Here is a 144,179-nt window from a genome sequence, read left to right on the forward strand (position 1 = left end):
GGCAAAGAGCAGCTATCAAGTGAAGCAAATAAGTGGGAGACACACAGAGGGAGTCTAGTTAGAAATCTCCTGGGCTAGCCTTTGGTCACCTCCTGCGCATATGCCACAGACCTCTCAACATCAGCAGTGACTTTCCAGCAGGGCCATCCAAACATACCTCTTCTTTATAGTTCCACCCACTCACTCCAACCCCCACCCTGCCTCCTGACACCTCCCCTAGTTCCCCTGGCAGCACTATGTAGTTATCCTGGAAATTTCAACTTGATGCTAAACAATGTTATAGCTGAGAAACACTTTACTTTCTGCCAGAGATGCAGAGTCCTCCAAACACTTAGGGCACTCACACCTCCCTGGTCCATATTGAGGTTTTAACTCTCTGACCGCCAGAAAGCTTGCACACCTGCCATGGTCTCCTAGTCCATTTCATTTAGCTTTAGCAATATCTTTAACTTTTGTGGTACAGATGATGGCACCACACCTCTTAACACTTTTCAGCAGCTCCAGAGGTTTTCCTCGGATTGCACAAAGGGCCTGGTGATTCCTCCTGGCAATTGTGTTCAGAGTCTTAGCTCAGGCTCAGGCCAATGCCTTAGGGTACAGTGTACAGAGACCCAGGCAAGCTCATAAGGACAAAACTGACATGATGGCCACTTTTTAAAACTTCCTCTGAAATTACATCCACCTGGCATTTAAGGCACTTTCCCAGCAGGACTACCCAGACTACAGGGTTTCAAAGACTATGAGTCTCTGTGAAAGCTGTAGCCAGGTTGGAGAGCCAGGAAGGACAGAATGAGCAGCCTCGGAGCTGCAGGATGATCTTTTAGGCTCTGTGTGCTGAGCTAAAAGCCCCTAATTAACAGCCAAACTTTGAACACAATTTTAAGTGAATGTCACATTCTTTTAAAAGAAAGTACAAACTTAAAGATGGTCGTGCTTTCCTCCATAGCACACCTTGTGGTCCCTTCCAAGAGCATGGTGGAACTGATGTCTTTGCTCCTAGCTAGTAGAATCAAACAAGGAAGGCTGTGCATGGCTGTGCTGGGAATTTGGCCAGCTCCAAGGCCTTCTCCCTAGTTAGTTATGAAGAAACAAGCTCTTGTGCTGAGACATGCCTAGTGGAGAGGTCTTGCAGCCAGGAGCAAGGACCTCTGGTCCTCAGCCAGCAAGAAACCCAGAAACCTGTATGTGTGCTCCAAGACTGAGCACTGCAAATGGTCACAGGAGGTCAGATGCACACCTCCCTTACTCACATGATTCTCACATGAGTCTTCTGTCACAGAGATAGATTAATACAGACCTGCAGATGCCCCAGTTACAAATGCTTAGATTCCTGACAGAAAGCAAGCTGATGTTGTATGTTCTTTGGAGCACTGCACAGGGGAGTAGCATGGAGCTGGGCTTGCATGTCAGGTACAGTTCATCATGGAGCCAATGAGGTCTCTGGGACTCTGCATGCCTGCCACAGATGCTCAGAGCCTCCTACTCAGAGGGAGTAGAGGTCAAATGAAATCACCCCCAAACAGCACCACGGAAAAGCCTCAGGCTTCTTTGGGAGTGGCTGGAAACCTACTTAGCATATTGGACATTATGAAGTAAAACCAGCCTGGTGGCTCAAGTGTGGCCAGAGCCACAGCCGTGGGTGGCACACCCAGCACCATGGTTCCCAGCTCTTTCAGAGATGGAATGTCCATGAAAGAAGCCACTACAGACACAATGGATCCAAAGCCTTCCCTATTAAATGTTTGCCCAGCACCACTTGCTGCAAATTGCCTACATTGTCTAAGTTCTGTGGAATCTCCCTTAAGCCAGTTCACAGTTGATAAATGGATTGTTTTTTCCAATAGAAGAAGAATATGAGAGGGCTTTGAAAATGAATCACAGGGCCCTCCGGCAGTTGTCAATAACTCCATCTGTGTTTCTCCTGCATTCTGCCACCTCTTTGGATCTTGGAGCCTGAGCCCTGGCCCAGCTCACCCTGGCCCAGCTCGCCCTGGCATGAGTCCCTGGCTGAATCCTGCTCCCGCTCTCGGTTCCTACTTCACTGTTTTACTGCCTGGCTTCAACTTCAGCTTTGTCTGACCATGCCTTCCCTCTGTGGTGACACTGAAGCACTTGGACCTCCCAGCCCAGCATCAGTTCAGTCCGGTCCGTGCTAGCAACCCTCCAGGTATTTAGCAATTCCAGGAAGGAGATGGATGGCAAGGACAGCATTCACCCAGCCAGGCTGTTTCCTCTGCTCCCTGTGGTGTGAGCTGCACACCAATGAGGGCTTCAGGCACATGGTTCAGTACTCCATTATTTCTCAGTGACGGTTCCACCCCCTGCTTGCTACACTCACTAAAAGGGCTCCAAAATGTTGCTTTGTCGTTTTTCAAATCGCAGCAGCTACTCACTTACCATACAGGGGCTAATCCACTCCCACCACATTTTCCCTTCCTGGAGCATTGCTGAAAGACTGGGAACCAAGGCTCAGGAGGGAACATTTGGTTTTCATTTAAAGTGACATTTAAGGAGCCAGCTGCCTTTCCTTTTCGATAGCAGCTGACACCATCCACGGAGGCACTGAGGTGATGGGGCTCACATGAAGATAGGCCTAAGATGCTCCCCCCAGATGTCCACACTGCTCAGAACACAGGCCTGTGTCTGGTCACATACACTGAGGGGAGCCTCTTCAGCCAGATACGCAGCTCTTTCCCTGTCATCCCCTGCTGTCTCGGACAAGGAGATTAGGGCATAAGGAGTGGAGGCCAGTTACTTTTGTGTGGGATGACACTTTGGATCTTAGATGGTGACCCTGGGACAGATAGCCAGGAAAGATAGGAAGAGGCCTCTCTGTCTCCCTTCTATCAAGAAATAGTCTAGAGCCAAGAGCCAAGCTGCTTAATGTGTGATTGGCCAGTTCATCATAAGTGTGGTGCTTGGGAGATCCAGTTCTACAGGTATGTCGGAATCGTTCTTTTGCAACCTGTCAGGCTCATATTGGAAGAACAACCTCCCACAGGTCCCTCTGATGTTCGCATCACATTGGACCAATTCTCTAGTGTGTTAGGCATCTTCACAATAGTATGGCAAACTTTGGAAATCAGTAAAATCAGTATGGCAGTTTCTCAGTAAAATGAGACTCAGTCTACCTCAAGACCCAGCGATTCCATTCATAGGCATCTACCCAAAGGATGCACATGCATACAACAAGGACATCTGTTCAACTATGTTCTTAGTAGCATTGTTTGTAATAGCCATAACCTGGAAGCAACCTAGATGCCCCTCATCCAAAGAATGGATGAAGAAAATGTGGTACATTTACATAATGGAGCATTACTCAGTGGGAGAAAAAAAAAAACAATGGGATTTTGAAATTTGCAGGTAAATGGATGGAACCGGAAGAAACCATTCTGAGTGAGGTAACCCAGTCACAGAAAGACAAGCATGGTATGTACACATATATGGATATTAGACATAGAGCAAAGGATAACCAGCCTACAATTCATACCTCCAGAGAAGCTAGGAAATAAGGAGGACCGCAAGAAAGAAATATCTGGACTCTGAAAGAAGGGGGAAGGGTCAAGAATTTCTGAGCAAATTGGGAGCATGGGGGGAGAAAAGAGGGAGATAGGAAAAGAGAAAGGGAGAAGAGGAGAGGAGGAGAACAAGAGGGATCAGGAAGACTGACTCAGGGGAGGAGTAGGGGAGAGCAAGAAAAGAGATAACCTTAATAAAGGGAGCCAGTATAGGTTTAAAGAGAAATCAGGCACTGGGGAAATTTCAGAGATCCACAAAGATGACCCCAACTAAGAATCTAGGCAATAGTGGAGAGGTCGCCTTTGATGCCCTTCTCCTACAATGAGATTGATGACCCCCTTAATTGCCATCCTAGAGCCTTCATCCTGTAGTTGATGGAAGCAGAAGCAGACACCCATAGCTAAGCACTGAACCATACTCCTGGAATCTAGTTGTTGGGAGGGAGGGGAGGGGAGTAAAGCAGTCAAGGCCATGCTGGAGAAACCTACAGAAACAGCTGACCTGAACTAGTGAAAGCGCATTTACCCCAGTCATAAAGCAGCTGGGGAACCAGTACTTGACTGAAACAAGCCCTCTGATTGTGAGTGCCAGTCAGGAGGCCTGGGCTGTCCGTGAGACCTCTAACAGTGGAACTAGTATTTATCCCGAGTGCACAAATGGACTTTGGGAGCCCATTCCTTATGAAGGGCTACTATTTCAGCCCAGATACGCAGAGGAGGGCCTAGGCCCTCCCGGAAATGATGTGACAGACTTTGATGATCCCCCATGTAAGGTCTCACTATCCTTGGGGAGGGTGTGGATGGGTTGGGAGGGTCAGTGGGGGCCATGGAAGGATAGAAGGGGGAGGGAACAGGGAGATTAATATGTAAAATAAGATTGCTTCTAAATTTAAAAAAAAATTAAAAAGTAGTGAGAAAATACCTGAGAAAATCAACTTAAAAGAGTAAAATCTCAACCCAGGGTTAGTTGGCTTTGGGAGAAGCATCTATGTCTTTCTGTCATTCTTATCTCTCTCTCTATCTATCTATCTACCTACCTACCTATCTATCTATCCATCCATCCATCCATCCATCCATCCATCCATCCATCCATATAATATATCCTATACCTATCTAAATAAGTATCCTCTAGTTATTTACTTATTTTTTTCAGTTCTAGGGATGGAACCCAGGCCCTCATACACACTCAGTAAGTACTGTGCTGCTGAAACCCTTCCCCAGCCTGTTGCTTTGGGCCTAAGGCAGGCAGCATGACAGGAGTCTTGTTGTAGCAAAATATTTCCTCCCATAGTCAACAACACTCAACAGAGCCACCCTGGGACCAAGCATTTCCATGTGGACTTGGGAGAGGGGCACTGAAGGTCCAAATTCATCACTTGCTAGGGTGAAAAAGAGTAGAACCAGGAAGTTCCACCTAAGCCTTAAGAGGGAGCATTTGGTTAGTTTGGGTCCTTGGTAAAAGGAGTTTGGGGAACTTCAGAATTATCTCACAATTGCTACCATTGTACATTCCAAGATGACCTCTGACTGACTTCTCCAGTGCCTATGAACATTCTATTATAAAAAGTAGCTAGCACATTACAAAACAGTGATTTTAAAAATTACTATGTCAAATCATTTTTGCTCACACTGGCCTACCACTGGTACTCTGTCTGCTATAGTGACCACTGGGCAAGTTTTCTAGTGCTAGGCATGTCTCCATTTGCAGCCAGCATGCTATTTGTGCCTACAGCTCTGGGACTATTCCATCTCCAATTATAGGGTCCACAGGTGTTAGACTTCATGCTACCAGTATTTCCTCTTGGAGCTGATCCTTTAAGAAGGTCCCTGCCCATCCTCAACACATTAATCTGTAAATCATTTTTGTGCCAGCCTTCAGTGTTCCTCCATGACCTGCCCTTTGCTTTGTCAGCCACCACCCAAGGCCATACATCCTGCCCCAGGTTCCTTGCTTAGCTCTCACACATCTTGAGGCAAATCTCTGAGTCTGAGTTCTCCAGTCCACTTTGGTTTCTCAGCTCAGCCCACCTCTCTGAGGCTTTGCTGATCCTGGGGTCCATGATTTCTGGCTACATGGCAGTTACACTATAGTTAGAGTGGGCTCCTAAGAGTCTACATGGCAATTAGACTGTGTTTAGAGTGTGCTCCTAAGGGCTTCTGTGTCAGAGGCTTGCCTCTCAGCAATGGTGGTCCCTTTCAGGGTTGTGAAGACTTCCAGATAAATGAAAATAATTTTGCTGGCACTGAGTTCTCATGAGAGGCAAACAGAAGAAGCCTGGCCCTTCCCTGGCCTCTATCATTTTTGGTCTTATCCACAACCAAGCAAAGGCTGGTGCCATACCTTTTACTAGTCAAGCCTGTCAGTTAAATAAACCCTCTTTTATTTATGAAGTCACTCAGTCTCAGGTATTTCATTATGGTTACAGAAAATGAACCAGTGCTTGGAGTTTCCAGATTTTTCTATTATTATCTACTTAGAAACCTTTTAAAAAATGAAATTGCTCTCCAAAACATGCAACTATAGACAATGCATATCTTTTATGTGCTGAATGTGTCTGTGTTATGAATAAGAACTTCAATCCTCCAAAAGCTGGTGCTTGCCAATCCCTCATCTCCATTAAGATTGAGATCATTAATTGACCAGGACTATACAAAAGAATGGGGACAAAACAAAACTGTGAAAAGCCATAAAGATGGCAGGGGTGTCAGTGTCATATGCGTTTGCAAAACCTGATTGACAGCCCATTGCCTGGATTACTGGCCACTGTGGGAATTGTAGAAAAGCAAGATGGACTAATGACAGTAGGAATGAGTCCCCAGGTCTCATCTTTCTCTATAGTTCCTTTGGGACCTCTCCCTGGATGAACTCAGAGAAAGGCACTTATGTCAGGTGACAATGATCATCTTCCAGGGGTGCAAGGCAAAATGCCACAGCATTCTCCCAGGGCACAGAGCCAGACAGAGAAGGATAGAGACTGGATGACAGTGAGATGCAATGGTTGGTTGGCAGGAGTGGCCAGTGGCTGGGGCATCTTGTTGTCCATCCTGGCCTCTGCTGTTGTCATCATCCTACCAGTATTATCTAGGCAAGTCATGGGAGATTCTCCCTGCCTCCACAGGAAAGTGAGGTTCTTCATCTTCCCAGACAACCCTGGGCCTTTCTGTCCAGTCCCCTCTTGGTCCCTTGAGACCTGAGCCCCTCACTTCATCACAGCCCTGTCTGCAAGGAGATGGAGCTTCCCAGCCTGGTTCTGCTCATCACCCATCTTGAGGAACATAGATCAACTCCTGAAGAGCACAGCACCATCCCCCTCATTCACTTTCAGGTAGCATCAGTGCCACCCCGCTCATGCCTGGGCTTCAGGATCCCTGCCCATGCAAGGATGTGAGATTCTGGGACAGGGAGATGCTTTTCCTCTGTTCACCTATGGTGGGTTGTGTTGGGAAGACATTAGGAGGAGAGGGCTCCTCAGCATGCCCAGAATAAATTGTTTCTCCAGGAACCTGGCCCTAGGACTCACCACACCTCAACATGGCAGAGCATTTTCTGGGGCTCACCAGTAAGGATGGCCTCTCTCCAACCAGGTGAGTGCTAGGTGCTATATTGATCTCTACTTTATGGAAACTATATGGTAGGCTATAATTAGTCATCTGCCTTCCTCTGCCGTGTGCTGTTAGATCACTGGCTGGGTGGGTTAGAAAAGGAAAGAACTCATGTTTCTTTTGTTTCTACCCAAGGTGGAAGAAGAGAAAAATGGAGGATGGAGGCTCAAATACTATCAGTCTTGTGGCAATGAACACACTGGCTAGATAATGACCTTAATCCTTTCCCAAGTGCAGAGCTCTTGTGTACTGTTCCAGTCAGCCATAACTGTCAATTTGTTATAGCTTAGAGTTAATGCAAGAAGGGAGTCTCCATTGCCCAAATTAGACTGGCTTGTGGACATATCTATAGGGGATTGTCTTAATTGTTAACTGGTATAGGAGGGCCTAACCCACTGTGGAGAGTGCCATGCCCTAGGCAACTGGACTATATAAATAATCTACATATGAGCCTGTGACAGGCGGCAGGCCAGCAAGCAGCAGTCATCCATGGCTTCTGATTCAAGTTTTCACATCGATTCCTGCCCTGAGTTCCTTCAATGATAGACTGTAACCTATGCATTAAACCCTTTTGTGTCCTAAATTGTTTTTGGTCGGAGTGTTATAACGGCAGCAGAGATTATAATAAGGCAGCAGCCTCTTACCCAGACTCTACCTTTTCAGACAGTCTGTTTGGAGATGAAGCGTCCCACATGTGAACTTCAGGGACAACTACCTTGGCCAAAATCACACAAAACAACCCAGGAATGCTCTCCTGGGGAGACATGTCCTATAAACTGGTTGAGTTGAGTGTGTTAAAATTGGGAATCTCTGTAGGTAAATAGAGAAAATTGTAGCTGTCAGTGTTTCTCCTTTTTCACTTTAAAGGCAGTAAACTGTTCAGAAAGTGTTCTCAGGGTAACAAGGCAATTACAACCCTGTATCCATCAGGCCTTAAGGTTGAGACCACCCCTACCCACCCAGTGTTACCCACCCTGAGAGACATGCAAGGTCACCCCTACAACATGTTCCTAGGCTGTCTTCTCAGCCAGTGTTGAGAATGAAGTCCTTATGATTTTCCTCACAGGCATCTCCAGCAGCTATTTCTTCTTCCACGGGGCTGACCTGAAAGCCTGAGCTTGGATATCTGGGTCCCACCTATTCAAGGTGTTGTGTCAGAAGCAGACACACACTGTTCATTACAGGGGACCATGCCCCAGAGGAGGAGATTGATTCCACTAAAGACCACCTCCCACTTGCACATCTCCCCCTGTTTTGCCAGATCTGATGAGCTAACTCAGACCAGGGTGAGGAAAAATGCTAAAATTCCTTCACTGTGGTGGTACCCAGAGAGATTTCCTTTGTACATAAAATGTCAAACAGATGCCATCCCAGAGGAAGGGAAGCAGAAAAGGATAGGAAGACCCTCTCCAAAGCAGAAACCTGCTCAGAAGGAGAGGAAGCTTGTGGCTTTACTTGGAACTGTGTTCACCCAACTAACAACACATGAGACCTGGGACTGAATCACAAGTGGAGCCTGGGATACTGAATATCACCAAGAAACTGTATCTCAGGGCCAATGGCAATGTCCAAAGCACCAGGAGTGACTCTGAGTTTGAGACAGAGGAATTTGGAAACAGCAGGTCTCTGGAATCAGACACTCACCAACAATGTTCCCCTATTCTCGTGTGAGGCATTTGCATTCTCTGGGTGCAGACAAAGTTAAAGTGATTTAAATCCTAAAGGAAGATAACCTGAATGAATTTCATGAAGAGAAACATGTACTTTGAGGTCTGTTGAAGGCACAAGTTATAAAATCATGTGTGCTGTGGGAATGGAGCCATTGAAATAAAGGAAATCTAACAGTGGGTAGCAAGGACATCTGAGCAGAGAGAGTGTCCCAGGTCCTTGCCACCTTGTGATCTTCAGAGACCTGAGGATCAGGAATGACAGAGGAGCAAGGCTCTCCTGCTGCTGTAGAGGAGGTGCTTCTTCAAGAGGAGGATTCTGGATTCTGTTTACCTCCTCCTGTTACCCCTTCCTCTACTATCAGTGCCTTTCCTGACCTCTCATTACTGGGCCAACCGTGGTTGTCTTCCAATGACAAAATGTTGCCAAGCTTTTGGAGCTGTTAGGCAGCATTCTGGAGCCTTACTGTCAAAGACAACTGTTCTTCTATCATGGGGTGCTAAGAGATGTTTACATGCATGTGACTAAGCCATTCACCCAAGCATGACCCCTGCAATCTATGTACAAGCACACACAACAATTGGACTCGTTTTCTTTGATGCTTGTTGTAGTTTGTCACATCTAACATCACAATGGAGAAGTAGCAGAAGCACCATTTGCAGAGCCCTCTGAAATGCAGACGAGTGAGGCCTTGAGACCCAAGTGTAATGGGAACCACCTTCACTCTGCAGAAAACTGCAGTTTGGGGGCACAGCAGAGAGCCTTTGGGGTCATTGCCCTCACTGTAGGAATCTAGGTACTTCTCTGAGTTCTTTGAGCTATGGAGAGCCACTCTATCCAGGCCTGTTTTCAAGCCTATGGCTCACACAGTGAGTAACCAAATGGGCCATTTGGGTAGTCCAAAGCAGGTAGACCCAGGATAAAGTTGGGAGGAAAGAAGGGATGACAAAGAAGAGCAGCATGCAGCCCTAACCCCTAGGTCTGACTCATAGCTCAAATCTGTTGAACTCAGCTAAAATGCAAGTGCAGAGTGGCCAGTGGGATATGTTGGATCAGGCTATAATCAGAAAAGGCACCTGGCTGTGGACACATTCCCACACATCAGGTGAGGATGGGTCAGGTGAGTGCCTTTACCCCTTAAACTCCAATTTCCCCCTAATGCCTATACAAATATCTATTAGAAAACTATGAGTCCCCTCCCCTCTCCTTATATTTTTTGAGCCAGTGAGATGTTTCATCAGGTAAAAGAGCTTGCTAGGCAGGGCTGGTAAATTGAGCTTACATAAAGGTAGAAAGAGAGAATCAACACCCTGTGTCCTCTAACCTCCACCTGCATACTGTGGTACACATGTGCCTGAAGTCACACACACACACCTCTCGGACATCCACAATAATAATGAATAGAAAGTTTATATTTTTCAGCAGACAAAAGCATATGCTGTTGTCAAATCCTTCTCCTCTCCTCCATTCACTTACAATTCCTGGGCCTTCTACTTCTACCCTGAGTAGACATCCTAACACAGATGGAGTCCGGGGCAAGGGGCAAGAGTGAGATAAGGTGTGAGAAAACAGGACCTCGGGGACCTGTCCCTGACACTGCTACTGTGCAAGAGCCATTTATTTTATGCTCATCCATTGTCACCAGTACAACCACAATCAAAGAGCCATCCCAGGCCTGACCTCACAGCGACAACTGCTCTCTGTAGGGCAGTGATCCCTCCTCCACGGTGCCCTAGGATGTGGCCACTGACTACTCTCACATTTTCAAGAGAATGTTCTCGTCTCCACGGTAAGCACCTTGTCTGATGAAGTACCTCAGAGGGAGATTCTTCTTCCCTTCCCAATGGCATGGTGACCTTCTAATGACATACATGGTATATCCAGCTTTAGGTTAGTAAGCTGGGTCTGTGGGATGACAGACCCATGCCTGTTGGGACATGGTTTGGTGGTTTCACCTGATCAGTCTTCACTGCAGCCCAAGACCCTGGATCTGCAGAGTGGGCGTCCCATTGCTGCCACCACAGAGGCAGCCTGGCACTGACAAGCTTAGAGAAAAACCATGTGCTTTCCCATGGACCCAGTGTCTGTGCCTTGGTATAGTGACAGCCCAGGCCAAGATGCTGAGTGATCGAAGAAGATGGATAGAGTCTGTCAAAAGATATCACTTGGGAGGCTAAACTAGACAGTAAGGGCTTTGTGTGTGCCAAAAGGCAGCCAGGAGATGTGGGCCAAAACTTCCTAAATCTGCACAACCGCCTGGCCCTATTGGAAGAGGAAGTCAGTCACATGATCCTACTATAGACAGAACCCACACAATCTCACTGATGACTGGGTGTCCTCACATTTTTTTTTTCTGGAAGTACATGCCCCACATTTAGACTTGGTGAGTGTGAATAGTAAGTGATGGCCTCTGCATGCAGGACATAGGATGGGCTAGTGACAGAGAGGGCTGGGTCTGATGGTCCAGTGGGGGTGGAGGGGTAGAGGCAGAGTCTCTAGCACTGATGGCTGAGGAACTTTCCCCACATTACTGATGGCTGAAGAACTTTACCTACATTACCTAGGTGTTTCATACACAGAAAGAAAAATGTGGCGAGGCTGGGCCAGTTTCAAGTGCCTCTATGCTTCTGAAGGAGGCAGTCAGAACAGCAGTGGCAGAGATTCTGTTACTGCACAACAGGTGTCACTCACTAAGAAAGGACACAGACAAGTGGGAGCAGTGATTGTGAATGGCCCAAAAGCCCTGCCCTAAACAACCTACTGAGGAACACACACTCCAAAGGAAGATGGTGCTCATTGCAGAGGCCTGGTTAGATACACTCCCAACAGGAAGAGCCAGTGCCCAAGGGAACCTGTGCTTGTGCCAAGGGACAGCTGAGAGAGTGGAAACAGAATGGGCAGGCGCACTGGGAGGCTGGTCTCCAGGGGATGCTCCCTACTGCTACAATGATGCTCGTGTTTAAAGGTTTATCTTGTTGCTACCCAATATTTTTAAACATAGAGGCACAAAAAGCATCTAATGAAAGCACAGGAACACATTTGGCAGCTTCAACAAAAAAACTCCACTCTGCTACATTCCTTTCCTATCTTCTTTTTTTCTTTAGAAGATATTACCATTATTCCTGATAATTGCCTTCATTATTCTCCAAATCCTAACACATCTTGATGGACACTTTAGGAAAACAACAGGACCTAGAAAGCATAGCGTGAAGCTAAAACTCACCAATTAATTTTCCCATTTTTTCCATTTCTTATTTCTGCGACCATTTCATGAAAGTATGTAATGCATTTTAGTCATTTTCATTCCCCATTCCTGCCTCTTATCCCACTCCTTCTCATAGTGAAATCTGCCTTCCAATCTTAAAGAATCTTTAAAGTCTAGACTGCTGTGCTACAGATGTGGCTCTGGGCTTCTCTGCCTCCCTCCTACCCTTCTGAACATGGCTTCTTGTGTTCTGCATAGCGTGGATGCATGCTGGCTCAGGGCTCTGGAGCTGTGTTCCTAAGGAGGGAACCTAAACCTCCTGAGCAGGGAGCCTACACCAAAGAATGCAGCAGCTAATCCTGTGGGGCCACAGCAGCTGTTGTCAAGGGTATCCCCTCAAGGATTGTCTTATCCTCACAGGGTCATGCCACATGTTGAGAACAATTGTGAGTTACATGAATGTCTATACACAGTTGACATTCATATAAATAAATGTCAGTCTGTATTCTATGACTTGCTATTTTATGGACACTTCCCCATGTTGGCTTTCTGCTACATATCTATGAGTCCTGTAAGTATGGCATGATCTGTTTTCTCACCCACAGGAATTCAAAACCCTGCTTGCCATCATGGATGATGCAACAACACATGTTTGGATCCATGTCTTGACCTACATGTGGAGGTCTCCTTAGAAGTACAAGTTGAGGGCATCTTCACCTTCACTGGCTTATTTATCATGGGGAGTCTCTAACCCACACCACAGGGTCTACATGCCTGCTAGGATAGCTCTGACACATGACAAACCACAATGCTGTGGTGCGATGTCAGACTTTTGGAGGCCCCTGAATACACCAGCTTCTTGTGTCAATGTGGATGCTCTGTTTTCTGACAAGTGTCTGAAAGAAGCACAGAACATACCCCACCCCCAACCCCCCACCCCCCGCACCGATGCATGGCTGTGTGTGGCTTCTCATCTGTTACTACTGTTCACTTTCCTATTGATTGGATGACTGTCACCAACCTCTGGCATTGATTGCACTGCAGTATCCCCATCTGCACCTTCTGTTTTATTTTATTTATTGTATTGTTTATTGCTGGAAACATAAAACTCAATACAACCACATTCTCTGTTTCTTCTGTTTTTTTTTTTTTTTTTTAATTTAAGAAATCTTTCTCTACCCTTCGAGTCAAAGAAATTCTTGTAAAATGTATTTTTAAAACCTTTAGAAGTCTGTCTCTTTTACTCCTTTTTTAAACTGTCTATTTCTCACATACAGCAATATTTTGAGGTTACATTGGAGCCATGCTGTCCTCTTGGCTTCCTGGCTCTGTAGATTATGCCATTGATTTGCATGGAAAGTGAGAGAGTTGGAGGCATTGAATTACACCTAGCAGCCACCCTGATCAGTAGCAGCTCTGATGCTCAGAAACGTGGGGCACATAGGGAAGAGACAGCCACTTTGTATGACCAACATGGAGGCTGAGGACTGCCCTTGGCCTTGGGCAGATAGTCACAAAGATAAAAGTGTACTTCCTGACCTCTGCCCCCATTTCTGGGATCCACAGAGACAGGTGGAGTTGCCGAATAGACCACTTCTCTCCTGTGTTCAAGGGTGCTATCAAGAGACCTTAGCAGTCCCTTTCTGGAGAATAGAAGCTCTGTCAGGAGACAGTGTGCACGAGGATGGTGACTCTCACTTCTCTGCAGTCACTCTTCAAAACAAAGTTCAGAGTTCAAATGCAGGTGGGAGTCATTGTGGGTGGAGGGTAGGGAGATCTCACCCACGATTGTCCATGTGTGTCCTAATGTAACTTTTACAACCTGAAGTCCTTTCTGGTTTTGATTTACTGCCTCAAACACTGGTCCCATCAATTACAGAGAAACACCTAAATATACTACGAAGGCCTCTGTGGGCTCACACCAGCAATGGCCCTGATCTGGCTCTGTGCTGTCTCCAGGGAAAACCCAAGGTCATAATAAGGACAGCTTACAGGGCACCAAAAATGCTTTGCCCAAAATGACACATTTTATCAGAGCTCATCTCCCTCAAATACATCTATCCATAAGCCTTGTTTTTTCTCATGGATAAGCTCAAATAACAATGAGAGCAACAGTTAACTTTAGGCTCCTTTGCAAAATTAGATGCTTCCAAGGCTCCATGCTCTAGACAGCTCTGATCACCATCTAGCATAGGTGGGTGTTCCATCTTCTATTTAGAATACAGAAGCTTCTTACTGTCGTGAGAACACTGCTCTAGTAGCTCTTCCTCCCCTGTAGATACTCCATTCCTCTTCTTCACAGGTATTCTCTGCCTAGTCATGACCCTCCCTCCCATCTTCCAACACTTCGATCCCCATGAAATTCTCTATCTTTTCTCTTCATTTCTTCTTGACAATGATTCCCTGCCATGCATGCATGGTGGTCATCTACCTTCTTGTGAGCTGCCTGCATACAAGAAGGAAAGCTCTGGAATGTTGGCATGGATCCTCACTCCTCCGTTCTGTTCATACTTTATCTCCAGCTTGTGCAACTCCACTTTTGTAGCTACTCACAGGAGACAGGATACTATTATTGTGGAATACATGTCAGAGTGTGTGGTCCAGTGGGCATTGACATGACACTAGCTGCCCCCTTTGGAGTTATTTCTGAAAGATAGAGGGGATAATGCTCAATCTATAAGAATATAGGCATTGACTGCCAACCACTGTCTTCCTATCTGTGCCATGAGAACTCAGGAACAGCCCAGGAAAAGAAGACCAACGACATCATTTGAGTCCCTAGATCATACTGTTTCTAACGCTTCCACAGAGTGACAAGGTCTATGAATCAGTTTGCTTCTTGGCTGAAAATTCCATTGGTTACCAACCTTAGTGTACTCAGTAGTACAGAAATTCTTGCTGTACTCTTGAAGAGCCAGCAGTGCCCAATCCTTAGCCATCATTCAACTGCTTTACATTCAAGAAGCACAGGTCTTTTCATGGCCCCCTCCCCCAGACTGTACAAACCCTTATTAAAGGGGACCTCTATGTTTCTCAAGAAGGGTACCTAGGGTTCCCTAGATGGCTGATCATCAGCTTTCCCTTGAAGTCACTGGTTGTAGATAGGGTATGGCCCTATCATTGATGTATGTTAAGCCTATGGCTTCCTGCCACATCCCTTCTGCAATCTTTTTTTTTTTTTTCTCCTTCTTCTCGTTAACATACCTGCTGGGTTTAAACAGCAATATGAGCAGCCCCAGAGGAAGGATTAGAATCAGCACCAATGACTCACTCTACTTTCACTGCACCCAATAAATGTCTGATATGCATATGGCCCAGTTTTAGCAAATGAGTAGAGATGTCACCTGGGTGCTATTTTTATACTTGGATGGCATATCTTACTATATTATATTATATATTTATATTACATATTAATATGGAAATTTGTGTGCTTGAAAATAGCTTGAGTCACCACCTTATATAGCTCCTGCAATAGTATCTTATATAACTACCAGCCCCTACAATAGTATCTTATATAATGAAACAGCACAGTAAGACAGAGGGAGCATAATAAGGGGATTATCAGGCCAAGCATTAGAGTTGATATCTCTACATCCCTTGTTAAGTAATAACAGATGTCCCCTGTCCTAATAAGCTTTTATGGCCGACTTGGCACAGCCTAAAGTCACCTGATAGAGGAATTGCCTGGATCAGACTAGACTATGGGCTATCTTAGAGGGATTGTTTTGATTGTAGGTAGATCAAGCCCACTGTGGGCAGCACCAATCCCTAGGCATCGGGCCTTGAACTGTATTAAAAAAATAAAAAGGTAGATAAGCATGAGCCTGTGAGTACACCAACAAGCAGCCTTCCTCCATGGTTTCTACTTCAAGTCCTTGCTTGACTTCCTGTTCTGACTTCCCTCAGTGATGAACTATAACATATAAGCTGAAATAGAAATAGAAGCTGCTTTTGGTTAGCAGATCCCCTTTCTGTGGTTGGAGTTAGTGCATGCTGATGGGTGTACATTGTGGTCAATCAATGCTTACTTGGGACATGTCCACATGAGAGTTCACATTTATAAATGCACATTGGCAGGAGTAAAGTACTCATATTTTGTGATACAATTTGTGAAGTGGTAGCCGGTCCCAGCTGCAAGAAAGAAAGGAAATATCTACAGATGCCAATAGCCATACTCCTACATTCAGGATCTCTTCTTTGTTCTAGAATGCGAGCATCCAATGCTTAAGGTTACTGCTCAGGGTAGGGTGTGATCACAGTATAAAAATATCCAGAAGGGCCTACTACTACAGAGCAATGAACTCCCCCAAGATTTTGAAGAATCCAGCATGAGCTTTCCATGCAAATCAGGCCACAAATCCCTGAGATGTAGATCTTGGCTCCCTGTATGGCTAACTACAGCCAACAGAAGAGTGGTGGACAAATGCCAATGCTTATCCAAATAGTAAAGCTGTTGGGGGAATACGCCCAGGAGGACTTCATCTTGCCTGGCAATCATCCAAAAACCATAGGGCCTGTGGTCATGGTGTAGTTGAGACACTCTATAAATCTGAAAGAGATAAATTTCTAATATTAATGCCAATAGTGTCAAAGGATCTCAGTCAGACTTTATGCTCCTAATTTTAGACCCAGTGGTGTGTCTGAGAGAAGCAGCTTGGGAGATTCACACAAACCATCTTGGCAGGATGCTAATGGCTCTGTTATTTATCTCTCTGTCAAGAATGCCTTATTGGACAGAAATGTGATTACCTCAGAGGTATAAGGCACATCTAAATAAATCAAAAAATGTCCAGAGCTTCACAGCAACAAGCCCATGTCCAGTTGTCATGAAGCAGAACTGAAAAAAATAACTGTCCATATCTCATTGGTGCATCACCGGAATCTGTCCACAGATGGACTAAGGCCAGGATCAAGAGACTCTATGCTGAGACTGGCTTCATCATAGAACTCCTCTAAGTAGCTGAGGGATACATAGGCCAACCGTGACTGGGCTTCAGGCATCACACTTGTCTAACCCTGCATGGTTGATGTCTCCTACGGTGAGTCCACCAGACACAGCCAATGCTCTTAGGAGCACAAGTGAAGAAACAAAACTTCTGAGGGTGTGGCTGGCTCTGGACCAGTCCCTCTTCCATAAGCTACCCTAGATAACTCCTCCTTGGCTGATATTTTTTCCTGGCCTACATGTCTTATCTGGTAGGGTCTCCAACTCCATCCATAAGCACTCTCAGACTGGGGTTCCCACATTCTCACCACACAGGCTCTGATTCTGTCTCTGTTGGTGTAATGTGATAGTAGGATTAGCATTGTCCTACGGGTTTATCCTGGTGCCCTGCTTTCTTCTTGGTTCCTCTTCAGGCTCTTGAGATTCACTAGGATACTCAGGACCACTGTCTGCTCAAAGGCTGGGCAGAAGTGCTGTCGTTCCAAGAGCATTCAGGAAGAGGGAGAGGAACTTTGATTTCAGGGTGAAGAATAAGGAGGTTGCATGACAAAGAAATCTAGGTGCTTTTTCCTGACTTTAAATGGAGAGATGAACAGAGATAGAGTTATGTGGTACCTTGGAGGGGCACTGATGGTTCCTAGCACTGAGGACATTGGGTCTGAAGAATCCACCGTCCTCACTCATGCTGGGCAAATCTCTTTCAAGTCAGGAAAGCTTTCAAGGAGGACTCAGTCTCTATTCCTGTCATTCATCTCTGATCTCCATTCATATGTACTGACATGAGCTGCAGAGGGGCAAGGGGAGGTAGGGACAGAAGCAGAAGAAACATGAGCCTCAGATTCAATGACAGTACTTACTTATCCATGTGGGGGTCTGGCAGGAACATGGAAACTGCAAGGCCAGGCACAGGCATAGTCCTAGGCTCAGGTCCTGGTGGGTGGGTCCTTCTACTATGTAATTTTCATACCCTCTCTTTAGAAACTTTATTATCCTGAGGCCAAAGCTTGTTTCCCAGCCACATCCACACTCCAAGGGTTTTCTGGGAAAGCAATGTTGCTGCTCTGTTGGACAGGTGGAGTAGAAGTCATTACCCTGAGCTAATCTGGATTCTGCTACAAAGGGTTGGTTGGTAAAGGAGTAATTGGGATGATCCTGGAGCTGATTGAGTGGGCTGCATAAGGAGGTAGAGTAGAAGTAGTATAGGACCTGAGGGGTTGGTACCTCAGTGGTTCTGATGGCCTATGAGCACAGTAGAGGCAGCAGGGATAAGCCCCGAGGAGAGGATTACATCTCAGGTTCTTGCCTTTTATGGGCACTGTCAGGTGTTTAAATTGCAGTTGTCTGTGCCTCAGGAGCAAAGCACCAAGATGTTGAAGCCAAGTGAGAGTTCTAGGAGACAAAGCAATTAATAAAAAACAGTTCCCCAAATCACTTCTCTCCCCTTCCTTGACAGTTATGTGATACATGGAAGGGGCAATAGGGTGTGGGTATCTCTCCCACTGTGATAGAAATGACTGGTATGGGTCTCCATGGAGTTTGGGCTCCATCATAAATCAGATTGTTACCCAGGATGGAAGGAGCTTTCTCTCCTGTCTTGGCTGAGACTGGTGAAGCTATGTGAGCAGAGGGAATGACCTCATTCTTCTTTGGGAACGGTGATGGATGGGAGGAGTTACCTCAGGCTGCAGTTGGGAGCAAGGTTCACTCCTGCCCCACTTTAGATACTTCAAAAAAAGGACAGAACTGGGGACTCCCTAGTGCTCATGGTTCCTATGGGGCTCTGAGTCACTCCCAGTTGCTAATCGACTTCCATCCCCAAAGCCCAGCTCACCTGCAGCTTATATAGGAAGCATCAGAACATGTCCTCCAGGGCTTTTCCCTGGCTCTGCTGCCTTTCCTCACACACCTGACCTCTGTGGTATTCAGAAAGTTCTGGTGAGGATCCCTGTTGTTTATCTTCTGGAATGGAGGATATCTCAAGTGGCAAGGAGGGAACTCTGGGAGGCAATGACTTAGCCTGCTCTGGACCTCCAACCCCGAAGGCTGCCAAGATTCCCCAAGCCTAGGTGAGAACCCATGTGGTTTTATACCTGCCCCACCTTTGCATACCCATGAGGCACAGACACATGTTTACATGAGACACCAGTAAGACACATGATGATTCTCTCCTTCTGCTCTGGCTCTCGTCGCCATGACAACAGGACATGCCACTCTCCCTCCTCCTTCACTCTGTCAGAGCACCATGTAGTTAAGACTGAACTCTGAGCATCTTCGAGCCAGAGCATTGTATGACTAGAAGCATGGGAGAGAGGTTCAAAGTCAAAGAAGATGCTAGAATCTGTGGGACCCATGGTGAACCAGGTCACTGCCAGGATAATGCAGGAGAGCTCACCCTGGTGGTGAGGACAAGGGAGAACTTGTGGACTGACCAACTTTGTAACCATCTTGGCCCAGAACCAGAGTTATGTGTTAGCCCACTCCAGCACCCACCCCATCTGTGATCTGCTGGAGCACACCAGGGACCAAACCTGCAGACCCAAAGCTTCAAGATTTCTACAACACAGGGAAACAATGGGACACCAGTGAGAGCCCAGCATCAATAGTGTAGCAGAAACCAGAGGTCTCAAACCGGACCAATGATGCTTTGCAATGAACGCTCACACGGAAAGATGTATGAATAAAAGGGTTTACTCTGTGACTCCCTGTGCCACACTACAGCTTCCGTGACAAGATTGAATTTCACCCTTCTCTTTTCCTCTTTTTTCCCTCTTGAACTTTATTTTATCTTGTGGGGGAGGGTGTAAGGATAGTGGGTGGACACAAAGGGACAGAGAAATGGATGATATGGAGATTCATGTTGTAAAAGACACAAAGAATAAATAAAAAGAAGGAAAAAAGAGCAGGAAGGAGGCCAGATGGTGGTGGTGGTGGTTGAGGAATGAATGGAAAGGAGGGGAGGACATACCATATAGAGGAATAAAGGGGGAATTGTTGGAGGGAGGCGAAAGGAAGCAGAGAAAGGAAGAAAGGATGGATGGAGAGAGAAAGAGAGAGAAGGATGGAGACAGGGGAGAGAACAGAGAGGTATCTTGCCAGACTTTACCCTTTGGCTCCCACTTGGGAATTCTGGAGGCATACCTCAGAAATGAAACTTTGCTCTACTAGGAAAATTCTCCAAAGCAATTGGCAAATAAGAGAAACAGGGATAACTCATAATTTCATATGGCCAAGAAATAAAGTAGGCCCCCCCACACACCCCAGGCATCCACTAGGTCTGCTTCACCTGGTATACGATCTGTAGGTCAAGAGCCCCACTGAGTTCCACTCACAGCAGGGATTCATCTACTTTCAAGAGACTAAAGCCAAGCAGAAGAGACAGAACTGAGCCATTAGATAGATACATGGTAAACTGATTAGTAACCTCATGACACTATGCAAATCAAAGTCTCTTTTCTTTCTTTCTTTTCTTTTTTCGTCACTAGATTTTTTTTTTCCTTTTAAGTACCAGAATCAACCATAGATTGCTTCCAAGTTATTAGGAAGCCCAAATAAACCTTTATGGGTTTTCTACCTTATTTAAGGCCCACTTAAGCCTAGTTACACAGCCAAGAAAAGTAAACTTGCCTTCAGAATCCTTCCACTGTAAAATGAATGGTCCTTGATGTCTTTCTTAGAACCTGTGAGACCACCTTCTGTGACACACAAGGAATTTTCCCTGAATTCCCTTTACCATAAACCTGTTGTATTCTCCAAACACAGGCAACTTCCCTGAAGTCCTATTCACAAAGGTATAATGAAGTGATTTTTAAAAATGCCTCTAGATAATGACCCTCTCCCTGGTTTCTGTTTTCATTGCACTAAAGCTGTCTGGCAGCCACAGCAAACATGGAAGGTGGAATAATTCCCTAGAATGACTTAAAGATTCTAGGGAAGTTCCAAGCCCATTGCTGCAGTGTCACTGTCAGGGATATAAATAAAGAACAGATAGGGGCAGGGTGACAGCAAATGAGGTGTGAGAAGGTCCTACATCCTCTCCTCACAGAACCAGACCCCAGACCGGGACACCAGGAAGTGAGCCTGAGATTTTATTAAGGTCTGGCTATATAGGAGTGACCAATCAAGTCATTCATCAATCATCAGCCTTGACTGATTGAACTGAATCACCAGTCTCTTTCTCCTCACCAGTCGGGTTGACAGCATGAAGCACACAGCTTATAACCCCACAGTTGGTCCTTTCTGCACTGCCAGCCCTATCCTGGGGATTACTATAGGCTCCCCAAGAATTGCTCATTAGCATGAACTGATGTAGTAAACCCAAGAACCACCCTCAAGAACAATGGTGTGGATAGATTGACTTGCCATTGAGTTCCCTACTTGCCTCTGTCCCCAGCCACGGAGTGACAGGCACATGCCATCAGGCTCAGTGTGTTTACCTAGGTATTGGAGATGGAACTCAGCTCCTCATTCTTGGGTGTCAGCTTGATGCATTTCTAAGTTCTATATTAAAGGTTTTTTTTTTTTCACCATGACTATTATTAAAAACCAAGTAACACTGGACTTCCTTGGGTCTTCTGCACACTACATGGCACTTGGAGTTTTTAATATAATGTGAGTTCACATGACATCATGAGCCTTGGAATCATTTCTGTGTGTGGGATGCTACTGAGTGAACAGCTTCCTGTACTGTTGTCCTGAGGCCCCTAGAATCCCCCATGACCAACAGTAGCAATGAAAGAAAGAAAACTGTTCTGCCATTGTTGGTGCTTTCATTGACATTTCTTTTATTATAATTGGGGTGAGCAAAGGGAAGCCCTGTTCCCTCTCCCTGAGTATAGTGGGTGGCCATAGGGCAGCCTGCTTTTCTGTGAAGGTTGCTAGTATCTCCCAGGAAGTATAGCAATTTCCTTCTGTACATCCACAAAAGTACACAGGAAAAAAAAAAAAAAGACTCAACTACTTGGCCTCAAGGCAAAAACCTTGTTTTGACAATCCCTGTAAGGCTGTTCATTCCTGTTAGTCAAAGAAGCCACATGAAAGGCAAAGCAGCTGCAAAAAACAGGGGTCCTGGGAGGATGTGGTGGGGGTAGAGTGGAGGAAATTGGGGGGCTGGGGGATGACCTGGAGCAGATAGGGTTAAGAAACAGTCCTGCCAAGTGCTGTAGCCTTTCTCAAAGTCGCTGGCATTTCCAGTGATATTTCCAGGTAGGTTCCCTCAGTCATGTGACAGGTGAGCAAGGTAGTGTCACTCCATGCTGCCAGCACCTGGTGCTCATGATGTCAGTGTCCCAGTGGCAACATCCTGTGCTTTCTGCCTTCCTCCTGCTCCTGTTGCAAGCTTCAAAGGTGGCATGTAGCTTTAATCTGGCAAGTTTCATTTCCAACAGTGTCGGTGACAGTGAGCAAACAAAACTTAGTATTCGCTTCACAAAAAGAAAGACTTTGTCCACAGACCCATCTGCTTGGGTGCTGGGCTATGAAAGGAGTTTGTGAATCCAGCGCCTGGAGGAGCCTTGATCTGGCCCCTGGTTATGCCTGAAGCCTGCCTATAACTTGAACATGCCTTGTCTGTGCCTGTGGATCTCATCAAATTCTCAAGAGACCTTCTTAATTACAGCTTTTCCAAAAGATTTTTGTCAAGAAATGGAAGCAGAATGTTGGGTTTTCTCCTCAGAAATCCTTTTGCTTCCTAGAGAATAAGTTCTTAATCTCTTGCTTGCACTTCAAATGTATACTTAGCCTCGGGGAAGAGGAGGAGAAGCCTCTTGGGAGCAATCTGACAGGGAAGATGTAATTCCTGGCTCTGCTCACCTGTGAACTTTGTTGATGCAGGGCAGAGTGAGGAGATGGGCAGAAGCAGAGGAAGTGAGGACAGGGCCAGAAGCAGAGCTTGCTTGTTGCAGGTGTCAAAGGTGCTCCCTACACAGCAGGGTCTGCCTGCATCCATCATATGACAGAAGCTGCCCAGCGAACATCTTTCTCTATTGTTAAAAAAGGAATCTGGGGTTTGGAGTCTCTGCTTCTTGCAGAAAGACATAACAGGACCATACTTCCCTACATATCACACCTTATATTACAGAAAGCTCAACACAGAAAATAGGTAGATGATAGATAGCTAGATAGATGGATGGATAGATGATAGTCAGATAGATGGATAGATGATAGATAGATGGATGGATGGATAGATGATGGCTAGATGGATGAATAGATAGATAGATAGATAGATAGATAGATAGATAGATAGACAGACAGACAGATAGATAAAAAAGCTAGATGCACTGTGCTGTGCAGAAACCAAGGAAACAACACAACACAAGTGATCCATTGAGGTTAGTTTAAGGCCTCCTATGTCTTAGACTTGGAACTAAAGAAAAATGGCCCCTGAGAAGCAAGAGTTAAAAAAACAAAAACAAACAAACAAACAAAAAAACTAAACCTAACAGGGAAGCCAGTTCCATCTCTTTTACAGACCAAGAAAAAGGCAGCCTTGCCAGGCTCAGACAATGCCCAGACCTACCTGGCTTCTCCTGTGCTTTCTCACTAGCACGTCCTGAATGTCTGCCTTTCTTCACATGAGGCTTGTGTCAATTGTTTTCCATAAACTGGGAGTCACTTGGTACCATGAGAAAATGAGATCTGTGAGCTCTTTTGTATTCCTCACCTGCATTTGCTGAACACATGCATCGCTACTGCAATTACAGCCTTGCTTCTTTAAAAAACCGTATTCATTGCTTGAGAACTCCATGCGTGGATATAATGTGTTTACTCAAACCCTACCCATCCCCTCCACTATTCTTTCTGCACCCATCACATTCCTCTCCAAAGTTTGTTTTAAAAACCATTGGAATCTACTTAGTTCCATTAGTTATATGTGGATTTGGGGGGTGTGTATGAAGAAAAGTGACTCATTTTCCCCAGCATTTACTAATTGTCAATAGATCTCCAGCTTGGGGTGAGACTTCATGAGTCTCTTCCCTGTCCATGCTGTAATGCTGGGTGGTTTGATCTTGTGCAGGTCTTGTACTGTCACAGACACTGTGGGTTCATATGTGCAACTGCCCTGTCATGTCTGGAAAATACAATTTCACAGCAATCTTCATACAACTCTGGCCCTTACAATCTGTCTCTCCTTTCAAAATAATCCTTGAGCCTCAAGGGGCAAATGCTTGCTAGAGCTGTCCTATATAGAACTGAGCACTCTGTAGCCTCTTATCCACTGCACTTGGACCAGTTATGAGTCTCTGCCTAATCACCATCTCCTTTGTAAAGAAGCTTCTCCGATGAAAGAGCTGCCTTAAACTAGAGATGCAAAGACAAGGAAGTTTAATACTATGTATACATGTAACAGAACGGAAGTAATAAGTTATCCCCTAGAGCTTGTGATCCACCCAACTGTAGGTTCTTGGCCCAGTAAACAGTATGAGGCATGAGATCCATCTTGGAGAGCAGGGCTTAAATCTAATCAGAAAACAGTTGGTTCTCTCAAAATCTTCATGCCACTCTTACCAGTAGTCTAAGACTGATGACATTTCTTCCCTGATAGCATGCATAGCCCCTCCCAGCACAATGAAACCTAACAGTAGGGATGAAACTTTCTGACCAGTAGTCATTTGATTTATTCATGTTCTGTGATCGAGTGTATGGAATATTGAGCAATAGAGTCTTGCCTTCACATTCTGATGAGAAACCAAGAGCAATGGCAATAGTCCATAATGTTTTGTGGATCTGTAGGAGCTCACAGACTTACAGCTCAAGGGAAGAAAACCCACATCAGATTATAGGATTCTTGTTCTAGCTGCTATGGCATCTGCAGAGACTCTACCTCTCAGTAGAGGGTAACTTCATTTAAATGTTTTTTTTCTTTTTCTTTAACAACAGTACATTTCTAAATGGCATTCTCAAACATATATAGGGTTAGTTAGTACTCTGGCTTCTAAAATTGTGGTTCAATGACCTCACATGGGATCATATAACTGAATTAGTATTGTGAAGTTTGGCAGTAATAATGAAATACTGAATGAATAATGATCAAAAATGAACTCAGTCAAATAAGGTCATGCCTGTCTGTATTATGTCACACAACCTCTCCACAATCTTGTTTCCACTGAGCACACAATATGTACACTTTGCACCGTGCATGCTGTCACACCACACAGCACCAAGAAAAATTGGCCAAAACATCACATCGTGGCTCTGATTCAGGACCACTCCATGTTATCAGCTGTGGTGCTTTCCTTTTCAGTACATAAAACAATACAACATGTTCTGCTCTTTAAAAAAACATGATTGTTTAATTATGGAAAATAAGACAATGCTTTTCTATTACCCTTCCTCAGCATGCATCAAACTACCCTATCATCTTTAAATTGCATCATGTTAGATTTTTAAAAATACTGCTAGAGCCACTGACTGGAATTTATGAGAAATCACTAAATGAATTTTGGCTTGGGATTCAGACAGAATTTCCAACGGTTTCTGAAATGGCCCTAGACATATTTCTACCATTTGTACTACATATTTATGCTAAGCAGGTTTCTCGGTACTGACAATTATAAAATCAAAATATTGATCAACTCTGAAGAACACTGAAGAAGCTCTGTTTTTTGTAACAGATATTCAGCCAGGATTGAATTTCTATGCCACAATAAACAAACACATTCATCTAGTTAATATACAAGTTTACTTTCCTTTTTAATAAATGGTAAAATTGTATGTATAAAACTGCTTTAAAATAAATTTATTATGATTTATAATTAGTGAATATTTAAAGGATTTATACCCAAGGTCCCATAAAAGTTTCCCAGGTGGGAAGGCTCTATGAATGAGGAAGTTTTAATGAGTGCCTCAGGGAAGCATAGCCTTACATGGATAGTGGAAAATGGCCATGTAGGTGAAGCCTTTCTCAGAACCTCAGAAGACACTTGTCTTAGTTAGGGTTAATATGGCTGTGATGAAACACTATGACAAAAAAACAAGTTGGGGAGGAAAGAGCTTATTTGGCTTACTCTTCCACATCTTCTTTGAAGGAAGCCAGGACAAGAACCCAAGCAGGCAGGAACCTGAAGGCAGGAGTCTGGAGAGGCCATGGCGGGGTGCTGCTTATGGGCTTGCTCCTTACAGATTTCTCAGTCTTCTTTCTTATAAAACCCAGGACCACCAACCCAAGGATGGTGCCACCCACTGTGGTCTGGCCCCTCCTCCCTCCCTCACTAATTAAGAAAGTGCTCTACAGGCTTGCCTACATCCTGATCTTATGGAGGTCTTTCCTCAATTGAACTTCTCTCCCTCGTAAACTGACCAGCACAGAAATGATTAAAGAAAAGGCGGGGGGCCACTGCAGTTCTAAACTTCAGGGTGTTTTTAACTTTTATAGATAAATTTTCCAGAAAGGATTTAGTCAAAGAGCATTTTTATATCATCCAAATATCATGACAAAAAAAAAAAAAAGGCCGCGCCGGGGTGGGGGGGGGGGCCGCGCCCAGGGCGCGGCGGCCCCCCCCCCCCCCCCCCCCCCCCCCCCCCCCCACCACACCCCACCACCACCCCCCCCCCCAAACCAGATCGAATATCTTTACTTCTGAGTGTCGGCCCCCCCGGGGGGGGCCTGGTGGGGGGGTCTGGCACTGAAAACTGTGGCATGAGAACACAAGTCCAGCATGCGAAAGCAGAAATCCCAGTTTCCATGTGCCAATGATGTCACCAGCTTAGCCACTAGTCACGGTACACTTGAATGGTTCTGAGGATGAGCTGCAGGGTTCCCCTACACAGAAGCCCATTCTGACCTCATACCTGTGCTTCCCACCCTCTCAGGGATAAGAAACCCTCATGGCCAGGCCTTGCCTGGAAAAGCTCTCATCTCAGCCCCCGGTCTACAAACTACAAAGGACTTAGACAATACAGGGCTGGGGCATAGAGGCTATATAGCAGTAAAACAAACATTACCAAAGGCAGAAGAGGAGCCAGAATGTGGCATTGAAAGCCACAAAGCTCTCACCCCTGCTCCTCATAGAGCACCTAGAGCACAGGTCTCCTCTCCTCCTCCCATGATCTCTTTCTGACCCCAAGCTAACCTCCTCTGGCTTTACCAGAGCCTATCATTTTGTAGGGACCCAACTAGCTTAGTGGTAAGACCTGAATCTTTCTGGTGCTGGCACCCAGAGTTCCCCCCCCTCATAGGAGCCCTTCTTGAGCTGAAGACCCACTCTCCTCTGAAGGCAGGGCAGGGTTTCAGAACTGTGTACCACTACCCTCCTTGTGTGAGGTGTGAGGTATGAGCTGGGTGGGGTATTTTGGCAGATTCTCTGTGTTAGACACTGTTATCACAAAACCACCTCTGGCATCCCAATGGAAACATCTCCAAGGTTACCAGAGAATAGTCAATATATAAAAGTAATATGTCCATTTTACAGATGTATGAGTTGAGATTGCTGGTCCCAGTGCAACCTCGTTACCCAAGGCCTCCTCCTTCCTTCTGCCAAATTCTGCATGATCAATGCTGTGGACATCCTACAAGAGGAGGTCTGCTCAACATAGTCATGGCCACACTCTTCCTGATGATCCCAGGTACCATCAGGATCTAAAGAACATAACCCAGGCTAGTGGAAGGTCAGGGTAAAAATCCTGGTTTGAACATAGATGCATTCCTTTTCTCTAGAGCCAACTATCAGGGCACTTATGACCATGGTAGTTATACTTCAATTCGAAGAGAAAAAAGAAAATGAAGTTGTGACACAATGAAAGAATAAAACAAGCAAAATAAAATAACCATAAAACAAGAAACAAGAGAAAGAGAGAGAGAGGAGAGAGAGAGAGAAAGAGAAACTTATCTCCAAAATGGCTGCATAATTTTGCACTCCCACCTGATGGGAGATGTTTCTTTTATTGGTTAATTAATAAAGCACTGTTGGCCAATAGGAAAGCAAGATGGGTGGGACTGGGAGACAGGGAGGATTCAGGAAGTAGTAGGGAGGAGTTTCAAGATGAAGGGCCAACAGGGTAGAATGCTGGGCCCTCTCTCTGGTAAGATAAGACCACATGGAAATATTTAGGTTAATAGAAATGGGTTAATATTTAAGGCATAGCTAGTCAATGAGAAATGCTAGTAACAGGCTAACAGCTTTATATCTAATACAGAGTCTCTGTGTGTTATTTGGGGCTGGTGAGGCACTGGGACCAGGCCAGTGGAAAAACCTGCTCATAACACCCACCAGCAGTGTAGGAGTGTTCCCCTTTCTCCACATCCTCTCCAGCATAAGTTGTTATTGTTGTTTCTAATTTTAGCCATTCTGGCAGGAGTAAGATGGTATCTCAGAATGGTTTGATTTGCATTTCCCTGATAGCTAAGGATGTTGAGCACTTTCTTAAGTGTCTTTTAGCCTTTTTTATTTCCTCTATTGAAAATTCTCTCTTCAGTTCTGTACCCCATTTTTTAATAGGGTTATTTGGTGTTCTGGTGACTAGTTTCTTGAGTTCTTTGTATATTTTGGAGATCAGCCCTTTGTCAGATGTAGCATTGGTGAAGATCTTTTCCCAGTCTGTGGGCTGTTGTTTGGTCTTGTCAACTGTGTCATTTGCGATTATTTCCTGGTTTCTATTCCTCTGGGGTGAGTTTGCTTCTTTTGGAAATCAGTATGCCAGTTCCTCAGGAAAATGGGAATCAGTCTACCACAGGACCTAGCAATCCCACTCTTAGGCATATACCTAAATGATCCACATCCATGCAACAGAGACATCTGTTCAACTATGTTCATAGCAGCAAGAACCTGGAAGCAACCTAGATGCCCCTCAACTGAAGAATGGATAAAGAAGATGTGGCACATTTACACAATGGAATACTACTCTGCAGAAAAAAAAATAATGGAATCTTGAAATTCTCAGGCAAATGGATGGAACTTGAAGAAATCATCCTGAATGAGGTAACCCAGTCACAAAAAGAGGAACATGGTATGTGCTCACTTATATATGGATTTTAGACAGAGAGCAAAGGATCACCAGCCTATGATTCACACCACCAGAGAAACTAGGATGAATCTAAGAGATTCATACAAGGTCCCTCACAGAAGGGGCAAGGAACAAGATCTCCTGAGCATATTGGGAGTGGGAGGAGGTAGTGAGTGGAGAGGGAGCTAGGAGAAAGAGAAGAGGAGTAGAGGAAAGCATGTGGGACAAGGAAGATTGAGTCAGGGAGGAATAGGTGAGAGAAAGAGAAAGAGAGATACCATAAAAGAGGAAGCCATTATAGGTTTGAAGAGAAAACTAACTCTATAGAAATGTCAAGAGACCCACAAGACTGACCCCAACTAACAATTTGCGCAACAGTGGAAAGGCTACCATAAATGCCCTTCCCTAGTAATGAGATAGATGACTAACTTATCCACCATCATAGAGCCCTCATCTAGTAGCTAATAGAAACAGAAGCAAATACCCACAGCTAAATACTGAGCTGAACTGGAATCCAGAAACAAAGAGGGAGGACAAGACCAGACTACAGAAACCCACAGAGACAGCTGTCCTGAACAAGGAGGAGATAATGGGCCCCCAGACTGGTAGCTGGGAATCCAGCATTGGACCAACTCAGACCCCCTAAACATGGGTCTCAGGTAGAAGGCCTGGGCAGTCTAAGGGACCTCTGACAGTAGAATCAGGATGTATCCCTGGTGCACAAAATAACTTTGGGAGCACATTCCCCATGGAGGGATACTCCCTTAACCTAGAGGCAGGAGTGAGGGCCTAGTCCCTATTCCAAATGACTTGACAGATTTTGTTGACCCTTCCTGGAAGGCATCACCCTACCTATGGAGTGGGGTGGGGGATGAGATGGGAGGGTAGTTTGGGGCATAAAAATCAAGAGAGAGACAGAGAGACAGAGAGAGAGACTGAAGCATTAAGATCTATAAATGTGATGATGTACAATGGGCAGCTTCTTTCACCAATGGGGTCAGGAATTGAGATATTTGATTTTGTAGACACTGGTGGAGTCTGTGTCTCTGGCAGGCATGGTCCACAGTGTAATGGCAGCATTTGAGAACAGCTCACACGCCAGCTTGCACCTAGCTCCTTCAGCTCTTCATCTTCAAGCACTCCCATTGGTTTTCCTTCTCATTACTACTAGTTTCAGATGTGATACACACTCTTGTGAAAGTATAAAGTCGAGAAATCTTTTAAAGACCATAGTGCCGTAACCCAGGGGTAAGCACTGTGAAATCCATCTGCATTTTCTTCTAGTCTATGCACATATATTTACATAATTGAGATTATACCGCATGTTCAATTTTATAACCTGACTTTTTTCCCCCACTTAATACTGCATTGTGAAACTTTTTACAAGTCACTGACAATTTTAGAGAAACATTTTAATAGCTATGTAATTATCTCTGATGGGATACAACACAATTTAATTAGTCCCCTATTGTTGGACATAAGATTTTTGCATTTCTTGTTTCATTACTATGGATAATATTGTTATGAATAGCTTTGCAATAGAATTCTTTGATTGTCAATATGACTGTGTCTTAAGAAAGATACAAATAAAAGACATTTTAAACAAATTATGAAAGTCAAAAGCATATGAGCAAATTAATTGCCCTTCAGTAGGAGAAACACACTTGCTTCATTGTTCCTTGGTGGAATATGCCTAGTAGTATTTAGAAAACTTTCTAATTAATAAACGAGTATCTAACTTTGCTGTGTATCCTCTTCTTAAATAGCAAATTAGACTCATTTAATACTAAATTACCAATAAAATCTTAGTAAATCATGTGTTCCCTTTCTGTTTAAGAAAACAAAATACTCTTCATTTATCATTTTCTCTTGAGTGTTTTTACCCTTATGAATCACTTCCATTTGTTTCCAATAATGTGTTTCCTTAGGTATATGTCCTCCCTAGTTCCTGAGACCCCCAAGGTCACAATTCAGTTAAAAGCTTCAGAAACTGTGTTAAACGTATGTTTAGTTTTGCCTAGACTGGACTATGCCTGTTGTTGCTATTATTATTATTGTTGTTATTATCTTGCTTTATACTTTGGATAAAGGCACAGCGACCAATGCACTCTTCCTATCTAGTTATCAAGCAGCAGGGCAGGAGCCTGGACTCCTTCATTGTTTTACCTTTTCTCTTCTGTGCTTTGGTAAGTGGCCTCACCAAGCTTCTGGTTTGATTTAATAGTGTGATATGAGGACCCCCAAGTGTCACCACCTTTCAAACTAACCAAGTGTTCTCATTGGTCGTGTTGACTTCTGCACCTTCCTAGCAGACTGATGGAGTAGGGAGCCCCTGCATGGAGTACAATTATTTCTAGACTTTCTTTTCTGCTCCACTGATCTCTCTATTCTTTCAGTAGCATTATTCAGCTCTGAGTATTATAGGATTATAACACCTTAAGACTTTCTTCATACTGCCTTAGCTGTTCTGGCCTGTTCATTATTCAAACGCATATTCTTCAAGTACCCTAGCTCATTCAATCTGCTTGGAGAACCCAAGAATGAACTGAGCATCTCACACACACACACACACACACACACACACACACACACACACACACACACACACACACACACCCTGACTCTTTGCTGCAATTGCTACTTTGCAATGAACATTACAACATGGAAGTGGAGTGCAGGCTACAGATGGACTTTCAAGGTTGTCCAGGCTAACTTTTAAATCTTACCCGATACAGGTCAAATCCCATTGCTAACTGTACCACAGTCCTCTCCCTGCCCTAGGGGTCAACTCTGTCAGAATTCTCCCACCATAATGGATCTTCTCTGCTCCCCACTTCTCCAGCTCCCTACTCTGCGGCTTCTGGAGCTATAGGGAGTAGACATCATCTCCATAGGAAAGTCTGTCCATAGAACCAAATTTGAAAAGCGGCACTTGCAGGACTAGACCCATGTAGATGCAAGAACTATGTGTGCCAGGAACATCCCTTGCTCCCTGGATCACTTTGTAAGTGGGTCAATGGGACTAGAATCATAATGGCAGCATCTTTCTTCACCCAGGTAGTGTATCAGTGTACCAAGAGAAGCAACTAGCATGCCATTCCTGGTATCAGAAAGTATCGAGTAAATACAGTGTAAATTGAGAACAAAAATGTTTGCCACAGAGGAAAAAGAAAGTAATGGTTGTTTAAGAAATAAAGAATTGCAGTTTGGGTCTATAGGAAATCAGGGTAGTCATGAATACTGTCTGTCCAGTGAGACAAATGCAGAACTTTTGGAATCCATTGATTGACTAGAAAGAAATCCAAACTCACAAATATTCTCTAAATGGTTGTTTAATGAATTAGGTTATTCCTACTTGAGGGGTGTTGAAGACCAGAGTGATGGTTAATATTGGCCGTTAAGTGGACAGCACTGAAGGTTTTTAATGATATGCCTGAGAAGATGTGTAGTGAGACATTTACCATGCCCACACCTGTTGCACTGACCACACCACTGGGACTTGGGAACAGGTGTGGATGTGACCTGTGAGGTCTAGGTCTGGGGCCCCAGACCCCAGCTCACTTTCTTACTTCCTGGTTGGGTTGCAGAGAGCACCTTAGGACATCCTTGGAGCAGGAACCCACAGCAGTCATCTGTTTCAGGTGTAAGTGATTTCTCCCCAAATAAACATTAATCAACCTATATTGTGTCCCAGAATCTTATTCCCATGCAATAAAGATGTTTCTCCTTGGTATGTGGGGATGGCTGAGTGTAAAGACCTGACCTCAACATGGGTGGCATCATCCAATAGTCTGGGGTGCAGATGGAATAAGAAGCATAAAAGAATGCTCACATACATGAAAACATGGCCCATCTCAAGTGGCTGTACTCATTATTGCTGCCATCACCCTAGGAATGAGAATCAGCTTCTTTGGCCTTTGAGTATGAATTCTCTAGGGCCTGTACCTGGCAGCTTGAGGCTGGGGTTGAGTCATTGGTCCCTCTTGTTTTGAAAGTCTTGAACTCAGCAGTTACTAGCTTTCCAGGCTTTCTAGCATGCACATGGCCGTAGTGGGCCCATATAGCCTCAAGTCCAGTAAATCCTCATCAAAGTATGTATGTATTACCTTCTGAGTTTGCCCTCTGGAAAATCCTGACTCACATAGTCTGGATGTTGACATCAATTGTCCATCCATCTGAGCCTGTTCCTGGGTTGACCTTCAGCAGGTCCACATGCATCCCGCATCCAACCTCTTTATGCCAGCATCTCCTCCCTAAGGAGGCCTTTGCCTTTATCACTTTGTTTTATTTCACCAACAAGAATTCAAGGAATGAACTGAGAGGCCTCCAATCCCTTCTGTTCTCTGAGAAAGGAGTGTTCCTTTACAAAGCTACAGCAGAACACATAGATAATCTGTGCACTGTCTTCCCAATGTTAACATGATGGAAAATAGTGACTGGTGGAAATGCAAGAGAATGCTTATTTGCAAAGACAAAAGTTGGGAGACTGTGCAATGTGTACAGCTTTAGTTTAATGCAAGCAAGGAAAACCCAGGACTGATGAAACTCCAGGCAGTAAGTTTTGCCAAGCATTTTAAACGTAAACAACCTTAGGAAGGCCCAGAAACAAGGATGTGATTGCTCCACTTCAGATGTAAACTTTATCAGGCCAGAACCATGACTATAATTCAGCCTATACAACCTGAATCCTGAAGTTCGTGCCTGAAAATGCTCTGGGGTTGAATGATAAACAGGATTCTTCCTGTAGTGGAGCTTTGCTTTCCATAAGTGATATAGTCACTGGTGTGAATACACTTGTGAAAGGCCATACTGCCAGTGCACAAATGACATTCTAAGGAAGCCCTGTCACTGGACTCTCATTGGGATATGAGCAGCAGGCAGGTATAGAGAGCACTGGCCTCAAAGAAGTGGGAACTAAATCAGAATTGGTAATGCTTTGGACATGGAAGCACTTCTTAGTTCCAAGTATAACTGTTGATTGTGGAGAAAACAGGTGAGGTGAGGCCACCCACTGTCTCTATAGCTAGGGGCCAGCCACAGAAGTCACCCAGAAAACAACTAAAGAGGGAGGAGAGGGAAGGAAAGTTCCTTTGGCTGCAGAAGGTAAGAGCATCCCATAAAAGCCAGAGGAAAATTAAATGTTAAGCCAAAGCTGCCTGTATTAGTTACTTTTCTGTTGCCGAGCTAAGGCACATGGCCAGAGAGAATGTACATAATGAAGGGTTTATTTTGGCTTATAGTTACGGAGGGATAAGTGTCCATCACAGTGGGGAGGCATGGCAACAAGGAGCAGGCACGGGCCGTGGGGACTGAATCCTGAGAGCTCACATCTTCAAATGTAAGCATGAAACACACAGCAAGAACTGAAAGTGGAGTAAGGTAATAAACCCTTAGATCCTTTAGCCAATGACATACTTCTCCCCACAAGGCTCCACCTTCTAAAAGTTCCACAGCCTCCTCAAACAGCATCACCAGCTAGGGACCACTAAGTGTTTAAATATGTGAGCCTGAGGGGTCGTTTTTATTCAAACTGCCATACACACCCTGAATAAATATGCAAGAGCAAAACAAGGAATCCAGGACAGGAAAAGATGTGAGAGTAGGATGACAATGAATGCCTACAGCCATGCCACCCTGAATGCATTCCATCTCACCTGACATCCGAAGCTAAGCAGGGTCTGGCCAGGCTGGTACTTGACAAAAGAAGATAACAGCTGTCTTCATATGTGCTTAATTGTGAGCAAAGCTTGACACAGCACATAGGAAGACGCCATTGAAATGAAAAATATGGACAAGAAAATTAAAGTACATAAGAAAAACCTGTGCTTCTCTTGGATTGCTTATTTTCTTTTGTTTGTGAAGTGTTGTGGGTGAATTCAGGTCCTAGATTGATCTCAGGGCCTCCCACACCCTAAGCAAGTGCCCTACCCAGCAAAAATGCAAATACTCCTTAAAAACATGGTATTTACCAGGATAGAGTCAGATCCCCTGTTCCTAGACAGGTCTATTTAAAACTATACATTAGGCTAATGTATAAGTTTCATAGAGTATCAATAAAAATGCTAATAAGTTCTTCTTTCTGAATTCAAATAAGTATTTTCTAAATTTTATATTAAAAAAGAGCAGAAAATAATCTTTAAAAAATGTAAAGAGGAAACAATGAATGGAGACTTACTAGATATTAAGGATATCTAGTAAAATATTAAAAATATGATAAAGCCTCTGATTAAAATAATGCTTTGCTGGAACACAATTCAGCAAAACAATAGAAGAAATGGAATTCCACAAATAAGCCCAAACACAGGTGGAAACAGCAGATTTCAAAGACAATGGTACTCAGAGGGAAATAGAGGGAAACACAAAGCAATGGGGGGACCTGAAAGCTCGAGGTTCCCTGAAACTTACAACAGCAACTCACTGTTCACAGATCAGAGTTAAGTGGTATGAGACCAAACTGTAAGAAGAGGACAAGTGCAGACACCAAGGAAAGGGGTGGGTAAATTTCTCCACAACTTGGACACAGTAAGACAAGATGGTGCAGTGGTTCCTCCATCTTGTATTCTTGTTGAAGCTATGTTAGGTTAGGTTTAACTAGATAGAGTCTGATCTTGATGAGAAGCCCCATGGACAATTACTCAACTCTATTCTAAGAACTGAGGTCAAGATAACCCAGCTAACTTAGCTTCTGTACAAAACCTCCCCTTCCAGCTAACTGCTTATCTTAGCTTCTCTAAAACTGCTTGCTTGTGTAAAGTCTCCCCTGCAGCTTCTGCTAAGTGGGATAACAGGATATGGCTTTTGGGCCCACAGTTCATTGGGAGGAGAACAAGGAAGCTTCATGGGCTACATGAGGACAGCATTCCAGTCACATACGCCCTGGTCTGACCATCAAAAAAGTCCTTCCTGCCCCTGACGGTGGCTTGTCCACGACCTTGTTAGAGGTTCTTCAGAATTTTCCCAACCTGAAAAAAAATTCTTCATACTGTGAGCATACTTCATACTGCTCACACTGCTGTAAACTGTTCATGTTACAGAATAATGCTCACTACTCAATAATCACACCACTGAATACCGCTCATACAGTCTCATGGTTCTGCTTATCATAACTTCCCTGAGATTTTAAAATGTGCTCATTTTTTTAAAAAAAAGTTTTTATAATAAAATAAGATTAATATTCTAAAAAGATACTGCACATTCAAGTTTCTGAGACCCTAATTACCAAACAACTGCATTTTCCAAAGTGGGAAAAATTTTAGGAAGTGTGGGGTTAAATGAAAATGTGCCTTCATTCACACTGGGGAGCAGCTGTTACTTGTGAGCCAGTCCTGGACTCAGCTATGGGCAGATCACCTACTCGACAAACTTGCTTCTTCATCCATTCCAGTGCACACACATGTGAATGCACACACATATTGTTTGCTAGTTTATTTGTATGCAATGTGTTAACTCATGTCACTCACATATACAACCCTTCCCTGATGCACCCATGCTTTGAAGTCAGTAGTGCTCCAAGTGCCCTGCCATAGGCCCATGCTTCCACTGGGACAACACCCTATATGCCAAGAGCCACACTTGCCTCTCTGAACCAACTCTCTAATCCTGCCCAATGCCCCATATTACCCAGACTCGGACTGCCCACATGTCCACATGTAACACTTCCAGATTATAATTTAAAGCAGAACTAAGCCCTGGGTTGTGCCCACCCTGCCCCCAGCCAGGAGCAAATGAGAAGAGTCACTGAGGGGGAGAGTCAAGACTATCTGACCCGGTCATTCTGTGGTGTCTCCCATGGGTTGGTGCTGAAGTGGCAACAGGTGTCACAAATCTCCTATGGAAGTCCTAGAATGGCATTTTCAGCCTAGTGATGTCTTCAGAAGACACACTAAATTGTCACCATAAAAGCAGAAGGTGACTTAGAAGGGGCATATTCTAAGGCCTCAAACCCAGAGAAATGATTTGGCTCAGGCTGCCCCAACTGTTGTTGCCTACAAAGAAGTTAGGGCCAAGCATACCAGGAAAAGGGCATCACTTCCCCTCTAGCTCAAGGATGCCCTCCTTGCTCCACAGACCCCCAACCCCCCTGTATGATTCAAGACACTTAAAGGAACTCTCCCTGAACCCAGCCTCCTTACTCAACATGTAACCAAAACGAGCTTTAAATCTTTAGGAGGCTTCCCTGTAAATCTGCCTTTAGACGCATATTAAAAACACAAGCAGGCCTAGAGGTGAACATGGAGCTAAGAGGCTGCTGTTTTTTCAGAAGATATTTTCATTATTTGATAAAGATTTAAATGGATCTTAACTACCTCCCTAGATAGCCCTTTTTAAATGTTTTAATTTTAAGGCCTTGCTGGTTTAATACATTATAGGGTGCATAATCAGGTTATATATTCTACACCCTATCTCAGTGTGAAAAATAAGAAGATGGGATTAAAGTAATACCTCTGCAGGGGCGATTAAACTCAGCAATCACAGAGCAGAGCTGAGATCACCCCAGGTCCCAGCTCATGCTGGCGGATGAAGATCCCTTCCTTGATCCTACCAGTTCCCTATCTGACCTAACCTACCTCTGACTCCACACCCAAGGAAGCTGGAGCAGAGACTCCTTCCCTGGGTGCGGGTAGCAAGGAGGACCTAAGAGGACACTCATTAGATGGGACTGGAGCACATTTCTGGTCTGCAGTCTTCATTCCTGTAGCCTACTCTACCTTGCAGCTTTTACTGCATGAAAATGCCTACCTATTAAGAGAAGAAACCTGTGTCTCCAGGGTTTCAAGAGCTTGTCCACCTTGCCCTGCTCCTTGACCCACAGGACCCTGGAGGACGCACAGGGTGGCCTTTGCAAGCTATTTCTCTTGAGCCCCAGAAGAGCATACAAAAAGACTCCCAGGTGCTGTAGACACTGGAAAGCTGATGTCTGTGAATGGGTGGGTGTCCCTCAGCATAGTCACATAAATGTCCCTGGTGGATCTCCTCTCCCACCAGCAGCCCCAGGATGGTGAAGCTGTGTTGGACCCCCAAGTCTTCAAAGCATCCTGTCCCTGCTGCAGACCAAGTCTGAGGGCTCACTGCCTTCCTGTGACTCGATTGGTGCTTCTATGTCTATGTGAGACTTGTGTGAACAGCCTTCTTAATACAAAGGGCAGGAAGTACCTGGCATGGACAGAGCTGTTCTTTGGGACCAGCTCCCCCTGGTCCACAGCTTTGTTCTCAGATACGACATCTGCTTAGGTTGGTCCATGCCCATTTCTCTTTCCCACTCTGAGCTCTCCAAGGGCAGGGAGAGACTTGGCCACGTTGCTATCTACAAATGGAAACAAAGGGGGAAATGGGGAGTTCATACAGCCAAAATGTCCCTCAAAGACTGATAGTCTTCAGATGTCATCCCTAGATTTGCTGTCCCAACTTTCCAAATAGTTGCCAAATTTCATCCTGGTCAGGAGCACAGACCAAGTGTATCAGCACATGAAACAATTTATTGCTGACTGCCAAAGCTGGTGAGCAAGGGCAAGAGAACTCCATTTGCTTCCACGGGCTCGGTCAAAGAATGCAGAATAGAGAAGCGAGGGTTTGTACAAGCCATTTCCATCTAAAATATGGGGTAGGCTGCAGGGAGGGTGTAAGCTGCAAGAGCTATTTATTATATATAGATTAGCAATAAATATTTCTTTTATATCCTAAATAAAATCTAAAAATTCAGAGTGTTTTGTGGGCCTCTTTTATGTCTTCTTATTACAGTCCTAGGCCCGTGATTTAGCCAAAATTTAGTGTAGTGGAAATGAGCTACAAAGCGCTCTCTCTGACCCCAAGACAAGCCTTTTGGGACAACCATGCCTCCACAGTCCGGAGAACTTGTGCTAAAAGAAGCCACACCTGAGCGGGCAAGAGTGAGATGCCATGGAAGGGAGCATGGCTGGGAGTCCAGTCAGAAGGCCGGTCACACGCTGGGCTTGTTTCTTACCTGGGTGGCGAGCTAGCTACCGAGGTTCTTCCTCTTAATCACAGGCCTGCCGGTGGATAAGAGCAGACAGCATTTTTGCAAGTGTATTTGAATCAAGCAAGCATCTCAGTGTTGTTAGCCCAAGTGGGGAGGGTGGAGGGAAAGCGAAAGAGAAGGGGGAGGGGAGGGCGGCAGAGCCCTGACTTTGTTATTAAGTGTGAGCACTGGAGCGGCAGTAAAAGTGATTCATTCCTCAGCACACTTTGCCAGAGGTGATTTATTGTAAAGAGCATATGAGACGCCCACATTTTGCGACTTCACGACAGAATTAGAGGACTAAAATGGAGAGATTCGTCTCCAATGGACGTGGAGATGAATCAAGGGAAATCCCCACTGGAGCCCACACCGCTTCCTTCAGAAGGTACCAAGGAGTGATCTGTCCTCTCACAGGAGCTATCATCCTATTTGTTTTCATTTGCTTGACTTCTACATACTCAAGTAGACAGTATCTCTCCGAAGGATGATCACAGGGACCAGGCCACTTCCCACAGGAGTCCTGCACTGAGGGGAATTAAAGGACAGAAAAAGTCTGGCCCGTGCCTCTTTATAAGACATTTACACAGCACAACTCTCCCATGCTTATATGTCACAGACTTATTGCTTATTGCTGCCCAGAGAGTGAAGGCTTCCAGTCTTTCTCTGTCCATTGGGTTCTTTAAATGTTAATTTTAACCCCTCTCTTTCTCCCCTATTCTCCTGCCACATTGATTTATTAAAGTGACCAGGGAGCAGGTAGACACATGGATCTCAATTATGGCAAAGAGACAGGTTATGGCAGCCGGAGGAAGGGACTGTTTAGGGTGGCCTTTGAACGTGTGTCCAGTGAACTTCTGAACCTGGGGGGGGGCACACACATGTACATGCATGTATGCCCATCTGGCTCTCATGAAGGTGTCCACAGTTGGTACCAACCTGGCATCCCCGCCCTAGGAGGATCCAGCAGGAGGCTACAATGTTGACAGCTCGAGGATTCCAGGGATTGCAGAATGAGGGTCTGGTCCCATGAGAGCAGATGAAATAGGTGCAAGGTGCTTGGCAAATGCTAGAAAACTCTGCCTGCAGATGTCTGTTTATTTTCCCTTTCCTTCCCATTCCAACTATGCCAAAAGTATAAAAGCAGCAAATGGCAAGGTTCCCTGTCCCAAGGTCATCATCTTGCCACCTGTCCCCAGATGAGCTGGTTTCTGCCAAGTGGCTTGCGAAACCCTGTAATTAAGATTCCCCCCCCCCTAGATGGGTCACCTCTGTGTGTGAGTAATCTATACGAACTATAATTATCCCCAAGGCAGCGTCTTTTGGAGAAACTACTCAGGTGGAATGGGGTAGATGCAGGGCTGACTAACCCTGACGAACTCTTAACTTCCCTGTATGGAAGGCATGTGGGCTTGGAGAGCACAGAAGTGCTGACACAAAGCTTCTGGGCACCAGGCTCCAGGGAAAGAGGCACAGGCTGAAGGGAGGTACTTAGGATATGGGTCGTGAGAACTTGTGGCCGGCCATAGGGTACACAAGGAAAGAGCACTGTGTTCCACTGAAGGGCAGCAGAGAGAGAGCTGGGCACCAAGGGCTAACCTGACTCATTTTGCCATAATTGCAACTAACTGGTTTTCCTAAGTCACATAGACTTTGGAACACAGCAAAGCCTGTAAGAGCTGTGCAGAATGTAGTATTTCTATTGTTTATCCCCAACAGACTGATGTAGAAATTCTGCCCCTCCCCCTTTCTAACTCTCCCAAGCCTCCTTCAAATTCTGGAGATCTGGAAAAGACTCCCAGTGTTTCCTTTGGCCTTCAGAGAGTGGTGGCTGGGAGAGTCAGGATGAAATGCTATGGGTGGCTCGTGGCAGTGTGCCTGAGCAGGTGGCCTGAGGGCTCGGCAGAAGGCAGATGAAGCTGTTATTCGGCTGCTCACTTAGGAGAGCATTCCTTTTCAACACAATCTCTGTCTGTGGGTAATCCCACCAGCATCCAGAGCAAATTGTCTGCTTGAGGCTTTGACAGCAATGAGTTGGCAAAGTCATTCGATTACAAACTTTTATGTATAGAGGACCGAAGCCTCTGGAGCAGGACAGCAGCTGTTTTCATTTGTGGCTTGCAAAGGGAGGTCATAGCTGGGTGAGAGCATTGGGCAAGGTGACCAGGCTGGAAGTAATTCATCATTTTAGGAAAGTATCAACAGCATTGCAAATTCACATGCAGCCTGAACATGGTGTCTCAGAAAACAAGCTCCCAGGTGCCAAATGAACGGTGGAGTTGGTACCCCACAAACATCTCCCATCTTTCACATCTGAGGCATGTCAGAGCAAGAATGAATTTATGTGCATGTTTCTGTGCTTCAGGCTGTCAGAGGATCCACTCATTCAGCATTTATACCTCCACACCTGGAAGGTCAAGTAGGAACCAGATGTGAAGATGCCACAGGACTGCTCCCCTAATTAGATGTGAAATAAACTTACAGGTCGTGGATCAGAGGCTCAGGGTCACTCACTGCTAAGAGTAGCAGTCATCCTGCATGACTAAACTGCAATTGGATAGGTATTCATGTTTCCAAAGAGAGATGATTGTGAGAATGGAAGGTGGTGTTTGGGAAAATGGAGGCAAAATGGATGTATGTTAGCAAAGCAATTCCACTGCTAAGTGGCTCCAGCAGGTCATGGGGTATGCCAGACCTTAGCTTCTGTCAGTACATCTGTAGGATATGTCCCCTGTTCTACTCTATCCTGCCTGAGAGACTCGGCATCACCTTCTCAGGAGGGCCTTTCTCTCCTCTAACAGAGGGGTGTGTACTCATTGCAAGCTTTCTGGCCCTGGGATACTTACTCTTCAGAATGGGAGATGGAAGGAAAGTATAAAGGGAGGAAGAGATGGAAGGAGGGACAGAGGCAGAGGGATGGAAAGAGGAAGGGAGGCTGAGGAGAAAAAAATGGGGCAAGGAGGAAGGGAGTAAGAAACATACACAGTTGTACATCAATTCCAAGAATGTTGAGCTTATAGTGAACACAGCCCCTGAGAACCAGGAGCAGCAGGGAGTTCAGCATGCCTGTCTGGCCAGGGACCAGATCTTTAGCTGAATGCCTGGCAGTACTCTAGTGTATACATAACAGAGGTGACCAGAGGTCTTCCAGGGGCTCCCCTCTGCAGGGCAGTGGGAAAAGCCTCCTTGTAGCTGTCCTCTCTGTGTGCCTGTAGGGTGATTACCACTATAAATGACTGGCATGTCAGCCAAGTAAACATTCAATGTTCACTGTTAGCTCAAGAGACAAGGCCAGAACACCCACAGATGGAGAGACAGAGGCTCGGGCAAGCAGAATCTCTGACCCAGGGGTCCTCATCAGGGATCAGAAATCTTTGGCTTTTTGCTGGAACTGAAAGACACCCTGGCTAGACCAGAGTTGCCTTGGGTGATCTACACTGTCTTGTTTGAGTCCTATGGCCTTGGGGGGTTGGAAAAGTCCATCTATCAGTTTGTCTGAGATGGACTAAGGTTAACACAGAGATTGGCACAGGGCAGCCACATTAGGCAGTTCAGGGTTACTGTCCTCACAAGAAATGCTAGGAAAATACTGGCCTGGAGAAGGGCTATGTTCTCAACTCTCTGGGTCCAGCCTCTCTCCTTGCATGTGATCTTCATGAGCTGAGTCTTTGTCCTTGTGGTTGTATATCCCATGTGTGTCCCAACTCCTATATTCTACCCAGGAAATCTCTGTGACTCCTGTCATACAGTACAACTCTCTGTGCTACACCCCCCTTGGTCTCTCTAAGACATTCATTGTGAATAGATAAAGCCATTTGCTTTGGCCTGAATGTCTGCCTTCCCCCTAGTTAGCATGTGGAATTCAGCTCCAAGGTGACAGGATTGAGGGCCCTTGCTAAGGGAGAGCCTTCAGTAGCAGGTTGATACCCTGTTCAAAGAGCCCCTGAGAGCTCCCTGGTCTCTTCCACCAGATAAGTTTACAACAAGAGGTTTTGCTTACAAAGATGGGCTGTGGTGCCTAATCTCCATTAACAATTGACTGGATGTGAAATCACCATGGAAACACACCTATAGGTATATCTATTAGGGTGCTTCCAGAAACATTTAAACTTTACCTGAGAAACCCACCCTGCATATGGCATTCTCCATAGGCTGGGTTCCTGGACTAAACAAAGAGAAGGTTCATTTCCCTCCCTCTGCTTCCTGACTGCAGATGTAAAGTAAGTGTCTGCCAGCCTCCATGCCTTCCCTGCCCGATAAGCTCTACCTTCCAAGTGTGTGCCCAAGCAATCCCTTCCTCTCTTAGGGAGCTTTCTTTTGGTGTTTGATCACAGCATTGAGAATATGCTCCCAGGAAGCCCTTCACATGCCCTGCAGCAGCTGCTTGCCCCTGGGACCAACCCTCCAGATAGCATAGAGTTACATAGAACTCACATGATCTTTTCCCTTATGTCTGTCCAACTGTTGCGAAGAACACTAACAAGGTAAGTAAAGTAATAGCAGGAAAGAAAGACAGCCAGGAGTTCACAGAAACCCAAGGAAGGCCCTTAGAAATTCTGGCACTTCAGAGACTAGGGGCAAAGAAGGTGACATATGGAGGACTCTGATTCCTAAGCCTTAGAGTACCATGAGGGGAGCATGGCCTGGAACTCGCCATGAGGACTTTGAACAGGACTGAATGAGACAAGGGGCAGGAGATGAGCAAGATACCTACTTGAGGGGCAATATGCCAGTCAACTGTTGATTGCTATGCGGTTCAGTTTTGGATGCAGAATTACAATATCTGAGGCAGGAGTAGCCAGCCACAGGAATGCCAGTCAAGTACCCCGTAGACACAGCAGCTAACAGTAACTGTAGCTTTTGCTCATTTCTGGGGCCTGATCTGGGTAGGCCGAGGTCTACTCACTTGGTGTTATCTGTTTCTCTCACAGGCTGAAGAGCTGAACCATCTGGAGGTTTGCCTGTCTCTCATCTATTGATTTTGCTTATCTGGAACACAATCCATACAAAGTCTTCCTTTAGGCTGGAGCTGACTCTTCACAGACAGTTCTTCAAGTAGCCTAAGAGAGAGGTCCTCAAGCCAAGAGGACCTGGCCTAGTGGATCACTCCCACGTTCTACTGATGGGAGAAGCCAAGACCTGACCCTCAGAGGTCAGAGTGATGAGGAACCGGGGGCATACCTATATTTGCATATATGTATGCTAACCTGGGTAAGAAAAAGGTAGGGGAAGTGGCTGAGTATTCTCCTCTGCAAAGCCCCAGGGCTTCAGGAATACTGCAGCCCCTTATCTTTCCTGTATTGTCAGTGAATTCAGATTGCTCTATGACCACAAAGTTATGCACAAAGTTTGAATACTGTGTCTTGGAAAACAGAGGTGCAGTGGCTCAACAGGTAACAGCCTTTGTCATCAATCCTGAGAACTTAAAATTTCATTCCCTGTACCCACATGGTGGAAGGAGAGAATGGACTCCAAGTTTTCCCTGACAGCCATACATGCACCAGATTAAATAAGCAAATAGATAAATATTAACCAGCAGTTGACCGGCAAACACCCATCACACCGGTGTCATGTTCCATGTTTCTGCCCCTTGCCCCACTCAGTTTGCTCCATAGTCCTCAGTGGTGAGCTCTAGGCCATGTTCTCCTCATAGGACTCAAAGGCTTGGCAACTAGAGCTCCATAGGCACTAATTGCTCATAAATCAATTTGACTGTTACTCTTCAATGAGTTAAAAAAAAAAAAAAAAAAAAAAACGAAAGTGGAAGAGCCAGTGAAGTGTCATACCACGAGACACAAACCTGTAAGACTTCGGCAAAGTATTCACCTCCAATTCTGCTCTCCCAAGCAGCTTGAGCACTCTCATCCTTTGGCCCCCACCCTGACGACTGTCCCCTCCCACAGAACCCAGCTCACCCTCACTAGGACGGCCTGTCCCAGATTACCATTGCAGAGAGGGGCACCAAGGCAGCCCAGCAAGGCATCTGCTCATTTTCCTGGGACATTCTGTGAGCTAACTGTCCCTGACCCAGGTCACAGTTTAAAGCATGGTAGGAAAAAAAAAAAATGGGAACAAAGAAAAGCTTAAAGGTTTTGAAATAACACAAATGAGCAATGTTCTCCTGTTAATGCATTTGTTTATGGCAGAACATTGGAACGAAACAGCAGCACATGCTGAGTGAGGCCAGGGCTCTTGGCAGACCAGATTTAAAGAATGTGTCATTACTGCCCACACAGAGGCTGCTTGGACAATAGTCTGCCCAAGTCAGTCTGTCCTAGTTCTATTTGCTAATGGTTCCTAATCTCCCCTTCTGACCACTGTTACCCAAGGCCAGGGAGTTCCTAGGTTCCTCTTCCTGAGTGGTCACATAGGGCATTCAGAATGAGCAGTGAGTCCAGGGTTGAGTTCCCTGAGGAACACCTGCACTAGACAGGATGTTCTAGTGTGACAGGGATGGGAGGAATCTCTCCACCAATGAGAAGCTGAAAACTGTTGGATGGGGAAACAGAATGGGCACTATGGGTGGGGAATGCATCAGTCTGGGCCAGAGCAATGAGGTTAGGAGTAGGTGCAAATTCCTTGGGAATGCTGCAGGGAGATGGTCAGGGTAGTCAAAGGCACACCCACATGAAGATCAGGGTGGCAGACATGACCCTGACTGTGACCCGACCTCTTTCTGAAGTTGTACCAGCTTCTGCATCAGGAAGAGAAGGTTTATATGCAGTGGTCAGAAACAGGAGACTGCCTGGTTTCCCAGTACACACATCCTCTGGGAACATTCGGTGTCAGTTGGTGGACTGACTCAGGCAGAGAATGTAATATTTATGATTATTTATTATTTAACAGAGAGAGGTGACTGTGACGCTCACCCCTTGTCATGTTAGTGATAATTTAGAATTATCATGACACCTGCGTAAGTTGGTTGTCTTTCTAGAGTGCTTTAAACAGACACAGACTACAATGAGTTAACCACATCTACAGCCAGGAAAGGAGGAAGAGGATTCGCGTATCACTGATGTGCGTACTCTCATAGATTTATGGAGTGCACCCTCCTCTCCCTGGGTGCACTTCTGATTACAGCTGAGCTCACCTCCATCACATACATGCCGAATGATTCACAGATGGGCGTGAATACAGAGAAGATGTTTCTAGGACCTCTCTATGACTTACAGAGTTTCTGAGAAGCACAGTCATGTTTATGTTCACAAAACTGTTAGCTCCCACACGAGTATATAAAGAGCACAGGACCCAGATGCATTCTCAGAGGTCAAGGGTGCCTGCGTGACACCCATTGCTGTATGTGACAATAGCGATAACAGTGCTGGTGCCAGTGGTGATAGTGGTGATGGCACATGTCAGGCCTGATAGCAAGCAGTTTTTAAACAAGCACCATTTAAAAGGCTCAGTGGAGCATTGATTACACCAGAAACAGTACTAGATCTGAAAGCCACGTATGACAAAGTCCTCAGTGGATGAGGTACCGAAGGAGCAGAAATGGTAGCCTTCACCTTGCAGGGTCCCACTGTGTGAGAGTTTTGAAGAGGGAACTGACCCTGGGACCCTCAAAATGACCTGGAGGGAGACCTCACCAACCCCAAAACTTTCTTCTCCTCTCCTTCCACACCCATCCTGCTTCCACTGTTGCTGGACCCCGAAGCATCTAAGAGTAAAGGGACCCATAGCTGACTATATGGAAACTCCTCAACCATGGGCATCAGAGAAGAGGCCAAGAGACTAATTTATATGGCAGATCACATGATATGTCTGGCCTACTCCCTTGGGGATTCTCTGTCATTGATGATCACAAAGCTGTGGCCTCAACTTAGAGGGAAAAATTCAATCAGAGACTGAGTCTCACAGTAAGGCAAGGTCTACTCAGTCACCCACTAAAGTAACATGGGCAGCCTCCATGTAATAACAGGAGAAATGGGGGAGAGGCAGTTAAGGCAAAATCATCTCTCAGGGCCCACTCCTAGACACAGATGTGAGAATTGCAAAGGTAATAAACCTTCTGTCATCTCTGACACCTCCTAGTTCTCTGATCTTTGCCATGACTGAGTTGTCAGTGTTAGTTGACTTCTTGCTAGCCAGTCATTGCTGAACACCAAGAATGGTGCTAATGAATGATTCCCAGAAAACCCCATAGGTCTAGACATGTTTTGTCTTCAGAATGCACTGATTGGGATGCATATGTCCCAGTAATTAATGTGTCATGCTGGCCCACAGAAACCATCTTATCTACATTCTGCCTCAGTGCCAGGAGCTTCTGAGGGGCCAGGAAATCCCAAGAACCATGAGGGCTTCTTCTACTCTGATGTAGTATTCTCTTCAAACCCTCTATGTTTAATAGTGACATTAGAATTCAATAGGCAGGTCAAGAGGTGGTGATGAATGAAGGGCCACTCCCATCCAGTGACTGTATGGAAGGCAACTCTGAGTGTGGGCAGCTAGTATGAGCCATGCACCGTGTCCTGCAGGACAACAATAGCATCAGTGTGACCAGGACTCATGAAGCCCCTTCCAAACACAGAAGAGCTGCACATCTGGTTGACAGGGTGCACTAGAATGTCAGTTGGGGGGCCAAGAGCCACTGGGGCAACTACTTCTCTGTTCAATAAAATCTTCAGGAAAGAGGGCACTGAGTAGGATGGAGATGTCCCTTCTCTGTGGATGGAAGGATAATGGTTATGGTGGAGGTGTTCACAATGTGGAAAAAGTCTGCATTTGGATAAAGTAGAGCTGTGAGGAGAAACTGTCTTCTATATGGAAGGAAAGCCCCACTCACAGACTGCTAAATGTATCACCCAGCAGTGATGGACCATGTGGCATATACATGTGACTCTGTGGTCAAAGCCTGACTGTCACAGGACCCTTCACTGTATGAACCTGGCATTTGGACTACTCAAATTCATAACACAGCATCTCCACATTGTGTCCCATGCCAATTGTGGTTTGGATGAGTGTGAGCATGTCTCCCAGGGTTCATGTGTTGAAGCTTGGCTTCAACATGTGGCAGTGTAGAGGTGCCATGCCTCCTTTAAGAGGAGATGACACCCAGTGGGAAGCCATTAGGTAGTCAGAGCCAGGATTTTGGAATCAATATAGTTAGTTCTTGCTGGAAGACAGCTGTTAAACAGTATGGCTGGCCTTGTTCAATTTTCTGAACTTTTTGTCTTTCAGTTTAATTCTCCCACAACACTGACATTTCAATGTTGTCTACACCGAAGCCTACAAAAAAGAAGCTCGTGTCATTGAACTGTGAGCTAAGTAAACTTTTTTTCTTTACAACTTACTCATCCTTGGGCATTTTTGTGATAGCAATGGAGCTCAGGACTGATATATGAACTTTCCCTAGTTTTCTTCATCCCTGAACTCGAATTGCATGCTCCCCAAATACTTAGCCAGCCGCAATAATCACAGTCCATATGCCAGAGCTTTCTTTCACAGAATAGATGGCACTGCTTGAACAATTGCTACCTTCAGACACCTTAAGGTTCATCCACTCTCCCTTCACCGGGGCCTCCAAGACCGTCCCCTCCCCGGAGCGCTATGGTGAAGCCCAAACGGTAAGAGGGTTTCCCATCAATCTCAGCTAGCCCATCTCCTGCTGTCAGATGATGACAAAGAATCCAACTGAAGTGGATGTGTGGGTGCAGAGAGTGATCCTCCTAAGAAGGGCAAGTCCAGAGGTGGGAGTGGGTGGACTGATGGCTTCCAGAGGCGCTCAGACCCCCAGCCCTGTCAAACTTGTTTTCATTTTATACAGCCTATTCATGAATTAAGAAAATCCCACACTGTGGTGGGTGGATAAGACACATTTAAGAACTCCTTTCTTGCTGTAGATTTGGTGTTCTGTGCTCAGGCTTCTCTAGACCTTGTCCCAAAACCCCAGAAGATAGCACCTCCTGGAGATTACAACATCCCCACCCTGACACCTTGCCTAGTCAGATTGGGATAGCCTACCCAATGAGACAGAGACACATGGATGGCTCCCCCTGGCCCTGTGGTGAAATTCTAGCAAGTTCTTACCAGCATGACCATACATGGTTTATCTGCTTCTCACTAAGCTAGGCTTATAGCCTCTCCATACAGGTAGTACCACAGCCATGGCTGATAGGGAACAGTTGTTCTGGTTACCTGTTAGTCTTAACATTATTCATTATTACCTGAACATAGATCCCATGATGCTATTCACCGGTGCCAGAGCAATTCTTTCTTTCAAAAAATCCTGTTCAAGTCACAGGGTGGTCTCCAGTCCTGGCTGTTAACTGATGTGCTCACTTAGCACCAACACCTCCAAAGCCTGCCGTTGGCTGGAGATCCCCCACTCTCCTGAACCTCGGGAAGGTCCATGAGTCACCCAGCAGGAGGTTTGAATGGTTGAATGGCATTGATATTAAAACTGGAGCTCATCATGTGAGCTCTTCATTCTAACGTTTGTGAAAACTACAAAAGGAGGTGAGGAGGCTGTCAGCATTCAGTAGGCAACAAAAATCTGGCATTCAATAATTGAGAGAACTAGTGTGCTGGAGATTTTATCAGGGCTTATCTCAGTCCATAGCAGTAGGCAGGTGTAGGGGGTCAGTCTGTCCAGGAAGGTGTTGGGATTCAGTCTGTCCAAGCAGTTGTAGTGGGTCAATATGTCCCAGGCAGGTGTGAAGGGTCAGTCTGTCCAACCAGGTATAGGAAGTCAGTCTATCCAGGTAGGTGTAGGGTATCAGACTGTCTCAGAAAGGTGTGAGGGGGACCAGTCTGTCCAGGCAGGTGTGAGGGATCAGTCTGTCCAAGCAGGTGTAGAGAGTCAGTCTGTCCCAGGCAGGTGTAGTGAGTCAGGGTCTGTTCTAGTATCCTGACACAGCCTGACATTCACTCACCTCCCTCTGGAATATTTTGAATTTAGAAATCTGTAGTTGACACATTTTTGCTGTCTAAGATGATAATGGGAGCCTTAGCCAGAAAACTTGCTGGTTTAAAATATTTATTGGTTAAAAAAAATTTTAAATTTTTATACAAAGATGATGAGAAAAATCTCATGCAAACTCTGGGCATACAATAAAAATAACTCAAATAGTAATATGATGATTTTGTACAAAATAATTCTTTTTTAAGAAGGACCTCTGACAGCCAGCATGGTTCCCTCCTCCTGGCCTGAACACATTTTCAGAGAAGCCAGTCATCACTCTTAGCCACCTGCAGATGATCACGATCCACAAGGGTGTCAAATGTCTGGTTGTCACTGTGATGAATAATGGAACCCATTTCTACTACTCAGGAAACAAGGGGCCTTGATCTAGGAACACCACGGGAGGCTTGCACAAAGGGGATGACTCACGGAAACCTCGGGGAAATTCTAGACAGTCCTTCTGAGGGGATGCAACACCTCAAGATGACTACGAACATTTCCTGCTTCTGCTTTGCCACAAACCTGCAGCGGGTTTATAATTTGTGTATATTACAAGTAATTTGCATAATTAAAACACTTAAGGACTCGACATCTCATGGCAATTAGAAATGCATCAAACTGGGAACAATGTACAAAAGAGGGAGCTTCAATATGAAACAGTAATTCTCTGAGACCAGCCAGTCCTGGCCACCTGGGCTGTGCAGAGCAGCTGGCCACCACCATCTCCTGTCCCCTCCTGTGCACACTCAGCTGCCCATTGTCATATTGCGCTGTGCACAGACTCATCTCATTTTCCGGAGCCGGAGTCTGTTTTCCTTGTCCCGTTTCTTTAGGATAAGTATGAACTGGTTGAAAAAGTGCTCCTGATCCTTTCGCTTCTGAACAAGCCGAAACCTCTGATCCCGGCCATGCTTCTCGGCAAACTCTTTAAATGTGGTCCTGAAAGGTAAAGACATTTCTGAGACATCTTCCCAGAGAAGGAGTGCTGTGTTCCCTCAGCAAGAGAAGCAAGCTCCCAGGAACAGGACTCCTGCAGGCCAACAGACTGAGAAGGGCTGGGTCCTGCAGGGCTGTGACATGATTTCTCTCACACATCTCTGGCCTCAGGGGCCATTTCTCTGCTGTCTCTGCTCTCACTTCACACATACTGGTACTATGTAGCAAAGCCTCCCCGCTGTTCTCCTAGTTGGTACCCACTCTTCCCTGGGAGCCTGTGGAATATTCCTTTACACTGTGTGAAGATGTGTCATGGTGATTGGGTTAGTAGAGAAGCTGACTGGCTAATAGCTGAACAGGTAGAGGTTAGGTGGGACTTATGGGAACAAAGAGATTGCAAAGAGGAGGATGCTCTCAAAATTTCAAGGATATGTGGAGAGAAGGAAATGAACTTTGCCACATGGCAAAGCACAGATAAAACATATGGGATAATTTAAAATGTAAGAGTTAGCTAATAATAAGCCTAAACTATTGGCTCAGCATTTACAATTAATAATAAGTCTCTGGATGGTTATTTGGGAGCGGCTTCTGGGGCAAAGAAAAACTCTTCCTACGGGAGCCCTGGTCTTCTTTGGGAAGCTATTGTCTGCTAAAGATCCAGAGAGTGGTAAAGCACTCTTTTGTGTCCCTTAGCACAGAATTTAGTTGGACCTTCCTGTGCTGGGGTACAGATACCGCTGTCTGCTTGGCTCTCCACTCTGTGCTGACACTGAATGTCTAACCACAGCCAGCAGGTAGGGAGTTAATGTTTTCTGTGCAGCAAAAGTTCTGTCTCCAGACCAGGGATCCTCTGAGGAAACCAGAGATGTCAGCACTACTGATCAGTGAAGACAAGCCTACCAACCATGGAAACTTAAGTGCTAGATCTTCGGAGTCACACCAGAACATGGAGAGGCTGTGGCCCCAAACTGCCCAGATCCAACATGGAGCTTCCTGGGGCGACAGCTGCAGAGTGGCCAAGAGCTCAGGATCTGACATTAGCCAACCAGCCCTCCTCCCAGTCATAGTTGTGCTGTGTCTGTCACCCATGGAGGATGGTTGGCTGTGATCACCCAATGTGCATAGAAAATCACTCTTTGTCCAGGAAGCTATCGTTTCTTGCTCAGTTATCTTTATAGAGAAGTTTACATTTTCCTCTACACATGTAAATTTTGTGTCAAATTATTGAGGCTCTTAGCCTTTGACGCACAAATCACCAGAGTATATGGGCATGGATGTTAAAAGGGTAGTCCTAGGGCTTGGTTCCTCCTTGTCCCCTCTCTTTCCTCATCCAGCTGCAGGGAACACTTGCTTAATAGGCTCTCTGAAAGGAAAGGGCCTTTCTCTGGTTTCCCTCTTCTTCACTTCCTTCCTTCCCTCTCTATTTCCTCATTCCTGCTTCTTCCTCTGTCATGTAACAGCTGTGACAGCATTACACTTTTGTTACAGCCTCTTCAAGGTTGACAGCCCTTGCTGCTGCCACCCAGACCACCTTTGGGGCATCTTTGCAGAGAAGCCTCATGGAAGAGGAGGAAAAACGACAGTGAGGTGTGCTTCAGCTATGCTGCGGGGTGGCTCCGGCTCTCTGCTGGCTCTGGGGAGTTCAGAAAGTCATCAGAATGCACCAGCATTCACTGTGAAAATCAAGGAGGAATGTCTACTAAGCTGCCCCAGAGCATGAGATTGACCCCTCACTGTTCTGTTCCACAAAGTTCTCAGAAGGGACTTGAGACAACCACCAGAGTCAGCTTTGACAGTAGGATCCAAGAGTACTAGAGGCCATAGCAGCTACTGTGGAAAACATTCAAATAATCCTGGGTCAAGACCACCCCAAGACTGAGCCACCCAAGTCTTAGGAGGACAAAGTGACAGTGAAGGGAAAAGGGACATCCTGGAGCAGATCTGGCTTCTTTAAAAGTTATAAACAGCTTTCTAATTATGAAAGCAATATATGCCAAGTGTGTATTAAAATATTTTAATATGTTCCACAGTAGCGAGAATTTTAATGTCTCTGTGTTTCCCACAAGTCACTATGTATTCCTTAAACACACAGTAACATTTACCTATGGTGCAGCTGAAGAGGAAATCTAATAATAAATGAGAGTTTAAGTCTATTTGATTTCTCTCACTCATATTCTGTGTGTGTGCCTGTATGATGTATTGGGGATGTATATGTCATGTGTGTGTATAGTCTAATGGTCTGTATGGTGTGTGTGTATGTGTGTGTGTGTGTGTGTGTGTGTGTGTAATGAGAAGTAGGTGACAAAATCTGTGATGTGTGTACATATTTGTTGTGGGCTGTGTGGGTATGTGATATGTGTGGTGGGGTGCATGCAATAGGTATATGTATGTTTGGTGGGTTGTGTGGGTGGTCTGTGTAATATGTAGGGTACATGATGAGTGTAACATGTGTATATATGTATGTTAATACATTGTGGGGTATGGTGTGTATGTGACATATGAGGTGTTATGTGTAATGTGTGTAATGAGGGTGTATGTGTAAGTTGTATGTGAGATCTTTCTCCACTAAACATATCCAATGTCACCTCTACCTTCATGACACATATGAGACTTCGGGCTTGTCTCTAGCATCTTACCAGTGAAGAGCAGGGAATATCAGCTAAAGCCTTCAACAGCAAAGCAAGGGTGACCATATCACCGTTTAATGCCCTATGCTACTCAGGGAGTAAAGGCCACACAGCAAGACTTCATGCTATCCCCTCTGTCACTTTTTGAGGTCAGTGTAGTTACCTCCATTCAGATGAGATCATGAAAACACACAAATACCCACCACCTTATCCCTGGGCCAGGTCAGGTCAGGTCAGAACTTAAACAAGGTTCTAGGACGAGCTTCCAAACCCCTCTTTCTGTGTCTGCCTCCCTCTCATGACATTTGATTTTTCCTTGGCATCCTCTGAGATCCAAGCTGTCCTGAACTTTTTCTCATTCAGAAAGTCCTCTGGGTAGGCAGGATGATTTTGGGAGCAACGTGCAGCCAGTATTAACTATGCACTCAATTATAGACCAGACACATTACAGATCATACTATGGAAGCCCATGTCTTCACAGAAAGGAACAAGTAATGTGCACTCCAAATATAATATTGCTAGTTTCCATTTAAATAAAAATGTATAGGCTGGAGAGATGTTTCCACAGTTAGGAGTGCTTACTAACCAAGTGTAAGGACTAGAGTTTGGGTCCCATGTTGTAAGTCAGGCGTGGCCCTGCTCACTCCTATAACCCCATCACTGAGAAGGCAGAGATGGGAGGAACATTAGATCATGGAGTCAGGGCTGATGACCCTTTGAAGTTTGTAGCAGAAATGCAGTGACAATGGAGTATTTCCTCAAGCAAATCACACTGTCTGCCAGACTGAGAAGCACACAATTCCCAAGGCCTTTCCAGGGAATGTTTCAACATCTTTGAAATGTTCGATATAATGAAATAAGCTCTGCAATAATGACACATTTCTGGCCCCAGAAAACACTTTATGCATCTCTTTCTCCATACCTGGGTGATACTTTAGATTCTTCTAGAAGTTTCTTGAATTCTTCTTTGGCTAACAGCAGTTTACTTTTCCTTTCCTTGTATTCTTCTTTTATTCTTGTCTTGACAAACTGTTCGAATATCTTAAAACACGTGTATGGAAGAAAATCATCATAAACTTGAATTTAAGAAATTAAATCCTGCATCCCAAAGCCAGCACAAAAGCCCAGCACCTGAGGAAAGTGGCTCTTTGTCCCAGCTACAGGATCTGTAAGTAAAGCTTAAGTAGTATTATACTGTCCACAGGACTGAGGCCTCTAAGGAACAAAGCCCCAGTTCCCATGGGGTCCAGTGAGCTCCCTCCACACAGGCAGCACTTCTGGGCCAACTACCAATCAGCAGAGCTCAGGAGTCCTGGAGCAGATTTGGAAAGCTCTGTTGTGCACCAGAAGCTAGGAGCCTTTCCATCTGCACCTCCCTCCTTGTTTTGTACTCCAAGTGATGTTTGCAGTACATATATGTAACCTACTAGCACTCACATCATTGTCAAACTGTCCATAAGATGCTTAATCTACTAAGGCCACCTCCTGTGGGTCTGTAATTGGCCATAGAATCTCTGAATATGACACAAACTTGTATACATAAAGAACTCTGGTGTCTCTGAGTCCCACACTTTAGTTTCCAGGAAACCTTACTTCTACATGTGGGACTCTAAGGCCTGAAGAAGGCTCAGGGTGTACCGGGATCCTCTTTCAGGATGTTGAGAGATATCTAGACTGTACCAACCATCAGGATAGAAATTACCAAGGAGGGAACATGACCAAAAGTGTGTTTTGAATAGAAAGCCCTATTCCCAGTCTAGGACATGAGAGTACTGTCTAATGGGCAAACCCATTTAGCATTCCAGACCAGTGCTATAATAAAGTATTACACTGCTTTCTCTTGGAAATCAGGTGCTTCATAAGACTATGAAACTTCTCTCTGATACTTCCCATAGACTGTCCTTTCATTGTTGTTGCTTGTCTGTTTCCCTTGTTTGAGACAGGATCTTGTGTACTCTCGGCTGGCTTTGAACTTGCTATCAGCTTCTGATCCTGTTGTCTCTACCTCCTGAATACTAGGATTACAGGTGTATGCCACTGCATCTGGCTGATACAATGCTGGGGATGCAACTCAGGACTTCATGCATGCTAGGCAAGCATTCCATCAACTGAGTTACAGGCACAGTCTGCTCCTTTTTGTCAGAGAGAGACTATGCATTGCTTTACCATTAGAAAAACTGTCACTTGCAGACCATAAAGTCAAGGAACGGGAAGGACAAAGCTGTTCTAATTATAATGCTACTCAAGAATCCAGAACACTAAGAAATAAACTGAAGATCATTTAAATATTTATGTAAACACAAATAAAAATACCAATAAAAACCCACATGTAATTTTACCAGTACAGTCCATATCAATCCATGTAAACCTAAGGTATTGACTAGTCCCCAGCCTCCCTGCCAGGTAGTGGAGGGGAAAGGGAAATGATGGCACTCTTAAGCCCATCACTGTCTCTATTCTGATACTATCTTACTGCTTCTTAGCTTTCTGTTTTATTTTTAATATTTTAAGAGGGGGAAACAGGGTCTTACTGTTGTCCAGCATGGCCTGGAACTCTTGATGCCTCTACCTTAGCTTCTTGATTCTGCAATCATGCCCCTGTCTCAGACCTCTTCTCTAGTAGTGAACTTTTACAGTGTGTCATACAGGAAATACTACTTGCCTTCCGAAGACTCAGCGGCGCTGGAGTGAAATACTTGCGAGTGCAACTTAAATTGTGAACGTGTGCATACACATTTAAGTAAGATTGCGATTGGCTTATTTTACCTTCAAGGCAAATAGTGAAGTGTGCTCTCCAGCAGTCCTCTAATTTAAACAGATAGAAGAAGCAAATGAGGGACCGTTATCCAAACAAGAGCGTGTAGCTCCATCATCAGCCAAGTTTTGCTTTATTCATTTTAATGCGGCAGAAAGGCTGGCTGGCTGTGGGGTCAGAGAATATGAGAAATGCCCATATACCTCCCTGCCTAGAACCATTTATTCACCTAATCAAATTATTCCCCTTTCCCTCTCCTTTTCCTCTGCTGCTTTATTTAAGCTGCCATAACTCAACAGAGCAGGTATATTTCCCCTCTAACAAATTACACCAGTTTTACCCAAATTGGAGCACGACTTTTTAAAAGAGAGCACTGGCCGTTATCTCGTTTTCTGTAGGCCCTGGTGTAATAAAATGAAACACTTCTCGTTACCATGGAAACCCAACTGATTAGCGCTCCCTTGGCCTGGTTGTCTGTTTAGGCTCACTCCATCTCCTTTGCAGCCCTGGTAACTTCACACCATGAGCATTAGCTTTCCCCTGTGAAAACACTGCCATGGGAGGGCTATGTGTATTCTATGTGATGTTTGTTCTCCAATCTGTTTGTAATCTGGACTGTACATTCTGAGAGAGGCCCAGACAATGCTCCTTCTCTATATGCAGTGTGCCACTGACCATACAACTTCATCAGGGACATGAGCATTGGACCAGGGTGTTCTCTGGGGAGTCTCATACATGAAGACCATGAGGCTGGCTTCCTTCCTATTGTAGCACATTAAAACAGCACTGACGTCTCCCTTGGCAATTTCGCAGACACTTAAGAAATCTTTGGATAAACAATGGATTCTTGGTACAAGATGATTCAAGATGCAGAAGACATGCCTAAGCAAGGGTTGACTCCCCAAGCAGGGACAAATGAGACAGTCCTTCCAGGTTGGCATCTGCGCCTCTCTCACCAGGGCCATGAAAGCCCAGAATCTCTGGCTTCCTGGGCTGGTTTGATACAGAAGGTTCTGATCTTAGACACAGGAAGTGGATGATGGTATTGATGTTCTTTCCATGAACCAACTCCTTCTTGCCTGGGTTCCTGCTCTCCTAGACCATCCTTAGGATGTCACCTAAGCATCAAACTAAAGTTACTGGAGGGCCTTAAAACTAAACAGGGCTTTTCTTATAGTTTCTTCTAAAATGATGCTAGCCACTAAAAAGTACCAATGATTGGCCACACACCAAAAAGAAAGCAAAGCCTCCCTCTGCCCCAAACAAAAAGGACTATTTGTAAAAGCACAGCCTATGTGTTTATAGGTTGCCTTGACACAGTAGCTGTTTGCCTTAGCTCTTCACATACAAGGTGAGCCTGCCTCGGAAGTTCACAGCTTCTTATAGTGTAGATGAGCTTTCTTTCCTACAAAGAGCAATTGAACTTTTTGCTTTTTAATAATGCAACAAAATGGTGAAATAGTATCAATTATTAAAATCTACAGTTTTCTTTAGCTATAGAAGAAAACACATGTAGCCAAAATTCCGCTCACTGGATTGTGGACTTAGTGTCCTCACATACTTTAAAGTTTTTCTGGAAAAAACAAAACTCTGCGAGAAGAATCCATCCCATATTTATAAGAGGTCAAAAGTGGAGATTCTAGGTGGCCAGCTCAGGGCCCTCCTGTGCTTCCCAGCACCTCCCAGCCTGTTAGAGGAAGAGTTTTCAGTTGTAGGGTAGGAGAGACATAGAGTCCCAGGCTGGCTGAGACCACCTGGGGGTGTCATTTGCATCACCTCCATGTCTGCTTATAGCCAGTGACAGACTTGATATAAATTTTCACTCTCTATGACTTGTCCTGGTCTTGATAGGAATCTTCTAACTCACACATCATTGGGTCCCTGGAAATCCTTAGCAATGACTCCTCCTCTCTGCTAACTGTGGAGCTCCTCCTTTTTCTGCAGTTGCTTTGAGCATGAGAATACACCAGGTAGGGGGACTCAGGAGGAGTCTAGCTGTATCTGTGACTTATAGCTCTTATTTCCATTCTTCCCCACAGCCTCAGCTAAGGTGCATTACCCCCAGCCCCTCCTTGGCTACAGCATATCTTCCTGCCTCCCGTCATCCCTCTGTCTATATAATCTGGAAAGGCAGAGTTGGCTCTGTGAATTTCTTCCCAAACAAGCTTGAGCAGACTTCTGAAGTCATTCTTCTGAACAGCCTGGTAGTGCCACTCCAGGCCAGCCCTGACCCTTTCTGGAACCTGTTCTCTAGAAAAATATCTTTTACTTTCATTTACTCTGTTTCCTGGCCTCTCCTGATTTCCCTATCACAGTGGTACACATGTGGTGGTGCTGTCAACACACTTCGTGCGGTCATTGGGAATGGGGTTAATGCTCCAAGCTTTGCATTAAGCTTTGTGCTTTCATCTTAGACTCTGAGTTATTTCCTGCAGGAGTCACAACCAGACATAGTACAGAATAGTTCCGGGCACTTGCCTCCTCTGTCCCTCCAATGTCACTCCCAAGCTCCCAGACTGGTAAGGGACCTAGTAGCCTTTCAGCCTTGTTTCTAGTTCCTATCTCACCTTACCCCAGAATTACCTGTTTTCGTTCTTCAGAGTTTAGCAGGAGATATCGCGGGTCAAACACAATTTTATGCAATTCTTTCTCCCAAGTAGAAAATGCTGACACCTGGAGAAAGATATTCAATAGATCTGCTGTTAGCATCCAATGCTGAGCCTCGAGTGTGCTGAAATGATCAATGGGGGAAAAAAAGCAGCATTAAAGCACAATGGATTCAGAGAGGGTGCATTGTATAAGAGTGTGGGATACATCAAGCACACCACGAAAATCAATATGAAAAACATTAGAAAATTTAATTTCTAGATGTATGACACAACTACTTCTAGTGTCTTCCAAGACCCTGCCCTGATCCATAAGGTTGGTTTCCTGTACGATGAGCAGGGGGCATTTCAATGTCATATCTTGAATGATGTGAGGAGGTTCCAGGAAGTTCTCAGAACAACTACAGGCCCTGGCACTATAGGAAGGCCTGCAAACAGGCTGGTCTTAGTGGATGCTCATCTGATCTTTTAAAAATTAACACTTAGCAGTTCTCTCTTCTTTAGGTAGGTTAATTTTTTTTTAAACAGTAGTTTTCATATTTACAGAAAATGTGGAAGAATATTACAGGCAGTTCCTCTACCTCCCTCCAGGTGTCATATGATTAAAATCTTATATCAATGGGCTAGGTGTGGCACCATAAAAATTAGACCACCATTTGGAACAAAAGCCCCCAGATCACCTGGACTTCTTCAGTGGCCTTGATTTTTTTTCTGTTCTAAAATTTTATGCTATAATGAGTCTCATGTCTGCTAAGGTCCCTCTACACTGGGTCATTTTCCCAGACTCTCCTGGTTTCTGATGCCCTTGGTCCCCAGCAGATGTGCTGCTCTGCTCTTTTCCAGAACTCCTTCAGTCTGAAGGATAACTGCAGAGCCAACACGCTACTTCAGCACATCCTACCCCGAGTCTACATGGTCCCTGTGACTCACTAGTGATGGGACCCAGGCTCCAGGCTGAGGTGTGTGCTCAGTGTCACCTGGACAGGAAGGTCACTTTTTGGCAGTTTGTGTACTACACTTTGGCAGGGGCAGTATGCAGCTCCCTTGTAGGAGGTCATACTCTGCCTTCTGTGGGTGACTTGTAACCCTTCTGATGGGATATCTCTCTATCTCTTTCTTTATAGCTGTGAGGACACATTGGTGGTGGCTCATCCCCCAGTCACTGCCCTGTGCTGCCTTACTTTTGTTGCAATTCAGCTGCTTCAACACCAGTTGTCTAGAGCTCTGTGGTTGTGCCCCAGTCTCTAGTCTCTGATATACTCATATCCCACCTTGAAGGTATTACTTCATTTGCTGGCTTCCCCCAGGGCTCCAGGCTCCCCTGTGCACTGTGTGTCTTACTGTTCCAATCAGCCAAATTCTCTAAAGCCCTGGTTTTCTTAATCAGAGAACAGAAATAGAAGCCAACACCTGGGCACCCATACATTGCCACTGAGAGGCTCTTGCCTCCAAACTCTCAGCTGATAAACAAGGGAATGTTTAAGTCATTTAAAAATAATTTGTTCATTTAAAAGCATTGACTTAATATTGACTCTGCCTTGGCCCCTCGCTGCATACTGAGGATGTAGAGAAAATAAATCAAGACCCTGGTATCAGAAAGGCCCTGATCTTGGGTAACACAGATGAAGGAACTAAGGGGCTCCCAAAGACCATTCTGAAACACAGATACTCATCCAGGCCTAGAGAAGGATCTAGGCCGATGCTCTATGATGGCCAGTACATGGTTGCAAAGGACAGCATTCATGAGCTATGGAGAAAGTGGGAATTCAAGAGGCTGGACAGGGTTGGGGGTGAAAGAGCCTACTGGAGGCTGAGGACAAGTAGATGCACAGAGACTCATGCAGGGGCTTCCAAGATGGTTACAGCCTCAATGCTATCCTGGGGACAATGTGGTGAGAAAGATAAGGTCTAAACCACATTTTGAAAAGCCATAGTGATCTGGTACAGGGTAGTATCCTGGTTAGGAAAGGGACAAAAACTCACCAAAAGTTAACTAAACGAAATGCATTCATGTTGTTTCAATTTGAGTCTTGTGTTTTGAGTATGTGTTACCCAGTTCACAGAGTCATTTGGGGAGGCTATAGAAGCTTCCAGAGATAGTGGCTAACTGGAGAAAGTAGGTCACGGTGGGAGTCCTGTGAATGGCATACCCTGGTTCCTACTTTGTTTCCTGCTCCACAGTCGTTAGAATAAACACAGAATCCTGTCACCATGGACTGAATTGCTCTGTCATGGACTCCCTAACGGGATTTACTAAAGCTCTCTGAAACCACAAAACAAGGTAAACTGTTCTCCTATAACAACTTCAGTTACAGTGACACAAAAGTGACTGATCCACATCCTTGAACTATTCCTGGGTGAAGACCTGCTTCAACCAACACACATATATATGTACATCACACCAGAGAGGCTTTCTTAATGAACAGTTCTATCTATATCCCACAAAGGTCACTCAAGGCATGAGCATTTGGTATAATGTTGATGTCATGGGGAGTAGGGGCAGAGTGACTTGGGGAGTGACTCCCACAGGAGAATCTGGATCAGTGATAGAGCTGTGGTTGTGGTCAGACTTACCCGGCTTGGCCAGGTGGGCTCATGCTACTGTGATGACCACCTGTGAAGGTTCCTTCAGAGAGGGCTGAGGATGGCTATCAAGTAGGTCATATACCCAACTGTGACAGGGTGTCTAGCTTTTGGGAAATCTAGAGGTATGAGAAGGGAGTATAAAACCATATGTATAAAGCTTTTCATAGGAGCTTGCCATCCATGAGGAAGGCAAAAAAAAAAAATCTCACCTAGGCCATGCTGACAGGTCCTATGAATTCACAAGAAGAGTAGGAGCCAGTGGTTGAATACAGTAGGTGATAGAGAAACATGGAGGAGGACAGAGCCCACAGCTAAAAGGAAAGCTGGACAGCCCTATGTGACTCATTCCTCTACACCATCCAAGTAGACTCAGATCATCCTGCAAGACAGAGCTATCCCCAAGGAGTCCCGGCAAATGTCAATAAGGATGAATCCCATAATCATCTCTAAGAAAGACCCCAAACACTATGGGTCTATGTGCCACAGATACACCATCAGGGCAAATATTACACACACACACACACACACACACACACACACACACACACCATACTTGGAAACATGCACACATATGTTACTCTTCATACACTATAGGCATATGCACAGAAACACTCATATACATGTAACAGAGGCATATGAATCATCACAGATGAACATATGTGGACAGGCACACATGAATTTCATGCATCTACTAGCAAAGCAAATAGACATGTGTACACATGTGTATGGGTCCATACAGGAACACATCACAAACAAAACTAGCAACTCATATGCACAGGCATACAGAAACATGCACTCTCACGCACAGAAGTGTATGTATAACCTTCTCATCATGTCACTGTCCAAAACATAGGTCTACATTCAGAATGATTAGGAGAACGACTATCCCTCAGATGGGTAGCAAGACTGGTGTCTGTCTTTCTTTTTACAAGAAGTAAGGCAGGAGGGCTCTCTAGGAACCTCTGGGGCAGTTCTATTCCTCCATTCTACATTTAAAATAGCTTCATAAGATCAGCAAGTGGGAGTATAGCATGCCAAGATGGAGTGTCCAACACAGCAGGCTCTGTCTTGGTCCTCACCCCATAAGCAGGATACCTTTCAAAGCTTTAGTCCACTATGTTTTAAGCTCAGGACAGAAATCCCAGGATGAATTCCATCCTAGGGTGCCCCAGTCACACTGCAAGGAGGCACATGTGGATTGGTTCCTTTGAGCAGGTTGTGCTGATCTCAGGTTTGCATAACCCTGGCTACCTCTCTGTAATATACTCGTGCCATGGAATGTGTATCATAGGTTCTCTGTCTTCCCAGGCTCAGACAAGCTGGTAACCAGCGTTCAGACACTCACTTTGCAAGGATTAGCTTTCTCTTGCCTTAAAGCTCATAACCTCAGCCAGGAGGTCAAAGTGATAGCTATCTATCATCTCACTGTTGACTAGGATCTTGTGTTTAAGCTCGGGTCTCAGCTCCAGAGCTCAAGGTTGAGAGCATGGATCACCCTCCACACACCCCACCTATACCTAAGAGAGAGGCAGCACAGCTGTAGGGCCTCATGGGCATGCTGCTCACCCCATGGGACCAGAGACCCACACCACTGCTTGTTTGTCCTGACAGTGTCACCGACCTCACCCTCCTACCTTATGCTTCTTTGATTATCTAGCATTTTACTTAATTAGGTCTCAAATAGTTGAATTCTTCAATTACATTTAGGCTACCCCTGTGATGTTTCCCCTGTGTCTGTCTGTGACATGTGTCCTCAGTCATATCTGTAGCCCTTCTCTGCGATCCCTTCTGATATCCAGAGGACCTGAGCATGTCCATCCACTATCTAGATGACCTGCTGCTGCCCATGTCAGTGGGACAGTCTTAGTGCTTCTCACCCTCCTCATTCTTCACTTAATCTAATGTTCAGTGTCATCTGCTGGCATCAGGATCTGAGAATGAACCAAGGTGAGTGGTCCTTTCTCTACTTCCAGCATCCCTCCCTAGAGATGGTAGTTGAGTCCCCTGTGCTTTATCTCTGCTATCTGAGTCACCAGCTGTCTTACCACTTCCATACTGGAGGAAAATAGAGTTGTTTATCATTAATCCAGGCTCTGAGAGGGAGCCATAAGGCTAAAGGTGATTGGGAGGGAGTGTCCATTCCTGACAGATACCAGCATCATGCTAGAGCCTGCACTAATGAGTACTCTCCCTAGCAATGGCTGGTTAGTATGAGAGTCCTGAGGCGGCAGAGACTGTGTGGCACTGTGCCTGGAGGAGCTAGTACTGAATAGGACATGGGATTATAGAAATCCCCCATTCAGAACAGGTGGCCTGTTTGCAGGTCCAGGAACTTGTATTTTCATATTATTGAGGTCTCTGTTTGTTCAACCTGTAAAAACAGCCTAGCAGAAAAATCCAGGAATATTTCCCAGATGAAGGGGCAAAATAGAAATCTCAGGTTGCAGCTTCTGGTGATGGTCACCTGGTGTCTGGATGAAGAATGTCATCTCCAAGTAGTTCCCCTCACACAGCATCAACTGTTCTGCCCATGGCTTAAGCCTTCATTAACAGCTCTCCATCAGAATCCTCAGTTCATCCTCTCTTCATCTGGGTACCCAGAAACCTCCTGGTATGATCCTACACCCTTTTAATGTGGCTGCTTCCTAGATGTCCTGGATGTGACCTTCTTTTGTGAGCCTCATGTACCCCTGAGCATCCACTCTAGGTCAAGAGAGTCTACAGAGGTCAAGACCCTTCAAAGTATGCCTAGTTCTCCATTCTGTAGAAGAGAAGGGAGGCCACATCAGACTGCCAGGGAGTGATCAAGGTCTTGTGCATGGAAAAGAACTACCATCTGGGAGGGGAGCATTTACAAAGTACAGCCATTCCATCTCCATCCCAGCACTAGCCAAGCCTCTCCAGAAACTGAGGAAATCAGATTTTGTGCTACTCCTGGGGATGATTAAGCTCTGAGACAAATGGGTTTCATTTAAACAAAGTGGTCAGGCATGTTCAGAGATGGCCAAGAGTGCAAGGATGCAGGTCCTGTCAGGCACTGACAGCCTCTGGCCATCTGGGGTTGTTATTGTGGGTCAGACTTGAGCAGGCGCATGGGAGTGTCCAGGGCTGTCATTAACCACCCTGTCATAGCAAGTAGACTATTCCCTTCATCTTCCCAGCTAAAAACATCTTGTATTTTCTAGTCCTTGGACCACAAAAAATCTGGGGATCTCAGATGCACATTGAAAAAGATCTGGCATCAATGTAGTAGCTGTATGATAATTCCCTACCCATAGAGTATCTCATCAGGGTAGAGAGTCCAGGCACTACTAGTCATATTGGGGGCCAATTGATACCTGTACTGGGGTGCCAGTCATTCTTGCAGTGTCTATCATGCATCTGCACTGCCCTTCTGCCATAGGCAGGTCTCAATCCTGTGATATTTGGACATCACTGACAGCAACGGACAGCTGTCCTGGCATTCAGGAGCTGGAGCCTCTTCGTACAGTTTATTTCTATCTCAGACACAAACCCAGTTACTTCCAACACTAATGTTCTCCACTAAATTTGATTACCAAGCTGTATTGTCTCTCCTGATTCCGTGGTACATTGAAATGGCTGCCTTAAACCTGGACTTCAACTATTTAGCCAATTAGAAATGACTTCCTTTCATTAGCTACAAACTGCCCTCCAAGGAAGTGTTCTGACTCTAGGACACTCAACTCCTGGTAGCACCATAGACCTCCAAAGCAAGGCATGCCTCTGTCACAGTCTCCCCAAAGAACTCACCCCTTCCTTCAGTCCCAGGCCCACAACCAGAAGTAAAAACAAATCAAGATTGGTGCTTCAAGTCCCTTCCAAGACTCCAATACAATGAATAAATAAAGCTTCTATGCACTCTAACAATATGGTAATTATTTTATGTTTGTTAAAAAAAAACACAGAAAAAACAGACCTTGGATGGCCTGTGGTTATGCCTTATGAGAGATCCCTGGATCTCTTGTTCATGGATGTGTTTCTTCTCAGTGCAAGAGAGCACACTCTACCCTGCCCATCCTCTCTCTTCCACCCCTTCCTGGCTCTCAAGCAAGGATACAGAAGTCCTTCCTCCCTGAGTGCAGGGGTTAGTGGGGCTCTGAAGTAACACAGAGACCATTGGAAACATGGTCATTATAAAGAATACTCACAGATGTTTCTCCCTTTAGATCTGTTGGAATTTGAAAGTGAAATGCACACCACCCCCCTTGCAGGCTCATATGTTTGTGGTCCCCAGCTGATGGTGCTATATTGGAAGGTTGTGAAGCATTAGGAGGTAGAGACTTGCTGGGGGAAGTGAGTCATGGGGCAGGGGAATGAGGTTTTATAACCCAAGCACTACATACTGTCTACTCTCTGCTTCCTGACTAAGAAGACAATGCAACCAGCTGCCTCATGTTCCTACCTCTGTGCCTTTCTGTCATGACAGACTTTCTCCTCAAACTATTTGCTCAATAAACCTTTCCATCCTCAAGTTGCTTTGCTCAATATTTGGTTACAGCAATGAGAACAGGTAATTAATATAAGTTCCAAAGGGACAAATTCCACATGGATGGGCTTCAGTTTTGAGGAACGCTGACTGTGTACTCTGTGCCTTCCCAGTGTCCTCTCCTGAGGCCTCTCAGCCACCATAACTCCCTGCAGGTTCTGTTTAGACAGAGTCTTGCTTCTTTTGAACGTTCTCTCTTTAATGGAGTCCCTAAGCATGTTTCAAGAACTTCTGTTTCTGTTCCTGATGTCCCTGATAAGTACAGGTAGTTGTAGATAGAACCAAAGAATCAGAGCCTGCGGTGGGAGGCTACCTTCTCCATTGCTAAAGGTGAAGTCATGGTCAGTGGTTGAGGTCTCCTAGGCACAGCTCTAGCACAAAGGCTTGGCACAGGTGGTGTATCTGAGGAGTGAGTGCAGAAAGTCCAGGTGAGGAGCTAAACTCAGTGGTACAGTGAGGGAGACCCCTGCAGGACCTGCCCATATTTTCCCAAGACTCCTCTAAGTTTAGGGAAATGGCTTTCTTCTTGGGTCAGGGATGGTTCCTGGAGGCCAGATAAGCCCAGGTGAACTTTAGGTAGAAAAGTAAGTCCTAGAGCAAAGGGCAGAGATGCCACTAGCATGTACACATTGCCTTCACACTGGAAAACACTACTCTGAGCCTTGCCTCTGGTGCTCACAGTATTGTGTATCATTATTTCTACCTTTATAAATAAATCTTTACATGGTCATTCTACACCCAGCTGACTTCATTTGATCTGAGGATTATTTTCACATTAGAGACTGTTATCCTGTTTGAAAATCAGAACAGGTGGCCACAGTTCCCCAGGGTTAGAACTTGATGAAATCTCTTCCAGAGAGAAAGCCCTGGTCACACCTGAGGCACTACATAGCCAAATCCCAGGGCAGCCAACCCAGGGAATAGGAATAAGAACACAAAGGCCAAGAGAAACAAATGAACCAAGAGAGTTTAAACAATGGTAAGAAAAAAATTTAACCTTCTTGCTATTCAGTGGTCGAGTGTACTGCCAAAACAAACTGTAAGGAATTCTCAGACATTGCTGGTTGGAGACTATACTGATCAGAACAGCATCTTCAAAAACAATATGATAACAGAAGACAAATATAAATATTTGGAAGGAAATAAATCACAGACACATGCAGACAGGTACACACATGCATATATACATATTTATATATGTGTGGATCAATGAATATTTAAACAGCAACATTGTAAAATACACCAAATAGATCTAGGCTTTCTAAATTGATAATAAGTGGTATTTCATCAAATATTCCATTATTCATCAAAAGATTTAGGTATGCAGCTCAAAGGTAGAGTGTTTGCTTAGATGTCATGAAATTCTGGGATTGATCTCCAACATTCTCCCGTCGACACACACACACACACAGAGGTTTCATAAGAGTTCATACTAATTTAATTGTGAGGTACTTACAAGTATGTATAATATGTACATACATTTGTAAGTTAAGTTGAATCGTATGGGATTAACTGAGGAAAAAGCAAATTGGTTCAACTGTGTCCAATTGCAGCTCAATATCAGATACACTATAAAAGTCTTTAGTATTGCTTTTTTTAAAAGTCTCTTGAAATTTTATTTTGTATTTTCATGGTGTTGGAAATGAAACCCAGGGTCATGCACATTCCGCACACGTGTCTCATTCCTGAACCTATAAAGACTATTTCTAGGGGGAAAATCTGAAATGACACTACAGGTGAAGAACTGATTTTAGGGCAGGGTTTGTGCTGCTTTCCTTCCTCTTAGTACTCCTTTGAAAATTGATTGACTTACTAACAAACAATTCGGTATATCCACCTCTCATTTTCTTTGATAAGCATGGGTTATGCCATTTCATTTCATTAGCAAAATGTTCTATGCACATGACACTTAAGATCTGCCTCAAGAACACAGAGCAGGTGTTTCCCCCAAACTTCAAGGACCAGCAGCTAGTGCAGGCACCTGCCCTCGGGACTACCTATGCATCATCACTTCTCCTGTGACCATAATAATAAGCAGATCCTTTCAGCATCATCCCGCTACTGCCGAATCTCTAGAGGAATGATAGCCATGAGCTTATGTGCCTTGGAAAGGAAGGGGAACCAGACATGCAACAGGCTGCAGGGGGACACCAATATGCAGACATTTGGGATGGGGGTACCATGTGTTCTCTGCTGTAAGCTGAGGGACCAACTACAGAGCCTCTGTCTGTTCCATACTATTCACACTGGCTTAACAAAGACTCCATAGTGATCTTGACGTTCAGTGTGATCGATGACCACTATGTAGTGAGTATCCTGTTAACTGATTTTTTTTTTTACATAATTGTGAACTCAAATTCAGGGCCTCTCCTGGAGCTGGCTATGGTGTCAGGCAGTGTCCATGAGGCCCCACTTCTTCAGACAGATTCTGGTAACACCCAGAGGCAGCTCTGACCCCTGCATTACTTGGATCCAGCACACTGAAAAGGACTTCCCTTTCTAGCCCTGGATGAGCAACACTGAGCACCAAGAATGCTATAGAAAGACACACTCCCAACACCCAGTCTCCCATGCACTCAGCTAAATAGGAAGGGGAAAGCTGGCAAACGCTACTCAATTAAATAGAGTTTTTAAAAAAAAGTCCCCTTGTGATTTGAGCTTGTACAAGAACTAAATAAATAAAACAGAAACCTTTATTGAGCCATCTCCTGCCAGCTACAAAAGCATAGAACTAGAGCCCCTCCCTAGCCCATAATCCCCTGGGAAAACCCAAGACTGTCTTTTGAAGATATTAGAAATCCTCCATGCCTGGCTTCATCACTCCATATAAGCACACAGGTTTCTGAACTAAGTACTCAGCAAATGCAATATAAAAATCTTGTTAATCACTCAGTCCATAAAGCGTGACCTTTCTATGGCTCATTCTTTAAGCAGCTCAAAATCTCCTGAGCTCAACTATCAAATTCTCATGAGCATGAGTGACTTATGAAATTGGCTGGCATATTTTATAAAGTCTCAGTATTGCAGGGGTAGCATTGCTTTATGACAGGGTAGTAAACTTCAATTGACCTGTTCTACTCCAAAACTGAAGGGACTCTGGGACCTTTTGGAGTCAGCACAGCACTGGTCCATTGCTCCTCATACACTTATTGTTCTAGCTGATTTTCATATAAACATCTCAAAATTGAAGTCCAAACTGAATTGCTCACCTGATGAGTTAAGCATACACTGAAGTATCATTAGTAAAATCCTCCCCCAGCAAAATCCTTTGGAGAACTTTAGGGATCTGTGAGCTTACCCGATCCACTCCTTTGTCCAGAAAGGCAGGGCTAGCTCCCTACTCTATCCCTGAAAGTTGACTGAAGACTAAATTAATACATTGGACTCAATGGTTTCTAAAATTCAAAGTTGAAATTTAGACAAAATGATGGAGGGAAATTTTCCCTTAAATTTCTCAAAAGTTCATTATCAGAGAGATGGCTTAGTAGATATAAGGGTTCTTGCTAAGGTATCACAAGACCCACATGGCAGAAGGAGAGAATAGACATTCTCACATTGTCTTCTAACTTCAACATGTTTACTGTATCCTGTGAGTGTGTGTGTGTGTGTGTGTGTGTGTGTGTGTGTGTTACATATACATACATATATACACTTGCATAATAAGTAAATAAACATAAAAGTTTTAAATAATTCATGGCGACATACTGTACCAGCTGCTTAGAATGCTGCAGAAATGATCCTGCAGCCTTCTTGACTGGAAGCTATTCAGAGTAAGGGAGGGGCCTGAGATGGTCTAATTGCATGAAAGCATATCAAGGAATCTTGAATTCAAACACAGGAACTCAACCCTAGGGGAGATGAATGTGGTGTGCCATTCTCCTGATGGCCCCCATCCCATCCTACTCCTCTTCTGTGTGGGCAAAAGTGCAGAGTCAGAAAATAACCCTCAGCCCTTTCAGAAACACCCCTTCTTCATACACTCTGTGGTCTCCTCTGGCGATTTCATAAGTCAAGTATACATGAGTAAGATGCCAGTCACAACCTAAACAGCAGACACCAACAAAATCCCAAAGAAACAGTTCAAATAATCTTGGGTACCCTAGGATCTAGTAGGCAAGAGCAGTTGCACCATGGCAGGAACAGGAGAAGCTCACATGGAATGTCCCAGGGCAGACTGAGGAAGAAGTTTGAATTAAGGAACCCGACTGAAGACTTGCACATGAAGTTACCACTAGGCTCCACTGTCAGGCTAGACATGAGTGAGTGACCTGAATCCATTCATTTGCCGGCCTTCTGGTTCCTGAGATGGAGAACTGAGTTTGCTTTTGAATGATAGTACATGAATAGGTATAGTACATGCACATTCATACTGCCAAGAAATAGAAAACTGCCAGATAGACAGGCGGGAGTGAATGCTTTTCCTGCTAGAGGCTCAAGGAGCTGTCCCTGCCTCCATTCTTCCTTTCCATGGCCAGCACTCAGAGTCCAGCTGGGCCTGGCTTGCTGTGGAAGGGATGACCCAGCCCTTGCCCTCTCCCCACAGCCCCTGCTCTACAGCCTCCCTGTGTCTGCTGCAGAGAAGGCAAAGGTGTTTCTAGGAAACAGCCTGGCAGGGAGAAACATGCCACTGCAGAGTTTGGGAATTTGCTTCGGATTCACAAGGCCATTTCTGTATTCATTACAATTACCCTCCCAGTCTTCATTACTGCCTCCTGTGTTCTGCTGCACTCTGTGAAGAAATCCAACTGGGCTACAATATTGTACTGGCTCATTTTTGTGCCCAAAAGCCAAAGTAAGAAATAAAAGTCCTTGGAAGGAGGTTCACATACAGTTCTCTCCTCTCAAAACAAGATTCAGGAATCGCTTTATTTAAAAACGGGATATTCCCTGTGGGGCTAAGATACCCATAGGGGGTCATCCCTGAGGTTTGGGACCTGAAGCCAGGCCTGAGGGTAGGAGGAATCTTTCCCACACTGGCTGGTACCTCTTCCCTATCCCAGCAGCTCATGCCTTGCTGACCTCTCTTCTCCTGCTTGCTCAGATCTCATATTCTTGAACTCCTAACATCTTTCAGCCTAAACACAAGTGCAGTGGGGAACACAAGTCCTTCCCCAAGGACCCCATGGACACACCTCCTAATTCCCTCATGGTTGTTCAGGGTTCTTACCCCTCTCTCCAGCAGCATATCTCGGAAATGGGTCACACGCTCCTCCAGGGGCAGGAGAATCTGTGGGGGTGGTGTCTGTGGCCCCTTGTCTACTCCCTGGGCCTCCTCTGGTCCACAGCTCTCACAACTTTCAGTCCTACAGGGAGACAAGATGCAGAGTTAACCATGCTTGAGGAGATCCAACTGGTTCCCACTGAAACCTTAAATCCCCCTGAGAGCACTCTTTACAGACTGAAAAGTCTTGAGTCAAATCTAGTGGCTCATGCCTATAATCTGACTTGTGAAAGCCTGAAGCAGCAGGGCTGCTGTGGGTTGGAAGCCTAGACTATAGAGTGAGACTTTGTCTCAAACCAGTAAACAAACAAAGCAAGAAAAGAGAAAAAAAAATAAAATCAGTCTTGAAAAGCTCTTTGGGCTAAGTTGGCAAAAGAGACTTTTCTTGCCTCAAAAGTCAAGCGGCTTTACTGGCCTATAGCCTCAGTCCCAAGATGATGATGGCTGTTTCAGAATCATAGGACTGTCTCTAAAATGGTCATACCCTGGAGAGTAGAAGAAGAGGGAAAGGTAGACCCACCCTTCCCAAGCACACTTGATGTGTGCTTGTCAAGATGGCAGGTCTTTTCATAGCTCTGCCTTATTCTAGAAGCACCTGGAGGTCCTCTCAAATGTCTAAGTGCCTGTGTCTGGAAGAAAATATTTGATCAACATTGGTATCATTATTCCTCATGCTGGCTTCTCCTCTCTGACAGAGTGCTGTGACATCCCTGTCTTTGAGGATGCAGCTGACCTTTGCCCTGTCCTGTACTCCAGAGTTCATCCTTACCCCAACAACTCTGATTCCTTCTTGGGTCTGTTGCCCAGCCTAACTGTCTATGGTCAGGCCCGTGGCAGTGTCTGTTCAAAATGACAAGCAGAGTTGGTACTGCTGGGATGGACACCCCCAGCACTAGTCACCCCTCTGTAGCACCCTTGTCTTTGCTGTTCCCAGGTCACGTTGGCCAGGGATGGTAATGTCATAGAGACAATACTGTAGACAGACTGCCCAAACCAGCAGAAGTACCCCTGTGGGAGACACACGGAGCTAAGCTTTGTGGAAGTCTAGCCATGTGCTGATAACATTCAGTATTCTGTGCCTAACAAGGGTTTTGGTTCATAGGGCTGTAGCAGAGATTATTCCAGACTAATGGGGACTATGCAAAGGAACAATAAAGTAGTGCTGAAACTATGGGGGGGATTTTATTTATAGACCAGATATTTCAGGAAATGTACCATCATTGCCTCTCCTACAATGAGGCGTTCTGAAAAGGGAAAGCTACCAGTTGATCTGTGATCTATGCACCAGACTGCAAAGTTATAATTAGGATGTCATTGTAGTAAGTTAGCCCAAAATAGAAGCATGGAAACAAGGCTTGTATTGTTGTACCTTGAGCGCATCATGATCTCCTGTTATTGCTTACCCAACAAAATATTTTGTTCAGAGCCACTGGAAGCCTTCCAGAGTATGGGGCTCCTGGCTTGCCTGCATCAGTCAGAGGCAAATGCAAAGGTCTGGTCATATTTCTGGGTTCTTGTGTTGGGGTGGGCTTTGTACCTTTAATAAAAGGTAAAGCTGAGCGCTCCCTGTGGGTGGCAAAGTTTGTTCACTCTGAATTTTGCCTAGAGGGAAGGGCATCTGACACTGGCTTGGTATCATGATGGCATGTCACTCTGATGTCGGTATTTACAGAACCCTCAGTCATCCTCTGAGACTCTTAATCTCAGTCATCCTCCACAAAAACCTCAGTTTTATCCCTGCTTTTGTAAATGTCCTAGCTCAAAGTGAAGTTTGGAGGGGCTGGTTTTGTCCAATCTGTCATCCACAAAGACGTTCCCCAGCTCTAGGCACCAGCACCCCAGAGTCTCCCAACTCTGGTGGAGATCATACTATTTGCCTCCTGTTTCCTCTGTTACTCAGCAAGATGTTGACGTGACCATCTCCAGCCCCACAGAGAGGCTCTGACCTCCTGTGACTGCTCCTCAGCCCAGCCCAGCCCTCAGTGCATATCAAGATCACCCACAAGCTTTCAGATGCCTTTCAGCCAGGTCCTCCCTGTGGAGCCATCCTGAGGCTATACTAGTTGCCCAGGCAACAAAATGGCAAGCCTCAAATAAATAGTTGTCTGTGGTAATCTAGAGGGCTCAGGTCACTCTGCAAGCCCATCTTATCAGTGTCAACTGTCATGCTCCCCATGTGGAAGATGTGCAAACCTGAACTACAGGATCAGTTGGGCAAACCAATATAGGGCCTATGCTCAAATATGGGGCAATAGCAGTACCCTCATGAGCTGCTGGAGGGTTAAGGTCATCCCCTGAAAGATATCTAACTCTGACACCTCTCACACACCCCTATTCACAAAGTATCATACATTGTATCAGACACAGAGAGCTTTGAGCAAGCTAGATACCTCATCCTTGCAGGCCATGTAGTTAGGGGTGGGGGACATGGATTCAAGAGTGGTGCATACACACAACCTACAGGGGTAGTCAGAGCTGAAGTCCCAGCATCATAGGACCTAGTAGATGTGCTCTTGGGCTGAACCTCTGGATGACATTCCTATCATGCCACAGCATCTTCTCAGGAATAGAAGGCCTTTGGATTGAACATGAGAGGAGAAAAATGAAGGTTACCTCAGGCCACTGCACCCAAGAGGCTACCACCTTGTGTAGAGAAAGCTGTTGTCTAAGATTCTCTCGGGGAGAATCCCATGGATGTAATGGGCTCAAGGCAAAAAGCACCAATATGAAGAGGCTATGTGTTCAGTGTGCTCTGTACCTCACGACGAGCCTGCCTTGTGTGCAGAATCAAGCTGTGGAAATCTCTGGATCTTATTTTTAGTGAGGTATGAAGTTTTGACTAGATGCTTTTGACATGGCTGCAGCACAATTCTGTGATATGATGTGTCCTATTGACACCACACCACTGAAACAGCTGGAAGGATCCAGTGTAGAGAGTGGTAGCCAGAGACCCACCCTAAGAACACATCACTGCATCCTGTTACACTGGGGCTTCGTCTCTGACTCCTCACTATGGCTGGGGCTTGTTGTGTCTGTAGCACTCTCTTGCTGCAGCTCCTACAGATCTGGTGAACAGGCCTCTTCTGTTGTCACCCAACTGTTTAACAGTAGGTAATTTCAAAGGCAGATGTCTCCTACCTCCAAAAGATCTGAAGCCAGGGTCCTGCAAATGTCAGTTTGGAAATTGAGGCCAAGGATATAGTCTTAGTGGTAGAGTAGAGGTGTCCCCAGCCTGGCCAGCCTCCCCTCTATCTGCCTCACTTTGCAGGTGCTCACCACCAGCTGGAAGACCCTGCCAGAGCCAGCCTGAAGCTCTCATGGCACATTCACATAGCACATCAGCTCTTGCAGCTGAGCTAATGGTCAGTGACTGTACTGTTTACCCTCCTGGGTCCAGTGTACAGTGTGGTGATAGGCAGAGTAGGTGGCCTGGACCCTTACGACTTGGGCCTGTGATGGCACTTTTAAGGTCTTTGACAGATTGCTGACAGAGAAGAGAATGTCCTGACTGACCAGAGGGTCTGTATTGTCCACAAGGAGAACCTTTCCAGATCCTAGACAGGACCACACTTGAGCAGTCACCAATGAGGTGATCCACTCTGTCCTGCTAGATTCATCAGTCATGTGGTTATTGGTTAAGGACTCAGCCCCTAACACCACCCTAATCAGGATATGGATAGGGATTTTCCATGGAACCAGTCTTCCCACTAGTGAATTGCCCAATCACAACTAATGAAATCCAAATAAAGCTCTTGAATAGTGGCGTTTTAGTCACTTTCTAGATAGGATCACACCAGTCCCCTGTGCAGGCAGTGCACACCTGCTCTTCAGAGACAATGCTCCTATTCTTGAGATCTGTCCCAGTTTTACCAGTCTCTTCCACTGGATGTTGCTGAATTGTCCCCTTTGTGGGAAACAAATCACAAGTATATCATTTTTTGGTGAGTCATGTGAAGTTTTGGCAAATTAGCCAACTGAACCCAAAGGAAGGTCATGGATTCCCCCACATGTGTGGCCATGATATGTGGATATATGAGCAAATATTCAGATAGACTGCCTCATCACATTGCTATGGAAATGTAAACAAACAATAGGACAGGTAGGCCCCTCAGGCTGTGATTAGGGTTAGATGAGGTCAGGACAGTGGTATGAGTGGCTTCATTACAAAGATTCCTGAGGTTGCAAATATATTCTGTGTCCCCCTGTGATGCCCCATGACACCACAGGACTCAGTTTTTAGGTCTTGAACCTCCAGACTGTGACCTAGAATAACATCAATTACTTATAAGTGACCTGGTTTCTGATGCTCTCATTTATAGCAGCAGCAGATGTGGATGAAGACATTAGAGACCACACTTACAATTGGTATCTGCAGTGTGAGCCACCATGCTGGGATAGTTCCTGACCTGGGGGCCTGAGCTGTCTTGTGGAAGTTGGTAGGGATACCGGAAAGACATGTAAGACACTCAGTGGGGGTCAGAAAGGTATGATCATAATTAGGCCCAGTGAGCCCTCTTCTACATGGTAGGCATTTGGGAGGTCCCTCCAGCCCAGGTGGTGTGTGGAGGTTCTCTTTGTGGCAGGATCCAGACACCACCGAGTCTTCTGATGCCACACAACCATCCATCATGAGGCTGAACTAGAAACGCTAACTGAAAGGGCATGGCTGGAGGCTCACTGGTCTCACTTTTAGCAGGGTCTACTTACTGGTGTGTGCAATGACTCCTGCTCCCAGCACCAAGCTAATGGTTCCCTCCACGAAAGCTCCCTTGCCACAGAAAGGGCACAGAACAAGCCACTGAAAAGAAATCAGTGCAAAACAGGGAAGAAACTTGGAGTGAGGGGATGGTCTGGGGCCGTTCCAGAAACTAATGTAGTAAAGAGGAGTCCTGTGGGTGCCTAGGAGAACATTTCAGACTTCTAAGAATGTTCCAAAGAGTAAAAGGAGACACATGGCTTGTGAGGCCCATGAGAGGGCAGAGCCAGAGATCAACATGGACCAATTAGGTCCCTACAGTCTTCTTGTCTACCAGAATTTGACTTTTAATTCTCAGGGATCTGAGGATCACAATGAAGCATGCTGATGTCAGATTCCCTAGTCCTGATACCCTTTCTTCTTTGTTGTCCTTGGTAGCCTTGAGGTGCAGAGTCCAGAGAAAGGCGCCAATACTATCTCTAGAAACCTTAGCTGATCTGCCCTGGGGAATATGCTTTACTTAGTGTCCAGCTTTTGCCAAACCAAGGCCCACCTATGTCTCTTCAAACAAATTTCAAACATGATTTCCTAGATAAGAAGTGATTTCTGAATGACTCTTCCCTTGATGGGAATTTGGAACCATCTACCATCTCAGGTGGGAAATACATTGATAGAGCCATTAAAGAGGTGTAAAGAGGTGTCAACTGATCAAAGGGTACAGACAACCATGGACCATACTAGAAGCCCTTCTGCAGGTTTAGTAACATGGTTCCTTTACTGCAACCATACCCAAAGCTCACAACTTTCTCTGTCCTGTTGACACTACCATGTCCGTGTGAATTTGTCTGGGATGCCTTACCCTCCTGCCAGTGTTTGCACTCTGTTTATGCTTTTATTGACTGTATTTTAGGGCCTACCATCAAATACTGAGCTGTGAAAGGCTACCTAGGATGTACTATTTATTGTATTCATTACCCTTCCTCTTTCTTAACAGAGCAGGGCAACATGGCAGAGTCTCTCTTCAGTGGATGAAACACCAAGGCTTTCATGAGATTAGCTCAGCTCCTTTCTGTGGTCAGCATGAGAGAAGTTGGGTTGGAAATTAGGATTCCAGGGACTTTGGAGTGTGATGTGCAGGACAGATCTTTCTAGACATCACTGCCTTCTTTTCCATGCCCTCAGAAGTGAACACCCAGCTCCCTGGACTTTGATATTACATTTACCCTCAACCGTGCAGATCTCATCTCCCAATGTATCCCTCTTAACTGCAGACTCCTAGGTGTTTCCCTAGACATCTTCTGGCTTATATCACTACAATGTCAGTGTTCTCTGTAGGCCTCATACCCTAATGTCTGTGACTCTCATTTGTGTCTTCTGGGCACAACCTTGTGCCAGCAGCCACACGCCTCTCATGTACTCTCCACTCACAGAACTTCTCCGTGCAGTCTGTACCCTGTCCTCCCACTGCCGTGGAGCATCTTTGTCATGTGCTTTTCCTTTTCAGATGTCATTCTGCTCTCTGTCCACTCAGGGATAACTCAGCTTCTGCATGTCACTTTGTTGTCTTTGTAATACATGGCACCTGCCTTGACTAGCTGAGCTCTTTTGTCCCCAGAGCGAAATCTCTATGCAAGATGGTGACACACCTGGTTTTTCTTAAAGAGCCATTCCAACATCTGTTTTCTACAAATGCAGAGACACTGGGTTCCTGTTGGCAGCAAAGGACTTGTTATACCTCATCACCAACAATTAGTGAGTGAATTCCTATTGGAATTGACTTTGTGATAACCACTTCCTTGAAGACACTGAATGCAGTAGAATTCCGGGTCTGCTTCCTAAAGAGAATGGGGTTTGCTGTCTTCACTTTTCTTTTTTGTGGCACCTGTAAGTCTCAGGTCCCCACATCCCAACCCTATCACAGCTGTTGTCTTAGCACTGTAGACTGGTGGCTGCAGGAACAGTCCAGTATGCGATTACTCCCACATTGTGTAAGTCTTCTGAATTTGTGGCCATGGGCTTCTACTCACTGATGGAAGTAATCAAAGGAATTTATGACAAGAAATTGTCTTTACAAATGTACCCTAGTTCAGATTTTTCATTCTTGCATACAAGTCAGAAGCTGAGAGAGAAACAGAAGGACTCAAATGAGGCTGGATGTCCCAGCCGTCCATGACTCAGCTCTGCCATGTATGCACTAACTTTTCCATTCCCACTGTCTTTATGCCCCCAGCAAAAACATAGGATTCACCCTGTGTGGTGGGGGAAGAATGTTGGGAACTAATCAAGTTTGTTCTCTATGGTCTCACACATCTTAGACATCACCCTAAAATGTAGTGTGACCTGAGGCACACTTAAACTCTGTTTGAATTCTCCTTGAACTCTGTTTCTCCTTCTCTGCACTCTTTCTATCCATAAGTTTCAATACTGATAGTATCTGCCATTTGAGATTTTAGAAAACTAATTGAGATAGAAATGTCTGGTGTTGGTTTACAGTTCTCTGTGTAATATATCTCCTTTCAATTGATATCATGTACTTAAATGTCTTAGTGCAGTCAAAGATATTGATTTAGGATTTGGTAGCAATGGTGATGATGTTAGTAATGAAGGGGATGCTATTGGGATTGTGGAAATGATGGTGATGATGGTAGTAATAATAAACATTGTGATGCTGTTAGTAATGGCAGCAATGATGGCTAAAATGATGGTGGCATGATGTAGATGATGTTGCTAATGATGATAATGATGAGGATGATAACATGAATGATGATGATGATGATAGCTGGGAAGATGGTGATTATGATGATGGTACGGGTGACAATTCTTTACCCTCATTGGCTATGGTGGCTTTGGCCATCCACAATACTCCTCCCTAACCAGGTTGCAGCTTCTGTCTAACTGTAGATATATCCCCTTTTATTTGATTTAACGGATGAGGAGAACCATTCTGTCTTCCAGCAAAAATGGCTGGGAATTTATCATCAAAATATCACCAGCCTGTAACTCTGGTGTTAGACACAATATAAAATTCTGCAGGAATCAAAGTTTCTGTGAATCTTTTTGCCTTATGGGGCCTCCGACATCTTATCGTGCAGTGTTACAAATGATCTTCAGATGTAGCACACTTTGAGCGATCTCTGTGTCTGGCATTTAGCCCCCACACTGTGCCGTGCAGGGGTTTGCTTCTGGCAGCTGTAAAGCAGGTTGGTTCATCAATCTGGGGCTCTGGGGCTCTGGGGCTCTGGAAAAGACCAGAGCAAGGGAGCCTGAGCTCTGCCCACACTGTTCAGGTAGGGACTAAGGCCCATGCTGTCATCAGGACAGATGCCTCTCTAAGTTGAATCATGGCCATAGGCAAAATTTGAGCTGTGGGGCCTGAGCATGGTTCTAAGCCAGAAACATGCAAGGAGCCAAGCAGAGCTATTGTTCCTCTGCTTGTCTCTTGATGATTTACAAAGGCTCCCAGGTTCATCAAGCCCCTTTCTTCTATGCCTCAGGCCAGGAAGGCTTCCAATGGCTGAATAGCTGTCATGTGTGTCCTCGGTGTGGTCACATTTATTTGTCTCTCCCAGCATCTACTGACCTTGTGGTTACGACTTTTGTATATATCAGGAGCCACATTAGGCATAGAGGACAGAATGGAGAGTGATTGGAGTATGAAGACAGAACACAGCTCTTATGGGTCCTACAGCATACTGGTGACCCTGTGGGCAAAGGATTTTGTCATTCATAGGCTACGAGTCCCTTGGTTATGGATTATCTGCTGAAAAGTATTTTGCTTACAATCCTCTGGGTATCAAGCCCTCTAAGTTGAGATAATGTATCCAAGTTGCTGAGCACGATGGCTGATCTGCAAATGATTATGATTTGATCAGCAGTGATGGTGGCATCTTATGACTGGTGGCAGAATCCCAGTGGACCTGGAGTTCCAACTCCTGCAAGACATGTTGTAGCTGCCCAGGCAGCAGACACTGGCTGCTACATCTGTTTCATTAGTGGCTCCGCTGGGTACTATGTCCCTCTTACACTGCTCCAGTGCTTAGATTAGCTAACCCTGGAAGGTTTTCCTGCAGTTATAGGTTCTTAATCACTAGCAGATATGTGTTTCTGCAATGTGACCCTGCACCATGTCATTGGGAGCATATTCTGGCAAGCTGACATTGATTCTAGTCTACATTCAGCAAATGCTTGCTCAGGAAGTTTGTACCCATCTCTAAGGAATCCCCCTCCCCCCGCCAGATTAGGTCTTGGCCAAGGGAGAGCAGTGGGTGCTTAGAGCATGACTGACAATGACTGTTCATCCACTTACAGAGCAGACTATAACAATTAAAATACCACTTCCCTCCCTCTGCCTATTGCCTCCAGGAAGCATAATAGTGATGGTGATGATGGCGATGATGGTGGTGATGGTGATGATAATGATGGCAATGGTCATTTTTGGTGTATACCTTTTGTGGGGACTAATGGATAAAGGAAATAGATCTTGGACACATGCATCTCAGAACACAATGCTCTTTGGAAACCTGACTTAAAATGAAAAGAAGCCTCAAGTGCTCAATACAGGGAAGGCAGGAGCCACTTTTTAAAACTTTCTTACATACATAGCCCAAAGCAGACAGAGTTGCAAGAAAAAACAAAAAGCCACAGACTTCTTGACACACTGAATTATGAATGAGTACCGGCTGGTCACAGCCCCACAGGTCTTCAGTATCAGCAATTGTCTGAGAAGAAGGCAAACAGAGGCCCCACAGCCTGAGGACCTGAGCAGTAGGAAGTCTAAGACCCCACAGTAAGCAAAGTCCTAGGGTTAGAGATAGCCTGAGCTCAGCCTAAGCATCGCTTCCAAATTGTAGCTGATATAACAGTGTCTAAACTGCAGGAAAGTCCATGGGGCTGTGAAAAATCCTTTCCTGAGTAAAACCTCACTGAAGAAAAATTAGGGCAGGCAGAAGCACCAGGGACAACAAAGGGGTGGCTAGGCAAGGGAAGCCTTGGAGAAGAGACAACAGAGCCCAAACACAGGGCCCCTTTGTGCTTTACTTGGGACAGGGTGCTGGGCAGAGCACAGGAGCACAGCCCCAGCCCTACCCCATCACAGCATAATGTCAACATGGACATCTAATTCGAAGCCTAGCCCCACTCACAGCCAGTACACAGATGAGAATATGGACAGAACAGTGTGTCTGTCAGCAATGAAGCAAGGTTAGCCCACCCACCCAAGAGCCTGAGGAGAGCATAACCTCAGAAACTGAGCTAAAATTTTTAGAAAGAGTGTGATAGATGCTACTAAATAACAGCACAAGGAAGGGCAGAAAACATGAAGGAGGAGGTAATTGGAAAAATAAAGACTTGGCAAAGGAATCTAAGAAAATCCAGGAAATGTTTAAAAACAAAAGGAAAACACTAGAGAGGAGAAATACAGTAGCCAGAACACAAGTGTGAGCAGGGTGATGATGTCTTAACAGAAATAGAAATGGAGGGGCCAGAGAGAGAGCCCAGTGAGCAAAGATGCCTCTGAAGCCCCCTAGAGGTTAAGGGAGAGAACCCCCCACAAAGAAAACTTATCCTCTGACCCCCCCCCCCTCTCTCTCTCTCACACACACACACACACCACGGTAATAAATAAATAAACATTTAAAAAGAATTCAAAGTCAAGAGAACCAGGATGCTGAGAAAATGGTATCATAAAGGGTGAAGAAGAGGCACCAGCAGACCTGGGGTGTCCAATAAAATGAACAATGGTGCAGCAGGACACAGCAAAACACATGCAAGAAAGGGTCCAGATGTGGAAAGACACCTCCATATTTCAGTAACATGCACCTCAGGCCTGTGACAATTAACCAATAATGCCAGCTTGGGAGACAGACAAATGTGGGCCTCAGTGACTTTGAGGACAGTCTGATCTATAGAGCAAGTTCCAGGACAGGCTCCAAAGCTACACAGAGAAACTGTCTCGAACCTCCTGCCTTCAAAAGACTAGAAATTGCAAAAGAAAACAAATCAGGGAGACGTGAGCCCTCTAGGCCTGGAGACCACCTAATAACGTCAAAAGATTATTAATGGTTTACTTTTAATGCTTATATTAATTAGGCCATTGTCCTAAAATATTTACAAATATAATGTACCCAGTACTTGGAGTTGTTTCAGGATAACTGAAGAGCCATGAACTAGAGCTCCCACACACCCAGACATGCCTACGGGCCAACCTTGCTGAGATTCCTGGGTGATTGGAGGTTGTGAGCAGGGAAACCAAAATGTGAGGGTGAGGTGTATTTTGTTCATTGTGTTCAACTCTTCTGTAATTAAAGTTAAGGTAACCATTGCTTTGAGATGGGAAGTACTCTTGTCATCCTCACTGTGGGGTCTGCTGCAGCAGTGTTAGCGGGAGAGTGGCTTGCCTTCTCTCTCCCATCAGCGCCAGGCCTGTTTGCTTTGATAGAATGGCTCTGTCTAATCTGGGTATTACAAATGCACCAGCATGCTTCAATCATACCACCCCTCATTGGTGCTATCCTGCCTCTAGGCAAGGCCCTCAGGCACCTTCCCTCTTCAGGAGCACACTCTGCTTTGTCTTGTTGGCCTTTGATCACCCGGAATTATCACCACCTTCCTCCCCAAAACTGAGTAGTCTCTATAATAGAGAACAACCACACAGATCAGAATTAGCCTATTGTTTATCACATTGAAAACACAGTGTCTTTCATGGAAGATGAGAAGAAAGGGGCTAACATAGCTATATAGTGCTTCTGGAGGGTTTGGGATGTTCTAAGCTGTCAACAATCTGTTTTATATATATATAAACAATAAATGTGGAAATCCTTCCCCCCTTGACAGTGTCTTCCTTCTGTATTCCTGTAGTGATGTGTGTGGAACCCCTGGCAGACAAATATAATACAATAAACATTGGTTAGTTGACTTCCACAAGATGGGCAGATGGGCTCCTGGAAAGAAAACCTGCCACAGCTCTCCAGTGAGTACCAACCCCTCACTCAGTTTCACATACCTCACAAGCTACCTGTTCATGTCTAACAACTTCAAAAAGTTGCAGTCATTTCAGAAACCCTAATTGTCCTTTGGGTCCTAGAGTAAGTTGAGAAACAGCTGAAATCTCTGTCTCAGTGTGGACAGCTACATTGGGCCTTGGAGCCTGACAATCAGTGGGAAGGAAGGTGTTCTGAGGGTGGCAAGTGCTCTGGATCCCAGGATAAAAGGAAATTGCAGAAGACAAGAGCAAAGTAGAGCTGAACCTTGAAACTGGCTGCCAAAATGAGATACTCACAGTCTCAGAACCCATGGCCTATCCTCCTCTGTGCCACTGTCTGTGCAGTTCCAAACCTGTACACACTGAGTGGTGACATGTTTTTGTTCAGTGCATGGAAAATGAGGACTAGAGTCACATCATCTGGGAAGGTGTTTAGCCACTTATTCATCCATCTATTTCACCTGCCTTTCTGAGGCTCAACCTTTCATAGCAGAACTGATACTGTGTGGTCACCGGGCAAGACACAAGTCTAGCATTGTCTCAGAAATCTGCATCCTGCTAGCAAGATGGGCATGGGAAGCACCTAGACCCGCCTTAAGCATACTAGAGCCATGCATACAGGTTGACAAGCCAGTCAGATAGAAGCTGGGGGTGGAGAAGAAATGCCTTCCTTCTTTTAGATAAGAGCAGCTTGCTGATGCTCCCCAGCCATGATGAAGGAAGAGCATGTGGACAGGGCTGTGCTACGGATTGGAGGAAGGGCCAAGGTTCTTCATCAACCACAAGACTATAGGGTTCCTGACAGAATGTACGAACAGAGCCTCATTGGAAGAGATTCTGCAAAAGGCTACTATTTATGAGATGGTAGAGCAGAAGTAACACACGTGTTTTATCTCCAAGTTCTCTGCCATCCTGGGCCATCCCAAGGATGCCTGCCAGCCTTACTCACACAGGATGATCATGGGGCCAATGGAAGCCAAGTGCTCACTATGCAATGGGTGTAAGTAAGTAGGGTGTAGATGAGAACCAATGAAGAAAAATCAGAGGCTAACACACTGGACCCCATTTTAGACTGGCTTCTTGCCAGCCAGATTTCAGACTTCTCTCAGTATAAGTGAAAAACCTGATGGGAAATAAGAACTCCACCTGTCTCCACCCACTAGGAAATAGCTCTGTGTCCAGACATAGCAAAAAGGCTGTAATACAGTGGTCTCCTGATCATTGCTCCCTCATCTAAGAAATACATGAATTTCTTTGTCACTTTCAGAAAAAAATGAATAAATTCAGAGGACTGTTCACTTTGTGGCTTAAAAAGACAAATTGAAATCCCATGACAAATTGCTGCTTCTGCACTCAATCTTCTCACAGGCAGATGTCAATGAAGGGTCCTGTGTGGAACACCTTAGTGATACATGACAGAGGTCCAACTCCTTTTATAAAGGCACAGATTTCTATGCAGTGCCAGTTGGTCACCAAAAAGAATGAATTAAGTGCAAGGCATTACTTAAAAGGTAAGTGGAGGTGAATAATTTGTTCATCACCATACATGTCAAGGACTACAAAGACCTCACACTCTCTCTTGTCTCACTAAGTCCCCACAGAATTGGGCAGACCACTAAGGCTGGCATAGAGAGGCAGAAAATTCTATTGTCATCCAGGGACATCTTTAGAAATGTGATTTCAGAACATCGTCTTAGAGCATTTTTAAATGTTTCTCACTCTCGATAGTTGATTTTTCAAAATGGCCCCCATCGGCTCATCTGTTTGAATACATGAGCTGCAGTTGGTGAAACTGTTTAGAAAGAATTAGGAAGTGTGGCCTTGTTGCAGGAGGCATGTTACTCAAGGCTTTCAGGTTTCAAAGATCCACACCATTCCAAGTGTGTTTTCTTTCTCTGCCTCCTACTTCAAGATGTGAGCTCTCAGCTGTTCAGCCACCATCATGGCCTCTAACCATCTGGAACTGTAAGCCAAATTAAATGCTTCCTTTCATAGGTTACTGTGGTCATGGTGTTTTGTCACAGCATTAGCAAAGTAACTAAGACACTAGGGAAGGGAGAAGGGCTCAGCTCACACTGTGAGGACTGGAGCTTTTATGCTGAGCTCCTTCCTGCTGACCAGGTGACAGAAGTTCCCTGATTGAATAGAGGCATCTCATTCACCCTCCCACAGAAAATACTATCCAGGGATAGACTTGACTTAAAGACTATCCAAGGATTAGGAGCTTCTAAACCTCCCATCTTGGCCTTGTTGGCCTGGGATCGAAAGTTACTATTAAATTCGTAGGTTTGGCTTTTGGATAATGACTGTCCTGGAAGAACTTGTCTTGCTATAGGGACCTGTCTGGGGTACATACCTACAAGAAGATGAATCATAGTCATATAATTCCTGGGAGAGAATCTCAAGAACACAAGAGTGGGGAGTCTCTGTGGGACCCAGCTCCTTCTAAATGGTCTGAAATTGCTTTATATCACAGCTCCATCTGCAGACTCTTGGTCTCTGGGAGCATATCAATAGAGGCAGGTTTGGAGAACGCAATGGGAAGACATAAGGTCACTTCTTACTCATTCCAGCATCTTGGATCTTCAGGAAGGACTATGTATGACCTCAAAAAGTACCTATAGTAGTTACTTTCCCATAGCTTTGACAAAACACCCAACAAAAGCAAGTTAAAGAATAGTCTGACCATAGTCTGGGAGTATAGTTTATCATGGCAAGGAAGGCATAGTGGCAGAGGAATACGGCAGCTGGTCATATTGTGTCTATAGTATGGGATCTCAGAGAGTGAATGAACCATATTCAGGGTGGGTGTTACCCCTAAAGCTAAACCTTTCTGGAAACACTGCCATTGATATATACAAAGTTGTGTCTCCCAGGAGAATCTAAATCCTGCCAAGCTGATAAGACTAGCCATAGCAATAATCTACTTGACCTGACAGACAGTTTTTTTTTGTTGTTGTTTGTTTTTGTTTTTATTGTTTGTTTGTTTTTTGGCAGGAGTCAGTCAGATTTATACATCCAAAGCCATCAACTGCATCCCAAAATGTTAGAGGCCACAGCAATAAACATCGTCCCATCTTTTAGTCAACCTAGTATTAGAAATCTGTACTGGCGACATGGAAATGGCAAAGTGTTATCAAAGCCAATGTGCCAGTGCTGAAGAACGACAATTTATTGACTCAACAGGAGCCCCTATTCTTGAGTGGGAAAACCTAGAAAGCTGCCATGCATGCCATGACGACTTCTCTGTAATGTTTAGTGGTTACTTCCACTCTGATTTCTAAACCAGATGACATACTTTTGCTGAGTCCCCCCAAAATAATTCCACTTGAATTTTAAATAAAGTCCCAGCTCTCTAAAACATACAGCACACTCTAAAAGCAGGTTGAAACTATAAAAAGACCCACTCTTCAGTTAGTAGGAACTCCAAGCACGAGAAGAGGCCATGCAGCAATGAGTCAATTTTCTGGTCCCAGGGAAGATGGATGAGTTTGCATCAGGAACACATTCCACTAAATAGTAAATAACAAGCTTTCAGGAAATGGCACTCACCAGGTAGTTTAAAATACTTTTGTGTTTTGAAAGCTTGTCATTGTGACATATTTCTCCTCCAAGGGAATTTTAGGGAAAGTATCATTTGTGCCTACATTATCTGCACAATCAATTTAATTCCATCTGAGTCTGAATTCCCCAAGTGGTATCAGCTGTGCCAGGGCTCATCAGAAATGCAGGGGTAGAGAAGAATCGAGAACCACCATTACAATCATTTATCCTCCTATTTCTATATATGACATATTGGTCCAGCAGTCACCCTTTGCAAGAAAGTTCTCAGTGTTTTTTGAAGAGGAACAATATTGTTATTTATTCTAAAGGGGCAGGTCAAGATGAAGTGACTCCAGAAAGATGTGTGGAGCCATATGCCTTGCTCCTCACACCAAATTCTGTAATATCAAATTCATGCAGTGCCCAGACCTGTGAAATTCCATTTGCCAAATGTAGTGGGGTTCATTAGCAGTGAGCCATGAGGCACTGCAAAAAAAAAAAAAAAAAAAAAAAAAAAAAAGTGGGGCTTCAGACATGATAAGCTTGCCTTCTGCCCGACACCAAGGCAGACCTGTCTTCCACACACAGGGCAGGCCAACTTCTGCACATATAGAGGAAAAGTTGATTTCTGTGAACACAAGGAGGCTTACCGTCTGCCACACAGAGAAGGCTAGCCTTCTGTATATATAGGGCATACTCAACCTCTCTGGTGCATATACTGGATCAGGAATGAATGATTTCCAGAGCTTTTTGGAATATGCCTGGTCCAAAGTTTGACACCTCCCTGGCTACTGAATATTTTCCTTCAGGAAAGACAGTCTCACCAAGGCAGCCCTGGGTGACCTAGTGAGCCTGGAGGTACATCAGCATATGACAGGCACCAGCCCCTCCCTTAGCTGCTGTGGATGTAGACATGCATAACTGCAGAAACTGGAATAGCTCTGCAGGAAACATCTGTGCTTTTTTCAAAGTCAGTTTTTTTTTTTTTAATTCTGGAAATCATTCAGATGATTAGAACCAAAATTAATGTTTTGCTGTTATTTAAATGCCAACTGCTCAGAATCTGAGGCCAGTCCATTTCCCTCGAACCACAGGGGGCTTGTCTCAAGTTTCAAACTCAGTGCACTTGTGCACAGACCAGCTGGGACAGGTTGGCTGACAGTCATGTCATAGACAAGAAAGGCAAAAAAGCTGCACTTCCTCCCATTCCCCGGACCCTTGAACCATCAAGGACTCTGCATAAAAATCTCCTATGGCCACACAGGTATTTCTTTGACCCCTCCTCCCCCACAAAATGACCTTTTAAGGGCAAGAGTTGAGGCAGTCAGAAAGCAGAGGCCTTCAAGACTGGGATGATAGGCTTGGCCCCAGGGTCACACAGAGTTCTGTTTCTGCTTTATGGTAGCCCATCCTTCACACACCCAACATCACCTCCAGAGTGAGGCACAGCAGCAGGAGCCCAGGGATGAGAAAAACCATCCCCTGCTGGCAACAGTGTCTGCACTTTACCCTTCATAGTTCTCCTTCTCCCTCCAATTTAACTGGGGCATTCATTGGAGAGAAGGATTCACCCTATGTTCCAGCTATCAGGGACACGCTGAACCAACATCTAGTTTCCCCATCATCTTTTTGTTTACTGAAATATCTCAGAATGAAGGACCAAGGATGTGAAGATGGATAGCAGTTCTGAAACAGGATTTCATTCTTTGTTATTCCAAATGTCTGCTTCTTCTTCTTCTAAGGGACATTTGTTTTTTTAAAGAAAATGTTGCCAACATGCTTGACCAAAACCTTTGAATTCTGGTCCAGAACTGTGGAGACCCTAAGAGGAGCGCATAGAGAAGCCAGGTGCAATGGGGAAGGTACCTGATGAGCTCAAGCAAGTCTCAGATTCCAGAGAAATAAACATCCAGGTCCTACCTAGGCCAAAGACAACTAAGTTCATGATGTAGCCTGAGAAATACTGCTTGGCATTCAAGACTCGCCCCTACTCTTCTCAGCCCATAAAGGTGCCTAAAGCCACATCCTTCCTTTCCTGTCCTGTTCTGAGGACTTAGACACCATATTGTCCCAGCATATTCCCTGTATGTGATGCTCAGTATACAAAGGACAGACTAATGACCTTGGGAGAGGCACTCAAAAGGAAAGGACAGATGTTCTATCCCACATGTGTAGCCATGCAGTGACAAGCCAGCTTGTCATGTCACTAAGTACTACATGTAGTTCTGCGGACAGCTCCACAGGTTCACTTCCAGATGAACTTATGAGACAGGAACTGGATGCATTGCAAGCAAGACCCAGAGAGGCAATATCCAACCACAACTGCCTGCCTTAACTTAGTATTTTACACAGCACAGGTCAGGTGTGCCATGAGTAGTAGGCCGCCATGGTCACTTCCACAGGGTTCTGGAAACTGAATGTGTACTTCTGAACTTTAATGATGTGCCCAGATCAGGTGCCAAGAGATAACTCATGCCATCTGCTTCATAGTTAAGCTATTTGTTGTTGTTGTTGTTGTTGCCCAAATTCAATGTAGTCAACATGTTTTCTTTGCATACCACCAAAGCAGCATGGGAAGACACAATAGGATAGGACAGTGCCACCTACCTATTCCTCTTAGTTTTCACACTTTGGTCCTCACTGCCATCTTCTGAACTGGATCCGTCACTGCTGTCAGCTGAAAGAAACAGCACATTAGCACAGCTGTAGGGCCAGTCTTAGTGTTCTGGAAACCAGCAGGCAGCTGTGGTACTCAAACAAACCCATCTAAAAATTAGGAAACTGGATTTCTCTTAGACACTGGGATTACTCTTATGAACTTGCTTTCTTTGATACATATGCCTCTGAATTTCAGTAGAAAAGATACCTGACTGTTGATGTCAAAGAGGCCTTGCCCAGCCCCTGTGCCTCCAGAGGTCATCAGGTCTTCAGAGGGACTGGGTGAGTAATTCAGATAAAAACCAACCACCGCTCTACCCTCAGGATCAGCCCTTCCCACACACTTATGAGCACTGCCTCTCTGCCAGTTGGCCACTGACGTGGTAGCTTCTCCACATTGGCCTCTTGGTATCCAGGGCTTCCCTCCATCCACTGCAATAGTTAACAGGCCCTTTCAGCATGCCATATAATCTTCCCCACAGACTACCTGTTTCCAAAGCCCAATCATTTAAAAGATGTGTTACTGTTTTCAAGCTGCATATCACAGCCCTGAAAACACAGAATGGCAAGCATGTATTGGTGCATTGTATGATTGTAAGAGAGCAAGAAAGAGTGAGAGATGGTTCTAGAGCCTTGTCAATTCTGACCCATTGTGTGGACTATGGTCACAGTAAAACAAGAGGTAACCTAGCCTCGCCCCCTCCCCTTTGTGTCTGCATACTCCCAAATTCACCATGTCTAAAAGCCAGTCATAGTATTGACAGCAGAGAAAGGGTGGAGTCCACTTAGCAGAGTGTGCCTCCAGGTCATCGCCACATTTCCACTTGGGTCACATTCACCCCATCAGTTAATGTGTATTGCCTTATCTTTCCTGGAAGACCAAGTGTTCTTGCCCCCCCCCTCTCTCTCCCTTTCTCTCTCTCTCTCTCTCTCTCTCTCTCTCTCTCTCTCAATACATTCTAATATGATTTTTTTTTTTCAAGACATGGTTTCTCTGTATTGCTTTAGAGCCTGTCCTGGCACTCACTCTGTAGATCAGGCTGGCCTCCAACTCACAGAGATCCCCTGTATCTGCCTCCAGAGTGCTGGGATTAAAGGTGTGTGTCTCCAATACCCGGCCATATATGAAATTTTTATCAATCAAAAATAAATAAAAAATCAAATGCTATACTTCTTATGCCCTGCATTTAGTATCCTAGGAGAGCCTGTCTGTCTATTCATACATAATTCTGCTCTCATTGTGGGCTGTGCAGCAGTTAATGGAATGAGAGGGCCAGATTTCAGAGGCTTCCGGCTTATCCATGAGACTACACGTGTCTTCTAAGTACTTCTCCTGTCTGTGTGTACAGAGGTATGATTCTAGTTTGACTGTGACAAGTGACTGACCAGTTTGTATCCACTTGTCTTTCCTATAGCCTCACTTAGGGATGAGGAGACAAGCAGTGTCAGGTCACCCTGGAGCACTGGGCGGCTCTAATCTTTCACCTCAGCATACTCCAGAGAGGCCATGACAAATGACAACCTTAAATGCAAAGGCTATTTAATAATTGCACAGATACTATTCAAGATAAACATGTGTACGTAATGTTGGTTATTGTTTTGGAGGGCTTTTGATTATTTTGAATAAGCTCAACATGAGTAGACATTCTTTGTCCAGATATAAAAATTCGTAAATCACAAAAGAAAATATCTGCAAATTTGACTGACTTTAAAAGTATAATATCAAAATAAATCTGCCAGGTTGGCCTCTGCCATTACCAGTGATTACAATCATCTTCCTCACACCTGGGAGCCTATGAGCACCGCTACTCAGGAGGGCAGTGCTGGGACAGGGAGAGGTTGCCATCCTCCACTCAATTCATGGATGATGGAGCAGAAACAGCTGCGACCATGTACAAAGAAAACAACATACTACCTGAAGTTTGCATGAAAAGTCAGAGATGGTTTGAACCAGCCAGCAGCAAGCCAAGTCAGCAATTCCCCCAAAAGTAGGGAAAAATACTTAAGAGAGTTTCCACCCGAAAGTACCCAGAATGCCTAGTTGAACCAACTGACAAAGCACACAGAGACAGAGAAACAGCAAAGAATTTAAAAGACTAGTCTGAAGAAAGCACATAGGCTGACTTCACTTGGATACATCAGACATGGACTAAGAACTGAGAATGCAGAAAGCCTTAATAGCAAAGCAGAAAGGAAGCTTCAGACACTAGACCTCATAATGATTTCTTCAATGGGACAACAGAAATATAGCCAATGTGGAGGACTGGGGAGATGGCATGGTGGTTACGCATGCGCACCACTCTTACACAGGACAGGAGTTTGGTTCCCAGCATCCATGTAGGGTGGCTCATGACAACCTGTACCCCAGCATCAGAGGATCTGATACTCTCTTCTAGAATTTGTGGAAGGATACCAGGTGCCAAGGGGAAGAGACCATAGGAAGCTACTGCCTGATAGAGCTTCAGTTTAGGGAGATGGAAAAGCTCTAGAAGTAGCTAGTAGTGATGGTATACAACATTATAAATAAACTTAATACCACTAAATGTACATTTTAAGATGGCTAACTGGTAAGCTGCATGCTACATATATTTTTCTCAGAATGAAAAAATCATGAGCAAACTGTTTTATGGAAAAGATCAGAGCTCTGGAAAAATACTGAAAAGATATTATAGTCAAACACATTAATCCCTCAATTTACAGGCGTCCCAATAACTCAACCAGAAAGACAAACATGAATATATTCCCAGGAACACAAAACAAATGGCCAACAAACCCCTGAGAATCACTCAAAATTAAAGAAATGCCAGCTGAAACAAAGAATGGCTTTACATTAAGTTCTGGTGATGTACAATGCTGGTACAGAGTGAATCAGTGGGAGTATGTATTGATTGATTGATCCCTTCAGAGGTAGATGTCACAATATTAGAAATTTAAAATGCACACACCTGATGATGTAGCAATTCCAGTAATATGAAATGACACAATAGATATTCTTGTGAAAATGTGGGTATATATTGACATAAGCAAACACATGTTAAGCTACAGAATTCATAGAATGTTGTTTATTATCCAGCATTAAATCCCATGTATCTCTGAGATGACATTTCTTTCTGGGAGTTGAGGGATTACTCTGACTATGAAAGAGTGCATCAGGTACAATCTGTGGTTGAAACTCATTAGGGGATCATGGAATTAAATAGTGGTAGGTGAGGTAAGTGTGCATTCAAATGAGATCCTTGAGCTGTGATCTGTACTTGAGTTCCAGATAGTCATAGTTTATAGAGGACGGTGCAGCCATTCCTCCCTATCAACTTTCCAGGCAAGATATGCCCATGAGTACAACAGTGGCGTGACTGTTATGGAAACAATCAACTATTTTCTGGTTGAAGTTGAGGCCTGGTCTACAGAAGAATCCGTGTTTGGTACTACAATTCAGGGGGGGAAATGGTTGAGACTGGGGAAATTACAGGCCTCAGAGAAGAGGTTTCTGTTATTATTATGTTAAATAGATGTGATGCGCCTGTCAAACTCCTCCAAATATTTTTTGCTTATGTATGTAGATTACCACTGCTGTCAGCTCACACAGTTCAAGGAGCCTACTAATTTTGACAGTGGGCAACAGTTATTGCAGAGGCTTCATTCATGGTGACAGAAACGATCTATTCTATTTCATCCCTTTCTGAGGTTTCAGAGACATCAGAGAACATGATAGAAGAAGGTGTGGAAAAATTTAAAACTAGAGGAAAGGGAGCAGTTCCCCCATGTTGGACATGCCTATCACTATCTTGAAGCAGAGTAGGTATAGCACGCTCATGAGCCCGGGCCTCCTCAAATTTCCTTGTGGAGGGAGAACCTTATAACGCTCACAGGACCCTCATAAGACCTTTATAAGATCTTCATGAATTCACAGCATATAGTTTATTAGCCAGCATTAAATCCTTCCTTTCTGAGATATATAAGAGATAAGCAATTGACTGGAGTGGGTCTCTTCATTAGTGCTACTGTGCATGTGCTGCCCAGAGGACTGGCTACTGTAAGGCTGCCTTTTGAGTTGCCCATGTAAGCAACCACAGTAAATGCATTGGCTCCCCAAGCTGACTTAGACAGTCCTTTCTCTTTTCTGCTAGTAGCTTCTCTGACACAGATATACTTTCCTTATGTCTCTCCGGAAAAAGTAATGGTTCTCTGGTAACAGAAACTATAATGGAGCAAGACTGCTGCCAGCAGGGTAGGCAGCTAGCTCCAGCAGAGACAAAGGCCAAGGACAAGTTACAGTCAGACTAAGCCCACTTCACAGCAGCTCCCTCTGCAGGTCCATCTAGACACCCACAGGTACTAGCACTGTCTTCTATGTGCTGCAGGGCACATTTGAATTCTGGGACTATGGCAATGACAAAGAAGCTCATGTTAAGAAAGAACATGGATTGAGTGGAAGTTGATGCTGCAGGCTGCCCATCCAGGAGATGGATTCCATGGAATGGTTTGTTTGGTTGACTTAGGTTCCCTGCTGAAATTCCAGAAGGAAGCAATGTTCTTCAAGATCATTGCCAAAGGCTTCAACAAGTATGCTATCGATATCGTATGCTCTAATGTGAGTGTGAACTTTCTAGCCTTCCTCTTTTTAGCCCATAAATGGGTGTCTAGGCCTCTCAAATTGGTCTGCTCCTCTTGCCTCAGGGTCTGCAACATTCCATATGTTTGTACCACATATGTGAGGTTCAGTGTCATCAGCCCTGTCTCAGAGGCAATCAAGATCAGTGGCCTGGATGTTTATTGTTCTTGGTTTGCATACCTTTAGAAGGCACATGGCTTCCTGATCTGCATGTGCTCACTTGGAGGTAATGCTAAGTTTCAAGCCTGGGCTTGAGTAACCTCAATTTAAAAAACTAATTGGTTTAAAGAAAAACTAAGTTCCCTCCTCCTTCTCTTCCTCTCCCCACTCCTTCTTCCCTCCTTTTCTCTTGTGCTAGGTGAGAAATGGGTGAAAGTTTGGTTCTGACAAACCACACTAATTAGGGTTGTGTGGTTCCATGTAACAGGCATAAACTGAAGATATAGAAAGTGGCACAGGTTCTCTCTTGTGGAATGGGGGCTAATGAACACGGCTCTATCCTGAACTGCCCAGTAGCCTTGCCTGATGAATGGAGGCCAAATGCGGCTGTGAAGGAAGTGTTATGACAGCATCCTAACTCCTCCCTGCCCCCTCCAGCATCAGCATCTCTTGACTTGACTTGTTCCTTTCCTAGCTGGAACCCCATATAAAACTCTACCTGCATTCTACCCTCAGCTTCCTCTTTCTGCTTTTCTGGTGTCTCATACAGATTGACCAATATAGACATTGGAATGGATCTTAGAAAATAAGATCCCTGTTGCCTTCACTGTGCAAACATCAGTCAGAGTCCTGGACCATACAAAAGGTGTATCATCCAGAACTGAACTCCACGGTGAGCATCAGCCCCTCACACAGAACTGAGCAGGTGGAGTCTGCAGCCAGACCCTCTCACAGTTGCCCAATTCTTCTTGGGCTAATAAAGTTTGCTCTTATACTTTTGGGAGGGTTCCAGCATTTGCTTTTCTATGGCCACCTGTTCCCTTTGTGATGTAAAGATCTAGTACACATTGTCTTGGCCACACAGTGCCTGGGAAGTGGCCCCTTCACCAGCCACAGCTGTGTTTACCCTCAGGATGATTTTATATCCTACTTAGTAAAATGCATGTCACTGTGAATCCACATTTATCCTGAATATAAATGACTAAAATATTTGCACAGCAATTGAAACCGAATGAGCTCTTGCTTGTCTCTATTACCCACCAGGGAACAAGGGATTGTTAACTAAGGCTACCTGTACCTGATTTCTCCTGTGAGACTTGACCATGCAGCTCTTCTTCAGCCTCAGGTAAGACCCACCAGCCTTCAATTCCTGAAGCCATATTTGAGAGACTCATGATCTCAGGAAATCCCTACTTTGCATTCCTTTTCCTGTAAAGTAGGTACATTGCTCATGGAAAGCAGAGATGCCTCCCAACAATGTCACCAACCTCATCCAAATCCTAGGAATTTCTATGTAGTTTACCTAGTAAACAGCCCTGGATAATGAAGTGCTTAAAGAAGGCCCATGTCAGAAAAGCTGGAGAAGGCTCCCAGTTGCTTTGAAGATGGAGGATAGAGAAATGGACCAAGGAAATCAGAAGGCCACTGAGGTCAGAAAGAAGGAAGAAATAAGTACTCCTCAAAGCCTGAAAAGAACAAGCTTTGCTAGCATCCAAGATACTCTCATTGGACTTCTGTTCTCTGGTTCTGAAATCTGGTATTTTATTTCATTGTAGGGCAACCTTTGGCAGCTTGTTACATCATCAATTCATGCCCAAATCCTGTAGTGCAAGCCTGCAGTGCTGTGAGAATTTTGGGAGCCAGGTATGGAAGCTTGTTACACATTTCACTCCATCCTCTGCCAAGAGGAAGCCTAGTGCTTGTGTCTCATCCCAGGCCCCTGTTCTCTTCAGCCACTGGGAGGAGACAGAATAGGAGGAAGAGTGGAGTTATCACTGCCTGACTTCCTGCTCTTCTGCACTCCAGAGGAATCTCTCAATGGCCATGTATTTAATGCCCTCTGACATTTAACGCAGTGCTCTGCTAGACCTCCCAATGAAAGGACTCCCTCAGTGCAGGAACAGGATGCACTCTGGGGACCCATTGGGTGGGCTGCAAGGACATAAATCTGCCAGTGCATTGGCCAGATGGCGAAGAGATTCCTATCCATTTTCAGTAAGAATGGGCATTGCTGCTGCCGATAAGCACAAACAGAACTGTACCTGCGATAGCCTTGATGGCAGTCTAACAATGTGAGTGCCTCTGATGGGAGGAATTCCTGCAGTCCTAGAGTGTAGCAAGGAGTGAGGCCTCTGCTTCTCATTTCACTTCAGTTGAATAGAAAAACTACAGGGCCATAAAACATCTGGATGCATTACAAGGTAATTAAGGAGTAATTTGGATCTTCTCTGGACTCCCTCAGCAAGGCTAGGAGAATGAAAAGGTGGGTCCCTCCTTCCCTGCTGAATGACAAAGGATAAGCACTTGAGCCCAGTAAGCTGACTGATCCTGAGAGCTCCTATGCCCCTGCCTGGCATCATAAATGTTCACACCACACACATACACACACACGCACACACACACACACGAATTCACTCATACTTATATACACATACATGGGCACATTCATACATACATAAACACATATATACACATGTGCATTCACATGCAGACAGTCAGCCACATATACACATATACATACACATCACACACGTAAACAAACATACATGAATACTCAGACACACGTTCATATAAACACACATACACTCATGCATTCTCATATGTACACACATGTAAACACATATATATGTACAAACTCATATTCACACATATCACACACATATTCATATACAAATATATTCATATGTACACATACATATGCACTCTCATATACATACATATACACTCACATACTTATATATACACTCACATTCACACACGTACACATGTATACTCATATACTCACATACACACACTATACACACATATTTAAACATTTACACACTCAGAAACACATATTCCCATACACACAAACACATACATGTATACTCATACACACATACACTCATATATAGTAACACATATATATACACATACACATAAATATACTCATACACACATACATATACATGCATGCATTTTACACACATTCATTTCCATATTCACAACACACATTCTCTCATACATATTACATATTTGTCTCTCACACACTCATACATGTTCACATGCATAAGTGTTTCCATACTTACATACCAAACACATATTCTCTCTCTTCTCACACACATACTTTCACCTCCACATATACGCACATCCACACGTTCACACATTCTCTCTCTTCCTCTGTCTCTGTTTCTCTCTCTGTGTCTCTTTCACATACTCACATACACTGTCTGATGTCAGTTAATGTGGCTGACATTGTACAAAGTTCATTCACTTTATTCGCCTCTTGGAAACCAGTCGGGATGAACAGATCAACCAGACTGCTAAATTGTTCTGTTTAGAATAACAGATTCTGGAGAGATGGCTCAGCTGTTAAAGGCTAGGCTCACAGTCAAAAATAGAATAGAAAGAAACCTGTGTCAATAGACTCTAATACAGACTGGATCACAACTGAACAAATTACAAAACAAAAGTTGCCCCTGAGAGCCACCTCCCTGGAGCCTGTAATACTAAGAAGGCCACATCCTCCGTGAAGAACCAGCAGCCATGGAAAGGGATATGAGGCTGTTGTGGGCTGGACACCATCAGTTCTTCCCTCTTTCATTAATTAATTCTCCAGAAATATCTTCTCCCTTACATGCTTGCCAGGTATCATGGGTTAGAAGTTCTGGTCTCAAAGTACAAGTAAACCTGGCAATTAGAAATTGTAAATGGATGACATTTGCATGCCTTTTAGAATCATGTGAAAACTGCCCATTGTCTTATGGTCTTCTTTTAAAGGTAAAAATGTCCTTGTGGTTGCACAACTCAAAATTACCTGTCTATCCATCTCAAGTGTGTACTGCCCCCGGGTTAAGCTATTCAGACATTCCTGGGTGTGTCCATTAGACTCGATACTTGACTCTGCATTTGTCCCTAAGAAGTGTGGTCCCTGTTGGTGGGATAAAATGGAGCACTAACCTATTTGACCTGGGTGATTGGGGTTCCTTTCCTCTGCCATGGCCCCCTTCCCAGATGATGCTGTAGAGGCTCTGGAGACACCTCCTTGCTTCTTCAGATCTGGCCTGATTTGCTTCAAACAACAGAAGCAGGACAGAACTGTACATTCAACTCTTAATAACTTCCTTTCTTTCTCATTCCCACCAGTCCTTTGGGCAAAACCAAAAGAGCACACGCAGGTTTTGGGAAGTCACATCTTGTAAAAGGTGCAAAGAGCAGCAGCAGCATCCATGGAGGCAAATGAAATCATTTCCAGGAAAAACCATGCCAACTACTTCTCGAAGGATCTGAAACTCTCCCGCTCTTTCTGACCCATGCACCTTATTTTGTCTGAGAGCCGGAAGCGACTGATCTGTAGGGCTTGTAAAGACACTCTGGTGATGAAAATGTTCCCTCTAATTCAGATGTCATTTCATCAAAAGAGAAAAACACAGTCACAAGTCCAGTCTCATCGTCCCTGAACACGGGGACATTTTAATATTTTTTCTTTTATTTTTTCCCTGGTAAAATATACACCTAAGACATCTTTATTTTTCTTTCATCAGCTGGAAGACTCTCTGGGGAACGTTCCTCTTAAGTGGAATAGACATCCTACATCGTTGTTTCTCATTAATTTAAGAACAAATCCAGTTTCCTAAGAGCAACCACTTCCATGCCCCTCAGACCTGTGAAGAGAGCTAAGAGGAGCTTAATATGCTGGCTTCTAATTGGCTCTGATTTAACTGTCAGTGTAAGCTGCTGTCCTCTTGTTCAGGTACAGATAATGTAAAATAAAAAAAAAAAGAAAACACACACAACCAACCTTATAAAATACCTTCTAAGATTAAGCAACAATTTCCTTTTAAAAAGTCAAGATTTCATGTCCATCATTCTGGCCTTTTAGACTGTATAACCACTCTCAGCATGGAAAATAAGGCCAGCCTGGTGTGGGGCTATAATCTCATCCACTTGGACAACTGAGGCAGAAAGATTGAAAGGTCAAAGCATTTTGGAACTACAGTATGAGTTCAAGGACATCCCAGGCAACTTAGTGAGATCCTGTTTCCAAATAACAAGTGAAAAGAGGCTCGAGGTACAGCTCAGTGGTCAGTAGAACATTTGTCTAACATGTGTGAGACATGCACAGTCTCCAGCACCCCCCTGAAATGATGCTTTGTTAATCCATGTACTTGGAGGATAGGGCTGCTCCATGTACCACTCATAAAATGTGCATCTGCCTGAAAAGATGCTTCTGAGAGGATGCTGGATACTCTTCTCCAACCCTGGTCAGAAGCAGCCACCTCCTCGCCTAGCAATCCCTTCTACTGCACAAAAGGCTCCTTGTCCCACCCCCATCTGTGGGCTTCCTTTAATACATAGCGATGACCTCCATGGTCCAGGGTCTAGAATGATCCATGGGGTGGAAGGAAAACACTCTTATTTGTCTACCTCTGCTCTCCAGTGCAGACAAGAAGGTATATGAAATGAAACCCAAGGACAGCTAGTGACCACCTGCACTGTTCCTGCACTAATGACCTCATGGGATGCAATGAGAAACCTAAGCCCACCACTTGAAAGGGTCATGTCTTCAGTGGGAAGTGTCATGGAAACTTAATTTGTGAGTCTACAGTCCTCAACATGACTCCATTATAACCACTTCCCAATGTAACCAGGAACAGCATCAGTTCCTGCTCCTGCCCCCCCAAAAAAAGAGCACAGCTCTTCCCTAGTGCCACCACAATCCCTGTTAATTACTTGCTGAGGCCTCCAGCTTGCGTTTGTGGGGTGGGTCCTCGATGATCCTCTTGAGGTCCCCACGATTCTTCAGGTCCACTGGCTTCTCCCAGACTGACAGCTGCATGGTCGGGTTGAAGAAGAAAACCCGGTCATCACCTGTCCAGACCACACACCTGTGGAAGTTGAAAACTCACCTCAGTCACTTTTAGAGACACTTGGTGAAGAGCAGTGCCCACACCCTTCTCTTAGAATGTCCTTTAGCACTGAACTCCATGGGTTGTAAAGACATTCTTGGAGACATCGAAGATGATGGCGGAGCCCTTCCTTGGGGACACTGTGTGCTCCTGCTCACACTTCTTCATTTGGTTAAGCGGTTTTATTTTCATCCCCTTTCAGCAGGAAGGATTCCACGTTCAGAGATGCCAAGAAACCTTCCAAGACCACAGAAAGCCACACCCTCCCCAGCTCAGTATACTGCCCAACTCAGTTCAATGATATTTTATCTCAGACCTGGGTGCCTGTGTCCCCAGCTCTAGGTGTCTATTTCACTGCCACCCCATTCCACCCTGCACTTCCATCAAGGAGTACATCCAGCTGAGATGATAAATGGACCACTTGACCCAGCCACTGAGCCCATTCTGCTCACCATGTTCACTTTTACAAAAGCCTCACACTTTCATATATAGACACATAAGATAGAGGGAAGGAATGGTGTGTTGTTATGAAACACCTTGAGAGAATGAGAAACAGAGATAGACACAGAGAAAGAGATCCCTGGCCACTGGCCTTGTATGTCTGCTGTTCTTAGGCAGCTACAGACAGTTAGCCTGACCAAGGCCGATTTCAGATCCAGACATCCCTTCAAACTTACCTTGGGCATGGCACCCCTCCCTGGCCTCAACTTTCCATAGTGGTGTCTGCGAGGCCTCTAGTTATTCCCCATGATTCTCTGTGCTACAGAAAAGGGTAGGACAGGCTGTGCACACAAAAGCCATGTCCAAGAGAGGACCCCCGGGCACCTGGAAAGTACAGTGAGACACTGCTGGGCCTTCAACATCTTGTTCACATACCACCCTAGAAGGCTAGACATGCTTGTTTGCATAGAAGGATCTGCTCCATGTTTAGGCTAGTTATCTTTGTTCCATGAGCTGTGTTGAGTGCCCAAAGCTGGTTCCCATGTGCTAACAACTGGCTGCATTAGGACCCTAATGACTTGAGGCAGCCATCAGATATCTTGATCAGGCCAGGTTCCATAATGGACCAGATTAGAATGAGTCTTCAAAATACCCCCATTCAGATCCTACAAATAGGTTGCCCCACATGACAAAAAGTATTTAGATTAAGATATGAGTCATAGATGGGTCCAAAATGCCTTCATGGGGTCCATGTGAGGGAGTAGGAGACATGTGGATAGAATTAGAGAACACACACAAGCATATGTGCACATACTCATATGTATATGTATATACATGTGCATTCACATACACATGCATACACTTTCACATACATGCACACACTTTCATACTTATACACACACACACACACACACACACACACACACACGCAGAGAATAACAGGGAGGTGCCATATTACTGGCCTTGAAGGTGAAAGAAAAGCCACAAACCCAGAAATTAGGTGTTCCTAAAAACCTGGAATAGACAAGGACATAAATCTGAGATCTGCCCCTCCAGGTATGCCCATTGTCCTTGTTTCCATGATGTTCCAGACTCTGCTCCTATAAAGATCTGTAGTCTGGATGTAGGACAGAGCAGCCTAGAGAGTGGATCCTTGGTGATTCTTGCATGGCTATCCAGGAAAGCCTTTGTGCATAGCTCATTTCTCTCCAGTAGTAAAGGTACCAAAGAGCCACTTTCTCCAGCAATTGCTAGTGACTTGTGAACTCCACAACCCTTAGAAGCTGGTCTTTGTGGACCAACTAATGGGACTTCACCCTTGGGAACCCTAAGTGTGGTGTCACCACCCATTAAGCAGCACCCAATATCATCAGCTATGTGTTCAGAGCTTTGACTACGACGGCTTGGTTTTGATATTTGAAAGAACACTGTGACCTGTCTTCTCGCCTCCTGTCTTACAGCACTGGGCTTGCTCTTGCCCTTCCAGGGAACACAAGATAGCCCTACTTTACCATCATTGTCAATAGGGGAGGGCAGTGGAGGCTGTTTTATTCTGAGTGTCTACCTCTCTAGTGGAAATGGGAGCATAGAGAAGGAGCACTGTGTCCTGTACCCAAGGCCTTGCCTTCATACTACCTTGGTCTGTAGCAAGCTCAGAGATGTAGGTTCTCTGACATCCTCACTGGGCTTGGAGGGAGGCTATGTTGTGTGCAATACAGAAGCTAGGGCATGAGAAGTCTTACTGAGTGTCTAACTTCCAGTTCCCACTCTTACATAAGTTGCTGCCAGGACTCTGATCATGGTCACTGTTGTGACCCCTTCCCACACATCTATTTTATTGGGTAGGGATGCACAGGAATCTGGATTCTCTGGCATGGCTTTCTGAAGTCCTTCATTGTCTGAAGATAGTTAAAAGGGGACAGAACACAGCTGGGCTCCACAGACAGCCCCTGTCCTCTGAATCCTGGTCTTTTTCTTCTCCTTCTCTGGAGACCCATCAGGGGCATGTAGCCCTTACATCTGTCTCCCATTCACTGTGTCTGAGGAGCCCCATGCAAGATAATCCCTATGCTGGGAAAGGGCTAAGCATCCAGGAGAGTTTGGTGTCAGCAGCTGAGGGGACAACAGTGGAGGTAGGCCCTTATCTTCCCAATACCTTCTGCTTGGTTTTCAGGTCCAAGGCCCAGGCTCTCCCAGGAGGCCTGCCATGGAAGTAAATGATGAGAAATGCTTACTGAGAAGTGTCCAGCCAATTACCATCTGCTGGTCTGAGAATGCATTGGCATGTTTAATTAATGCCCAAATGTAGAGGTATTTGAATGAGATTTACTAGGGAAGAGGACTTGGGAGAAGGGGCAGAGGACCCAGGAAGGGGAGGATGTACAAGTGAATGTCAACTTTCAAAGAGACAGAATTTGGGGTGATGCTGAGGCAGGAGGGGGAGGGGGGCACATGCAGCAGCCTCAGCCAATCCTAGCCCCCCACAGGGTTCTAGCAGGCTCTCCTAATGTGGAACAGATGGAGCTCTGCAGGTGGTCTGCAGAAACCCCTAGCTGTCCAGAAGGCTGGGGGTGACACACTGACTTCTGGAAAGGCTCTGGTCAGAGAACGGGATTGGGCATAAGAGGACGAGAGGAGTGAGAAGCTGAAATCAGATAAATGAAGACAATTCCTCTGCCTCTCGGTGGAGGTGAGCAGGAATCCTGCCCCAGAGTGCTGGAGTTTAATCACAACAGGCTGTCAGCTGTGGGCCCTGGGCTACCCCATAGAGATTCCCCATCAACTGGAAAGGTGGGCACCTGTACTTGGACAGTCAGCTTCCATGTTGGGTCTAGACAGACACATCTAGGCAGGTGGATCCATATAGGTGGTCCAGGAAATTACGTAGTAGGAGTCTCTCCTACCGAAGGCTCCCAAGACCTTAGGCTAAACAACAGATGAGAGCTCCTGGGCACATGGTCTCCAGTGGAGGGAGCAAAGGGCAGGGCTGTGCAGGTTAGAGTGGCCTCCAGAAGGGGCCACCTGAATCTCACCACAGACCAAAGCAACGCAAGGGAGCTAGACTCCTTGCCTTCTGCAACAGTGTTCCTTTCCCTCAAGTCAAAGATGCAAGGACTCTTGAGGACACTATCTCAAAAGTCTTTCTTCTTGGAGGCCCAGGTCAGCATCTCTGGGTTCTCAAGTGTCTTCTCCATATCTCCCAAGCTCTCTCATCCACCAAGTAAACAGACTTCATACCTCAAGATTTACATTTATTTGCCCAAATTACCTCAGGCCTCATTTTCACAAAGATGAATCTTGGTTGCACATTCTGAGTTTTGTGGGAGGCGGTGGCTGAGCTCAAGTGCAAAGCCACACCAGTGCATCCCACCTCAAGAAGAGCTGGCTCTCTGTGGTACCTCAAGGAGGAGGGAACATCGCCTGCTTCCCATCTTGCCACCACCAAACTTCTAAAGCCAGGGAGGAATGGAGCTAATTAGAGGCTTAATGGAGCATTAGTGTCTAGGGGGAGGAGTGACAATTAACACAGTACACATTTATATCCAGGCTGCAAAGACCCAGTTCCTGTGCCCGGGGGAAGCATGTGGAATTGAACTGAGGACCAGTGACAGGTAAATAGATGTGGCTCCCAGGAGGAAATCTGCCCAGCCACTTGTTCCAGTTGGTTTCAACTAGACGGAGCTGGCTATGACATGCAAAATTAATTTTATGTTTCATTTTATGCCCATTTTAAATACATGGATAGCTCCTCTTCTCTAATCATACCACATAATTCCTGGATGGCAGCCATATCCCTCTTCTCGAAAAATGTCCCCAGATCCCGGAGGATGTAATTAGTGCACTGGAGTTATTTAAATCTGATACAGGATCCCTACACCGAGAAGCCCCTTGTGTAGAGATCTGGTGGTGGTGTTTTGTTCTAGAAAAGGGTTTTTAGTAATGAAGTCGCCCTTTGAACAGCAAATTCTGACATGTGGGAGAATCACTGTTGCTCAGCCCACTGAAGTGGGAAATCGAGTCTGGCCTGCTGCCTCCATGAACCCTGGACAAACATACTTGTGGCTTCTTGCTCTATGGACTCTGCCCACCATGCTCTGTTCATGACTTCCAGATAAAGCTTAGAACTCAATGGCTCTGGTTTGCCATCAATGGAAAAGCAGCTCCCCTGTCCCCTTTGCTGTTGTCTCTACAGGGGACCAACCCGGACAGGGCTCTGGATCCTCTGTGGCCCAGTTTCAGGAGAAGAAGGGGACCATGAGGCTCGTGGAGGCTGATCAAGGAGATGAGAAAAACATACTTTCCAACCCTACCACTTTGGCCATGCTTCCCCCCACCCCATTTACTTCAGAGTGAATTCACGGGGAATAGGGGCATTGTATGTGATACTCAGGACAGGGATAAAGGGCAGCTGACACATGAGTGTCAGAAGCACTGTGCTTGAGAATGCTTATAGCTTTATGACATGACTGTCACATCCCCCATACTAAGGTTGGTCCAACAGTGATGCTTGCCAGAGGAATGTTTCTCAGGGATCTGGAGAGGTATAACGTGGAATTGAGGCCAGGCTCCTGAAGGCAAAGCCTCAGCACCTTCCATGTACTTCTTTTTCTGCGCCTTACTTTCTGAGGTGGGAGTGGGCAGGGGCGAGGAGAGAGGGCTGTGGGAGAGTTGAGGAAGTCCTGCCTGCTGCTCACATGCCTTCTTACTGTGGTGCCCAGAGCGGCCACAGGAATGATTCCTCACGGTGTGCCAACCTGCACACTCAGGGCTTGTCCTTTGTGGCTTCTTTGTCCTTGACATGTCACAGCTAGCTATCTTTAGCTGCTTCCTTTGCTCAGATTTCATCATTCTATGAGTGATCAATTAGCAGTAACAGACAAGCACTTAGTTTTGGGCCTTTCAGAGCATGGGCACAGACCCTCATCTCTACACATGGCCCAGGTTATCTCCAAGGAACCATGTAGGCCAACCCAGCAGGAGTTCAGAGCTGCCTAAGGATCTTTTTTGTGAGGGCATAAAACCTCCCTCCACCCTCCTTTGCCTTTCTCTACCAGGGTCCCAGCTTTTCACAAGCTACAGCTGTAAACAGCTACCCTGACCTTTGACCTCCCTACTCAGTCTAAAACAATCAAAACCACAGATGAAGTGCCACAGTGGGTCCTACAGGCCTACCACTGTTTCAGGACTCTAGTAAACCTTCATGGAGATTGATGAAACACCTGGAGCTGGGAGCTGCACATTCCCCCCTCCACCCACCCAGGAGGCCACCTCCAGAGGCCACTTAAGACTGGGTCTAAGCGGTGGCTTCCTCCTGCCTCCTCCTCCATCTGCCATAACTAAGCACTTTGACATTTAATTCAGCATTCAGCTCCCCTCCCCAGCAGTAACACCTTACCTGTCCCTTCTCTGACATAATAAAAGGCTCAATTATGCAAAGGGGACAAAGTGACATTTGGTTTCCCTTCAGCAGTATGTACTCAAAGAAGAGTGATGCTTGCTCTCAGCTGAGAGAGCGTGATCACATGCCACATGAAAAATGGGCGCTGCACTGATGTGGCCCAGCCCGATTCTCCCTTAATAACTGTGATTCCTAATCACCTCGCTCTCCAGTCAGTGCCAGCCATGCCTGGGGAACCCCTCCCTTCTCTCTGAAGCCGTTCTGCCAACATCATCCAACAACATGCTTCCATGCAGACCCCTTTAAAGTCAAACAAAGGCAACACTTACTTATACACCCAGTGACTCTACTCTTTAAAAACGTTATAAGCAATTAATTGGTAGCCATGATAGTCTAAAACTGTCAAGTGAAGTCAGAATAAAAGCCATGCTATTAACACGAAACCAGGAACAATGTGCCTAGGATAGCTGACTCCAAGAGCCACACCTGTAATGTTTCTACCCAAACATCTCTAACCCAATGTGGACTACCCACCATTGGCCGTTCAGTGGGACAAGAGGGACCAGGCTGGTGGCAACAAGCCACACTCACCGGCCCAGTTCTCAGCACCTTAACTGTCTGTGCCTCTTAGGACAAGAGCTAAGAATGAGGGATCAGCCTTGGTAGGAGGCGCTGCCTGTGACAGCACCATGTCCCTTGACCCCTTGGCAGCACACTTCTTTCTCTTCCTACATCACTTCATGAAGAACTTTGTTGATAAGTCGCTGGTAAAGATTGAACTACATCAATCTGGACTTTCTTAGAAAAGTGAAATCATGTGAAATGTTCGGTACACATCGCTGAAATTTCATGAAAATAGCTAATTATTTATAAATCCATAATCTCTAAAATGACTCTCAGATGCTAATTAATCATTGATGTTGACATTTATTGCCCTTTGAGCTAAAGCCTCATGGATTTTACACTTTGTTTAGCCATTACCTTTGAAATGTCCCCGTGTCATCAATAATTGCAAGAAAAGTATTTCAGTGTTAAACAGAAGAAAGGTTCAGTTCCCTCGGCAACACCAGGGGTTCACGCTCAGCCTCCTCACAGGTGAGGCCTCACTTTGTGGATGTACACACTTCCCTCCTCAGCATCTTAAAATCTGTGTCTGGATTCTGGGTTCATTCAAAACACCCAAGAGCACTGAGCTCCCTGCCTGCCCTTCTGAAATGGAGATTTGGAGCCAGGAAACATCTTTAATGGTTGAACTGTCACCCACCGTGAGAGGACAATGGGCAGAACTCTGGATCCACTCTTATTCTGGGGTTGACTTTGTGTTTCTAGGATTACACTAATGGGTCTGGGGAGAGTATCTGTCTGGCCATCTCTTGGTAATTACACTGTAGGAGGGTATCCTACATAGTTATGAAGGCCTTGGGATGCTCTGGCTCACTTTTGGCTTACTTAGTTCTTAGCATAGAGTGGCCCCATGAGTAGGGGCCTCTTATACTTTTAAAGCCATTTATTCAACCTGACCAGTTCCTTGGATGTTTTACACAGGGTAGATGCAAACAAGAAACACAATGCAAAGTTTCAACCTTCAGTCTTTGATCAAAAAGTCCCCCACACCTGCACATGAGACTTGAGGTCTTGCTTACTGGAAGTCCTATCAAACATTGTTTCTCAGCTCAGTTTGCTTAAGTGTGCAGACAGAATAGAACAGCAACAGGTTGCCTAGCATTTTCCAATATCCTGTTTGCTCTAGTTACAGCCTCCCAGGCAGTTCTGAGGCTCGGTGTGATGCCTTCTGCATCCATCCATGCCAGCTCTGTCTCTGTGGAAACCTCCCAGCCAGGAATCCTCCTTGTCTTTTGTTCTGAGATTTCTATTCTTCTAACAATGTGTCTCCTTCCAGGATCTAAGTCAGACTGGTTGCTAATATTTTCCCACTAATCCTGCTGGTCCAATCCTATTGGGTAGGAGATGCTCCATTGTGGGGCCAAAATGAACAAGATTCCCCCAGACACCAGAGGAACACTCAGGTCACTGGTTATTAGTAAAGAGACTTGCTCTGGAGGCCTCTGGAGCTTCTTCTGTCACTCTGCTACATGTCATGTCAGCTGACACTCTACTTAATGCCTTGTTACTTACAATGACTGAAGACCCTGGGATTCTGTAGTGTGATCCCCAGAGACTCTGCTGACCCGTTCCTATTTGCAACTTCTATAGGGAATGATGTGCCCTGACCCCGGCTGCAGGACCCTAGCCTTTGTCCTGCTTTACTACCTGCTACAGAAATGTCTGGGTCTCAGAGCAGTGAATAACCAGAGTCCTGGGGGCTAACAGAAAACCGTGGTCTGCCCACAGCCAATGAGTGTACCTCCAGGAGATGTTGTAGGGGTGACTGTGACCTCAGCCTCCCACTGCTGAGACAGAGGTCCCAGAGTTCCCTGGGTGTGGGCAGTGATTGCATCCATATTCATCGATGCTGGTGATGGGGTATCACCACCTCCCATGCTGCACTTTTCTTGAGCCTGCCCATGTCCACCAAAGAGCTTTCTGCACTCTGACTTGAATGGAGTTAGTTCAAGGTGACAGCTCCTTTCTGAGGTGAGGGTGCTGTTATACCACTATTGCAAATGGTATATGTGAACAGAGATAGCTAAAGGAGACATATTGCTGCTCCTGTACCTCTGGGGATTCCCAGAGTACCTGGCTTGCCAGGGACAGCCTGACATTGGTGAACCCAAGAGTGTGATGGCAGCAATGGCTTGAGATAATAGAGATGATTGTCAAGGCTCTCCATGAGGAGGAGCACCACCCCTGGGGCACATGCACACAGCTCCGTACGTGGAGGAACTCTGTTTCGGGGGAAGTCAGCCATGGCTTCCCACATGGAGAGGCACCATCCCTGAGCAGACTGTCGTCAGCAAGATGCCAGGTTTAATGAGGCTGTCCTCCAGGTACCCACAAAATCCCTCTCAGCCATACTAACAGCAGATGTCAGAACTGGAAGCTGCTAGTCTTAATGGCATATCCAGGTTCCTCTACTACTCAGAGCAAGGAAGAATCCCATCTCCAGTCTGGTGTGATCTTCCAGAACACATAGATCCTTAACTAAAGGGCCATGGTATAAGGCAAGATACTCGAGATTAAGCAGAGCTGAAGTTAGGAACGCACCAAGAAAGGGATGCAAGGAAAAGAGCACCACCCTCCTCACCCTCTGTAATACTGCACAGATTCATGAGGAGGCCTAATTCTGATTGGTCTATGGAATAGAGCCCCACCATCCATGTACAGGTGTTTAGTGTTTCTCCTGTAGTATGGTATCCTGTGCACTGCCCAGATGGGCTCTGCTGCAGTCCCACTACTAATACCTTGTCAATCAGAGAGGAGAAGGCCAGGAGGTGCCTTCCACCAGCCTAAGGCAGCAGGGCAGGCAGGGTTTTGTATATCCAGTGGTGCCTCTGTGGCTCTGTCCCTGCTTTTAGGCCTGAACCCTCTCCAACTGCAGCTCAGTATCACAGCCAACCGGATGAAGGGCCTCCTAGTAAATGGCACCACACCCTTGTTCACCCCATCTTCTAGAACAATCCTGAACTTGGGGACTCCACTCTCAGAAACCTACAATAATCTTTTATGGTCCTTTTCCTGGGATATAATGTTGTATTCCAACCCCCATCACTCTGTGCTTCCCAAATGCCTGATGTAGCAAGGATAAATAGAGGTCATTTATTTATATCATAGTCATGTGATAGTCAAGGGACCCCTGCTACACAAGGTAAGAAGGCTCACATTCTGACTTAACTCAGAGGCCAAGAATCCTCACTCAGAGAGCGGGAAACCCATGAGCCTTGCTGAATATCAACCTGGCCCATTTCCCATTCTTCCCTGTATCCACTGTATCAGAGGAAAGCAAGACCTATCCAAATATGTCTTCATAAGGACACTGCCATGGAAATAGAACAACAAGTTGGGCATCTTCTGAGTAGGAAAATATATTCAGTTGCCAGGTTCCAAAAAAGGCATAAGCCCTGTCCCACCCCAGGGCCTTGTGAATCTCTTCCATCTCATAGCTCCTGCGTCATATTCTTTGTAATAAAACTGCAATCATAGCTAATCGCAGTTAAGCACTTTAGCGAGTCCTGTGAGTCATTCTGAAGAATTGTCACTAAAATCGAGGGGAGGCAGTGGGAGGCCCTGGATTTGTAGTCAGCTAGACTAAATGCAAGTAGCTTGCTGAGGCTTCCTGCTGAATAACATCTATGTGAAATAGTCTCTCAGGGCTGAGTCTTTAAGCCCAGAGGTCTGATGTCAACTTGTAATCTAGTATCTAGAGTTAGAATTGAACAATAGACTGAGAGTACTGGGGGCCATGAGCTTGGGAAAGCAGCACCTAATCACTCCCAGAGACAAAGCAGAATGTGGGGAACAGGAGGTCACTAATGCTACAATATGGACACTACCCTGAAATGAGAGAAAGGATACCTTTTCTGGCTACAAAGCTCAAAAAACCCTGCACAATGAGCAAGCCGCTTTTCCTGACACATGCCATTGTTATTCTTAGAGAATAGCTGTAGCCTGATGGCTCCATTGTAGCCCCAGGGGGCACCTTACCCTGAGACCCCACTGCAGCCCCCAGAGGGCACATTACCCCCATACCCCATTGCTGTTCCTGGAGGGCACATTACCCTAATGCCATCATTGCTATTTCTCTTAGTTGGATTTAGCCTTTCCTCCCAGCTGTATATTGCACTCCAATTGTCAGGTTTTAAAACTAATTTTTACTATAATAACCTTTTTATCCCAGTTCCAAATTACTCCATTAGAAAAGGGCACTTCTAAAAACCAAAGACTGTGGCTCCCTCGTGGAAGGTGCTTTGGAGGAAGGCATACTCAGAGATCAGGAATTCTCTCAGGGCACCTGGAGATAGCGAGACAGAGCTTTAATTAACAGTTACTTCCCGATGCTCCTCCTTCAGCAGAGGGTAGAAAATCCTACATTTACGCTACATTTACCTCAAGCCGTTGACTTTCGCTGTATCTATATGCAACAGCATTGATGTTTTAATTCATACAAATACATCAGGACAGAGAAACCCATCACTTAAGCACCATTTCCCTTTCTGCAGATGTGACAACAGTGGAGAATTATTCCTGCCCTGGGGTAGAGATTTTGTTTTATTAAGCATGATACACCTGAGGAGCATGCACTTTCTCTCTGGTGACATTAAGCAGACTCTGGAATGCGGAGCTGTGTTTTATAGCTCTTGGTTTTAGAGGTGTCTTACCAGGGGGATCCGGGCACAGGTGTGGAGGCCACAGGTCTGTTGCCTTTTGCTGCAGTCTCCTCCCCTCTTACCAGCATGGGTGGAGGCTCCTTTGAGTGAAAAGGGAAGGAGAAAGATGATTGTTTTATTTCTCAACACTCTCTCAGTCCCAGTAACAAAATGGAAAGTAACCAAGCCCCCAGACAGACAGCTGAGTCTGTCTCCAGCAATAACTACTGAGTAAAACATCACAGAGAGGAGGCTCTTAGTTTGGGCAGGCACAAGAAGGTTTGAATTGACAATGGACTGCACTGCAGACATATGTAGAACAACCCACAAAAGGCAGCTTCTGGAGTCCCCGTTTGTCTGCTCTTAGATCCAGAGACAAGAAGTCATGAGAGTACTGCACATCCGTGGGCCAGGGGTAGAAAAATATCACTGAGCTCATACCCAGGACTCATAGGCCGGAGTCACTGTGCCATGAAATCCCTATGTACAGTGACAGAGCACCCCCATGCTGCAAGGTATCCTAGACACAGCCAGGGCTGACATTTAGGCCCATTGTAGCAGAGGAAGTGACAAGCCTACTCCACCCTAGGCTGCCCTGGAACTCATTATATAGCCTAGGATGGACTCACATTTGCAGTGATCCTCTTGTCTTAACCTCTCCAGTACTAGCCTTCTCAGTGCCAGCCACCACACCTGGCTCAAACTGCCATCCTTAAGTGAAAAGAGGCCTAACAGGTTCGGCAGCTCTGGGGGGTGGGTGGGGGTACCTCCACCTTTCTGGGTGCTCAGACAGCTCACAAGGAGTCATTTTTCAAGGTACATGTGATTCCAATGCTCAGCTGGGTTTGGAAAGTGTGACTTCATTTGTTCTCTTCTAGAAAACAAAAGGCTGTATGTATCCCCTAGAAGAAAATGCAGATGTATTCTCTCCAGTCCAAAACAGCAGCAAACGGGCCCTTTCCCATGTTCATTTCAGACAGAACTAGGGCAGGGGAGGCCAATCTTGTTTGAAATAAAAAACTCTGGACCAATAGGGACCCAGAGCCAAGACTTGTGCTGTCATACTTAGTTGTCCTACCAAGACAGTCACACCTTTTTGTTTCAACAATGGGCTAAGGCCTAATTTCCACCATGAAAGAAAAATATCAAGACAGGAGGGTCTTAAAAAGTGAACAAACATTCATACAATGATGCCATAGGTCTAGGAAAGAAAGGAATGCAGAAAGTATAAATTCTAGGGATAAGGACTTTTCTAGACCCCACCCCCGACAGTTTGCATGGCTTCAATATCAAACTAAGACCACAACAAAGGCCATGGCCTCTCTTTCTATCTGGAAATTCAGGTGAGATTAAAGGACAGGTGTTGTTTCTAATGACAACCTGTTCTCAGCTGAAGGTTACAAAACTGAATATCACCTTGACAATTTAGAACCCGATTTTACTGGCAATGATGCCAATACATTTTAAGGCATGAACAGGAAAATATGACTGCCCACTTGCCCAACCCAATCCAATTGAAGTTAGTAGTCATCCAGTGGCAGAAACACCCAACATAAGGTCAGTGTGAGAAAGGCAGTGGTGGCACCAATGTCTGTCACCAGTGACCAATGCCCAGGACAATACTGCAGCCACAGCTGATTTTCCTTGTTACTCTTCTGGGTAAGGATAAAGGAATGCACTAAGTTATGGATACCCTAGGTATAGAGCTCTAATGTAGTGAGAAAGAACCTTGAGTTACTATAAGAGCCAAGAGCAATGGTTCTCAACCTCCCTAAAGCTGCAGCCCTTTAATTCAGGTCCTTGTGGTGACCATAATATTAATTTGTTGCTACTTCATAAGTGTAATTTTGCTAGTTATGAATTGTGATGTAAGTATCTGATATGCAGATTTCTGATATGTGACACCCTCCCTCAAGAGGTCATGACCTACAAGTTGAGGGTTAAACCTGGAGCTGGAGCAACCCAGAGGTTTAGAGTACACATTTTCCTTGCAAAAGACCTGAATTTGGTTCCCAGTGCTTACTTTGGGCAGCTGACAACTGCCTATAACCCCAGCTCTAGGGAATCCAATGCCTCCTTCTGGCCACCTTAGGCACCCACAGTCACATGCACATATCCACACACAGACACATCATTTAAATTTTTTAAAAATCTTTTTTAAAAGTAAGGAGAAATCCTGAAGAGGTAACTCTGCCTCGTGTAGCTCCTTGGTAAAAATCTTAATAACACAACAAAGATGCTTCACATTGACTGTGTTATGAAGAGGGCCAGACAGTCCCTCTCAACAGGGAAGGACAGCAAACCTGAGATGAGAACAGACAGTAGGAAGAGCACCTGCCCTGTTCTGGTGTGGAGATAAACCTGAGAAGGTGAGTGAAGTTTGTACCCATGATGTACCGTGTATGCGCATCCCGTGTCTTTCTGGGGTCTCTCATAGCCTATGCTCTTTGTGGATGATCCAGCATAATAAACGGTTTTTAATTTACGCAGTTATTCATTACATTCTTAAGTATAAGAACAAAGGTTTTGTGAAATTTTCTAAAGAACTTTCTAGAAGTAGAAAATATCTTTGTTTCCTGTGAGAAAATAAGGTCAGAATAAATAATTAGCTTAACAGGGAGTATTAAGAAGCACTTGTCTTCACAAATATATGTGTGTATATATATGTATTAATATCAGGGTTTATATTGCTAATCCAATTAGGAAAACTGTAGGGGATTTTCATTTGGAAGTTAATTGAACAATAGAACTCAACACGGAGGCTCTGAGTACCAAATAATTCAAGTAAATACGGTAGAATGTAATTTGTGATGAGGCCAACTTCTAAATTTGGTAATGCTAGGATCCTCTCCTACTAATTACTAAGATCTTCTTCATGAGGCTCATGCTGGTTATGATTTCCTGTTGGTGATAAAACTGGCTTATCACAGTGTAAAACTCCTGCTTGACTAGGAAGTAATAAAAGTGAATCAGACTGGCAGAACCCAGTGATAAAGCCAGTATTTATGGATGGCACCAGCGAAACTAGCTGTGTAATTAATATGTAACTCTGGTATAGATGTGCTACTCTCTTCTGGAAAACTCATGCACAAGAACATGTTTTAATCTGCATTATACACCACGCTTGTGATTGGTGTTCACCATTCAGCATCGATACTAGAGTCAGCTAAGAAGTAGGTGAGCTTCAGGTTATGTCCTGGGGGCAGGCTAACTGGGGGGCATGGGCCAGGGAGAATGCAGTGCTCTCATTAAGCATGAGGTAGGAACAATTGAGAAAAGTAAGAGGAGGACATGTTGAAAGGTTCTGTGACACAGATGCTCCAGGACAGTCTGATGAAGGCAGGTGCCCTGGAATGTTATTCTCAAGTGTAGTGAATAGGGAAATACCAGCTCATCCAGAAGCATAACTTTGTAGCCATGTAACAAATGTGTGAAGAGAATGACCTACAATTTCAATATTTAAAGAAAAATAGCCATGCCTTGGGATTTCTTTAACAGTAGAACCTAACTTTGAACTACATGCCAGCAGAAGCCTGCCCCTCATATGTCTTCTCTTCATTCTGAAAATAGACGCAGTGTGAACTTCACTGGAGACCAAGCTCCTTCCCACAGGATCCCATCCATGAGCTCTACTAGGTCAGGGTGCGCTGCCTGACCTTGCCTGGGGTTTGCTCTGCCTCCGGGTGTGAAGTTGCCAGCCTGGGTTCAGCTGTGGTGCAAGGCAGACTGACCAAGCCATTTTGCAGATGCCTGTGAGGAACATGTGTGAGGGTGTACCAGCCCCCAATCTTCCACCTGTAGACTGTGTCTCTATAAAACTCCAAGGGTTGATACTCACCTTGTCGTCTTTGTCTCCCGCCAGGCTTTTTCTCTCTGGGGCACGTAGCATCAGTGCAGGAGGACGACGGGGTGCACGGCTGAGCTCTTTGCTTCTCTCTGTGGGACCAAAACAATGGTCATTAGTATTCCATTTGTCGTGTCAGTCATGATTTGAAAAATTGAGTGAAGATATAAAATTTGGCTTTGAAAAGCCAAATTGATTATCAGTCTACAGGCAGACTCTGGCATCTTGGCCTTCCAGCTGTTGTCTAATGACAATGTTATCCTGACACTGAGCCTCAGAGACATGGGTCTCTCACCTGGTCCCCTTTCTGACTCAACCCAGTGCCACCCACACATCTGTGTCTGTGACTCTTTGCAGTCCTCTTTTTGGCCTTTCTCTGAAGACAGTTGCTGGTCCTACTCTATCCTCCACAATTTTTAGATGAAGAATCCCAGGAAGAATCAGTACATGTAGAGTGTCCCCAATAAAAACCACCCAGGATTGCGGCAGTCCTGCTGGTGAGTCAACAGAAGGTGGGAGGTGCTAAGAATACTGCTAACAAGTGGTTAGTCACTGCCATGGCTCAGCCCAGATGGCCCATATGCAGATCTGGATGCTATTGTTTTACCTGTGCATCCCATGCCTGGGCAGTCAGGAGCTTCCTCGGTGCCATCAAACTTCATATGGGCCTGAACTCAGCATAATCTAAATCACCTTTGCTAGTGATGAATGGCCAGACTACTTGGGTTAGAGATGTATAAGATCCAGGCCTTCCCCAGAAAGTACAAAGAACAATGTGTGACACAGAACCAGTCTCAATAAATCTTAGACAGCTGTTGGCTATCATGGACACCAAAGTGTATCCCTGATGGGTATGGAGAGGCCTCCAAGCTGGCCACCCTCTAGTTATCCCTTCTTCATCACCAAATGGGTAAGAGGTTTTCCATGGGCTGGAGTGCATGACATTTGAACAATAATTGCATGAGCAAAGGAATAGGGAAAAAGACACAATCTAGCAAGCCTCAAATGGAAACCAAGTTGAAGTTTAAATTTTTTCCCCAAACTATCCATCCAATGCCTCAAAAGCCAGAGAAAATGCTTTCAGCAGAATACAGTACATTGATGACTGTTTTAACACCAAGAATAGAAAGGGAAACGGAACTATCCAACCACACACCAGCTCAACAGAAGAGAAACAACCAGAGAAGTAGGGGTAGGCTTTTCCCGGTTTGAGAGACATGATACTGTGATACTTCTGCTTCTCAAGATGAACCCAGAGCATTTGACATCAACCTCTACTGGGGAAGTCACAGGGGGAAAGGTAGGAGATGACAGAAATAGCTTCCCGTGTGTGTGTGCATGCCATGTAAATATGCACATATGTGCACATGCCTGCAAACATGCAAATGCAAAAATGGTGACCAGTGGCTTCCTCTGGGAAAACATCTGAGCCTGGAGGATGGGGAAGGTGGGGCAAAGCAGGGAACCATCTTGTCACCTTTCACTTGTAATCTTTCTTGATCTACTATGGTGAGTATCTTGTGCACTGCCAACACAATGCCCACTGTCAACACTACACCCTCTGCCACCCATTCAATGCAGGTTAGTGGATGTGGCTATGCAGATCTGACTCCCACACTGGACCTGAGGTTACCAAATCATGCTCACTGTGCGTATCTATACCCTATAGGCTGTGGCTGCAGAGTCAGGCAGCTCCAGGGCATCCTGTTCCTAAGCTGTGAGAAGGGATGATGCCCACTGAGGCATGTTTATTTAGCAACTGTGCTTTGGAGAGAGAGTGGCTTGGGAGCTCTGACCATGGACAGAGTAGCCATGGTGCACAAAGGCACATCATCTGGACCAGGTGGACACATAGGTGTTCCATATCTGACTCCTTCATCCAGGAGTGGGTGTGAGCACCTAGAGATGTCTTGAGTATGAGGACCCTTGTCTACCACTGTCACTCTACAGAAGCACCAGATGACATTTTCCCAAGAGCCGAGGGCTGATACTTGCATGGAAGGAGCAGCTATTATTGCTCAAGCTGCAGGCAAGCAAGCCAAACATGCAACTCTGATGTCAGGGCTTCCTCCTGTCATTGTACATGCAGGACTAAGCTTACACACACACCTTTCCTTTCACACAGAAGCCACACATGCTAACCATCCATAACAGCCTAACCATCCATAACAACAACTAAGACATATCCCTAGGCCAGACCAAACCATCTACACAATCATTTCAAGATTGGCCTGGAAGGGGGTAGGGAATAACTCAGTAGAAGAGTTCTTGCACAGCATGTGTGAGGCCTGGGGTTGGATCTCCAATATTGACAAAAATAGGAAGAGAGGAGGGGAGGGAGTGATGCGGGAAAAGAGGGAGGAAGGGAAAGTAAGGGGGAAGAAGGCAGAAGAGAAAAGCAGGGGAGAGGCAGAAAAGTTCACCTTCAGAGGAGATAACAGCTTTCCATTCATCTGGCTAAACAAATCTAAGTCAAGAAACGACAGTCAAGGAAATGGGAGAATTTTCTCACCCATGATGCCAACCCCTGCTGCTGAGCACATCCAAACTTCTAGAGCTATGTTTTCAAGATGGCTCAGTGGTAAAGGCTTACCTCTAAAAGCACAGAGTGCTAAACACACACACACACACACACACACACACACACACACACACCACATGACACACAAATACATACATACATACCCACTAAATAAATAAATAAATAAATAAATAAATAAATAAATAAATGTGATTTTGAAAAGACTTCTAGAACTCTGGAGTCATGCCTGAAGCCCACTCTTTGTCTAAGTGTGAAACAGAACTGGGTACAGGTCTCTGTCCTGATTCCACACAGAGCAATCTTGCCTTTATTTTTCACAGAGCAGGATTGGCAAGTCACTGCATCACCATCCCATAGATGAGTGAAGAAAGAGCACATAGATGAGAGAAATGAACATTTGTTTTGTGACTCCCAGAGGCGAAAATCACATTTAAAATGTACAGAAATAGATGAACCTTGACGTCAGCCTTGAGGCAGTCTGTCTATACTTCCCCACCCTTTAACCTGTTGTCTCTTGCCCAAAGTGGGTATTTAGTGGTCTAAAGAGTTAAGTTGACACAACTTATATTGCTCTGAGGTTAGAGGTGCAAGGCTGGAGTCTTTGCTTCTTCACACCTTCTAGATGTACTATCATTGGTGTTGCCCCTGGGATAGGACAAAGCCTGATGCTTCTATGCCTTCTCTGGGTACTTGACAACTGAAAATGTTTTCAATCCAGCAAAACCCCCATTTGATGTCCAAAAGTGGAGGTCTCACTATGGAGATATGGTTGACTCGGTAATTGGCCAAGCTATTGAACTCAGACCCACCTACCTGAGAAATCAAGATGGGGCTATAAGCTCCCACAGTGTGATAGCATGATCTCTGAAGACTAGTCCTCATCCTAAACATCACTAGCAAGACTCAGCTGTGGTCTAAGAGGCAAAGCACACCCCTGTCATCATTGCACCTTATAAGAGGCTCCAGCCCTAGGTCCAATCTAGGCTTCTGGGGCATAGGAGAGCAAAGTACAGTTTCTTCAGAGACTTATAGACAGGTATTGAAATCTTAGTTTTCCCCACCTGCATCTGAAGAAAGGGCATGGGCAAAGGTTTGAACTAAGGTGCATGCATGCATGAGTAGCCACAGCAGGAGGTCTAGGCTGGCTAGAGAAAATACATGGGCCTGTGTCCAGGTCCAGGGCACTGTGATGACAGAACTGCAGAGAAGTGCAGAGATGGGGCAGCAACAGGTAGCTCTATGAGAAAGACACAGTGTTCCAAGAATCCCGCAACCAGAGCTGGCCAGGCAGGGCCTCGGGACCCGTGTCCCTTTACCTTGCATTCAAACCTCAAATACAGGATGAGGCAGAGTGAGGCAAGTGTAAGTGGAACTGACCCAGTGACCCAGCCCAAAGCAGACCCAAGAGAAGATGGATGCTCTGATTACTGCTATGGACTTCACATATTTAATTGCTGAACTGAGACCTATTTTGTGTCTGGAAGTGAGTGAATGGGATTTTACTACCCAAGAATAAGTCACAAGCCATTTGGTTTGGACTTTATCCATAATGTCATAAAGAGCGAGCTGTATAGAACAAGACAGGAGAGACTTTGCAGAAAAGGAGTAAGGCTGGGTTTTCCTCTATACTCATGTTCTATGGTTACAACACATTGGCCATGCAAAGGATATACATGCATCTTCTGAGAGCATGCAAATTAATATTCATGGCCAAACAAGTCAATGGAATTGACAGCAAGGCCAGGTGCCTGTAATACTATGCTTGAACAAAGAAAGCATGGCTTACATTTATCCCCCATTATCTTAGGAAGGCATACTAAAGTCTTTATTTTACTGGAAACAGTTGATCTTTGGAAAGATCAGATTTTAAAGGCTAGCCTTCGAGATTCATTGGGTTTATATTGGTCCTCTTGAGTGCTTCTTGGAGAAAATATTTTTGATGATCATTTTAAAGCCCTTCATGGCAGGCACATATCCCCTGAATACCTGTGACAAATGTCTTGCCTTGCCCTATGCAGTTTCCTTAATTGCTAACTCTTTTTAACAGCCATTGATTTTTCAGACCCTGTGGGGGTGCATAGGGAAGCTCCTCGGGCCCCCAGACATAATTGGGTCTGAGCTTCAGCCATTTTACTGTGGAAGTGCTTACTCTACAGCTCTCAGTGGGCCACTTGCAGGGTCCACTCTGACATGCTTAAGTACTCTTTGCTTTGGGCCTCTCCACAGACTCCGATGATGCCATCGTAAAGGACTCCCTGAAGTGGCAGAAAGAGCTACTTTATGGAGCAAAATCAACAAGTTGTAAGACTTCAGGCCCCCACATACCTGAGGGAGTATAGGATACATCTCCACCTAGGAGCAAGGCATGATGGTAATGCCTTCCCTGAAATCTGTCTATTGATCAAGCCTGACATTGATTTGAAGGATCCCCAATGGCTTCCACTTAGATTTTTTCTTCTTGCCAATGTTGAGGACCAGGAGAGATAGAATGATGGTAGGGTAGTCTGGAGAACAGGAGCCAGAGCTGTGGAAGTCATGGGAACTGGCAGGTGTTAGCTTACTGTTCACAGGATTCTGCACGTGCCCCTTGTTGGTGAAGAGAGGTAAGGGAGATGATGCTACCAGTCAGTGCTGGCCAGTGAACAGAGGGTTCTTCAGAATCCTTGGAAGCATAGTCAAAACCAAAGCTGGAGTTTAGGAACCAGTGGCATGGAAGCAGGGGACAGAACTGTCCTGACACACACCTCTAGGATCAGGACAAGGAGCTCACCACCTGACTGGGAGCCCATCCCAGGATGCATAGGCCAAGCATAAACTCTGCCAGTAAGGCTTAGATCAAAATGATAGCACTAGCACTGTCTTCAGAGACCTCCTCCCAGGAAGGGAATGACAGGATAGCAGCCACCACTCTGTGTAGTCACTGCCAAGCTCTGCTCAAGCCCTACAGCCAGCTAGAGGACACTCCTGGGCCCCTGGTATCCATCTGTGAGATGATCCGACAGTCTCTCCAGCTCCCAGCTCAACAGCTTGGCTCCAGGGACCTCACAAAGTTCTGTAAAACTGAAGATCATTTTTTCATGGAAACACAAATCACTTCTGAGTCCTCCTCAATTTTCACAGGTTGTGATTTCAGAGTTGACAAGTGACAGAGAGAATTGATTTTTCCACCCATTTTTATTTTCTTGGAAATTCCTATGCCAATGAGGTGGTAAAACACTCAGACAGGAGGGCAGGGCTAAGCTTCCTCAGGGTGTGAGGATCCTGGACAGTAAGGCCATCCCAGCCCTGAAGGGTGACCCAACCTATGACAGACACCAGTTTGTTCATTCCTCCATTGCTCCACTTGACTTCGGAGGACCCCTAGGACTGGACAGAATAGCCTACAAGGTAATGGGTCAGTTTTTCTAGAACATTCCAGGACCTGAAACAGTCTTTCTGTCTGATGCAGGTAGACCACATGAGGCTATGGATTGAGGAACATTATCAAGCATTATGCCAGCTATATGAGAGAGACTATAACTGTCGGACAGCAAGGAGAGAGGGGAACCTGAGACACACTTAGGCTCTTTGATGATGCTGTATCTATGTTCAGTATCCATGAGAGTACTGGACAATGCTACAAGTTTCCCAGAATGCTGTTCCCAGGCCACTAGAGCACTCTAGCCACCCACCCCAGATGCAGTCTGTGAGCTGCTATGCACAGAGGAAGTGGACAGTATGTACATCCTGGATTCAGACAGTGACTGCAGAGCTGGCTTCTAGCCTACTTCTCTGGCCTCCAAGAGCATGTGTTCAGAGGTGAATTATTGGGCAGTGAGTGACCCTGCAAATTTCAAGAGTAACAAAGTCTCCCTCTCCACCCTAAAATTGAGGTTTTAAAGGTAGAAACAGTAAATTAGGCCATTCCTGTAAGAAAGCACACAGTGTGTGAGTGCTCTAGGGTCAGCACATGGCAGCAGTGGGACCTGGCCACAGCATGAGAGAGGATGAGCAAATGATTGTGGCTGGAGAAGAGGCAGACCCAGAGAAGAGACAGAAGAACAGCCTGGTATAGGAAGGGGTAAGAAGAGAGAGATTCATGTGACCTTGAAAAGCGTAGCAATTTTCCCAGAAAGCTTAAGTCCATTCCAGTAGCAAGCTGGGTTATTCAAGCAATGCCCACCATTCAGGCCAATGCTGCCTCACAGGGTGTGGGAGAAGGAAAGCCCAGATGCACTCTAGGAAGCTGGTACTCTGGGAACCTTGGGATCCTTAAAACTGGACCTTAGTACTTGGTTCAGCACAAGTGGAAGAAATTCTCCAACTCTAAGATGTAGATGCTATACACAGGTGATATACACACAGGTGAGCATAAAGAGATAAATACACACCCACAGATATACAGGCACAAGCAGAGACACATGTTTGAGTGTAAGTATAGATACAGAGGTGCACAGACACATGTGCACACACAGGTATACAGATCCAAGTACATATACACAGACACATGTGCACACACAGTTATACACACGTATAGATGTATGTACACATACACAGATGTGTGTGCACACATACACTCTCACAGACACAATTGTTAGGTTTTTAGCTTCACAGGTGAACATGTTATCCCTTTTCCCTTTAGGATCCACACAAGGGCAACACAGTCCTCCAGCGCCCTGCTCTGATTTAAGGTCAATTCCTACTTATTTTTCATCTGTAGATGTGTCCCCAGGCTGGTGACCATTTTTATCTTTAACCTTTCGGCCTCTACATTCTTAGACAGTTATGAAGTCGTTCCCTTCCTTTTGGTTCCAGAGCATTTGCAAACTTCCCGTATTCTCCCAGGACCTGCAAAACCAGCTGCTTCCCAAGGGCCACTGACCACTAGACGGTATTTACTTAGGTGCCTGAAGGGTGAGCCCCTGGCTCATACTCAGCCCACCACAAAATCACAGATCAAGAGACTTAGGACTGAGTGGATGGGGTCTCCTCAGAGTGGGGCAAGGGTGGAGCTCATGCTCTGTGGCAGGTGTTTTGAACCTTTACATGTGTTGGTTACATACTTAATTTGGTAAAAGATGCTATGTTTAAAGCAGGATGGTTGAACAGTTCAAATTTCCAGGAGTTTAGTGGAGACAAGCACACTGTGAGTGTCCATCACATAGAGCCCCGCTGCACCATACTGCCATCTCCACAGAACACTGCCAAGCTTTCTCCCAGCACGCTGCCACTTTCCTCTCTCCTAAGCAAACCACTGTGCACTCTCTGCAGACAAGTACATCAACTCCTATTCCCATAGCACGCTGCTGTCCGCTCCTCTGAGCATACCCAAGTCTGCTGATCCTCCAGCTGTCTGAAAACCACTCAGATCCAGGCGTGAGAAGCCTGCGATCCCACTTATCAAAGCCCAGCTAGGGGAAACGAGAGGCATTCAAGTAAGAATTTATGCCACCTTTATCTAAGCCCATCTCAAGGGCCCCTGGGATGCTCAGACCCCATCAGAGGTATCCATCACATTACAAATGCTCTGAGGATGCAGATCCTCACTTGCTAGGTCTCGCCTTCATTAAGTCAAATCAGAGTCAACAGATGGGATGATGGTATTACACTCAAGAGAGCCACAGTTAATCGTGTAACTAGAAAGCAAAGCAATACCAGCAGCCCTGTGGTACCTACTTCACAGACAAGAGTGTGTGCCAGCTCCTATACACTCACAAGAAGACTGCACCTGGGTGTTGCTGTCCCCAAGATTCCCACTCATGGCTTTAGTTCTGTCCTTCAGCCTGTGCCCTGTCACTGTCGTGCCTTGCTTAAAATACCCATCCCTGCCTATCTCTATCACAGGCAAAACAGATGGTTATACTGAGGGCTGTGAGAGGTGGAAGTATGAGCCAGGTACTTCCAGAACATGAGACATAGTATACTGTATATTATAAAGTATATTATGAATATAAGAAAATATAAACAAGCTGTGTGGACGTATTGAAGACTTATTTTAATTTTTTGAGATTATAAAATAAACATCATTTTCCTTTCCCTTTTCGACCCCCAAACATGGCAACATGGTCTCTTTTTCATTAATATGTTCACACACACACACACACACACACACACACACAGAGAGAGAGAGAGAAAGACAGAGAGAGAGAGGAGAGAGAGACTCCTAAAGGCACCCAAGAATGACTAAGAGTGGGAGTAATAGTCTTCAGGGAAGAGCACACCAACTATGTGTCTGATACCAAATGGTCAGCCCCTGAAAACACTGAATACTTCTAAAGTCCCCTGTCTACTGCCCACTATGAGTCTACAGAAGAAATGAGACTTTAAGAGGTGTTGGTGGTAGTCTAAGGTGCCTTTTGACAAGGTTAAAACTAAGTGTGGCTGTCCTAACATTCAAATACTGGCATTTGTCACTTCATATTTTAAAACTTCCTCAAAGTACCTTTTTCTATAACCTTCAGTTAAATATAGAAGAGAAAGGCATGATTAAATATATTCATTCTCTAAATTGCATCATTAAATTTTATCAAATAGGAACATTTTGCAAAAATAGGATTCAATATTAAAGCAATCGTAACACACAAGAGAGATTTGTTACAGCTGCATTCCTAGAATGGGGTAATTATAACCACAGAGTGGATCCCAGTTTAAGCTCTGTCATTACCTCCAAGGATGACAGTGTTGCTGGGTATCTGAGGTGTGTGCTGTTTTCAGAAAGACACCCTCTTGCCACTCTATTTCTGTGATTTGAGACTTCAGATTGGGAAAGGTGTGTTCTCCAGCACTGGGCCTGAGCTTATAACCCTGGGGCCCTGAGATCTTCAGCTCTCTGATCATCAAGGGAGAGAATCTTACAGTACTTTGCCAGGATGTAAAGGCAGAGGGGTGCCAAGAAAAAGAGAAAGAAGGAGACAACTACAGCTGGATCAGATAAGAGATGTCTTTTGCCAGCTACCTGATTTGAGAAGTCAGCCAACAGGCTGTGATAGTGGCTACCACTTCCAAAGAGAGATCTAGGCTCCACTCAGAGGCTTCAAGTTGATGTCAGGTGGGCCAAGTGTCAAAGCCCAACTCAGCCACTTGGCAGTCATGAAGGATAATTGCTTTTCTCCTCTGAGTTTCCACCTATCCTACCACAAAACAGGGTAATGGCTCTGGACCAAGATGTTAAGTCCACAGTGCCATACAATACACAACATGATTAGGTGTCCTTGATATAGGGCTCCAGCACCTTTTGGACCAAAAAGTCCTTTCAAGCTCATCTTATGCACCCCAAGGCCAGTATCTTCATGGCCAGGCTTCTGCTGGGGTCCTCATACTAAGAGAACTTCAAGGAGTTGATAAAGTAGGAGCAAACACCTAAACACAACCCAGACATAAATCAGGATTTACGATTAATTCATCCTAGGGCACTGTATTTGCATGATTTAAATGAACAGATACTTAGGCAGCCTGAGCCCAGTACATGAGAGTACTTATTGGGCTGGTAGCCCCATGTGATAGACTCTAAGGTGCTTTCAGAACACTGGGCTCCCTGTGCAGGTTCAGTGAGCAGCTTTTGATTTACAGGCCCCTTGTTTGAGCTTGTGCTTGTCACTCTCTTCCAGAGAGCTCAGATTGAGTTGGTGCTGACTTCTGTAGGACTAATCTACATGGAAATGCAATCCTCACCTAACTGATTTATTCTCGCATTTAGATGCAATAAAATTAATAGCGCAGTTCCCAGCTCAGTTGATGAAATTAACTCAGACTTTCTTAACCAACTTCTTCAGTTATTTTCTCCATTTTCAAAAGGCAAGCTATCCCAGTCATTCGATACAAATGGCTTTAATTAGCTTAAGGCAAACATAACCTTTAAAGAATGCAGGCTTGGGATCGTGGGTCCTGCACTGCCTGCACTGAAGGATGGGAACGGTTCTGTGCACACAGACTTCATTTGTCACATGGTTTGGGCTGGCACTGAAGCAGACCAACTACCCATCATTTGGAAGAACACACTCTTCTGCCAAAGCATCAAGAAGCCACCCTGGCACAAAAGCCAAGCAAAGTGCATTTGTATGCCAAGGACAGTACTTTTCACAGGATGGGGAGAAAGGCCCAAAGTGGCTGTGTCCTAACACTGTGAACAACAGCAGAGACTTGATTGCCTTAGAGGCTGTAGACATTTTCCAGAGAACTTGCAACTTTAATGCTTATTTCATTTAGTGATACTAAAAATTTAAAGTAATCAATCCTAACTTACTATGAAGTCTCTGGTAAAACAAGGCCCTCTGTTTGGAAAACACAGCACTTCTCAGGGGTGCATCTTTCCAATATCCCACTGCACTGTGCCCCAGGGATTCCTCACTCCCCCGCAAACTAAAATTAGGATTTCTGGCCCACAAACTAACACTTGTGTTTACAAACCTGACGTTGGGCTTCCCTTACCCTTCTCTGGCTCTCTCTGCCCTCTGCAGGTTAGAAGCCAATCCCATTCTAACCTCACCAGATCTTATTCTCAGGAGGAATTCATTCCTGCCCACAGCCCTCCCTCACCCCTGAAGCTTCATGACCATGTTTCTCTAGAGTGACACTACCCTCATCTCTGCCACTTATAGCTCCTCCATCTACTCCTCAATATGAGCTGGTGACCTGACCTCCCTAGGTCTCTGAACCACATGGAAGACATTATGTTGACTACAGAGCAGATTAAAATTGTTGGCCACTGTGTTCTTGTTTTTCCCCCGAAAGACAGAAGCCTTGACCTCAGCATTTCTTTCCACAACCTCACTTTATAAGTGAGGCTCAGTCACCCTCCTTCAGCAGGCGATGTCCCCATCACTTCTACATTAAGTGGTAGGAAGAGCGAATTGTCCCTGTGACCCACCACACTGATCTTTTGTGCCTGCATGGCTCGGATTCTGGGGACTTAATTCCCTTTCTGCCTGGCAAAGCCCTCCTCTTCTCAATAGAGAGTCCTGCTCTCACACTCCCTCAAAGCCTGCCATCCAGGCTGCCTCACTGACCAGGGGCCTTCCTGCCTGTGTAATTTTAAATTACGATTTGCACATTTCCATTCTTGAGCATCTCACATAAAGGACCCATCTCATGTCTGTGAGCTCTGGAAGCAGAAGTCATGTCTCTTAATCTTAAATCAATTATAAATCAACTGTGTGATTGGCACACATTAATTGCCCAATAAATACTGCGTAGCTGACTAGATGGATACAACAGTGAATGACCTGCTACCCACAGGAAGAGACAAATGGGCTTGTCATCTGCCCTTCTTACTTCTCATGTGGAAAGCAATCAAATGAAAGAGAAACAAGCCAGAAATTAAACAAGCAGAGAGACACAGTGTCCAGCAAGAGCCAGGACAGCTGGCATGGGAATTCTGCTGCCAGAACAAAGCCACAGTCACATAAGGATCTCGGCAGTGACTGGTAGGCAGGGGAGTGGGGGGTGGGGAGCACACCACCTTCAAATGAAAACTGGCTGCCACAGCTCTCTTTCTGAGGTCACAGCAAAGGAAGGTTGTCACCCATCCTGAGGTGCTAATGGGCAGCCATACCAGCAGCAGAAATAAGGATAGCTGTAGGAGCCAGATCAACAGGGTCACTGGAGCTCATATAAGAGAGAATAAATCAGGCCTATTCAGAGCCTACACATTATCCTCTTCCCACCAAGCAAGAGTGCAATGTTAGCACTGAACAACACTGGGGACCGTGAGTTCTCAGAGACATATATGCACTACAACAGTCACAATGCCTCTATATCTATATCCCAAAGTTCTAGCTAGAGTCAGGAGGTCTGCTCTACCTCAAGACCTCCCTCTGTGTTCTGTTATCTCGAACCTTGGGATGCATGTCCCTGGACCAGCAGGGAATGTTCTGCCTGGTAGTCCTCTCCGGACACCCACAAGTTGGCCTCACTTAGAACTGAGTCCCTTCCCTGATCTCAGAGGGGCATTAGCAAAGACATCCCTGCTACTCTGTACCACACTTCATCCTTCCTGACTCCATCATAGCAAACTAAGGCTTAGGACATTTGCTGCATCTGGATGAAGGGTCTCCCTGGGTCTTCTTGGGGTCTTGAGTTTGCAAAACCTTGATGCCTCCTCCACTGTCCTTCAGCCAAATCCTGTACTGACCTTTGCATTCTGTGAAGCTCCTGTGCCATCCCAATGTATATGTTAGCCAGCAAGTTCTGTGTCCAGCAGCTTTGGAAGGACTTAGCCCCATCAAAAGTGGAGAAGGAACCAGTATCATCAAAGGTGTGCACTATGCTCTTCCTCTGAAATTGACCTTGTGCTCTTGGGCCTGATTCCTGCTGTGAAGAGGACCCTTTGGACATGAGTGAAATGCATGCTCTCCATCCAAAGTCGCTCCTGTCTCCCAAAAAGTAGCCTCCTATTTTGGTACCCAACATACTTTCTGGGAAGGGGGTGTTAGGGACTTTGCCATTCCTTGCCTCCTTGGGTGCAATTAGAGCAACACATGTGCCAGCTTTTGACAATAAGATGGAGAGCTTCAGCACCACAATGGCTAATTGGTGGCATTATTTATGTGTTGCAAATGCTTGTGAAGTTTTCTGGCTGTTTCTGATGCAATTAGTCTCATTGATGGCAAGGTTTATGAGTTGAAATAGCGGGGATTAAATCTCTGCCTAACAGAATGGAACGCAATAAAAATGAGTGTGCCCCACTGGTCTACAACTCAAAGCGCCTAGGAAATGGGCATCCACGTTTTATAGCAAGTGTCTTTCTTTACCAAATCCATGCAAGACACAGCCAAACACAAGTCCACAGTGGACAGAAAGAAAATACAGAGACACATGCCATGTACCCACAAAGGTGATTTTACTTTTTGATAGTCCCTACTATTGAATTAGCTCCTATAAACAAAAGAGAAATTCTGAACATCATTTGTTCCTAGTTTCAGTAAAGAACAGCAATGTGAATTGCATCAATTCCGGATTAATCAAAAGATGATTTACACCGTAATTTAATAGTTTTGACTTTGAGGTTTTTAGAACATGTGTAAATAAATAATATACCTTCATGACTACACACTGTAAATGACCTTAAACAGGTATTTATGTCATAAATTTCAAAGTGCAGAGATAGATCAGCAGGACCCATTCCCCTCTATTCACATCCAGCCACACAACTCTCACAGGACAAGGTGAGTTTTGCCACCCATTGTATAGATTTCCAGATGTTTCATTTATTTACAGCAATATACAAACGGACATTAGGGGCCCATTCCCCATAGAGCGATACTTTCTCAGCCTAGACACACAAGTGAGGACCTAGGTCCTGCTCCAAATGATGTGACAGACTTTGATGATCCCCCGTAGAAGGCCTCACCCTTTCTATGAAGCGGAAGAGGGATGGAATAGGGGTTGATGGGGGGCATGGGAGAGAGAGGGAACTGGGATTGATATATAAAATAAGATTGTTTTTAATTTAAATTAAAAAATTGAGCCCCATTTACAGCAATATTACATTTGCATTTGCCTTTGGCTTCTCCTGTTCACTAATACACCATGACATACATCTACTTTAAAGATTCTTTAAAATCCAGGGTCTTTGAGATCTAGGTAGAAAAAGCCCCCGTCATCCCGTTTGTTTCTTTTTTATTGCGCGTGCGTGCGTGCGTGCGTGCGTGCGTGTGTGTGTGCGTGTGTGTGTGTGTGTGTGTGTGTGTGTGTGGTGGGAGAGTCAACCTCGGGGGTTGTCGCTCTCCTTCTTTCTTGTTTGCCACTGCATAACCAATCTAGCCCTCACAGTAGGAGTTCTGGCATTAGCAACCTGTGCTATTGAATCTGCATTTTTATGCATCTGGGAACCTGAGCTCAGATCCTAAGGCTCCTATAGCAGGTTCTTTACCCCTGGAGCCATCTCTTCAGCCCTGACATTACCATCCTTAATGACAAATATGCACCATGTAACATGCTAGTCTATACTTCATCATGTATGTATGTAGAAGTGTACATGAAAGTTGTTTCCAAAACTCACAGAGCTTTTGTAAAGAGCAGCTCTGAACACTCTGACTGACTAAGCATCTGAGGGAAGTTCTATGAGGATGAGCTTCCAGAGGTGGGGAAAGTCCAAATGATGCCTGGGCTAGTTCCTAAGATACCTCTCACTACGATGCTCTCTCCTCTGTCCCAGAGATGTCAAAGGACAAACTCTGAGTCCTATAAAGCCAGGCATCAGCACCGAGAGTGCCTCTGAGCACTTCCAGGCCAGGACATCTGTGCCTGTGCTTCTGTGAGGTCCCTAGTCTCACTTCCTGCCTATCTGTTTCATGTGTTCTGGACCTGTTAGCCTCACAGATTTTTACCCCTCTGTGAACTCTGTGAGCTACATTACTGACTGATTTGGCAAGGCGTGACTGTTGGTGTAATAGTGGCACACACATCATGGAAATAACCAAATGCTTTCTAGTTGAATTTAATTAGATGAGGATTAATTTAATTCCACAGAATGAACCCCACATCTGGCACCATTATCAGTCCAAGAAACTGTGGCTAGAGAGGCCATAGGCACTAGGGGAAAATCTACTACTTGTTTTATGTCAAATAGACATAATATTAAACTGACTCTTAATTACTTATCATTATATCCATAGATGGCTGCATCTCTCGATCCTCACCTGAGAGACTTCTATTTGAAGTAGATGGTGATTAACACAGAGATCCATAGTGCAGAGACTAAAAGACTGTGGAACACTCTGCCCTAAATGGGACATCTATATCATACCTGCTCCTTCCAAGGCTAAAGGATCATTGCAGAAGAAGGTTTGGAAAGAGTAATAGCCAGAAGCACTGATGACTACAAGGAAACTATCTGGAATGCAAATGTGCAGTTGCACATATGAACTCACAGCATGTGACAGCTTGCAAAAGCTTCATGCAAGCTCAAGTGAGACCAAATACTAGCATGCAGAGGGAAAGTGGGTATGCAATTCTACCCCTAGCTGAGCAACTGCTAGCAATGGATAGATGCTGGGAGAGGGACAGTCTGTTTTCTATAGGAGTGTGGCCTCTGCTTAAATTGACCATGCTCCAGTGGAAGGTCACACATCCAACAATATATGTGAAGCACACATGGATTTGATTGGAAAAAACAAAGACACACAATTGGGTAAGTACAGAAAGAGGGTAGATCTGGATCCGGGAGGAGTTCCCAGGGAGGTAGATAAGATCAAAACGTATCATACAATATTATCAAAGAACTAATAAAAAAGAAAAATAGTAATTAAATACCACAAATGCCAACACTGCAGAAAAATAATGGACACATGTTAAAGTATGCCCAAGTCACTTTTGCTCCCATTTTTTTGTGTTTTCCATAAATGGAGACATACGCTTCTCCAGAGGCATGAGCAATAAAGTTACCCATCAGCCTCCACATCCAGTGTAGTGCTGTCCAGCATATGCATACTCAGGGAGCTTTGCTGCATGCCACAGGGCTCTGCTAGTCCTGTGTACAGATCACCATGGGAACCACAGCATGTGTAAGGCTGGGGCACTGTAGATGCTTCACTACCCAATGTGTTCCCACAGGTGAGAGCTCAAATTTAGCTAGTTTGAGTTGTCAACATGAGGGTAAGTTCAGGCATGAGTCTGAGGGCTGTTGTTTATCTCAGCCAAAAGTCCAGTTCTAGGTGTTCAGGAGAAGGTCTCCTGAAATAAAGAAAATGGGAGGGGAGAAGAGAGGAGGGAAAGGAAAGGCGAGAGGGGAAGAAAGGGGAAACAGAAGAAGAAAGGGGCATATCCAGCCATTGCTGGATATAAATATGCCATGTCCAGAGACATGGAGGAGTTCCCATGGATATCTTTCACCTCTGCACATGGCCCCCACATGGCTCTGTGTCCAGCTGATTCCACAGTACCAGCTTCTTCAGGGTCTTGGGCATCAGACCTGCAGCCTAGCCCTGCATGTGTCATGTGTGAGGGATCTGTGGAAAGCATGCCTCAATTGGTAGGCCATGCTTTACTGAAAATTGACCATGAGTTTCTTACCTCTGTACAGCAGCAAAACCAAAAGACTCCCCACTCATGTCCCCTTGGGACCCTGGAATAGCCTCATAGTCTACCCAGGGAGGATGGGAACAGCGATGAAGGTGGAATGGAAGGGCATGTAGCCTGAGTGGGCCGTGGAGCACTGTAACTGGACTCTGGGAGCACATGAGTATGGGAAAGCAACACTGGGAGTACTCTTGTGCTTTGGCAGAACCTAAAGGGAGAATCTCAGAGCTCTTGCCTGCTGGTGTTCCTGAGGACCCATCCTTGATGACTTAAGATCATTCCCTTTGCTCAAGTATTTTAGCACATGCATTCTCTGTGTCAGTGGGCTGTTTTATGAGTGCAATGCTAATGGTGCCTAATGCTTCAACAGAGACACACACTACAGTTTGTTCAGCCCTCGCTGTCTGGCACACACGCACCTTTTCCATCCTGAGTTCTTTGTTCTAAGCGGTGTCCCTTGAATATCTTTACTAATCATCCTCTGGAGGTCTGTAAGGGTCTTCTACACATCCAGTTGTCATTACGTCTAAGAGCTATCGGGCACTCCTCCAAGTCTTACTGCCTTTATCTCACTTGCAGGGTGGTTCACAATGCCTTGGGCTGACAGTGCACCTGCCAGCATTCCCCTGGGGATGAGGAAAGAGCAGATGGAAGACATTAGAAAGGACTCCCAACTAGGCTATGTGGAGTGGGCTAGTGGAGATAAGGCTGGTCCACCCCAGGCCTAGTGGGATGGAGGTGTGAAGATGGACCTGCTGACAATGTTTCCAGGATAAATACAGTACGTGGTGCTGCAAGGGTAAGTAGATTCCTGACTTCTAATATGTTATCTAGGATCCACTACTGCCAGCTGCACTAAGGAGTTCAGAAGGTCTCAGCCACTGCCTGTAAGTGTCCACACTGGGAGCAGAATGTCCCCAACACAAATCAAGAATGTGTGTCCCTACACTGAAGTCATCAGAGAGCAGCTGAGACTGGAGGTGACAATGTCACCACAGGGTACACTTCCAGTCCGGTTGTTAAGTAAAAAAGTCATCTAGCAGAAATCAGTGAACTAACAATCTGAAGTTTATAACTCCCCAGGAGTGCCAGGCCTTGGGTATATTCCAAGCTCTGCAAAACAAACAACAGCAAAAAATCTTGTGGGACATTGGGGGGAGGGTTCTGAGTTTTCAGGTACAAGGCTGAGGATTCAGTTTTTATCAGGAAAGAAAGAAAGAAAGAAAGGAGGGGTAGAGAGGGAGGGATGAAAGGAAGGAAGGACAGGTAGGCAGCCAGGGAAGGAGGGATGGGGAGGGAAGGAAGGAAGGGTGGCAGAGAGGGAAAGAGAGGAGGGAGGGGAGGAAGAGGAAGCAGGGAGGGGGAGAGGGATGGAGAGGGAGAAGAGGAGGGAGGAGGGGAGGGAGGGGGAAAAGGAAGGAAGAAAGGAAGGAAGGAAGGAAAGGTGAATGTCTACAAGAGAAGAAAAACAAAATATTCACCTCTGTTGTGGACATTTACATTTACATGCAGAATAATCATTGCTGACACTAAACTGTGTCTAAAAGCTTCTTCCATGTTAAGAATAGAGAAGGATTCTATGTGAATCTAAACTGGGAAAGAGGGATGTATTTGGAGTTATAGTTTCTGTTTTTAAAAAGAGAATGCTTGCTTTTTTTTTTTTTAGACAAAAGAAAAATATAAAGAAAGAGAGAGATACCATAACAGTGGAAGTCATTATAGGTTTGAAGAGAAAACTGACTCTAAAGAAATGTCAAGAGACCCACAAGACTGACCCCAACTAACAATTTGAGCAACAATGGAAAGGCTACCATAAATGCCCTTCCCTGATAATGAGATTGATGACTAACTTATCCACCATCATGGAGCCCTCATCTAGTAGCTGATGGAAAGAAACAGCAGACACCCACAGCTAAACACTGAGCCAAATTGGAATCTAGATGCAGAGAGGGGGGACAAGACCGGGCTACAGAAACCCACAGAGACAGCTGACCTGAACAATGAGGAGCCAATGGGCCCCCAGACTGGTAGCTGGGAATCCAGCATGGGACTGATTCAGGCCCGCCCCCCTGAACATGGGTCTCAGTTAGAAGGCCTGGGCAGTCTAAGGGACCTCTGACAGTGGAACCAGGATGTATCCCCGGTGCACAAAAGGACTTTGGGAGCATGTTCCCCATGGAGGGATACTCAACCTAGAGGCAGGAGAGGGCCTAGTCCCTATTCCAAATGACTTGACAAATTTTGTTGGCCCCTCCTGGAAGGCATCACCCTCCCTGTGGAGTGGGGGGGGATGGCATGGGAGGGTGGTCAGGGAGCACTGGAGGGAGGGAGAGAAGGAGGGAGGGAAAGGGAACTGGGATCGATATGTAAAATAAACAAACAAAAGGATTGAAAGATATGGACTGAGCAGGTTGCATTTACATATCTAGGCACATGTGTGAGAGTATGTGTATGCATGTGTGTGAGCGAGCATGTGTGTGTGTGTGTGTGTGTGTGATGAAAGGGAGCAAAGGAGAGGTGTATATGGGGGTGTTATGGGGAGGAAAGAGGAGGAAATGATGGAATGATATTAGAATTTCAAAAATAAAAAGAATTAAAAAGCAAAACAAAAGTTAGAAACATGTGCCAAAATGGTCGGCTGTCTTGAGATTGTCAGGCAAGCATTTCCCATGAGGAAGGCTGCAGTGGAGGGGCTTATTCTAGTCTACAGATTTGGTGGCAAGAGGACCAAGGTGTCCATGAGTCTGATTCTCTCAATTCATCCACATTAGCCAGGAGCACCACTCCCGATTCCTGAACCTAGAACCATGCCCTCCAGGCCCTCCTCTTTCTCATAGCCATTCCAGGGAGCTGGGGTTCCCTGTGCTCACCTCATGCTAAGTGAAACTGCCTGCCAGTGGTTGGGGGGAGCAGCTCAGCCTTGGATCCCTGAGACTTGGGGAAGGAAAGGATTAGGCTGCTGTGTTCCAGTTCTCTTTCAAGCTATAGCTCTACTTCTCAGGAGGGGGTGGGGAGTCTGAGCAGACAGCCACCTGTCTCCACTACAGCAAGGTGGGGACAGGGTGTGGTTCACTGAGCAAACAATAGCATGTTGATAGAACCAAGGAGGAGAGCCAGTATGACTGATGCCACCTGCCAGGCAGTTTTTAACTCATTGGATTCCTATCTCAGCCACCCAGCAGTCTTTCCTGGGCTCCTGCACCAGAGTTCAAAGAGGCCTCTTAGACATCACTGGGCTCAACTGATGGACAGACATCTAGGACTGCTCCAAGAAGGAGCAGAACTGTCATCTGGGCAGTGTGATACTCACACAGCTGGTGATTTAGCTAGTGAATTATAGCTTCTTCTCTTAATTATAGTCACTTGGTTGGATCATGTGGCTCTTGGAATGGCCCACCTAGATTGGGTTCCAGAACACTGCAGTGAAAAGTAAAGTGCTGCAGTTAAAAATGCCTTCTCCAAACCTGATTTTTTTCTATTAAGCTATATCAGATTTAATATCATTCTTCTCTAAGCTGTCCCCATCATTACTGTCCAGGCCCCAGAGGTACAGGGTACTCAGCTCTGGGCATGCACACATATGGATCTTTTTCATGTGTGCAGGATGAGAACTGGTATAGTGGGGGGGGTGCTTAGCCAGAGAAAAGTGCTGACCCTGACCCAGACTCTTTATTACAGGCTCAAAGCTCTGTGTAGATACAATATACAATGGTTAGGGGGCTCAGGACTCACAAGCCTCTACTAAGGGAACTGTGTGACTCACACAGTCTAGCAGGGCTGGAAAGCATCTCTCTGGCAGCTGCAGGTAGAGAACAAGATCAGCGTCTTAGGGTTTCTATTGCTTTGAAGACACCATGACCATGGCAAGTCTTTATAAGGGAAAACATTTAATTGGAGCTATCTTACATTTCAGAGGTTCAGTCAATTGTCATCATGGTGGCAAGCATGGAGACACACAGGCAGACATGGTGCTGGAGAGATAGCCAAGAGTTTTACACCTGCATCATTAGGCAGCAGAAAGACAGTGACACTGGGCCTGGTTTGAGCATCTGAAACCTCAAAGCCCATTCCCAGTGACATACTTTTTTCCAACAAAGTCACACCTACCCCAACAAGGTCATATCTACCCTGACAAGGCTCACCTTCCAATAGTGCCACTCCCTATGACATACTTTTTTCTATAAGGTCACACCTACTCCACGAGGTCATACCTCCTAATAGTGTCACTCCCTCTGAGACTATAGGGGGCCATTTTAATTCAAACCAACACAGTCAACTTAGAGCCCTCAAAGGTACATGTCCTTGAATCAAAGGGTGTTTGCCTAAGGGTCTGCCTCTGGTGTCTGTAGAAATCCAGAGAGCTTGTGGTAAGATTTATTCTTCAGGGCACAGAGAGTACATGCTGTTCCCTGCCTTAGTAGAGGATACCTCCCACCAGCCACACACACACAAACACACACACATGCACGCACACACGCACACACATCAATCAGACTCCAAAGGGAGCAAGTCAGCAACCAGCCTGCAGCCTCATACTCAGGAACCCCAACACATAAACACTAGATGGCCTAAGTCACTGGCCAGTGGCATTCACTTCCACAAGCTTCCCAAAACAAATCATCACAAAGCTGAGATCTTGGGACAGTAGAACTCATGTCCCTGTGGCTTGGAGGCCCAAGGTATAACTTCCAGACTTGAGCTGGGTAATTTTCCTGTGAGGGCCCAAGGATAGGCATTTTCCTCTTCTGCCTTTTGTAGTTCGCTCTTGGTGCTTCCTGGCTTCTGACAGCATCCAGTCTGCCTCCATCATCACAGAGCCATGGACTGTGTCCTCTCCTCCTCAGACATCTAACCAATAACATCTGCATAGACCCCCCCATTTCCATTTTGGATGCAGTGACTTTGGAGACAACCTTATCCCAGGGCAATTGAAAAATAGGTCTACCTTTGAAAACTGAAAAGCCTGACCCTTGCTTCTTGGTTGATAAAGTTGATCCCACCAGGGAGTTGGTACAGAATTCAAGTCGCATAGGGACTTCGAATGATCCCTGACCACTTATTCTGTGAAGGAACCTGACCTCACCTCCCCAGTCTGCCTGCATGTGGAGAGAGAGCTTGTCCATCAAAGTGTGCATCAATACAGGCCCCAGGGCAGATTCTCCTGCCTGAATTCCAGGGCCCTCCTCAGCAGGGGGCTCTGACTCATTTCCAGAATGGAATTAGTTTGTGGCCTCTAGTTCTGGGTCCCCAACCCACCTCTATTCATTCTGGTCTGAGAATCTTGACAAGCCTGACCAAGCGAACCATTTCATAAAATCAAGCCCATCGGCTCTCCATCCAGTTCGAACACACCTGCTTTTTTACTGTCTTTACTGACTGATAACTGGTTCCCTTTAAAAGGGAGAGAAAATGTTAATCTTAGCAATTTATTCTTTTATCCCTACAGCTCTCCTGTGTGGAATGCCATATAATTAAAATTCGAAGTGAAAGTCCATTGTGAAGCAAGAATTAGATGCACCGGGCTATTGGCTATGTCACTTACTTCTGAAATAGGGGGCTATGAAATCTAACCAGGTTTTCAATTTCTCCTAATGTCAAAGAAAAACGGCAATAAAATCAAAAAGTGAAAGAAAGGGGGGAAAAAGGAAGGTCCTGGAAACAACACCCAGAGAACTGCATTAGGCTTGAGTCATTCTCACAGTGATTTCTCTGGGGTATTGCTTCATTCCAGCCCATATCTCACACCATACAAGTTACAGACCCACTAACCATTTATTAAGGGAAGAAGTTTTCCTAAGTAGCCTGGAAAGCCAGGTCAGTACTGTGATGCCTGACAGTTTTTGTGGCCTCTCCAGCAGAGTATTTTCATTGGTCCACACCTCACCCCTCCTCCTAGAAAGGCTGCTGTTCCCCCCTCACCCAAGTCACCTCACTGAGGACTATGGCACTGCAGGTTCAGACTCACAGAAATCTTGCCCTCCTCAAGAAGTGGCACACAGGATATGAAAGGCTGCAGAACCCCTAGCAGGGACGCAAAGTTCAGGATGCGGTCGGTCAGTGACTTACAGCAAAGTAGGCAGGTCCCATCCCATCTCCTCACAGTCTCCACAGAATCCTTGTAGACAGCAATGGAGGCTGCACGCACAGCCTTCATGAGTACCAGAGTCTGCCTCTGTGGCAGGGGTGGGGTAAGGGGCACCTCTCATACATAAAGAACGTCCCAGGCAACAACTCAACTGGGCACTTAAAGAAAGCTAGCATCAACAGAGAGCCCTCAGAGGAAAGGTATGAGGGACACCAGAAGTGAACATCCTATAGATGGTCCATGAAGTCCACGGATGGTTAGCACAAATGAGGCTGTGTACAGTGGGGCCTGGGAGAGAGAGAGATAGCTGAGGGGCAACTGTCTCCAAGGTCTTCCTACCTCAGCTCACCCAGGACCGGGCAGAGCACAGACCCTAGTTACAGAATCCACACAGGCAGGGTATCCTGGCCCGACTTGGAATGTGAATAAGGACCAATGCCAGCCACAGTCCCTGTAAAGTGACTGTAGTGATAAGAGAGTGGAGTACGGGGTTCCAGAAGCCCAAAAGAGAGCTGAGCTCAGTGAAGGGCTGAGGACAGAGCAGCCGTGGGCAAGTCATTGTCCCAGAGATTATCTCAGAGAGACCAGTCACAAGGAGAGGGTGGAATCTGCCCAGGGAAGATCAGAAGGCCTCTGAGACCAAGTAATGGGTAGGGTAAGGGAAATAGCTGACCTTCACATCTTTCCATCTCCATATCCCAAGCTGATCTTTGTACTACTATTCCACAGCTGACCACTGTCCATAGCGCCTCTCCACAAAACTGATCCAGAAGAGGTGCAGAAAGCACACACACACACACACACACACACACACACACTGGTCACAGGAAGAAGCTAAAGATGTAGAGATAGCCCCAGTTTCAATCCTCTTACCTGCCCACTTGAACCTCTAGCGCCAACACAGTGAGATTCCTTCCTCTGAGCTAGGCTCTGTTCTTGGAGACATGGTCCTCAGCTGCTTTTCAGATGAGCAAAATGTCTGTGTACTGTTGACTGTGTTCATACTCAGCCCTGGTGGAGAGGTGTGTGCTGTGCAGGAGGGTGATCCTTCAGGGCAGGCTCAGAGCAGAGTTCAAGCCCACTGTCTGCTGGCTCCACATTCTCAGAATGCACCTCAGTCTACAGCTTAGAGAGTCTCATCATCGGCGTCTAGCTAGAGCACAGAGCCAGCTCACCGGGGTCTCTGCCTTGTCGTTGGTCAACTTTGCTATTGAAGATGACATTTTGCAGTTTGACATCCTTTCTTAGACCAGCTTAAGCAAATAAGCTAGACTCCAGAAAGCCATGGATCACTTAGAAATGTGGACTAAGTTTCTGACAATTTCTAGTATTTATAAAAGAGAAAATGGATCCTTACATTCTGTAATTATGATTTAAAATAGGAGTTTTGTTTCAAAATGCATTAAGAGACCACTGTTTGGATGTTAATGAACATTTTTACACACCCATGGCATGACCAGTGAAACAGTTCTATCATTACAAGTGTGAATATTCCAGATAAATGTCCTTATAAATATAGAATAAATCGCCTTTGCCCTCTTGGGGCCAGCCACCTCCTCTGCATAATCACCCTGACTCTCATTCCACAGGACCTGGCAGCTGAGTGCCCATCTGTCTTCCCACCACAGCCACAAACACCACCTCAGAGCTGGGCAGCAATTATGCTTCACAGTTATTTAAGGAGCTATTAAAATAAATTCTGAAATAAACCATTGAGTAATTGTCTAAATGGATATAATTATTTAAATAACTTTATGTATAAAAATGTTTCTGTTTTTAATATTAATCTTCAAATATAAACACCTCTAAAATATTGCTTGTTAATATATCAAAATTCTAATTAGGCCACTCTCAGAACAGTAGCACGACAGACATTTTTCACCTGGGAACATAGCACTCCTTGATCAGACCATATCTTGCCCCTGTAAATTCACAAGACAAGTCATTCAAATGGAAGTGAGAATTAGAAATCTAGAGGACACATTTCTGAGTTTGAAAAAAAAAAAAAAAGAAGAAAGAAAAAGAAAAGGAAAAAGTCTTTTTTTTTTTTTTTCCTGCAGAAGGAACATCATGAGAGAATAATTACCTGGAGGAAGTAAAAGCCCTACCCAAGATTCAGAACCTCTCTCCCTTCTCTTATCATCCCCATAGCATTGGAGAGAACAGTGAGAGATGTCATTGGTCCATTCTTCAGCCTGATGGTAGACAGGGACATGGCTTGCCCTGCCTGTGGCAGCTCAGAGACCAAGTTGGCAGCTCGTGGTTTCTCCTCTCTTGTACTGTCCTTACCTAGGTCACCATGTATCCCTCCCTGCAGTCCCCTCAGTAGCCAACCAGTCAATTCTGATTGACTGCTTTCTCCAAAGCTCCCCCACAGACATTCAAAGGCAATATGTATGGTTGGTCAGCTTCAAGGAGGAGCAGCCATGAGGAGTAGTTGATGAAAGTACCAGCAGTGGGACACTGTCCATGGACTGATGAACCATGACCCAGCTCTTCTCCAATTTCTCAGCCTTCCATACTACACAGCAAGGGGACCAAGTAATACCCATCACTGTAGGTTATACAAGACCATGGAAATGCTAAGAGGTACCCAGAAGGTCCCCTAATTTTCTCTTTCTCTACCATCCTCTCTCTTCACTGTCCTTATCTCCTTGCCTTCATTCTCCTTATCTCCCTCACCCTCCTTTTCCCTCCTCCCCATTCTCCTTTCCTCTCCCTCCTTAGTATTCCTTCTTCCTGCTTTGCTCACTACTCCATCACACCCAGGCTACAAGCATATTTTGCTTATTAGTAATAAATTATATCTGCAGTCAATAACTCATTTTCCAAAAATTAATTTGGAAGTGACAGCGCACAGCCTCCCACATGAAATCGAGTAGGCCTTGCAAACTGCCAAAGCACCAAGTCGTTATTCCATGTCGGGACTATTTTCTCATTTTCCTGCAGTCAAGATTTATGGTTTCCAGGAGGCACTGCCATGCACCTTCATGTCTGAATCAAAATCAAACCCCCAGGACATTGCTCCATCTCTGCTGTGCCTGCATCCATTGGAGAAACATCTCTGAAGAAGCATGCAGACACTGGCACCCTGCACATCTGGGGATGTTGGTGGGCCAAGGGAAAGGCAAGAAGACAATAAGCCCTCTACCCAAGGTTTCAACCAAGAGACCAGCACAGTCTCCTGAGGCCAGGAATTACTTTGGAACCTCAGGAAGCCAGAGGTGGAGCTCATGTTGCAGTAGATGCCTTTGATCCAGAAGATGCACACTGAGCTCAACCCTGCTCACTTTGATACCATACTAAAGCTTCCTGTTATAGCTCCTTCCTGGTGTCCTTGGCCCAGGCTGTATCAGGAACTAGATTAGCTGGACTGTCTTCCCTTTCATAAGTCCCATGACAGATAATGCCCCCTGCTCAGAATATCTTTGGGCACCTATAACAATTAGTTCAGTGAACACCAAGTCTGAGTTGGGAGAACTAGAGAACCACGCAAAAAGAAGGATGAAGAAGAGACCCTGCTCTACAGACAGCCATGTCTGCTACCACGGAAAGCACCAAGTGGCTCAGAGATCAAGAGGCAGATATACCCAGGAGCACTGGAGAGGTACAGTCCATGGCTATGATGGGAGAACTATGAGACAGAGCCATCACCAGATCAATGAGTCCCTAAGAAAAGTCCTTACTTCACTGTTGCTGAGAAGACCTGTAGCTCCCTGGATAGATTACTCTCCTTGAAATGGTCGAAGGTTAGTGTGATGCACATGTGGGCACACATTCCCACTGTGGTGCACACAAAGGAGTAGAATGAAGCTTCTCTCCCCATCCAGTTATGTGGTCTCTGAAGTGATGCTCAGTCTCTGGATACCTCAGCTGCCTAACCTGGAGAGACCATGACTAGAATGTCTCAGTCCATTACCTACATGGTTGCCAAGAGCTCAAGATGATCCTGCATCTCCTTAATTTGCTACTCTGAGCTTCAGTTAGTTACCTATAGTCAACTTGATTCTTAAAATATTCAGTGGAAAATTCTAGAATCAATGAATTCCCATGTTTTTGTCTGCATGCTGTTTCTGAATAGTGCGATAAAGTACCAAACCTCCAACCTAGAATTCACTGCTTTGTCCAGCATAAATGCACCACCTGCTCACTGGGCTCTGGCCACATGGCATCTGTCCCAGTTGTCTGGTGGACCATCAGAACATGGTGGTGTTTATGTTCAGACAGGCCTATTTTATTTAGCACTAGCTCCCCAGATTTACAATGCTGGTAGCATGTGGGTGGCAAATAGAAGTAGTTAAGTATTTCCTTTAAGATAAAAGGAAGACACTCTCTCTTTAGGAAAAGAAATCTGCCAAGTTGAGGGTGTCAGCATTGGTGATAAGAACATGATTTCAATCTGCTAAATTCTGGAAAACAGAGAGCCATGCTTGTTTTACTGTTGCACCTCAAACTGCAAGTTAGAGCCACAGTACCTTGAGCTTAGTGAAGAAGAAAAAGGCTCTTCTGCCTTTCTACCCCAAGCATTTCCCTCTCTGCTTTCATATCACATGGGATGAGGGTGGGGAGTAGAGGAGAGAGAGTGGGGGATGGTTGTTCAAAACTAGGGGTGTATGAAAAAGCCATAAGGAAACCCATTATTTTGTAAGCTAATTAAAAATATAATTAAGGGGCTGCAGAGATGGCTCAGGAGGTAAAGCACCTGCCTGTTCCCATCCCCAGAGCTCATGTAAATTCTGGAAGGGTGTAGAAGTGTGTCTATAATCCCTGTGTATAGGAGACAGAAGTAGGGGGCTCCCTTGAACAAACTGGATACTTAGTGTCTCTAAAAGTTAGGTATTCAAAAATGTAAATGGAAAATTAGAGTTTTTTGTGTACAAGGGGATGAATGAAAAGACATCATGTTGTAGATTAGAAAGAATTGTCTGTCCAGGCTAGACCCTCATCATCACTCTTGCTAAAATCTCCAGCTCTGCTGAGCTTTTTGTTTCATCTTCAATCTAGCAAAGCTCCAAGATTCAAACTACAGAGATTGTGTGACACAGAGACTAGGCTCGGGTGTCAGACCCCACCTTACACTAAAGAGGTCAGCTGATCCTGTGTCTGCTTCTCTTCTCACCATTCATCACTAACTCTGACTTGGACATGAGGTGAGGCAGTTGCTCCTCATTGCTCACATACATGTTCAATCTGTAAGACAGGGACAAGAAAATGCTGAAAGGAATGGCCTTTTCCCTCTTTCAAGTCCATCATTGGCCTGAATTCAAGAGGATCCCAAGTGCATGGTAGGAATTTCTATTCATCTAGTCAACAAGAATAGGCCCACATGCACGATACACACATCTTGATGCATGTTCATCTTGCCCACAGGCATGATGGGAAACTTGATGCATCTAATTCAAATGCCTGATGGGAAACTTCATTCATCTTGAACAAATGAATGATGGGAAACTTGATTCATCTAGTCAACATGTATGGTGGGATGCCTCATTTACCTACCTTATATGAATGATGGAAAATTTCATTTATTTGCCCAAACGCATAATAGGACATGATTTATTTAGTGCATTCATGGTACGACATTTCATCTAGTACAAGTGCATGATGGGAACATTTATTCATCTAGCTGTCATACACTATGAGACATTTCAATCCGATCTATATGCTATGCCTTCCCCAATCAGTCGGTAAGCGTGTCCTCCAAAGTCGAACAGCTGACCAAATCCATGAGAGTCAAAGAAACACACAGGCAGCTACCCTCTGAAATTCCCCACTCTACTCTGTATATCTACAATCCTACTGGCAACACCACTTATCACCTGTGAATGTGAGGAAGAAGTCACAGATACAAGCATGTGTGCACTTTGTCAGAGATGGGCACATCTCAGTTCTGGATGGTTAGAATGAACCATGGATATTAGCCTACAAAATTCACGGTAGGCTGTGGGAGGAAGTACATATTACTCTCACATCCATTCTGATCTGTACATGTCTTTTAGATTTCAGGACCTTAATCATTCATCTGCCCAAAACAACTGTACCCTCATCAACTTCAATTAGGCCATAGCAATGAGGACCCCATGCTAGTCACAAGTGACACAGGGCTGAAGGGCCTCAAAGTTGAGAGGGGTCCACCTGAAGCCAATCTGGAGACCAGAGAAAAGAGACTCTACTAGCTCTCAACTCCTGGAACTAGAGAAATGCACAGAACATGAAAGAAATCCAGAAGCTATGCCTGTACACACTCTCTTGAACTTAAAGGGGTTGGCTTTCAGGGGCTAGAAATGTCTACAGAAAATCTAAATGGAAAGCGAATATGAGGGGACCATAATTTGCCATACAATTTTTTTCCTCACTGAGACAAGGTATCTGTACATTCCAAGAAGCCCTTTAAAGGTAATTCTGGGCAGCTTGGGGCTGGAGAGCTGAAGCCACAGTTGAGACTCTAGTCAGGTGACAAGCAGAGCTGTTCCTCAGTATCCACTCCTATGTCCCCAGGAAGATGTGATGAGTTGATTTGTGTAAGAGATCTGGTTTCAGGGTCCCAAGAAGGTGTGTCAACTGCTCCCAAGCTCCTCATTGTTTCCGCTAAGCATTCCTGGGATACACCCATGTGAGAATTCCTTTTCACAAAAGCATGGAGTTATGTGCTGATTCTGCTCTGGGAATTGGTTTAAGAAAGAAAGAGAACAGAGACCCTGTCTTGGGAGACCATTTTCAGCACAAAATCCTGCGATTTCCCTTTCTGAGTTCACTTGTGTTCCTGGTTCTGAAGCATGGTATTGTTGACATGGGTAAACCCAGCCAGTGAATCTGGTAAGGTCCTTCCTCAGCTAAGCATGCCGATATTTTTTCAAAAGAAATAGTTACATGGTGGCGTGTTATTGAATGTTCAGCTCCTGCAGACGTTCCCAAGAGGTCCTACCATGGATAACCAGCTATATCAATGCACACTAGACCATTAGACCTTTAGACCACAAAAGCAAGAAAGCCATTTAGCAGCAGGAGCCAGCAAGTACATGCTGATGCTCAATCCATTTACTTCCTTAACAAGCAGATTTAAAGCTTAGGCTGAGCAAGTACTC

The 144,179-nt window shown here is 45.2% G+C and overlaps 1 protein-coding gene across 1 annotated transcript; it reads right to left on the reverse strand.

Annotated features, from left to right (window-relative positions):
- Nucleotides 1-49,767: 49,767 nt before the first annotated feature.
- Nucleotides 49,768-114,599, reverse strand: LOC127228478 (transcription elongation regulator 1-like protein). The gene is made up of 8 exons (XM_051193238.1): nt 114,467-114,599; nt 110,641-110,729; nt 99,350-99,504; nt 88,816-88,885; nt 70,937-71,072; nt 58,654-58,743; nt 54,238-54,356; nt 49,768-50,691 (listed from the first exon to the last, which is right to left on the reverse strand). Exons 1-8 carry the CDS (start codon nt 114,515-114,517, stop codon nt 50,535-50,537), a joined length of 867 nt encoding a protein of 288 aa, XP_051049195.1. The 5' UTR covers nt 114,518-114,599; the 3' UTR covers nt 49,768-50,534.
- Nucleotides 114,600-144,179: the final 29,580 nt, after the last annotated feature.

The sequence above is a fragment of the Phodopus roborovskii genome, unplaced genomic scaffold (genome assembly GCF_943737965.1).
Source record: "Phodopus roborovskii unplaced genomic scaffold, PHOROB, whole genome shotgun sequence".
NCBI lineage: Eukaryota > Metazoa > Chordata > Mammalia > Rodentia > Cricetidae > Phodopus > Phodopus roborovskii.

Excerpts from the sequence above, each read along its gene's own strand:
- LOC127228478 (XM_051193238.1), bottom strand. The coding sequence starts at position 114,517 with ATGCTACGTGCCCCAGAGAGAAAAAGCCTGGCGGGAGACAAAGACGAC. Across the intron at positions 88,886-99,349 it reads CAAGCTGGAGGCCTCAGCAA|CTGACAGCAGTGACGGATCC; the intron begins GTAATTAACAGG and ends TGTTTCTTTCAG. Across the intron at positions 50,692-54,237 it reads GAATCTAAAGTATCACCCAG|GACCACATTTAAAGAGTTTG; the intron begins GTATGGAGAAAG and ends TTTACCTTTCAG.